This window comes from Anastrepha ludens, chromosome 2, assembly GCF_028408465.1.
Source record: "Anastrepha ludens isolate Willacy chromosome 2, idAnaLude1.1, whole genome shotgun sequence".
Classification (NCBI taxonomy): domain Eukaryota; kingdom Metazoa; phylum Arthropoda; class Insecta; order Diptera; family Tephritidae; genus Anastrepha; species Anastrepha ludens.
The window spans coordinates 75944697-76077333 of NC_071498.1; the positions used below are offsets into that span (position 1 = coordinate 75944697).

General features: G+C 36.5%; 7 protein-coding genes across 10 annotated transcripts; 3 read left to right on the forward strand and 4 right to left on the reverse strand.

Moving 5' to 3' along the window:
- The first annotated feature begins 3729 nt into the window (after nt 1-3729).
- LOC128871891 (39S ribosomal protein L37, mitochondrial) lies at nt 3730-5519 on the forward strand. 2 transcript variants are annotated; one of them, XM_054114045.1, is made up of 5 exons: nt 3732-4004; nt 4062-4409; nt 4477-4757; nt 4821-4990; nt 5044-5519. In XM_054114045.1, the coding sequence occupies exons 1-5, from the start codon at nt 3823-3825 to the stop codon at nt 5296-5298; spliced, it is 1236 nt and encodes a 411-aa protein (XP_053970020.1). In that variant the 5' UTR covers nt 3732-3822; the 3' UTR covers nt 5299-5519. The 2 variants fall into 2 exon arrangements, with proteins under 2 accessions (XP_053970018.1, XP_053970020.1); XM_054114043.1 differs by having other exon boundaries at nt 3730-4409.
- Nucleotides 5520-8362: 2843 nt separating this feature from the next.
- Nucleotides 8363-10145, reverse strand: LOC128871892 (protein arginine N-methyltransferase 1). Its single transcript, XM_054114046.1, has 4 exons — nt 9936-10145; nt 9608-9862; nt 9319-9548; nt 8363-9261 (listed from the first exon to the last, which is right to left on the reverse strand). The coding sequence occupies exons 1-4, from the start codon at nt 9936-9938 to the stop codon at nt 8640-8642; spliced, it is 1110 nt and encodes a 369-aa protein (XP_053970021.1). The 5' UTR covers nt 9939-10145; the 3' UTR covers nt 8363-8639.
- A 10423-nt stretch (nt 10146-20568) lies between these two features.
- LOC128871893 (DNA replication licensing factor Mcm5) lies at nt 20569-23092 on the forward strand. Its single transcript, XM_054114047.1, has 4 exons — nt 20569-20812; nt 20863-21973; nt 22027-22848; nt 22905-23092. Exons 1-4 carry the CDS (start codon nt 20658-20660, stop codon nt 23019-23021), a joined length of 2205 nt encoding a protein of 734 aa, XP_053970022.1. The 5' UTR covers nt 20569-20657; the 3' UTR covers nt 23022-23092.
- A 17296-nt stretch (nt 23093-40388) lies between these two features.
- On the forward strand, nt 40389-41641 carry LOC128858126 (abnormal spindle-like microcephaly-associated protein homolog). The gene has a single exon (XM_054094127.1). The coding sequence runs from the start codon at nt 40765-40767 to the stop codon at nt 41167-41169; it is 405 nt and encodes a 134-aa protein (XP_053950102.1). The 5' UTR covers nt 40389-40764; the 3' UTR covers nt 41170-41641.
- Nucleotides 41642-44157: 2516 nt separating this feature from the next.
- On the reverse strand, nt 44158-59452 carry LOC128871894 (serine-rich adhesin for platelets). Of its 2 annotated transcripts, XR_008456074.1 has the most exons (5): nt 56720-59452; nt 56465-56644; nt 50301-51488; nt 44568-44651; nt 44346-44433 (listed from the first exon to the last, which is right to left on the reverse strand). XR_008456074.1 is itself a non-coding variant. In XM_054114048.1 (4 exons), exons 1-4 carry the CDS (start codon nt 58800-58802, stop codon nt 44258-44260), a joined length of 3627 nt encoding a protein of 1208 aa, XP_053970023.1. In that variant the 5' UTR covers nt 58803-59452; the 3' UTR covers nt 44158-44257. The 2 variants fall into 2 exon arrangements, 1 of the variants encoding a protein (XP_053970023.1); XM_054114048.1 differs by lacking the exon at nt 44568-44651 and having other exon boundaries at nt 44158-44433.
- Nucleotides 59453-69940: 10488 nt separating this feature from the next.
- LOC128867322 (uncharacterized) lies at nt 69941-80937 on the reverse strand. Its single transcript, XM_054108484.1, has 3 exons — nt 80871-80937; nt 73310-80470; nt 69941-69948 (listed from the first exon to the last, which is right to left on the reverse strand). The coding sequence occupies exons 1-3, from the start codon at nt 80935-80937 to the stop codon at nt 69941-69943; spliced, it is 7236 nt and encodes a 2411-aa protein (XP_053964459.1).
- A 17178-nt stretch (nt 80938-98115) lies between these two features.
- On the reverse strand, nt 98116-127524 carry LOC128871895 (uncharacterized). Of its 2 annotated transcripts, XM_054114049.1 has the most exons (9): nt 127213-127524; nt 119599-119703; nt 119274-119417; nt 119092-119203; nt 107433-107566; nt 107221-107361; nt 106943-107146; nt 105262-105567; nt 98116-98618 (listed from the first exon to the last, which is right to left on the reverse strand). In XM_054114049.1, the coding sequence occupies exons 1-9, from the start codon at nt 127411-127413 to the stop codon at nt 98244-98246; spliced, it is 1722 nt and encodes a 573-aa protein (XP_053970024.1). In that variant the 5' UTR covers nt 127414-127524; the 3' UTR covers nt 98116-98243. The 2 variants fall into 2 exon arrangements, with proteins under 2 accessions (XP_053970024.1, XP_053970025.1); XM_054114050.1 differs by lacking the exon at nt 127213-127524 and having other exon boundaries at nt 98120-98618; nt 119588-119679.
- Nucleotides 127525-132637: the final 5113 nt, after the last annotated feature.

Sequence of the window (132637 nt, forward strand, 5' to 3'; positions counted from 1 at the left end):
GGCCAGAGACGCGCACATCACCCTTATGGTGCCGTCCTTTGTCTCATAGCCCTTCGAGGCTTCAGGACCGGAAGCAACAACCCAACGCATCAGCTGGATTTTGCAGTATTTAATTTTTGCATCAGTCAGCTGATAGTCTGGCTCCAGTTTTCCGATCACAGCCACAGGTTGTGGGCCAGCAACCTTCTCGCTATAGGATGGCTTGGCCACACCCTTGGATGTGCTCGAGCAAAGAACCAGCTCGCCATCCTCCTCGCCGGGCAGACAGCTGGGTTGGACTTGTTGCCGAGGCGGCGGTTAGACCGCGGCGCAGTAGAACCAGGGCAGGGAGGTGTGCTGCTTTCAGCCACCGTCTTCCTCCGTTTACGTCTAGAGCGAGACAATTTGAAAGAGCCAGAGTCCGCCGAGGACCCGATGGCTTCTGTGGCTGTCACTTCCGCCGATCGAGGCCTTTTGGAGGACACAGACGCAGAAGGGCCGAAAGAGCCGCATAAGGACTTCTCCCGCATGAGCCTTGCTCACCGCTTTAGTCTTTCACTTCTTGCCACGCTCTTCGATTTCCCGGCTTCTTTGGGAAGTCGTGCCGCCACTGATGCGCTCTCGCTCATAGAGCTGAGAGACTTGGGTAATGGTTGGGGCCTCCAGAATTCATGCCCCTGCCGCCGAAGCGGGTGGATTGCTACTTGTGTGGGTTCCACCTGGAGTAATTAATCCATTGTTGTCCATTACCAAGGCTAGTTTTTGTTCGGGACTCCTACCTAGCCAGTTTGGTTCGCGGATGGCACCGTGATTCTATGCCAACTTTGAGTCAACACACGACTCTTGGAAACTAACCCAGCTGGGAAGGCCAACTCCACACGGGTGGAGTTGGAGTGCTTGGAGCACGACGGTTTGGATATTCAGGCTAGATACAGTTACCATAAGCTGTAATCTAAGATCTTCAGGCGACATTTAGAATTGCAATTTCAGCGAAATAGGAAAAGTGCAACACTGTAACAAGACAAATGAAATAAAAAACACTGAGGTAGTCCGACGAGCTTACTACTGCAATAATTTTGCAACATAACGTTTGTATATTAGATATATCTGTGTCAACAAGTTTTAATAGCTCAATGGATATAATAACGTTATATTAAATGAACTATTAATTTGTATGGAATGTACAAATGACTTGTTAGCATGACACTTTTCTCAGAGGCTTTACTTACTTAATTTTAAACCAGAATATGTTTTACATTATTTAATAGAATTAAATATATGTATATAGATAGATAGATATAAGAATGAGGTTTGCAGATATATGAATGAGGTTCGCACCTCCACCTCATGGACTTGTGTGCTCTCTACTCATCACAGTACCTCACCCAAGCCCAGTTTCCTTATTAAACACAGGATGGACCGGGGCGTATATGTCTTTCCTTGTCTGCAGTGGCCTGTGAAGGTGCCCGTGAGCATTCTCAGATTATCCTTATGGAGGGTTATGCATTTCTTAAACCTCTCTATATTTATAGACATAATTAGCGCTTACCCCCTTTTTGGGTGTTCCTTCTTCAATTTTTGGTGTGTGTCTTGATGATTTCCTCAAATGAAGAGGCCTACAGTTTTGCGCCGCCTCCAAACGGCAAATAGTTTTTTTATGAGGAGCTTTTTCATCCAGATTCAACAGATATACTATTCATTCAAAAGAGGTTGGAGGTTTACCATTACATGCCAAGGGGCGAATTAGAGAAACACTTTTTCTACCATTTGGTGTTTCTTGCCCGGGGTTCCGAACCTGTGCGCTTCCGAATTGTAGTGACCAAGCTTTTCATTAACGGTGACCGCCAATGAAAAAAAAACAAGAGTTTAGTTGAGTTAAAGCGGACAACGGTTTTTTTCATGCCTCGAGGCTAGTGAATCTTTTAGTTTGGACCTTGCTCTCCAAAATGGCCTAAAGAGAATAATTCGTCGGATTCGCGTCTGTTGAATTTAGGAGCCATTGTGTTGATGTTATGAAGTTGGGAACGTTATTTTTTTAGCGATTCTTGGTTCACTCGAACTTTGTAAGAGGGTACCGAGTCCTGTTGAAACGTTCATGGTCTGCCACCAAAAAGTTTGTCCGCCCACTTTTAAAGCAGTGGCAATCTCCGGAATACTTTCCCGATAATATTTCCCTTTTACCTTGGCGCCAGGCTCGATGAAAACGATTGGAGAGCACCTATCTGCGGTTACAGAGACCCAAACTATTACCTGTATGAACCTGTATGACTTATATGAACGGTCGGTCAAATAAACCCTATCGTTTTGGGAGTTTACGAATTGCTCAATTTGAAAAATTTTCAGAAAACACAATATTCGAAGCAACTGCTCCGCTCTCAAATCTGACTTATTGCTGCTTTGGTGTGAGATCATGCGCCTTTTGGATCTTGTAAAGCTTGACTTTGAGATCATTTTTCAGTATGCGGCGGATGCTACGGCCAGATATTTTCAGTTCTTTCGTCATTTGATTGGCACTTTGTCGGGGATTTCGCTCAAGTCGCTTCTTCAGATTTTGAACCATTTCACGTGACATTGCATTTTTTTAATTACCACCTCCATGACGTTTCACTATGGTACCAGTATCATTGTAATGAGTAATGGTGCGATAAACAAAAACTTTTTTTACTTAAAGGTGCTCGAGCTTACGAACAATCGCTGGTTGTGATTTTCCAGTTAAATAGATATAATGAACACTATTAGGCTTGAAGTCCATTAATGATTTTTTTTTTTTTTTTTCGCGTTTACTTTCGGCAAAATGCTTCCGCGCGCTTGTAAACAATACTCTGGATTGTCATTTAGCTAATTAACAGACAATTAATGCAACAGAATAACTAATGCACGCATCAGCTGCGCGAGTAGTTAGAAGAGAACGTAGGTTCTTTTTTTGATATCTCGCTTAGTTTTCGAGATATTAAATAAAAAATAATAATAATAATAATAAAATAACCCTCATCAGTCCGACTCCGGCTACGCAATCCACCGTATTTTTGCTTTTTTTTATTCAATATCTCGAAAACTACCCGAGATATCAAAAAATGTTACTCCTTCATTTCGTTTTCTTTTGTCGAGTTCTATAAGAATCCCCATTCAGTGAATCGTAGTAATGGGCGTAGGCGATATTTATTCTTATTCGTTATGCGTTCTTATTGTTACGCGTTGCACAAACATACAACACGTCTGACTGGGGCATTATAAGCGGGCGGGCATGGAAAATTGTTAAATTTTAGTTTCGAAGCAATTACTTATTTATAGCGGTTTGTAAGGTTATGGATTTAATCCCTTATCTCCGAAGCGGAAAACGCATCACAACTCTAACACCATTTTATCGGCACATGCAGACCACTTCGTTCTTGGTTTCCGTTTTTTCACACATCTGCAAGCACAATAAATAATTTTGATTTATATTAAATCATATTATTTCATTCTTACGATCCCATATTTGCATCCTTTTCTCATCCAATTGTTAACAGCGTCACAATTTTTTGATGCATTCACAATAGAACTAAACAGAGTTGCATTTTTCCATACTTTTTTACAGATTTTCCAATAAAACTCGGTTACTCCACCAGATTAACTCGAGGTTAGCAGCCAATCTACTTGTATGGATACCTGCCAGGCTAAGACCTAAATTAACGAATGAACCCTGAAAGTGGAGATAACCTCGTTAACCTCGTAATATGTAAACGTGCTATAAGGGTCTCTTTATGGTGATTAGATCATTCAATACCTGATACAGCAACTCTATGTAAATCAGCTGGAGTAATTGAATAATCTTGATAGAATACGTTTTGGTGTGTAGGTAAAATGCGGTTAACTAATAAATTATATGCCCAGCATTTAGGATGGACTTTCAAGAAACATTGGATCGTACAAAGTAAAAGAACGCCACGTGATACTGGTGCTGCAGCTGAGTTAAAAAAAATTGGAGTCTCCGTTAAGGATGTTGTTGATTTACCAGAACATGAAGCATATTGTAATCAAGAAAAGTATTTAAAATATAATTTCATATTGCTTGTCTCAAATAAAATTATAACTAATCTTAGGTTGGAAGCAATTAATGGGGGAAAAACCTCGCTTCGGGATGATAAAACACATCCCAATTGGAATTTAAAACCGTGCCATACATTTGGAAATAGTAATGTATTACTTGAAGGTATGAGTCAAGCACTATTGCTTACTAAGTCTGTTGAGATTCCTAGTTTACCAAAGTGCATTCGGGAGTCCATGGACGGTATTCAAATTAGTGGATTGTTAGAGCGCAAAGTTAAAGAAGCTGTTATGGCTTCACATCTTTTCTCTGCTGATCAAGTAAAACTGCCTAAGAGAAGGAATCCATTACGACCTGAATACAATTTACCTCGAGATTACGGCATTCCACAAAAACGTAGAGTGTGAGTCTTTTGTTTTGTTTTATTTTATGTTTCGTTTACGAAATACTTTTCCTAATTGAATGTTCAGCTCGATATTGATAAACAAGCTTCTCTCAGAGTGCGAGAAATTTGCAGGTCGGAATATAAATTCACAACGCCGCTTACTTGACCAAGCAAACTTCAAAGTAACTGTACCGAAAAATGATGACTTATTACTATTTGATGTCAATGTACAAAAGATTATAACGGCAAGCCGACCTCTTGATGCAATTAAAGGCAAATATGATTCTGAATTACCAGATTTGCATCCTATTAAGTATACAATATCTATGCCAAAGCAGCATGTATATATACCTGAAACAATTTATCGTAAGATATTTAAAGATTTTCTGCTTGTGTAGGTTTGTTAAATGTAAATGATAATTTTCACAGCATTTGGCGGCAACCTGAACGGCTGTAATCCACATACAATATTTGTAAATTTTAACAACGAGGAAGTTAAAAATATTCATGATTTACAAATAAACGTATCACAATTCCAAAGTCGTAATTTGCTTAAAGCGTTTTCTGTAGCGGCAGCACGAGCTAAACAGCTATATGGGGTATGATTACTTTAAAACAGATGATTTTTATACTAATGGCGTTTAATTTTCAGGATTTAGCGTTCAAAAATATCTCTAGACCTATTGTTGTTCAAAGTATACAGACCGATGGACGAACATTCCACTTCGGCGTATTTCAACTGAATACCTTACGTCTTGATAATTTGGAAGGACCCAAAAATTATTGGTTTCACCAGAACAACGAAGACCTTTTTCAGCTATGTGAATATGGTTCTGGCAAGCCGACTTTAGAGGGTTTTAATAAGGATGTTTTCCGATATATTTGTGCTTTTTATAGTAATGCGTAAGCATATACAAGAGTATGTCAATATGTGTAAACCTACTATGGAACTCTGTCTTTTGAATCAAATGATCATTATATACCCTACAAAAAATTTGGAGCATGAAAATCGTTTCAAGGACAGCAGTCACCAGTCGCTTTTAGGACTATAAGACGCTAATTTAGCTGCTGACGACTGCTTTCTAAATTTAATAAAAAAGGGGCAAAAGTGTAGAAAAATATGTCTTAGATATGCCTTTCGTTAATTATGATTTAATTATTAGGGAATTCACAAGTTATATTTCTATTTGGCAATTTCATTTGTAGAGGCTTAAAAAACTCCCCTCACGGGGTTTCTCACAGGCCATAGAAGACTGCGTAGTCATCTGTACATGATCGGGATATGGTCTACTGATTCTTGTCGATTCTGCAACCCAATCCAGGAGACTCCCATGCACCTTCTCCTTGAATACAGGACTATAGGAAGGAGAAGGTTGAGACACCTCGGCCATTTGCAGCAAGAAGAAATGCACATACGCTCAGTCAACCCAGCTCTATCTGAGGTTTAATAAGGAAACTGGGTATGGATGAAGTACTGTTATAAGTAGAGGGTACACCACGGTCTGATGAGTTATACGTAGCTACCATTGATAGAGATCAAACAGTTGAAAATGTTGTATTTATTAATTAAGGCCTCCTTCGGCAGCCAATAGCGGTCTCCCATGATGTTGTTGTAGCAGTTTACTACACACTGCCAGTGCAGTGTAGTCACCCATCGTCTTCGTCTACCTCATGTCATGGTTGGCCCAGGAAACATGCTGTTGCGACAGGTTGGGTCCTGAGGTAGAACGGTGTTATGTGAGTAGTGGTCGCCGTAAAAAAGTGAGAAAGGGTTAAGCGGTAAACATCCACTTTGGAACACAAGTTATTGACGTCATTGCCCGAAGTCATTTTTGAACAATTGTCAGCATAGAAGACCAGTAAGACTCTGGTGGTTGATGGAGTTTCGAGATGTAGAAGTTGAAAAGCAAGGGTGAAGGACATCACCCTACGGTACACCTTGCTTTATTCTCCTTTGTTTTGCCCACCTAAGCCCCCGAGCCTGAAAGATATAATTAACTAAACATTCCTTCAGCTGAGTCCTGCAAATGGCGAATAAGAGAGTGAATTACGTGTAGAGGGAACATAGCACATCCTTTTTGCTCGTGGTTACAGAGAACGTTTATGTAAGGGCATTTCGAGTTGCTTACTATCGGTCATAGATGACAAAATCCGAAACTCTTTTTCACGTGACAGCGCTGTCAAAATGTGTATTTTTTACAACTTCACAATATGTTAAATTTTGCATAAGTTACGGATTTTGGTATACATACATATGTAGATGTACAAGTCTATATCTATCTCAATGGATTTATGATGTTATAACCGTTACGTGAACAAAATTATAATACGCCTGTGTATAAATGTGCAGCATATGTAAAGGTAAAAGAATTTAATAGTAGAATAATAAAAATAAAATACACATATGGTAACTAAAATAGATACGTCTTAGTCTATCGATACCATGTGCCGCTTGGAAAAATTTAAATCTATTATTGAAATTTCGCTTTTTTACAAATGGCATCACTGCTTTGTTGTTAGCGTATTAGATAGTTCTTTTAATAACTAATAATTAATATGAATTTCTTTCAAAAATCGGCCGGGCGCAGCATTGCACAGTTGAAAAGCGGAGGCTTGTTATCAATCTTCGATGGTCAAACAATTTTGTTGTGATTGACCTTAAGACAAAAACATCCTCAGAACGACGCGATGGCAAAAAGAAAACAACTTGCTGCTAATTTAATTGTGACTTTTGCCGAGGTAATTTTAAGTTATCAAAGGCATACATGAACCTACCAGGCAGAATAGCTCGTAAAGTTCCTCTGTTGAAATAAGCAAATTTAAGGAAGAGGAAAAGCTTTGCTCAAGAGCACAAACCATGGGTACGAATAGGAGGTATGTAAAAATGGTATAATATACTTGGAAATGATATTGGGCGAAATATCAAACGTCCTAAAGAACAAATGGATTTAGGAATGCTTATCTTGATATGGAGTAAAACCTATTCACATCACAACCAATAAAATGGACAGCTTTATTTACAAGAACATACCTCAAGAAGTGATGCCATTTGCTGACGGGAATATGCCACATCTGTGGGCATTGAAGTCCTTGGTGGAGATTTAAAGAAGCGAACCCGGAAGTAAACATTAAAAAATAAGGATTTCTGGCAAAAAATCTAAGAACTATGGTATTTCACTTACATAGAAAACTGCTGTAGGATTATCAATTCTATGCCAAATCGAATACAAAAAGTCATTGACAATCATCGTGGGCACGTTGGTTATTGATTAAACTCAGATAATTTAAACAGCATTTTTAATAAAATCCTAAGTTCTTTTTGTAACGTATTTATTTCTATTTCGACCTATTTTAAACACATTATTATATCCTTTTTATTTTTTTTGTCACTTGTTTAAATTTTAAAAGATTCTTGAATTACGATTTATATTTGTTATATTAATCTAAGAAACAAATACCACATACATTGAATATCTATAATTATTAATTTAAAAAAATTGCATTTCCGTAATTAATTTTATGAACTAATTTGAATCGAACGTACAACATTAACACGTTCACGCTGGGACCAGTTTTCATGTTTTTCGATCGATGCAGCGTGCAAATGAATATACGTTACATTTCATTATTTTCTTTTTTCTAATAGCACAATCGAATGCGTACTACCGGTGGTACGCACCGTCCGATAAGACAATCTAGTGCGCGTTCCCACGACAGTCGGTTCTACGCAACCGGAACGACCCGTATATGTATGGGGAATGTTTAGGCTGATATAACAACCACAACAACAACAAGCTACAAGCGCCGACGTGAACGGATTAAACATTTTGTTATGGATGGAGATTTTTTTACTATTAAATTAATTATAGTTAGGAAAATTACCATTTTAATTGTCCACTTTTTTTAAGTGTAGTATTTCGGCCAATCTATAATTTGAATGTATGTAACGAGCGCAAATGAAACAAATAAAGTTTTCATGCAAATTTTACTTTTTATTTATGTCCGATTATATATAACAATATCCAAATATTATTTTGGTATTTAATTTGATTAATCGAACCGTAGTGATTTTTCATTATCAAACGGATCGTCACATCGAAAACCATTTTAAATCCTTTCGACGTACTAACCTAAATATTTGAATACAATTGTTATACATTACACTCGTGTCTTCATATGTATGGACTTTAAAGTAGTTGCTTAAAAAAATTGTTGGCATGAATTAAATCGTCGAACTTATACTTTTTATCAACGCATCCTATACGTGTTATGCTCATGAACATCTGAAAGCTCGCCTTTAAAATGAACATCAATTACAAAGTCTAAATCACGATTATTGCGTTCATTAGGTTTCATTTTAAACGTGCCTACAATCTCTTCTCCTTTTTTTACTGTAAGATAATCATCCAGATAAAATACTGTTTGTTTCCAGTGGGTGTACGTAGCCTCAGGGGATGTGCTAAAGCCCAGACGTTTATGGCATTTTGTAAACTCTATATTGAAATACGTAACCAGCGCTTGCACGAAATCGTTTCGCTTGATAATAAGGTTGAACGGTGATGAAAATTCCAAGTCTTCTTTTTTTACGGTATACAAATCGACCTCTTTAACTAAATAAGAGGTGGAAACAACTTGCTTAGGATCCACAACGTCGACAAGCGGCTCTGTTACGGCAACTTTTCGAATACAACTCATATCGAATCCATACACATCGTCCCACCAATTAATTTTTTCATCTTTATACTGACGGTCTTCAATTGCTGTTATATACAAAGTACCGCGGTCTGGAAACATCATACCATCTGGTTTAAGCCATTTGTCACGTGCATGCAGAACTGTGTCAAGCATCGATTCGTAGAATAAGCAATATCTGAAGTATTCAACAAATTGAGGAAATTTCAGATTTTTTTAAAACATATTATCTTACCCCATCCATTCTGATATGATTATATCAACCTTTTCTATACCTGGAGGTAACTCTATTTCCTCGATTTTGCCTTTTACAACACTGATGACATCTTGAAGGTTATTATCTATGACTACTTGACGAGCATATTCTACGATATTTGAGCAATCTACCGCAATGACTTTCGCTGCTCCAGCTTTAGCTGCGAACATGGATAATATACCTGTTCCACACCCGACATCAAGGACGACCTTTAAATATGTAATGGATCAGTAGTACTTACGCAAAAAAAAAACCAACTGTGTATTACTTTGCCTCGGAATAAATGTTTATTGTGATACATAGCGTTCCGGTATGTTATAGTTCGGACTTCATCTTTAAGCATCTCTTCGTGGATGCCGAAATGAGCATATGAATCGAAGTAATAGTCCCTCGAGGTCATTTCTTCTGCAGTAGCTGAATGTGTGGCCGAATTATCCGACGAATGCTTCAAATTATTAGCCATAGCAGCTGTCTCACTATTCGACTTGTTAGACGCGCCGGAATGCATTATCACATCGTCACACTTTAATGTAATATATACACGTACATAAATATTCACGGATCGATCCTAAGGGTAACAAATTCATGTTACTTACCATCTTCTTTCCCACTAATTTTCCTTAAAAGTTATAAGAGTACTCTTGTTGTCCTTTTAGTAAGAACATTTACTTCGATCTTGTTAAATATTCTCGTTATACGTCCCCTGAGCACACAGTTAATATGGTCGTCAAATCAAAAAACAACGCCTCGTTTCACCGCATGCCGCAAATTTTGCGATTATGCCAAAATCCTAAATGCTTGTATAGGGCGAATTTGACATTTGCCTAGTTGCCATTCTGAAAATAAAGGGTTGCAATATGTAGGATTTAAGCCAAACATAGATCTCAACTCAAAACAATATAATAATACGTTCATATATGCATTAATCACCTATATATCCGCAAAATTAATCTACTAGTTCACATATGACATATTACCTGCAGAATTGATAATTAGCTATCAATACTGCTTTGAGAGGTTTTTCTTCATAGAAATTATTTTGGTGGAATATTTCAGTGTTTTTGGTTTGTTTAATTATTATTAACGAAATGAAGAAAATCCAAGGAGAAGGAAGAGCTAATTTAATTGCGCTATTGGCTGCTAATAATAAACAGTTGGAGGAAATCCGTATGCGACGTTTACTGAGGTTGCGGTTGAGTTATGGCAGCAATGCGCGGGGGATATTCTATAATAAATAATAAGAGGACAAAACGTTTATGGAAACACGTTTTTTTCTGTAAAATGAGTCCCTAATTAATAATAATTAACAAAAATTGTATTAGAATTAGCTTTACAGACCTTTTTTCTTTGCCGGCATCCATTTCATTTAGTTTTTATTTTGATGTTAATCCTTACATTCGTAATAATAATTATCGATAGCACAGAAAACACAGGGTTTTATATGAAAAGTATCGTTATTATCTACGATTATTTTATAATCTCAGATTTTGGTAGAGAAATTTTGTATGGGGAATCGCGCTTTTTAATTACGGATTTTGAGTTAAGCGCGAAAAAGTAGATCATCTACTTATATGTGAACGTATTTTAACACTGATAATGGAAACATATTCATGTTCAAACTACACGTAGAATAAGAAGACACTGTAACCTTTTTTTAAGATCACATGCTAATGGTTTAGTCTTGGTCAAATAAAACGAATTTAGCTTATTTTTTTTAACTTCAGTTTTGTTGGCAATACCGTTAAAACATTCCATAGAGAACGTTAATGAATAGAGAAGTCTCAATCACAGGAACGTATGGAATTTTGTGGGGTATTCACCACATACACATTTTTCCCCAAAAGTTAACAGAAATATACTCAACTGGTCAAATTAAACCACAGTTAAGCAAAATTCATTTGTAATTAGGAACAAAGAATGTTAACGCTGTGAGCTAGCAAAAAACAAGTAGAGTGACTTAGAAAGAGCAAATCATCCAAAATTGTCATTGCAGCGTTTTTTGGAAAGGGAACCATCTTAATACATCTCCACGATTCTCTAATGTTATTTGCAAGAAAAGCATCATTTAGAGCTGTTAAAAGATTGCATAAGCTTTTGTCAGAGAGAGCGCGAATCATGTCACCGTTTATTCCATCACAGCCTCCTGCTGAGCGCCGTTTTTTTGGCATTTAGCACCGTGACCAGTTCATCACATTGAAAGACTAGCCTGGATACAGGAGTTGTATTGGGTAATTCCTGCCAAGCAGCAGAATTAGATGTTACCTATGATTTCAAATGCTTAAGGTACACATCATTGTTACCTGAGTTCCACTTAGAATCTGCAGAATAGCCATTTACACCCCTCAGGCATTTTACAAAATTCCACGCCTCTCTCGAATTTGAATTATTCGTCTTTCAGAAAACCTATCTTACGTCGATATAGAAAAAAATTTTGTTCCAGAAAAAAGTTAATAAACTTTGAGAATTTAGTAAAAAACGTGAAAAATGCCCTTTTTTACTTTCAACAGCTGTTTTGCGAAAACTACGACTTCCATTGACACGAATTATATATTGCCACGTAGGTTATATGTGTGTCTTTCGAAATTTATGTTATTTGTCTACCATCAGAGAACAAAAAATATTTGTTTTGAAATTTTCTCTAGTATCGAAATGTTCGGGACAGAACTTTTTTATAAGCTACTTCTTGCTGTTTTCTACATTTATCTGTACGCTCATGCGCGCACTTGACGAACAGCAGCGCAGCTGTCGAGCATTTAGAAGACATATTTTTTTATTTAATAATTTAATTTTTTAATAGCGTTTGAAATATTTACATGTTGGACCCTAGAATGGCCTAAATCCAAAAGGGGGAGAGATAATTAAGGTCAGACAACGTTCTAACTAGAGGCGCATTGGCACTACATATAGTTATAATGTCATTCTAAAGCCAACGCGGAAAATCTTGCAACGGCGAAAATTTCTGCAAGGAACATTAAACTGTATTCTTTCTAGAAGGACCGGGCTGTCAATTTTGCCATTAATGAGATCAAAGATAAATGATACTGCCTGAAAAGTACCTCTGCCACTTAATGGAAAGAGACTAGCCAAACGACAGCGGGATTCGTATGATGGTTTCGGGTCTGAGAAATTGAGTAAATGATTTATATGGACTGCATGATAAGGTCTTCAAATAAAAGCAGCATAGTCTAATTTTGACCGAAGAAACGCAGAGTATAATATCTTAAGAGTATATGGGTCAGTGAAGTGCGATGAGTGACGTCTAATAAAAGCGAGAAAGAGAATTGGAAACGGCATGATTTAAGTGCGTGATAAAATTAAGCTTTGAATCAAAGAAAACCCCTAAATCTTTTATCACATCGGACGCAGCAAGATATGTATAATTGCTATGATAATAGGTATTAAGGGGGTTTTGAAGCTTGGAAATTGTGATTTTATGACATTTTTCAATATTAAGAAATATATGATTCATAAGGCACCAGGAAAATAAATTATTCAACTCGGACTGTACGACGGAGAATTTTTTATTTCAGCGTACACTTTTACATTAATCCAAGCTTCAACCCTCCAATCTTCCCAGCAACAACCACAAGGCGAAACACGATTATTTATACCCGTTTTCGGCTTGGACATACACGCCTGACCCACAACCACCTCTTTCAAAACAACAACCAACAAAACCACGTTTGTCAATTCTGCAACGAAGAGACACTTTCTATCCAACACATCGTTACAAATTGTGAAGCATTACAATCAATAAGACAATCAATATCAAGCCACACAATAGAAGAACTTCTGTCCGAAGTTAACGCAGAAAACATTAAAAGTTTTATACACTTTATTTACAAAATTAATTTGTATTTTGAAATCTAAATTATACACGAATATTATTATATAAATACTTATGTTACGTAAAGCTGATGGCCTAGTCGCTAATGCTTTTAAATTCATTGTGATTGTAATTCATTACTTTTTCAATTTTCTAATAAAAAAAAAAAAAAAAATACATCATCGGCATAGAGAAGAAATTTAGCGAAGGAAAAACACGAACAAATATCATAAATAATCAAAACAAATAATAAAGGTCCTAAAATACTACGCTGAGGTACACTGTTATAGCGACACCTAATCTTTATAATATAATATAGTACCACCCTACTTTTTTGTATAAATAAACGCCTTCCTAACTTTCCGTACACGCGCAAACATATTTTTTATTTCGTGTGAACGCAAAATTCCTTACGTTACGCTTTTATAATTTTTATTTAATTGGTAAACAGTTCTGTGGAATTGTGCAAGTACATTAACACTTTCTTTGCGAGTCAATTTTTTTTCGTTCCCTGTTTACAATTGCAAGTGCAATTTTTAAAGTTTCCTGTTTACCAAATAATTTTGAAAAAGTAGTACAGTAGTAAACAGTTCACTAGAATTGTTTACCAAAATATTTAATTCACGAAAATGCTAATAGTGACATTGACAATTGGTAACAATTCAAGTCAGTTGTTAGTAATCTGTAGTCTTGTAAGTTAGTTGTCAGTTGTCTTGTAACTCGGCCTTAATCATAAACTTTTTACTGCATTAAATGAATAAATAAATATATATATATTATAAAAATTAAATAAAAACTGATAGTAAACAGTAAATTAATACATAAATATATATATATTTTTTTGTAAATATTAAATAAGATCTTTAACTGGCGCAGTCGGTAGGATACCGCAATTATCATTCATAAAAGTGAAGATAAGTGAATTTATATTTCTTAGTGCGGTACCGAAAATTTTTTTTTCGCGAAATTATTGGCTAAAAATTGCCACAACAGTGAAAATATTATCAGCAAATAGATTAAAAACTTAAGAGTACAACTATAATTTTTTTTCATCGGTTTGAAGTATACAATAAATATTAAAATAAAGAATACTGAATAATCAACATCTATAGGAAGAGAGGACTTCCACGAAAACGACATAATCTAAAAACGGATTAGGTGGTACATATGATTTAATCATAAAAGGTTTGCTCAGTAAACAGATTTCTCGCCCTTTCTTGTCAAATCGGCTCCCTTAGCAAGACACTGGGTTGCTAGCTCTAGAAATTTTGAGTAAAAGTGGAAGAAAAGTAAAATTTGTAGAAAACACATTTCATTTTCAAAATGGTCTGCTTACGAGCAACAACTCGCTAAAGAGATCTCATCGGTATGTTTAGGACTATGGTAGTATGACATGGAATACATACCGCTTAAGTCAGGACATGACAGAGTAATGGACACAATCCAAGATCGATGAGTGGTGAATTTACAAAGCTTTATTTCTTATGATGTAGTGATTTAGCCGGAATTCATGTTTTGCAAATAGCTAGCATTTCCCAAAAAGTTACCACAGGGAGAATAATTGGATAGTCCCGACGCGATCGATAACATTGCATACCTCATTATAAAGAAGTTGGAGTTGGCGGAGCTTATTTCCAAAGAGCCCACCTTCCCATGGATGGATGAAGTGTCCAGAGGAGGGTTCGCATAGCACAGTACCAGCATGAAAAAGCTTCTCATAAAAAACCATCTACCGGAATCGGCTTAATACTGTAGGAACGCGCGCTACAAATAGGAGGAGGATCTCGGCCAAACACCTAACAGAATTATACGTGTCAATCTTTTATTTTCAACGAAATAGTTTCATATTGGCGAAATTTCGCAACTTCTCGATCGATTTTAAATTTAAAAATTAATTCACAAACTAAAATCTTGGATTAAATGAAATAATTTCTTGTTTTAATATTAGGCTCGGCAATTTCCGCTAATAAATTTTATTTGTACTATTATTTACAATCTAATATTAATTAAAATTAATTGTTTAAGGGGTTATACGCAGTTATGACTTTAAAAAAAATCGATTTTTTTATTGCATTTTTGTAATGTACATATATTCAAAAGTATTCGCACGAAATTTGAAGTAGATCTAAGCAATACTTTCGGAGTTATACCTAAATATGTAGAGATGCCTCGGCACGTTTTAAGGTAGGTATTGAAACTTTAAACGTGTTTTTTTTTCAAAACGGCATTTTTCAAGTCGGTGTACACGACATCTCGAAAACGGCTTGTTTGATCGGTCAACCGTTTTAACTCAATCTTTAAAGATACATTTTCTAGTAATTAATCGTTCCTTTTGTAAATCTGATACTTATTTTCCATTTTATAATCAATTTACGGCCAAATTTTAACGTAAAAATCGAAATCATTTCTTTTAAAAGCTGCCATTTTGTGAAAATTCACTATTTTGATTAGCCGAACGATTAATTACTAGATTATCTAATATATTAACAAAACTTGTTTGGTTTTTTGATTTCAGATAATCCAATCCTGAGTTACGATGTACACCGTAAATCGTTTTTTTTTAAAGGAGGTTCCAGAAATCGCCTGCAGCGCGCTCTATAATCAACATTTTCATAAATAAAAAATTTTGTTACGTTCTTGAAATTTTTCAAATTAAAATATTCTGAAGTTTCTTCAGGATAAATCCTTGACAACCCGTCTTTTATTTGCTTCATAACTGCATATAACCCCTTAAATCGTTCGCAGTTTGTTTCCATTTAAGTAAGAAACTAGTTTTTTGTTACCATTTTTACCAAACAGGATTTAATATTTTCCACTTTATTCACCTTCTTAAATGCAACCTTTTGTAAGGGAGTGTCAAAAATCGAATGTCACTAGTGAGCAAACCTTTAATAATTGAATCATGGGTGGTACATAGATAATAAGATGGGAAACTTTTTCATTTTGAGAGTAGCGCGCGCATGAGGACGTTTCAAAACTTGGCAGCACTCATATATTATGGGATTTTGAAAAGCTGATAGGCGAAATGGCAGGCTGCCAGAAGAAACGCGCCAAAAAAAACTGACGAAAACAGTTCGTTTTTGCTTAATGGAGAAATAACGTTTTGCAATGTTTATAATTATTTGTCTTAAAATTAATTCAATTGAAATGTAATAATATAAATTTAAGTGAGTTTGTAGAATTCAAAGCTCGTTATATCCTTTTCGACTTCTACTTTTAATTAGTCTTATGTACATAATGTAATTTTATTGAAAACTGTGTGTTGGTTTATGTAAATTTGTATATGCGTAAATATTCTATGGTTGAAAAGCGTTGGTAAGGGAATTGAATTTGTGTTTGAGATATTTTACAAAAATTAAAGGTAATCTGCTTTAACTTATTCTGTTCCCGATAGCCCTGGTAGCTAGTGCAGTAAACATATTACTTTATAATTTTAATTATAATTTAATAAATAAATAATAATAATAATAATTATTATTCTGTTCGTTGTTTGAGAATTTTTTTTTGTTACCCACTTTCTTTGTTATATTAAAAAATCGCAATGAGACATATTTTTAATTATAACTTATGTTTTTCGGGTTAATAACTTTATTATTATTAAATTACTTATGTATATAAGTTTTAAATAATTTCATTTATATATAAATTTTTAAATTTTTTGCTTATTTATGTACATATTTCATACGGATTGTGCTTATTTTTAGTATATGTTGGTGTTTACGAGTAATATACTATTGGGCAACCGCACACTAAATACTAACCTCAATGGTGGTGTGAAAACTAAAAATTCCCAATTTTTGTTTAAAAAAATACCCAATTAATGTTTCTACCGGTGTGGTAATATTGGCAAATGTTATAAAAAGTGCACATTTTTCAGCGCTCTCACGAGAAAAAGAGTTTCCCATCTAGTCATCTATGCTATGGTGACGTGTGCATGTAAAGTCAAGCAGCTAAGTGATGCAAATGTAAAGCAAGTGGTGTTGCCATTCATTTTTTACTTTTATTCGACAATCTGTGTACCGATCGATTTCGGAAGAATTATTTTGAGATTTTTTTGAACTTTAACGTAAGAAAACTATATTAAGTATGACTCCTGGGCTGATGAAAAATTGATTGTCGAAATGGCGGACCACCAGAAATATAAAATCAAAAATAACTGACGAAAAAAACTTTGTTTTTCCGTCAATGGAAAAATGTCGCGATTTAAATGTGTAAAATTATTTGTTTTAAAGTGTATTTAATTGAAACATATTAATTTAAATCTAAGATTGCTTTTAGAATTTTCCAAAGCCTCTTAAATCGGCTTCTGCTTTTAATACGCCTTGTGTACATATATGAATACGTTTTACATAGATGTACATTTATTGAAAACTGGGTGTCAGTTTAATTATGTAAATATGTAGATATGTAAATATTGTATTGAAAGGTGTAGGTAAGTGATTTGAATTTGGGTTTGAGATATTTTACAAACACGCTTTTTAACTATTTTTAAGTTATGAAGTATTAAAGATTATCCTTTAATATATTCTATTCGTTGTTTCACAATTCTGATTTTTCTTACCCACTTTTCATGTTATATTAAAAAGTTGCAATACTTACATATGTATCTATTTATAAGTAATGATTTATATATACAAAATGTTGGGTGTACATCAATTTTTGTAACAAGGAACAGACAAGAAGTCCTTGATGTGATCCTATGTATGGCTGAAAACCTGGTGTCGGGTTGGAAAGTTTTCCCCGACCCTTCCTTATCTGACCAGAGGATCATTCGGTTTGAATTCGGAATAGAAGTCACTCAAGGAAGTACGAGAAGAAACCCCAGGAACACAGACTGGATAAGTTTAGAAAAGTTTCCCGGCATGAGTAAGTGGTCAGGTACGAACTATATGATGCTGGAAGCAAAGGTAGAGAGTCTTAACGACAGTCGGTTCTACCTTACCGAAACGACCCGGATTTATATCCGGCCAAGGACTTTCACTCCAGCAGTATTCCCCGTACACAATAACAGTCTTAACGACTCCATTACTACTGTTTTTGAATGCAGCTGTCCTGAGACCAAACCAGAAGACAAAACAAACACGTCATGGTGGTCAAAGGAACTCTCAGCCCTTCGGAAGGCGGTGCGAAGGCAATTTAATAAAGCCAAACGCACCGGGTGCTGAGACGAAAACGCTACACTTCTAACCACATATAGGAAGGAAATTAGGAAAGCAAAGAGGGATAATTTCAGAAAGTTTTGCGAGAAAATCACCCCAACTCCCGCTGCAGCTAGGCTCCATAAACCTGTGGCTAAGGAGAGAGTGGATATCAAACTAAGTATCAAACTGATTGATGGCACATATATTATATCATACATGCTATGAGGTAGAAAGAGCAAACGTCTTGCAGGCCACACATTTTCCAGGAGCTGTAACTCAGATCCCGGAGTCCTATACGGTGTTTTCGAGGGCGACCCAATCGGACTGGAAAATCGCTAAACAAATGTTTACCCAGGAATCCATAAGATGGGCCGTTAGCTTCTTCAACCCATATAAGACTCCAGGGGCTGACGGAATCCTCCCGGTAGTACTACAGCAGGGCGAAGAGCTAATTACACCACACCTAGTTGGGATAATGCCAGACAGTCTTGAGCAGGCACACATACCAACATTGTGGAGAAGAGCACAAGTGGTTTTCATAGCTAAGTCCTTCAGACTAATCAGTCCCACCTTCTTTCTATCAAAAGCAATGGAGAAGAGTATCGATAATGAAATCAGATCAAACACTCTGCGTATAACACCTATCAATACAAGCATGCGTACGGGGCAGGAAGGTTTACGGACACTGCGCTGTATCAGCTATGTACGGAGATCCAGAGTGCCTTTTCCTGTGAGGAAACTGTTCTCTGTGACTTCCTCGATATCTAGAGAGCTTTCGACAATGCCACTTACTTAGGTCTATGTCGGACACTAGAAAAGAAAAACGTGCCGGTACCCATCTGCAGATGAATAAATTCCCTGCTACAGACAAGCATAGCCGAACCCGCAACAGCGGACAGTACTATCTAGTTACAAACAAGTAAAAGGGGCGAGTCTTATCACCCCTCCTGTGGAGCCTAGTAGTAGACGACCTGATTCACTTGCTGACAAACATCGGAATACGCTGCCAGTATCTTGGCCTTGTTCTGGATGCCAAGCTTAACTGGAAAAAGCATGCTGACGCAACTATGTTCAAAGCAAGGCTCTCATGATCTGCAAACGTCTAGCAGAAAAACTTTGGGGCTGTAACCCAAGAATCCTGATATGGATGTGCATCATGATAATAAGACCAATGCTGACATATGGAGCAGTCGCTTGGGCATCGAGAGTCGATCTCTCTCGACCTAGCGTGTGCATCACGGGAGCGATGCGGACCTGTCTGACAGCTGCGATGTAGGTGATGCTCGAGCTAGCACCGATCTATATAGTCTTTTAGCAATCCCCCAAGCATACTCTGCTGAATATTACCAAGGAAGGTTTCGTGAGAGGAAAAGTGTTGTCATCTAAAAACAAGGAAGTGCTAATAACTGAGAACGAAGTAGCGGACGCATTGGTGAGAGAGGCTTGAAAACTCATAACCTCCCCAAGCATAATCTGAGAATGCTCACGGGTATTGTCACAGACCCCTGCAGATTGCGAAGTCATCGGACTCTTGCCGTTTTTGCGACCAATCCCAGGAGACCAATGCACCTTCTCATGGAAAGCGGCGCTATAGCGTGGATAAGGTTGAGATATTTTGGCCAGTTGCAGCCAGAAGAAGGCACATACGCTCAATTCAACCCAGCTCTATACTGAGTTTAATAAGGGAACTGGGCTTGGATGATGTACTGTGATGAGTGGAGGGCACAAAGACCATGAGGTCAAAGTGTACACCTCTTTCATATGTCTATCTATTATCTATACTTATGTTTTTCACGTTTATTACTTTAATACTTTTGAATTTACAATTTTTTTTTTGCTTGTTTTTGGAACTGATGTCAGGCTTGTCAAAATCCCGAAAAATAAAGTAACTGTTTTGCCCAGGCGCCACCTAAAGTACTCAATTTTCCTAGTCATCTATGGTTCAGTGGGCAACGAAGTAACAAGATCGAAGAATGTTTGATTTTCTCACACTTGTCCAATCAGTCGTTCTTCAGGCGGTAACGAAGTGAACTTGTGTTGCTTTTTCGTATATGACCAACACAATCTCATTGTTTTTGTAAACACATCTCAGATGACGTCAGCCTATCAACTGACGCTGTCAAAGAGAGTCGGTCCGTTATTTAGTATACCTCAATGTTTTTCATCATGAGCGGAACCGTGTAAATAGCTTTTGAAGTAAACTCTAGGTTGCACAACATTATCGTTCGCCAGAAATAAAGGTATCGTAAATATCGATAAAATATGTAGATGTATATAGTTATAAGTTTTAGGCGGGAATAATTCTAATGCAGTTGTAAGCTTATGGTTAAATAGAAGAACTTTATCTAGAAATGGAAGGCTTTGACGAGGCAGGCGTATTTTTCTCCGACAATTTTGGGGGAGAAAATCAACAAAATGGAGCACAACTTAATATGCAAGCCGTCAAAAAGAAATACAAAGATTTTCTTCGCACATTCAGTGAAGATAACTTTTTCTACAAATACAGGTAAGGAGTATATTTGAAGAATGATTTGTGATGCATTTTGGTTGTTTCAGAGATACTTTAAAAAGAAATTATTTAAATGGACGATATTTTCTGGAAGTTGAATTAGAGGATTTAGCTGGTTACGACGAAATTTTGGCAGATAAATTGAGCAAACAACCAACGGAGCATTTAGAAATTTTTGAAGAAGCAGCTAGAGAATTTGCAGATGAGATAACTTCTCCTAGACCGGAGCAGGAAGAGCAGTTACATGATATTCAAATTCTACTTATGTCGAACGCAAACCCAACAAGTGTACGCAATTTGAAATCAGATAACGTTTCCAAACTGGTGAAAATAGCTGGGATTATTGTGTCGGCTTCAGGTATCAAAGCCAAGGCTACTCGAATGTCAATTATGTGCCAGTCTTGTAGTACAGTTATACCAAATTTGAAAGTAAATCCAGGTTTAGAAGGACTTTCACTTCCCCGTAAGTGTACATCTGAGCAGGCTGGACGCCCCCAATGTCCATTAGATCCATTCTTTATAATGCCAGACAAATGCAAGTGTGTAGATTTTCAACTGTTAAAGTTGCAGGAGTTACCTGACTTTGTGCCGCAAGGCGAAATACCTCGTCACTTACAGTTGTTTTGCGAAAGATCGTTATGCGAACGTGTTGTACCAGGTAATAGAGCTCTTATACAGGGCATTTATTCTATTAGAAGAGTTGGAAAGCCTTCTCGTCAAGATGGTCGCGAGAAAGCCGTCGTGGGTGTTCGAGCGCCTTATTTGCGCGTTATAGGAATAACAGTAGATACAGAAGGCTCTGGAGCTATATCGCGTTACAGTAACGTTACCACAGAGGAAGAGGAAACGTTTCGTAGGATGTCAGCGTCTCCTGATATATATGATCGTTTATCCAAATCACTTGCTCCAAGTATTTTTGGTTCAGAAGACATAAAGAAGGCAATAACTTGTATGTTATTCGGAGGATCTAGGAAAAGGTTACCTGATGGTTTGTGCAGGCGTGGAGACATAAACGTTTTATTATTGGGAGATCCGGGAACTGCAAAGTCTCAACTATTGAAATTTGTCGAAAAGGTTGCTCCTATTGGGGTGTATACCTCCGGCAAAGGATCCAGTGCTGCCGGATTGACAGCTTCTGTAATGAAAGATCCAGCCACGGTATGTATGCCAAGTTTAGTTTCCACAATTTCTAAAATTATACTTTTTATTAGCGAAACTTTATAATGGAGGGCGGGGCTATGGTGCTTGCTGATGGTGGCGTTGTCTGTATAGACGAGTTCGATAAAATGCGTGAAGATGATCGTGTCGCCATACATGAAGCTATGGAACAGCAAACTATTTCTATTGCCAAAGCTGGCATTACTACGACGCTAAATTCTCGGTGTTCTGTATTGGCAGCTGCTAACTCTATATTTGGTCGGTGGGACGAAACAAAAGGGGAAGAAAATATTGATTTCATGCCAACCATTTTGTCTCGTTTTGATATGATTTTCATTATAAAAGATGTACATAATGAATCTCGAGATATAACGATGGCGAAACATATAATTAATGTTCATTTGTCATCTAACAAGAATATCCCGATAGAACGTGCAGAGGGGGAAATTTCGTTAGGAATATTTAAAAAATATATTCATTATTGTCGTACACATTGTGGACCCCGATTGAGTGAAGAAGCTGGTGAAAAGCTCAAGAGCCGGTATGTTCTAATGCGTAGTGGAGCCGGTCAACAAGAAAAAAGTAGTGATAAACGTCTGAGTATACCAATCACTGTACGTCAATTAGAAGCAATTATTCGGATATCAGAATCTTTAGCCAAAATGCGACTGCTTCCCTTTGCGACGGATGAGCACGTAAATGAGGCATTACGATTATTCCAAGTGTCTACACTAGATGCTGCAATGACCGGCAGTTTGGCTGGAGTAGAAGGATTTGCCACAGAAGAAGATCAGGAAATATTAAACCGTATAGAAAAGCAATTAAAACGTCGGTTTGCTATTGGTTCACAAGTTTCTGAGCAAAACGTGATTCAGGTTGGATTGCATCATATCCTTAATATGAAAATTTGTTAATATATTTCTTCCAATAGGACTTTCTTCGCCAAAAGTACGACGAACGTGCTATTTTTAAAGTAATCCACACAATGATTCGTCGAGGAGAGCTACAACATCGCATGCAGCGTAAAATGTTATACCGTCTATGCTAATTATTTTTTAATAATTTGATAGTGTGTTAAAGGATAAAATGTGTACATTTCATGTTTTACTTAAACTACAATAGGTTTTTGTTTTTTGTTTCTCTACCAAGATAGAACGAAGAAAAAAGAATAGGAATGATATCAGTTTTACAAATACTACAATATTCTGGGCTATGATCGAAAGAAAATATAAATACTTCTGCTTTGGCCATGAGGTCCAAATGGGATGATGTAGCGACACTACGTTGTATAGATTCGCCTTGGTTGTGTGAGTAGGACTCTGTCTCGATCTAATTTTCAGCTAAGCTCCTACCTTGCTGTTAAAATGAACAATAATGTGTATTTTTTTACACATTTCCTCAAATTTTTTAGTTGTTGTTGTAGCATAAACATTCCCCACACTTACATATGGGGAATGGGTCGTTTCGGTAACGTATAACCTACTGTCGTGGAAACGCAAACATTGTTCCAAATTTTTTAGTAGTTTTTAATAGTTGTGGAAGTTTTATTTTTCGGAGAAGTATAAGAGAAGAAGAATATAAAAAGTGGCGCTTTCCCAAAACCGTTAGTTTTTTTTTCGCGATTTTGAAAAGTGTGACGTCAAGCACCCTAATAATACAGAATGGGGGAGAGATCGTTGTAGAGGTTCATAAGGAGAAACACACTTACCTGGTTGTCAAAAATTCCTTACAGCTGAGATCACCTTGTTTCAAAACGTTTTTTTATGTAACATGGTTTCATAAAAAATGATAAAATTTCATAGAAAATCGTACTAAAAGTCTAACAAATAACTTAATAATTCAGATATTTCTCAATAAAAAGCATTATTATAGCTAAGAAATATTTATTTTATATTTTTTTTATATTTTAAAAGCTTAAATAACAATACAATTGCTAAATAAACAAAAAGATAACGCAGCGCAAGAGCTAAGAAAGATATTAAAAATATTTGTTAATATAAACTTTCCAATTGAAAGATATTATTTTGGATTTTGTTTCTATTATTTTTGATATTTCAATAAAAATTCTAATTTGGTATAGTAACCCCGCCCATACGCCAAGCAAAAGCCCAAGCAATCACACACTTGACCGCCTGGCAAACTGACCAAGGCTGCCTGTCAAAAAATAGGAGGAGGAACCGTGTTTTTACTTGTATTTTTGTGCAATGGGAGAAATAACACACAGAGCACGTAAATGTATAGAGAAGTCTGGTGAAACTTTTAACAGAGCTGATTACAGTGAATTCTCTCTTTAGTATATTGGCTCTGCACAGTTTTTGGCTTCTGTAGGAAATCAAATTGACGAATAGCCGACAGCATTTTGCAAGGGATTTGCTTCTGCAGCTCTATGTTCCCTTGATAAACGAAATTTTATTCAATTTATATTTTCAAACAAACTTAAATGTACATTCAAAGATAGATACAGTGGTCACAAAGTTTATTGGTACACCCTGCGTAGTACGTAAAAGACTTAAGCTTTGCGCAAAATATTTGCTGTGACATTTATTTTGGGTCAGAATGTTACATTCCTAATGAATTGCCGCAAACAAAACTCTCGTTGTTTCAACTCACACTCAAGAGTTCCAAGAAAAGCAGGCAGACGTAGCAAAATGCTGCAAAACATTTATTCGTACATTCTCAGCTCATATTGTTGCTGCAAAAGTAACAGTAAAAATCGTTTGTGTTTTTACTAATATTGCTGAAAACGAAATAAAATAGTTTTTTTTAGTTTTTCTCGTTGATTCAGTTTCAGTTGCGCGTAATGTTTCGATTAAAAGTGGCAAAATGGGACGAATTGCGGATTTACCATTAGAAATGCGTAAAATTGTAATTAAATTGTACATGGAAAACAAGTCTCTGCGCGAAATTGACAAAAAATTGGCAAATCGCATTATACAGTGCAAAGTGTTATTGCTAATTACGTTGATACTGGTAAATTGCAAGCTAATCACCACCAAACCGGATGGCGAAAATTATTGACTTCACGTGCGGAACGCAACATAGTAGCATCAGTCGCTCAAAATCCCAAAATAACCTCCACGATTCTATGACGAGATATTCGAGAGTCTTTGCATAAAAAAGTAAACCCACAAACAGTCCGTAATTGTCTGCATACCGCTGGTTATCTTAGAAAAGTGCCACGCCGCAAGCCCTACATTTTAGATATTAACAGAAAGAAGAGATTGGAGTTCACCAAACGCTATGTACAGTGAGTCACACTCAAAATTGGACACTTTATACTCATATGAAAACTTTTAACTCCAATAAGAAACTACAAACATATTTAAATTCATTTCTATTTATTTATGTATACTAACATATTAGAAGTACATTTATAACAACAAACTCCCCTTCAAACAAAAACAATAACAATATACAATATATTATAAGTATACAACAAATGCAATGTGAGCTACTCACACTTAAAGTGGGACAGTTAGAATTCATCGGCGAAATACCGTTACCTAATGAGTGCAAAAACATAAGATATATATAGTAGATAGCTAGCAAAGATGGCAAGAGTACCCCAGGTACACTGCAAGTAGCATTTGCGTGCCGTTTTGGTACCATAATGTAGACCACTACTTGTGAAAAGATTTAGGGAAGAAAAAAACCGTCTACAGTCATCCAGTGCTGCTGATGTAGCGGAGGAGAGAAAAGGGATCTAGGCTGGAGAATTTCTTCAAATCATCCCCAAAGGGCACGCTACGGAATCTCAAGCGCCTAGCCGCCACAGCTTCTGCAATAGGGGTTAGCGAAAAACGTTGCCTGTTTCCGGCAGTTTAAAGGAGACCGAAATGGTGGCTGATTCCGGTGGCCGCTCCCACTCCAGACTCCATCTTGGATCCGTCAGTGAAAACAGAAGTATCTATATCCGTACCGACTCTCCCCTATTTCCAATCTTGCCTGCTCGGAAAGATAGCTCTAGCACAACCCTCAAAGCACAGTTTGGAGATGGAGAGGTCAGTGCGAAGAACAGAGAAGAATATCTGCTTCAAGATGCTACTATGTCCTACAGGAAGTTGTCTCCAAAGGCCAATCTCCTTCAGTCTAATAGCACTCTGAGCAGCAATGGATTTAACCTGCAGATACACAGGAAGAAAGTGCAGAATAACGTTGAGCGCAGCAGTGGGACATGTTCTACAAGCACCAGTGATGCCCACACATGCAGTTCTCTGAACTCTCTCTAGTTTAGTGGTGTTGTAACCCTTCTGAAGACCTACCCACCAAACTAGGCAACCGTATGTCAAAATTGGCAGAACCACTAAGTTGTACATCCAAAGTACGACACGTGGCTTGAGACCTCATTTTTTGCCGAACATAGATTTACAGGTGTAGAAAGCTATATTGGCCTTCTTAACTCGATTTTCTATATGCAGCTTCCAGTGGAGCTTGGGGTCAGAGAGTAAGACGCTGGTTGTTTAGTCTTGGAAGCCTTAAAGGTAGAGGCTTGTGTTTTCTGGTGAATAACATCAACTCCGTTTTGTCAGAGTTGACTCTTGAGACCGCGACTGGCAGCTCTCCTATTAAGTGTAGCCAGCGCTCCTTCCAAAATTTCAGCCATTACTGACGGGAAGGGACCTGAGACCATTAGGACCAAGTCATCGGCATATGCTACCACCTTTACCCCACCCCTATTTAAGCGAGTTAAATCTTCATCCATAGCTACTAGCCAAAGGAGAGACGAGAGGACGCCACCCTGCGGTGTACCCCTATGTACAAACCTAGTGATTCTATCCCCTGGCACAGCCATAGGTCTTTCTACCCCTAGCCTATTTAGAGCAGTGTCAATTGACCCAGCCGTAATATTATTAAAGGCGCCCTCTATGTCTATAAAGGCCGCCAAAGTGAACTGTTTTCCCTCCAGAGATTTCTCTACGGTCCCTACTACCTCATATAATGCTGACTTGGTAGAGGGTGTTGGGCTGGAGAAAGCCTGGCTTCAAAGAGCTCTCGGATGTGATAGTCGATCCCTCAACCTTGAGAATTACAGGTCTGAAGTCCTTGGCCAGGACGTGGCCCCTCCTTCCTGCCTTAGGAATGAAGGCCAACTTGAAGGAACGTGGTTTAGCGAGGTACACGCCCCAAAGATCTTTTGAAGAACGGGAACTACCAAGGTTTTAGTCTTTTGAAGCAATTCTGGCATGATATCATCGATACCTGGAGATTTGAAAGGGGAAAAGCTTTCTATTGCCAAGTTTAGTCTCTTGACGGACAGGACAGGTGTCAGGGACATCTCAGGGAACCCCTCCTGCCGGTTCGCGTTACAGCAATTGAATTTTCCGGGAAATGGGCATCAATAAGGATTTTTAAAGATTCGCCTGCAGATTCAGCCCACTCCTCATTCTCTCTTTTGATAAGAGTGTTACAAGAGTGGTCCTTGGATAGGAACCTGCTGTGTATGGCCGATTCTTTTACGGATTCCATGGATTCGAAGTACTTTTTCCAAGAGTTGCGCTTCGCATCTCTAATGGCTTTTTATACTCTTTCAAAATTTCTCGGTAACCTTGAAAGTTCCTTATTTAATAACATTTTTGAAGACTCTCCTAACCTTCTCTTTCAAGTCGGTCAGCGTCTCACTCCACCAGGAAGGAAAGTCTTTCTTGCTAAAGGATACTGGACAGGCCACTTTAAAGGGAGTCTGATAGGACCTCTCTAAGTGTCTAGCTTGCGTGTCCAGTTGTTCCCTAGTGGTAGTCAAAAACTCACTCTTGTTCAGCTTCTTGCAGAAAACCCTGTGGAAAAGAGACCAGTCAGTTATTTTAGGGTTCATAAGTGGTAACAAGGTTTCCCGAATGAAATCGATTTCGAAGAGAATCATCCTGTTGTCCGAAAAAGATTTCTTCCGGGAAACCGTCCAATTTGAACCCTAGCAGCAAATGAGTTTGTCGAAAGAGAAATATCAAGAACTAACCTCTTGATGTTTCCGATACCGGGAAAACAAAAATTGGTGTGTAGCCCTTGTTCCAGATAAGTAAATTATGGCTAAGTATAAAATCAAATAGAGACTCACCTCGTTCATTGTACTCGCTGCTGCCCAAATGGTGTGTACAGCATTTAAGTCGCATCCGATTAGGATGCTCTCTTTTTTGGGGTGGAGAGTATCCACTAAATGCTGAGTCTCCTCTGGAGGCGCCGATCTGTCATGGGCCATGTAGGCAGACACCGAGCAGAAGCAACTGCCACTGGATGGTTCCACCCAGACCACAGTCATATCCGGTGAACTGAAATTTGATAGCAAAACGGTATTAATTGTGTTTCTAACTAGAATACAGGCCCTAGGCTTACCACCAGTTTGAACATAAAATAGGTTATAGAATCTGTCCCTCAGTCCCATGATTTTTTGCTGTCAGATCCAAGGCGAAAGCCCTTCCCAGGTGTTGCTAACCGTAGCAAGGCTCTTCTCCAGAAACTCCTTCGAGAACTGATTGACACATTTTATAACCCGACAACCTTGACAGATTTCCCCGGAGTCGAAGAGAGGTGCTGGTCCTTTATTGTCTATGAGGTGTCTGACGACCATACTCGATAGCCTTCCCTCAATAGCATCCCAAAGGGGCAATACCAACCTTCTACTATTGGTTTCTGCGTCCACGAGGGCAACTTGGAGCTGATCCCTGGCCACCTCATTGCCTCTGAGAAGCGGGGTGCTGTGCCTTGCACCTCTCGTACATGGTTCGACAATCGTTTCCTGGCTGGAGGCAAGTAGATCATCCTCAGAGAGCGTACCCAGCACACTCTCAGTTTTATTCTTAACTTCTTCTTTTTCTTTATTTATGTTTGACTCCATTCGCTATTTGGTCCCACGAGTAGGCACGGAAGGGGTGGTCCGCCACGGCAGAGCCGGCATGCCGTGGTAAGCCACTTAATACAACCGACCTTGGCTGGGCATCGGAGGGCACCGTTAAAGACTGGTTATTTAGACACTACCAGCTATGCAGCTCTCGGCTCGGGTACCTCGACACCTTAGCTTAAAGAGCTGACAAGGTTATATCGCCTTGTCATCGGACGACAGAGCCTCGTTAGCGAAAACAAGGAGTACCAAGTCGAGGACATCAAGTTCTGGACAGTGGGTAGAGGTGGCCATTTGAAGAGGAGTGGATATATTGTTCGCATCACTTACCCATCTAACTCTCCTAAGATTTACATAGTATAAATAAAAAATTAATCTTTATTCGAGTGTGTGGAACTGCGCAAAACATTCAGGACAGAGAGACATATTGTATGAAATTCACTTATATCAAGCCCTGCGGTTGCATCCCTTTCGACGGCATCGGCTTGCGAAATTCTTATTTCCGTGATGTGGTTTGTGATCACCAGCAGATAATCGGAGTCATCCACCTTGCGTATTTTTGCCGCTTCGTTTTATACTCTGCCTATTGGATTCACAATAAATTAGACCGTTTGCAATCTCAATTTTGAATTCCAATAATTCCTTTCGGCCGCCGTAGCTGAATTGGTTGGTGCGTGCCTACCATACGGAATTCGCAGAGAGAACGTAAGTAGGTTTGAATCTCGGTGAAACACCAAAATTAAGAAAAACATGTTTCTAATAGCGGTCGCCACTCGGCAGGAAATGGCAAACCTCCAAGTGTATTTGTGTCATCAAAAAGCTTCTCATAAAAATATCTGCCGTTCGGAGTCGGCTTGAAACTGTAGGTCCCTTCATTTGTGGAACAACACCACAAATAGGAGGAGAAGCTCGGCCAAACACCCAAAACGGGTGTACGCGCCAATTATATATATTCATTTTTATCAGAAGGATGCATCTCTTTCCCCAAGATCCAGGCATTCACAGCCGAAATGTTCAGCGTATGCTAGAAGACTCGGATGTACTATACAATCTGTGGTTAGTGGTATAATGTCAATAGAGGGCCACTAATGAGTCCATGAGGTTTACCTATCGTTTTATTGTATTCTTTAACGATTGCTCAATAAATTGTTTCGTTTTGCGGCAGTGGTGACGTACGTCCTTAGGTTGTCCTATACCGACGTACGTGGGCAATAATTGTACACACTTATTGTCGTACCAACGAATCACTGAGATATTAATGTTTGACGTAACGTTGAATGATGAACCACGGCCTTCTCTTTTAAAAACTTCTTCACTCTTTAACTTTGCATAAATCTTCGAATTTTCTCAAAGCGGTAGAGAGGCGTGCCATTAGCAATGACGCCACAACACAAGCCGGAGTTCTCAATACATCTTTCACTAGGGTATTTTATATATGACGTTATTAAATTTATGCTGAGAAAGATTCGCATTTCACCTATATTCGGGAAGAACGAAGAACAATGCAATATATAACGTTTAATTTCTTCGGTAATCATTGTCAGCATTTCGAAAAGAATAAAAAATACTCCAACTCCCTGTCATGTTTACTTTGTTTTCTCCTTTGAATGTTTCTGAACAATCTTCGTTATTCCTCTCCGAGTAGGGGAGGGTATATCGAGTTCTTATTGTATATTGAAGACAGTTCTTTTCTTGCCATATTGATAAAAAGTTGTTGTAAAGAATGCATAATGGATTGTTGTAAAAAAGCTAGAAAAATATCCAGAAAATGATACAAAAATTGGGCTGTCCACATATGTGTACGTTCCAAATATTTCCCCATTTCTTAAATTATACACATACATACATTCTGTCAAAAAAATATCGGGAATCGTTCATTTAAAAAGCGCGCGTTACACATATGCACCTATGTCTAGAAATTTTTTGCTGGATTGTTGGTAAAACTGTTCTCTATAGTGTCGCAGAGTTAGTGTCATATCGTGAACACTTTTTTCACCAAAAACTCGACTCCTGTGACTTTTTCCTTTTCCCAAAACTTAAATTGCCACTACGCGGACGCCGCTTTGAGTCGATAGAGGCCATTAAGGATAGGAAGGAGCTAAAGAAGATCTCTTCAAACGCGTTTAAAAGGTGTTTTGACGACTGGACTAATTGTTGGCATACGTGTATTGCTTCGAGTGGAGCCTATTTTAAAGGCGAAAAAATAAATTTTGATGATTAAACAATTATTTGCGTTGTATTGAACAATTCGCGGTACTTTTTTGACAGAATGTATGTGTACAAACTGTCAAGATCACAGCAGAGCCCCAAAATCAACACACAATTTGAATTTATGTTTAGATTGTAAAAAAATGCGCGCCCCCACATAGTAGAGAACCAAGGTTATTCTTTAAAGGTGGTGGCACTAGACCAACAACAATGTTTTGTATGTTTGATTGTCACGGGAAGTATTGGCCAAGTAGAAAACAAAGAATGAATTCTTGTTTCATTCTGTGCTGACAGCCACATGAACACGGCGAAAGAAAAAAAATCAGCCTATTTACCGATACCATCTTTAATACATAGATTCGCCGTCGAAGAGAACAGAACAACTAAAAAGGCAGAGCCAACTTTATATTTCTAAATTTTAAACCAAAATCAAGAAACATTTTCAAATTCTTGTACAGATATGTGTATGAAAGTCGCGAGCGGGTTAATTTATAACTGCATCAATTACCCATTAAACTTCTGCATTGCCTTAGTATTATGAACTTTGTAATATTTTTTTGTTGTTTGTTGGGTAGGCCTACATATGTACGCGAATGGATACGAACATATTTACATATGTACATCTATGTTGATGAAAATAAACAAACGCAAATTTTTAATTAAAAATTGACGTCAGTGTAGGTAAGTAAAACAATAAATAAGGCCACATAAGAAACAAAAGGTACCCAGTTGATATTATCGCTTCAATTTATTTAAACAGCCAATAGTTGATTGGGAGTTCGTTGACAGTTCAATACAAGGAGAGACAAAAGTTTAGTATTCAGCTGCCGCCACCTTCGTGCGGGACCTCTAAGCATTTGGATAAAAGTTGAAAATATTGTAGGTCTAGGTAGATATGATGCCTATACAGGGGACTTAAATAGTAAAAAAACGTTATACATACGAGTACATACCTTTCTCAACCATCCTGACCATATGCTTTTAGAATTCATATTATGCAATAAGGTACTTGAAGTTAACATGTTAGAGTTTTTATGTAATTTTTTTCTTTTGTTTTAATGTAAAACTAGAAAAAATAAAAAAATAATCCTTAACTCACTTAATTTTTTTTTGTATACGTTGCACACATGATTCAATTATTAAAAGTTTGCTCACTTGTGGCATTAAAGTTCTGACCCTCCCTTACAAAAAGTCGGATTTAAGAAAGTGGAAAAATGAAATACTTTTCGGTAAAAGGTTGCTACCCCGTAAGTGCTTTTTTACTTGAGTGTAAACAAATTTAAATTAATATTTGAATGTACATAAATAACAAACTGTATGGACAATGTAAATGTGCTTATATTTTGTATATGTAAATATCGGCCACCGTAGCCAAACAGGTTGGTGCGTGAATACCATTCGGAATTCACAGAGTGAACGTAGGTTCGAATTTCGGTGAAACACCAAAATTAAGAAACAGTTTTTTCTAATAGCGGTCGCCCTTCGGCAGGCATTGGCAAACCTCAGAGTGTATTTCTGCCATGAAAAAGCTCCTCATAAAAAATATCTGCCGTTCGGAGTCGGATTGAAACTCTAGTCCCTCCATTTTGTTGAACAACATCAACACACCACAAATAGGAGGAGGAGCTAGGCCAAACACCCAGAAAGGGTGTACGCGCCAATTACATATACAATATATAAATATAATATATAAATATTTTTATGTACAAATAAATATATAATATAAAATGATACAAATGGAAATTGCGAAATGTGATATCAAAACAAAACAATATCAAAACAATTATATTATGTGAATTAATTTTTGAATTTAAAACCTATCGCGAAGTTTCGCCAATATTAAGCTATTATGTTGGAGGAGGCGGACATCACTGAGCACTTTCTCTGTGAGTGTCCTGCCTTTGCTAGGGCAAGGCTACGAGTATTGGGTTCCGATGTCATGAGAATGAGTAATATTCGTTTTCTTAAAATGGAGGATATTTACAGATTTGCCAAAGAATCTGGAAAATTCTCACAGGACTAACTATCTCTATTTCTGTCTCTATTCTTTCCTATCTCTTTCTCTGATACTTTTCTCCTTCCCTCCTTGACTATCTACCCCCTTTCCAGAGCTTTAAATATAATGGGCTCTTTAGCCTGAGTGTTTTAGGAGCCACCAAATCACCTGATGCTCCTTGGCTCGACCTTTTCAAATTCAAAATTCAACGCTATTATGTTACCACAGCAGTAGGACCCTAATGAATTTTTTCATAGGAGAAGCGGATTCACCACAAATTTAGTTGACAAAACAAATTTTGAACGTACTCACACCTTTCCAAACTACACTACTTCACTAATGCTGAAAACAGTCACCGACGTATCGTAGTCTTTTACCGCAGCCTCTAGAGAGCACAAAATTGAGCAAAACTCATCCCGTGGAGAACAACCGCGTTCTTTTAGTTACATATTTACACAATACATCGGTTTGTGTGCGTGTTTGTTTGGTTGTATCTACACAATGTTGCCATTGATATTTTTGCTTACAAACTTTTTCACACATCCGCGTTATCAGTTACAATTTTTCATACCGCAGATGGTTTTTATTATGAGCTTTTTCATGGTTTGTCATTGCCTGTCGAGGGTATAATAATAATACATTTATATAAGAAGAAGAAGTTCTGAGGTTCGGAGGTGAGATAGAAAAATTGTAGGTTTCTCTATTTATAGAAAATATCAAGCCCACACCACAAAAAGGAGGAAGGACTTGTTGTATATTGCTTGCAACGTATTGCTAAACGAACTTTTGTAGATAATTTATGTATTTTCAAATCAACTTAAAGTAGACCAAGGCATTGCGCATAGCTCGAAAAAAATTCTGAAACTATGATATCCTGAATTAAGCGTTATGTCAGGCTGTATTCCATATCGTACTGATCCTGGACATACCGAGTAAGTTCTTGCTCATAAGCACAACCTTTTGAAAACGAATTTCTAGAGTTAGTAAGCCAGTGCCAAGGGAGCCGATTTGCAAAGATTTGTCACGAGAAAGCTGCTTACTGAGCAAACCTTTTATTATTCGATCATGGGTTGCACATACATAAATGTAAAGCCTGTGAAAAGACGAAAGAACCAAATTTTTTTCATTAAATTTCGTTAAAAATTGTGTAAGGAATGGGCAAAACTTTTAAGAAAGGTATGCGTGTTGCTTATTTTAAATTTATGTCCTCTGCACGTGTATTTATGTCACCTATGCTCATGAAAAAATAATTAAAAGTGATTTAAAATGTCTAATTTTTACCCCGTGCCAGCCTGCTTGAGTTACTTAATAAATCCTTGAAGTCCTTTTAGGAAATCTACTTTTTATTTCAGAGCGAGTTCTAAAGAAAAAGTACTCAAAAGCATAGAAATTTAACTTTTACAAAAAAGATAGCAGGCGATACTGTTTTTGTTGTGCCACAAAACGTGGTTTGCCCACGGGCCGTTAAGTTTGTTCATAGTATGCTAAAAGACAAAATGAAAAGAAAAGATTGGGTAAAAACGTACGGCATTTCAATGAAACTATACGAAAAAGTTTGCGTGTATAATTTTTCGGCAACAGATTACGAGATCGGGCCAGGTCTGGAGATACCGAAGTTGGCTAGTGATGCTCTTCCGATGCCTATCGAAATTTCGCTTTGCTGCCGGTAGACGCTTCTATGTAAACATGCTAAATTCTTTTTAATATAACAAGTGTAGATTTATTTAAACGAATTTTTATTCAAATCATAAAAAAATTAAGATGTACAAACAAAAATACCATGAAATACAGTATGTATATAACGAACTCGGTAACTAGGCACATATACATACATACATCCCAATCACATGCATTGCCAATACAGTAGGTTCTGTTTTTATGCGGTAGATACGTTCCGCAAGAAACAGCATAAAAAAAGCTACTAGTTCTATAGTAAAACTATAGATACGTTTCAAAAGTGCTAAAACCGCATAAATCTGAAATAATGTAATAAATTTGAAAATTATATCTTTATTTAAGAAACGTCAGAATCGAAAAATCAATTTAAGTCAGAAATAGAATCAGACAATACCCACATGTTGCGCGTTCGTTTAGGATTTGGCGTAAAATCACTTTCGTCACTTGAGGAAATGTATACGTCTGATCTGGATAGTTATGCAGGCGGTTCCATACTTGTAGGGTTTGCATTTCTGATGTAATCTGTGATGAGTTTTTGCTTAGCTGGTTTAGAATCTTGTTTATATGTACAATTCCCGATAGGTCGACATGCATTTTGTAATTAAAAAAAAAAACCGCACTATTTCACAACCGCATAAAAAAAAGCCGCATAAAAACAGAACCTACTGTATGTGACAAATTCACGGGAATGGTTATCATTCATAAAATAACATAAAAACTCTTAATTTTTTACTACCTTTGTTAAATTGAAGTGCATTTGGATATTGCCGTAAGTTTCATTAATAGAAGGTACAATACATAGCGGTATCAACTTCTTTACACTTGTAAGTATAGCATTTTCACTGCACGAGCCACCTTCCGAAATAAAAGTTATTAGTTTTTTCTTTCGATGTACATATGTACTTCAGTATCATCTGACCTAACGACAGAATAATCTTCATGATGAATCGTCGTGCTCACTTTAAACAAATCTTGGCTATCATCTAACAACAATTTAGTAAGAATTTCTCAAGTTATGCCACGTTTTTTCATTAGAGCTTCTAATAATTTGTACTCGTATCAGCCCATCCAACCTGTTTTTGCCTTTACATAATATATTTTCTCAGTATCAAAGTCATGGACAGTATTTTTGTAAATATTTTCGACCAATTTATTCAGACACGCGATCACGATAATAACCCGGAACGCTTATGAAATTAATTAATTTCTTCATGTCATTAGCTTAATCTATAATTATCTAAACTTGCAGTAATGAAACAAATCTTTTCTTTTTTTCCGGATTAGCAGTTTAATGCAAGCCCTGGTTTAAACTGTAATTTGTGTGTTTACTTTTTTATTGTGAAGTATGAATTGCTTCAATTCTAAAATGGTGTCTATATTTAATATTATTATATTAATTTTGTAATTGTATTTTAAGATAACAGATAAGGGGGCGTCCATAAATTACGTGAGATGTTTAAGGGGGGGAGGGGGTCGAGTAAAATCTCATCTAATCTTACGTTGGAGAGTGGGGGGGGGGGGGGTCTCGGCCAATATCACGCAATTTTTTTTCTGATTGAAACAAAAAAATTGTACATGCTTAAGATTTAATCTCAAGCGTAATCGTAGTATGATTAAGATCATTCACTAATTCGTTCGAAAGAAAATAATTTCATTCATACTTCGACGTTATACATTACTACTGTCAAACCACCATATTTGTTTTATACCAAATAGCTCAATTTAATCTGAATTTGCGGTACAGTGTAGCCCGTCGGTTGTTTTCGCGCCACTATGAGCCGAACGCCCTATCACTCAGGTTGACGTTTGACAATTCCGGACTTTAAAGAAAATGACGGAAAATCTTTTGCTCCATTTCTAATACGCGTACCGATTCAACCGCTGAATGCCTTCATCAGCACGCCTATTGATCTCTATTGCCCAAGTATACGTGATGATTTAAAGAAAATATGCTGCAGTACATGCGGTACTTACTTCGCATCTATCACAAGAGCTGCAGAGCACAGGAGAGCAGCTCACATTGCACCAGCTAAGCAAGCGCGTATGTTCCGCAAAGTGCGACCCTCACGGATTGTCACAAGACGAGCTAATGAGTTACTGTGCGCAAGCGTCAACGGCTTAGAGTGGCTAGATTAGAACGAAGTTGAAGGAGCACATGATTTTACTGAAAATCATATGGACATGTTGGTCCCAATAGTCTCTCTTGAAACCGCGCATGATTCTCCATGGACTGAATTAGAGTAGATATTCTTTTTTTAATCGCAGTAGTTACGATTTAAGTCTTCTGCGAGTATTGTTGAATTTTCATTACACTTATAACTCTCAGCAATATTGATTACTAGTCTTAACTAGTCGTAAATAAAAGCACGAAGCAAATTTTTTTTCTTTTTACAATAACAATCCAACGCTTTTACATAAGAAACCCACATTTTGAAAAATCTCACGTGAGATTGGGGGATGGGGGAGGGGGTTGAATAAAATCTCACGACATCTCACCAGGGGGGGAGGGAGGGTCAGAAAATTGAAAAAAACACCTCACGTAATTTATGGACGCCCCCTAATGAGGTAACGACATATTATTGAAAAAAGAGGATGCGGGAAAATAAATTGCTTTATGTGTTTGTATATCTATATTTCAGACGCCAGCAGCCAATTCCATTGTCTGAATATTGAGAAGCTGCGAAACATTGCTGCCACATTTCGATAAGAATGCAAAAAAACAAAGAAAAAATTACGTAAATGCACTATTGGCACTACTTAAAATTGAAATGCAAGCAAATCTGTAAAAAAAATGGTTTGAGTTATCATGTTTATATATTATGTGAAATTAAGTTTATGTAAGGTACATATATTTAAGTATCAGTAAGCTAAAGCAAAATAAAAATTTAAACTACGATTAAAAAATTCAACATTTAATTTTTTATAACTAAAAAATAGTTAACAAACAAAATAGTTAGAAAAAATTAGTTCAAGCATTACGGACGATCGTATCGAAAAAAGCTCTGAACGATCAAAACTACATGCGCTAGCTGCAATAAGAGCGTATGTGGAGAGCAACCATTGGTCTTAAAACGAGAAATGTATTGTTTTCATAATACTGTATGATTTTTATTAATTGCGAAGTAGATTGTTTATATATTTATCTCAGCTTAAGAAGCAGGCAGCAATCAAGCCGACGTCCACACTGGGATCAAAATACCTGTAGTGCGATTCACTAACTTTCGATTCTAACTATTTGACAATTGTTATTTTTGTATACAATACCAATATTGGATCGTCGTATTCACAAACTTATGTAACTACTACTGTAACACTAAACAACTGTATTATTATAGGCCTCTTTTTTTCGCCAAGAATTAGCAAGTGGCTTATAGATGAAGCAACTGGAACAAATAAACATATGTTGGCAACGCCTTCAATTGCATGTATTGGTAAGGCAGTGCATCTAATGAGCTATAGCCATACCCGCTAGCGGAGAATCTTACTCGAGAACTTTGTTGTTGCTTTCGCGTGCAAATTTTTTGTCAAGTTAATCGAGCATATATAATATATTATATATATATATATATATAGCGAGCGGGGAAATGGCGAATAGAAGAGGCCTTATATTTATTCAAACTGATAGAGAGTGGCATCTTTGCCAATTAAACATCAAAATGAGCGAATAACGCGAAGAAGAATAACAAAAAGGCAAACTAGCCAAGCTGTTAAATCAAATATTGAGTGTTTTTTTTTCGATTATACTTGCATAAAGTTCGTAAAATGAAAGAATTGCTTATTTAAAATTAGTAATATATTTACTTAATACTTTTAGTACGCATAACGCTTTAGGATATCAACGACAGCTTTTAAAAGAAGCCGCGTCACAGCCGAGCAATTCGAAAAAAAAGTCTTTTGCCGCTTGCCTCTCCACTTGGATCATAGAAAAACTCAACTTGGCTCATCGATATTCTTCATTGCCCAACTACGGGCAACGCAGCTAGAAACTAGTAACGTAAAGGCAGAATTTAGAATTGTATTAGCTTGAAGGTTACAAACAGTCAAAATCGCTGTTATTCTGGAACCTCGAAGATGACTGTCAGACTCAGAAATTAGGTCCCCAGTCAAGTTTGGAGTTAACCGGAATAGTTATTGGAGTGAAATCACCAATAACCATGTTCCGTCACATCAATCAACCAAATTATTCAACGGCAAGAGACTTGCTGTTAAAATGTAATCGATCAACAATTTACAAGACAAATATAATGGCGAAGGTGTTTTCATTCTGAACAATCAACTCATTCTAAGCGACCAAGAATGATAGAGAAGATTGCGTCTTCCGAATAAAAGTCCATCTATAAACAAACAAAAGGAAGGGGAATTACTTACCAAAAAACAGAAATTATACACACACACACACATACTTTCCAGCCACGGCGCCCTCCGCATAAAAACGTAAAAACTGCATTTGGAGGACTTATATTCATTTGTGCATTAGTTTGTTTAGTTTTAATCGCATAAATCACAATATTACGAAGTTTCACAAACATGCAATTTCCCCTACTTTTGTTAGTTTTGTATTGCGAAGGGAGCTGACGTCAGACTTGTCGCGACGCGAAAAATAAAGTAACTGTTACTTACTTACTGTTTTACTCTACTACTCAATTTGCCTTGCTAAGCGACAAGAAATTTAAATTAAAATCACGGCGAATTGAGTGTTTGTGTGTATAATTCCTTGTGGTTGGTAGTTTATATTATTATTCGCCTACTTTTCCTCTGCTCTTCTAACCGACTGCGGTAGGATTTGCGGGACGTCGTGAAGATATGATAGGAAGCAACGGACCACTAAGATTTTCCTAATGACTCTGCCATTCTTCACTTGTGATTCCGCACTCCGTGATTTCTATGCTAACGAATTAATCTGAACTCTACCACTTTTGTAATCGCTTAGCTTGATTGTGGAGAATTAAGAATTTTCTCCAAAACGAATTTTTTTTTACAATTCTCCGCACACCTTACGTTAAACACGGAGTAAGGCAATTTATATGCCAAAGCTTCAGCGAAGGTCTGTGTAATTGAAAACTTCTTTGCTTTGCTTTATTTGCGCGCCATTAACAGAAAAATTTTACTGTCAAGAGATTTTGATTTCAAGAATGTTTTCTGTCATGTAAAATTGACCTAATTTATGTAAAATTATTGCTAGTCTTGGCTAACAAGCACTTACTGATTCGGGTTTGTTGTCAGCCCAAAAATGGAGGAGTGAGAATTTTATTCCTCCTGAGAAAAGCTTTGGAAAAGCAAAAATATTCTTCAGATTTCATCTCATTTTCTAAATGATTGCACTTTAACATACTTAATAATTTTAATGACTTAGGCTTTGTGAAAACTTAAATTTGACGCCATAACCCCCATCATCTTGCAGTCCTACTCGAACCAGCAACTTTGTTACATAAAATTCATAGTCTTCTTGAGATAAAAAGTCCTAATATGAAATATTACTTTTCTACTTTTACACTCTCTTGCACTGAAGATAGCAGATAAGTAGTTCGCATTTGGATAAATCGTACTAGTTCTGAAACAGAAATATCTTTTACTACTCTGCAGGGTACGCGTACATGTACATACATATGTATAGACAGCCAGAATGCCAGCCATCATATTATGTTATATACAATTTTTGAATACGTAGGTATGCCCGTCCAAATGTGTACATTTATTTTCTATTAATTTCAATGAGTGCGATATGAGGCTACCTCTTAGTGAGCGGAGCATTTGTGGCATCATTCACGGATTTTAATTGGAGCAATGTGGTTGTTTCGAAACGTAGTGCAGTGAGTGTATAGCAAATCAAAACAGTCAACGGGTAAAAGCGTAGAGATGAATTTGTTGTCAGAAACGTACTATATGCAGCATATACTTAAATAAGTGTTTGAAAAAAAAAAAACAAAAATAAATTTGTGAAGCAACGGTGAGCATTTCATATTGCTTACGCAATACAAGAACTTATTCTTGGAACTTGTAATAGTATGTATATATGTACATATTTCTTTTGTGCTGCATTCAAAGAAATAAAAAAATAAGAAATCTACTAAGCCAAAAATGCATATTCACCCGAGCTCGCCTAACGTCGACTTTAATCCAACAATTCAGACGGAAGAAAATGCCGCCATCAAAATACAAGCTGGATTTCGTGGTTATCGCGTAAGAAAGCAGATGCAAGCCAATGCACCAAATGGTCAATCTCAGCGCTGTCAGCAGAAAATTCAGGAACCGTTCCATACGAGCACAAATATTCCTACTCCACAAAATATCACCTCAACCTCGAGTTCAAAAGGATCAACTCCAGACATAGAGAATCGATGTGCAACAAAAATACAAGCAAGTGTCCGAGGATTTTTGGTACGAAAACAGCAAAAGGCTGCTATTAATGCAGCAACAAAAATACAAGCGAGCTTTCGTGGATTTAAAGCGCGCAAAGAGACAGATAAATTGAAACAGAAATAAAACTAATTTAAATTCCAATTCTGCGCATTATCGGCTGTGTGCCATTTGATGGCGTCAGTTAAGATTTATTTCTATTCCTCTTCATTGAAATCGTTTAAGCGCTATGTACTCCGATACATGTATATTTGTATGTATAAAGATAAATTTAAGATATAACTCACTTTTGTATAATACGCAATAATAATAATAGTTGTAGAATGCTCGTCAATTTAACCTATGCATATGCATGCGCTAAGAACTTAAAATTATATATAATACATACATCAATAGCTTTTTAAGTTTGGGTGCCTCTGGATGGATATGTCGAGTGTTAGCTTGTTAGAAAGTGTGAGCGTTCAAGTTTTGACGCTCCATATATGTATGCATATATGTAGCTTTAATGGCAAGACATATTTCTTACTTAAATGTTCGTCAATGATAACATATCTGTCAAAATAAATAATTATGTTCAATACATATATACGAACATCCATATGTTTCGTCATTCTTATTTATTTTTAACTACTGAAGGTGAGTCAAAACTTCCTACACTTTTGTTAACAATTCAAATCATATAAATAAATACATATACTTACTATATATATACCATATTGTGCTAAAACAGATAAAAGACACATTCATTCATATTAATTTTAAATCAAATTAACATTAAATTCATTTATTTTAAATTAAAAAACACAAATTTTATGAAGAACTGCATAAATGATTATACAGCATCCGGGACTCGAAGTGTAACCAATTAAAAACACCATTTTGGAAAATTACTTTTATTCAATTCAAAGTAAAAATGTGTGAAAATAATACAAAATTAAGAATCAATTTACTTTTGCTCAATGTGACCACCTTTTGCCTTGACTATAGCCGGTCCAGAGACGAATCGCAAGCTGCCCGAATGTGGCTTGCAGGTATGTTGTTTTCAGTGCCTCGAAACTGGTGAATCTTATAGTTCGGACCTTGCTCTCCAAAATGGCCCAAAGAGAATAATCCATCGGATTCGCGTCTGGAGAATTTGAGAGCCATTGCGTTCACGTTATGAAGTTCAGAACGTTGTTTTTTAGGCATTCTTGGTTCTCTCGAGCTTTGTGAGACGGTACCGAGTCCTGTTAAAACGTTCATGGTCTGCCACCGCAATGTTTGCCTGCCAAAGCTTCAAAGCAACCTCCAGAATACTTTCCCTATAGACACTTGACTACATTGTGCCCATATTCCCAACTATTGAAGCACTTCATTAACATTGGCTTCATGTTTTGGTCTTAGTTGCTGTTGAATTGGTGAAGTGGGTGCTACTGATGTACTTCCGACAACAACCTTGGTAAGTGCAACATCGTTGAGACCCCTGATGATAGTCGATAGTGGATACTATTCCAAGTGGTGTTCGCCCTTTTTACGTGTGCGCTTTATAAGCGACCTTAAATGCGACTAGTAGTGCGATTCACTAATTTTTAGCGATTCGACAATTGTTATTTTTGCCTAGAGTATTTGCCGTTTGCCCTAACGATTTTGCTATTCACAAACTTATGCTAACTAACACTTAATATCCGTATTTTTCTTTTTATTCAAAGTGATAGAGAAAATCAAAATGAGCTCAATAGTTGCATGTTAGAGTGCTTCTTCAATTATATTTCGACAAAGTAAGTAAAATAAAATAATTCTTTATTTGAAAAATATTTACTTAATACTTTTTCTACATATGATATTTAGGATATCAAAAAAGCCGCGCCACAGCCGAGCAACTCAATCAAAAATTTATTTTGGCGCTTGCGGCCAAAAAATTGCAGTGCAACCAGAGTCTTGTAATAAAAACGCAGAATTTAGAATTCAATTAGCTTGAAGATTGCAAGATTTACCTACTTTTCTGTCGGAATCGGTGTTATTCCGGAACTTCTAAGATGTCAACCTGAGAAATTAGGTCTTCAGTCAAGTCTGGAGTTAACCGGAATAGTTATTGGAACTTCCCAGCAACCAAATAGAAAGGATTGCCCATATGCCGGAGCAAACGTCGATCCACTGCTCGAAAGTTCACTACTTCCTCTCCACACGATAAGCCATAGGCCAAATACTCGAAATACCGGGCTCGAAAACTATTTCTGCATCCAGCCACTTAAGGTATCCAGCCTTTTCTAAAACTTTGTAATTCATTCATGCTATCTGTGAGCTCCATGGAGCATATTTCATCAACACCCGAAACTTCTTGACATCTTAGTTACTTGGTTCCTGTTCTTCGCAAATCTTTAGCTCTTAACAATGTTCAACTGACTGAACTATCAACTTGAATTTAAAAATAATGTGTCGCTGGAAAAGTAGGCAGTTCCAGAAGCCATTTGGGGTAACTATATCACTGTAATGTCAGCAACAGTCACCGGAGTGACAACAGGCAACCAATTTCCAAGAGGGTACTGGCGAATCGCTGCCGAAGGTGAAATAAGACCTTGCGGGAACACGAAAACTACCGACCAATCACAATCGCTGGAAACTATTTAAGGCTTCCGGGTGATTTAGCGTTCGGAGAGGTGTCATTCTTGCAATGGATGAAGGGAGTCATTGGATAACACGAAATGTGAACTACAGCATCATGTGAGGCAAGATAGTTAGTAATAGAATGAAAGGTCGATTTGGCCGAGCTGTGAACCCCGAAGGATTTAGTGAAGGTATCTTAGTACTTCTTTATAATCCGGAAAGAAAAAACGGGGCTTCTCCAAAACTGCAAACATCCTGGGAACATACAAGGTGATTAAAAGATTGAATGATGTAGTGTACCGTATACAGCATTGCAAAACTGGATAGGTGAAAGACAAAGTAGTCTATCTGGAGATATTGGCTCTGTTTGGATCGAATATTTGGGTCTCAAATCGAGACGAATTATGAACATTCGCAGATCGTCTGGCAACAAACGAATGATACTAAACCAAATAGGAATGCAAGACGACAGGACAGAAGTTTCCAGAAAAGGCGAGTTGCACATTTAAAAATTACTATAGATGTTTAGAACAATGCAAGTTTATTTGAGAAAAACGTTACAGTATAATTATAACATTTCATTGTCGAAAAAAATTAAAACGTTGACTACTTTTTACTTCACCTTAAATGTTTACTCTTTTAAAAGACGTTTAGATGTTTTTCTGCTTTCGTCGGCGCTTTTGTTTCTTTTACGCATATGCTTTGGAATGACACGAAAAATTTCGGAATCGATTTGAACAGGCATTGAATTTTGTCTCATCGAAAGCCATTTTAATTTGTACGAGGTATGTTCTGGCACATTTCTTTCTGGAAAAAAATAATGCATTGTTATCATTGATATAATAAATAAGTTCAAATGTACATTAATATACTCATGTAAATATATAATATATATATTTGTTTGTATGATTACGTGTGTACATTTGTATTTGTATTCGTACCTGTAAACTTATATTGTATATGTGCAAGCCCGCAACCAGCATTTTTTTCGTAGGGAGAGTTTTGAATAAAATCCCCTCAATGTTCTAAAAAAAATTAAATAAAAAACAAATAAACCCGTTATTTAAGCAAATTAAATCCAAATCACAAAGGAGAAAATAAATATAAAAATTGATTGTTGTCAGCGAATTTTTTTTTAATTTAACCCTTTTTTTTTCAATAATTTAATTATATTCTATGAAAAGTGATTGCTAAAAAGTCCTCTCCCGAGGGAAGTTGTAAATTAAAACTCAAGCAAATCCTATAGAAGCAACTTTTCTCTATCGGAAGTGCATAAAAACAAGCAAGTGAATTGTGCTGCAAAAACAGTGAATAGTGCTACAAAAACAACAAAAAAAAAATAAAATCACCTGCGAGATCCACTCAATCAGTCTAAAATGCGGCCTAGAAGTATGCAAACTACTTTTATGGTTTCTATTAAGAGTTGGCAAAGGACTTTTAAACCTCATAATAATTAAAAAAAACATGGAAATTGGTCACTCCCCGCCCAAAGAGGGTGGCCTCTTACAACAAAAACAACCACAATAACAAAAATAACCACTACAACAATTACAGCAACAAAATCAACAATACACTACCCTAGGGAAAAACGCAAATGTCTCAACAAAAGGAACCACATCAACATCAGTCTCAAAAGCAATATTCATCTGGCTCGGGACAGACCCCAAATTCAATGAGCACGAAATGCTTTACCCCTACACCAGTTGCAAACAGCCCAAAATAGTCCAAAACTCAGTATAAAGCAAAATATACAGTAGCTACTGCATCTACTTTATCAACAACAGGAGTTTCCCGTACAGCTTTCACCCAACAATTCTACAGGTAGGGATTGGCAATCCGTTATAGCCCAGGCAAGCTTAAAATAAACCCAAAACAAGCCAAACTTGACTAGTATCGGCTAGGCAGCTCGGAACCAACAGAAAATCGATTTCCCCCTTAGAAATCGAGGACGAAGATGGAAACCCCAAACCCCCACCAATATTCGTTGACACAGTTAACAATATTACCCCACTGATGAGACTCGTAGCAGAACAAGCTCCAGCCTCGAATGCCCTAAGGCTCATAATAATGAGCAGGGCAAAATATAACCGCTCAACCCCGACGCCTACAAAGCTATAGTTACTTTCTTAGAAGAAAAACAAACAGAATTTTATACATACAAATCTAAATAGGAACTTTAAAGTTATTTTAAAAAGTATGCATCACTCTGTTGCACAGAAGACATCTCGCCTGAACTTGCAAAATCTCGGTCACAAAGCAATAAATATACATATATAATATGAAACACATAACCACTAAAAAAACTTCTATCAATGTTCATCATTGAATTAAAACAAAGTGAAAATAATAAAGATATTTACGGTGTCAACAATGTTCTAAATATAAAAATTACATTTGAGCCCCCACATCCTCCATGTGTTAACTGCCAGAAATATGTACACACTAAATCTTATTGCCACAAAAAACAGTCTGCATAAAATGCGCTGCAGCTCATTTATCTGTAAACTATTCACGTAAGACGAAAAGTGACACCATTAATCACGCTTTGTGCGAAGGCAATCGCCCTGCCAACTATAAAGGCTGTATGGTATATAAAAATTTGCAAAAACTGAAGTATCCGCCACTAAGAAGAAATAATGAAATATCCGCTCTTGCCACCCAACCACGGGACTCATCCAAATTCATCTTTGCCACTCAACCATCCCATCACAACTCAAATTCACCTTCCTATTCACAAGTTGTTAAAAATATTCCACAAATATATACACAAAAATACCCATACAAATGCCCCCAGTCTTTCAGCCCAAAGAAACAACATCAGAGTCCTCAAGTGAAATGCGAGAAATGATCGCACTCCTCAAGCAAGTATTGTAACAGGTCTCATCTATGATTAATCTGCTCGTAACTCTCACGACTCCAAAGTTCAACCCTTCAAACCCATGAATTTTCTCCTGTGGAATGCCAATGGACTCTCAAAACACGTATTGGAAAATAAAACGTTACTCAAATCCCATCACATAGATATTCTTCTTATATCTAAAACTCATTTCACCGATAAAAGCTATTTTCGAATACACAAATTATAAGCTTTATCACACAATGCACCTTGATAAAAAAGCACATGCTGGCTCCACTATTTTAAGAAAAAACGGAATTAAAAACTACGGCATTAACTCATACTGTACGGAAGCTAAACAAGCCACAAGCATAGTTGTCGAGAATTTACAGGGTCCCATCACAATCTCATCTGTGTATAGCTCACCCAAGCATTCTATCAAAGCAGAGGAACTCGAAAAATTCTTTAAAACTCTTGGCAATAGATTTCTTGCTGGAGGTGACAATAACGCGACACACACGCAATGGGGATCCTGTCTCTCTACCCCAAAAGGTCGGCAACTCTTGGCCGCCATCACAAAATTGAACCTCTTCACAGTCTCCTCAGGCTCTCCAACATATTGGTCTAGTGACACAAACAAAGGTACTCCAGAAAATGAAATAACCTGTAACTCATGTTATGAATTAACCTCTAATGACTCTCCAGTAATGATCAAATTAAATAAAGACATAGCTGAATCTCTTATCCCTTGTACTCTTCACAGCAAACTGATTGGCATTATTTCCGAACTTTAATTGCCTCAACAATTAACATAGGGCTTCTACTCAAGTCTAATGAAGGCATAACAATTGCAGTTGAACATTTCAATAATTGCCTTCAGCAAGCAACTTGGAACTCAACACCCCCGATAACCAAGCAACAACGCCAACAGATATCTCTCGAGGTTCAAAAAAAGCTAAAAGAAAAGCGCCAGGCGAGAAAAAAATGGGAACAAAACAGACGCCTTGAAGACAAAAAAACTCTGAACTCGCTCGCACAAGAACTCAAAAAATCCTTGAAATATATCATAACGTTCAACTTCAAAGCTACCTCAGTAACCTCGATGCATCGTCATCTTCTGAATACTCTCTTTCGAAAGCAACAAAAAAATTCAAAGGACCAATCTTAACACAGGCAGCCATCTAAATGGAAAATAAGAAGTGGGCTAAATCGGATCTTGAAAAGCCCATACATTTGCCCCAAGTCTTTATACCACATGAAGTCGAACCCTCGCTAAGCATTGTCCAAAAAGTTAAAGGCACCCCGGAACTTATTCACCAGAGCGGACTCGCCCATGAAAATTTTTTTCGACAAAGTAAAAACATCAATAAAAAGGCTAAAAACAAAGAAAGCTCCCGAAAATGATCTCATCACTGGACAACTGCTCAAACAACTGCCCGATAAAGGAATATCTTTTCTCACGTATATATTGTATATGTATAATGCTATCGTTTTTTGTTTCACCCAATGGAAAGTCGCACAAATAAAAATGATCCTTAAACCAAGAAAAAGCGCAGAAAAAGTGGAATCTTATTGCCCCATCAGCTTATTGCCCATGACCTCTGAACTTATGGAATCCCTTTTTCTCAAAAAAATTATGCCCATAATTGCCCGACACTTCTTTGTTAAACAAACAGTCTGAGCTGGATGACTGGAAAATAAAAACTTACGGGACGAAATCTGCTCAAGTTACCTTTACACTGAAACGAAACACTTGCCCACCCGTTAAGATCAATAATGTAATCATTCCCCAAAATAATGTTACAAAATATCTTAATATGCACCTCGACAGCAAGTTTAGTTGCAAAACGCATATTTTCACCAAATCCAAAGCACATGGAATTAAACTCCGTGACCTATACTGGTTGATTAACCGAAATTCTCATGTTTTTTTCAAAAGTAAACTATTACTCTACTCAGTTATCTTAAAACCAATATGGACTTATGGCATACAACTCTGGATCACTGCAGCTAACTCTAACATCGAAATACTCCAAAGATTCCAGTCAAAAACCCTAAGAATGATTATAAACGCACCATATAACATCACAAATATCCAAATACATCGTGATCTCAAATTTCTTATAATAGCTGAAGAATAAAAAAGCTTGCCACATCTCATAATAAAAGACTTCAATCACTCATAAACCTTTTAATCACAGAAATAACTCTCAATCCCATCTCATTTAACAGACTGAAGAGGAAGTCAGGAATGGTCTTATTATGCTAATAAGAAAACATATTAGAAATGGTTGCACCACTGGGTACCTTCCATAAAGCTAAAAAAAACTGTTTTTGGCTTTTACTCGGTCTTCATATTGCAAATTGCTTTATATCCATGATTTCTGTAAATTTATGTAGACATTTTATGTAAATTAATCCATTAATTTTAGTTTGCTTCCCAGTCTTATTGAATCATTTTTTAAATTCCACATTCTTCATTATTCCTTAGAAACTCAGGTATTACATAGTGCTTACGCGGCGTGATGACGGGATCCTGGCTGAACTTTTCCTCACCGATACAGACGTTAGCTCGTTGATTCTACATCCGCACATCGCTGCAGCCTGGGAGAGCGAAAACTTCCCGACATCTTGGACGGAAGGCATTGTGATCAAGCTGCCAAAAAAGGTGACCTTCAGGAATGCGGCAATTGGAGAGGCATCACGTTGCTCAACACTATTTATAAAATAGTCGCAACTATTATTTTGGACACACTTCAAATGTCATTACGCGATGAACACTCTGAATACTCTGAGGATAATTATTGAACAATCCTTAGAATGGAACACCCCTTTTTATATGGTCTTTAATGATTTCCTGAAGGCTTTTGATACCATCAAGCACACTGCAATATGGTCTTCCCTAGGAAAAAAGGAGTTCCAACAAAAATTGTGCAGATTATAAAGACACTCTACTATACTGCAGAGCTAACGCTTTCCATAATGGCGCCACAATCACTCCATTTAGAACAACATCCGGCGTGAAACAGGGCTGCCAACTGTCGCCACTTCTTTTCGCGGTCACACTTGACGAAGTGATGCAGTATGTTGAAAAAAAGAGCCAAGGCATCACTTGGACGCTATCCCGCCAACTACACGACCGCGACTATGCTGGCGATATTTGCCTGCCTTCACACAGGCATTCCGACATGCAGGCCAAATGAAATTTTCTAGTCACCGAGCACGAAACGTTGGTCTGGAAATAAACAGCGAGAAAACGGTAGCAATGCGAATCAACGATACAAATCCCAACAATATTGCAATCGAGGGAGAAGCGGTGCAGTATGTTGAAAGTTTCTGTTATCTCGGTAGCATAATTTCAACGAATGGTGGAGCTGAAGAAGACGCAGAAAAATGTCTGCAATTGGAAAAATAGACAAATCTCGCAGAAAACTAAAACAAGAGTATGCACGAAATACTTGGTGGCGTTCTAACCTTCATTAACTAGAAACAGTTAACCAAGTGTGGGATGTCGTAAAGAGAACAGCGGCTAACAGAATAAGATTCAAATGTTTTGTTGAAGTCCTATGTTGCGAAGTGGAATAATAAAGGAATAAAAAATAAAAAAAACGCCGCGTGATCATTGGTATAAAAATACGAAGGCAATCCACATAATTTTCATGTTTTTGCCGGCAATATTTTATATTATATTTATTTCACTATAATTTTTGGGCGATAATTTCATATTGCCCATTGTGCCCCTTGGTTGCGTGAATGCATGTACGTGCATTTGTGTATATGCAAATACATATGTACATACGTGAATGAGTAGGTGTTTTTATTGCTGATATGTACTTACCTTTTGAATGGGAAACATATTTTTCTATTGATCCCTTCTGCTGCTCAATATTTGTACTACATAATTTTTCTTCATCAGGCATGGAATCATTCAGTATTGCATCCCCCCTTTGAAAAGTCATGCGACGTGCTACAGTATTACGTAGTTCTAAATCTCTTTTTCGATGATAGTTGCGATTTGATGTGGGCATTTTCTTAGGTGAATTTTCCTCGGCAAGTATTTCTGAAGACTGGTCGATGGTATCGTCACTCTTTAGTGGAATAGGATTATCTACACCATGTGCTTTTTCTGCGGTGGAAATTATTGTTGATTCAGTGTCACTTGAAGTGCCAGTTGTGTCGTTTATAATAGTACATATGTTGAAATCCGTCAGCTGAGTTGCTCTGCTATCAGAAATCGGATCATCCGATGCATCAGATTCTGTTTCAGTTAATGAAGAGGCCATCATTTTTTTTCTAATGTTTTCTGAAGTATCATCGTCTAAATATATACTACATGAGTTTGTTTTGTTTTTATATGTATGTTTTTCCGAATGAAAATATTCTTCCTCGTTATCATTCATTATGGTTCCTACAGAAAGTTCAGAGTCCTCTAGTGGCTTAGTAAAATGCCTTTCAAATGCCTCTTCAATTTTTAGAGGATTTTCCAATCTGTCATTTTCGTCCTCATCGATGGACATATGGCTAATGATTATAGAATCGCTTAATGCTGAACTTTCACGGGTATCTTCGATTTCCATTGGTTTCACTACTACTTTGTCATCTTCCGTATCAGGCGTAGATTTTTTACTTTCCTGTATATCCTGCATGGCCCAGATAACGGGCTCTTCAAAGCTTCTCTGCCTTCTAACCTTTTCATTTGCAGAATCGAAAGAGTTGCTTCTACAGAGCAGACGCTTCTGCATGTTGTCAACTAATTCATCTGTGCCACGTAACTTGTTAGCAGCTTCGACGATAAAATGGTTTTCACCGCCTTCATTTTGAGTTGTTTCAGCAAATTTTTGTAAATGCTCAAAAGGCACACAGGTTTCAATACACTCGGAATAGTCAAATGATTTCGAATCATCGATAATCTGTTGATTGGTTTCATCTCTCGACTCTAAATAGAGGCGCCTTTCAGCAAATAGAAAGTTGTAAACGACTTGAATGGTCTCGGAAATTGAGTTATTTACTTGAGCTCCGTCTTCTCCTTCAAATTATAAAATTGTTATATTAATTGCATACTTTTTCAAAAGCTTTTTTATACTTTCTTAATATATTCATAATCTTATAAAATGAAAGTTTAATATATATACATGTGTGCTCTCATAACTAATCTGAAATTTAACTGATTGTTCAAAATATTCTGTAGCCGATTCACACCATCGTTCGTTTCTAAGTAAAACATATACATATTTGTATTACTTTAGGGAAAGATAAATCCACTACTTTTTTTTTTACTTTGCGAAAATGGTTTAAAACTGTTTTATGGTCAATCTTTAGCTGTTGAGCGATGCTACGACTACTAACATGCTGGTCATCTGCGATTATTTTTGAGCTTTTATCGATATTTTCTTTAACATAAAAAAGGCCTGCACGGAATAGACGAAATCAATATTGCACGTAATCAGCTTATCAAAGAAAAACTGTAAAGTGTTCCGAATTTTCTCTTTGTTGGCTTCCATTGTTAACACCCTGTAACTCACAACTAAATGGAACAAACAAAAACAGCAGACGAATTTTATAAGGTATTGTAAGTGTCGTATTTTACAAAATGCTTGCATAATAATTTTAACGGAAACAAAGTTAGAATCACACAACGTATGAAACATTAGAATGTTGTAGATTAGTATTATAAAAAAAACCAAAATCTATATTTTTCATTTAATTTCACATTTTTATTATTTGCATAGATAAAAAGATTACATATATTTTTATTACATACTAGCGGACTCGACAGACTTCGTTCTGTCAAATAGATTTTGAATGTGGCAGTTCATATTTCGACCTTAAGACGTTTTTACTCTGCTGATCCTCACACACCGCCCTATCATCATGGTGACGGTTTTGTTCAGGAGAATTAAAGAGAAGGGTCAGTTCGGGTGACCTAAGTATCTTCGCTTCCACGAACTTTGGCCACCCTTTTGGGACCCACTAAAAATCCCACTGGGATGTTTGCCAGAGGGCTTCAAACTAAGAGAGGAACTTAAGGTTCAAACCTGATTGAAAAATAATCTAAAGGGATATTGGGAACCTAAAGGTGGCAAATATTTATAAAGTGGGTGCTTCAATGACAAAACATAGAGATAATTAATTATTTATTATTATTATTATTAACATAGGGTTAATAACCGATATAATAAAGAATAATGAATTAAAACGTATATAAGTATTTTCAGTAATCGCTTTATTGTAAATCAAGTAAATCATAATTATTAACAAAAATCTGTTTTATTTTTATTGTAGTGCTTTATGATATACAATGTTTTTTGTTTGATTACCTGGTGAATATACAAACAAATCTGATGGTTTTCCAACACGGTAATAGGCAACATACAATTGACCATGTGAAAAACATGGGTTTTCTAGATTAATTAATAATGTTTGTTTTTTGTTATTTTTAAAATATGTTTCTCTTTTGTACTTCTTAAAATACATATGTTTATTTTTTGGTATTCTTAAAATATGTTTGGATTTGTTTAGCCCTGCATGATTATTCTTAGAATTTACTTACCTATTTTTATTTATTATTTGGGAATGAAATCATTCTTTAACTCGTTCTGAAACTAAAACAAAAGAGAGAATATTGCGAAGCCAATCAAATCTATAGCACTTACATTTTTTGACTTTTCAATTAGGACGGGTTCATGATATTATCACTTTTGTGTGAACGCATTAGATCCTCCAACACGAATACGCACACACACGAACGCGCACACACACGCGAACGCGCAATATTTGTATGGAAAAAAGAAAAGGGCTGTTTTAGGGGTTTCCCGGAAATTATTCGAATTTTTCTCGCCGTACAAACCATCCTTGGACTTCAAGGAACATTTAAAAAATGAATTGTTAAGATTGGTCCATGTGTTGCTGAGTTATGCGCTTACCAACACATTTTGCGATTCATTTTTATATTATAGATTTCCATTTACATAAATTTCAAGTTCTTCACTGTTATTCCCAACGGAAAATGTTGCTTGACTTGAATTATTGTTAACGTATTTGCAAATGTATTTTATAACTAAGAGATAATATTCAACGTTTATGTGAGCTGAAAATCATCGAGCCAGAACAGGAGAGAAGGAACAATCCATCGGTTGTCTTTAGGCGTTATAGCCCCGCGCATATTTAGGCACAGTTATTGATATGGCACAAATTTGTTCTCCAAAACTTATACCTAACTATACAAAAATGTTAAAGAAACATTCAATATAGCAATTTTTTTAACAAACGTTTCACATCTCTTAAGGAAGGTACTAAGAATGCGATAATCAACGTCTGTTACACTACCACGTTATATATAGAGTGTTGATCGTTGATTGGTTATTGCTGGACGCTGTATTCTATCTGTTGTGCTACCGCCGAAGTTTCGATTGAAATATTGTTGTGAATGTGCTCTTTACTGTCACTTTTTAAAAAACTCAGTACTTTACTTTACTTTCCTATGATAAATAAACCTCTTTTGATGCTTTCAATGTGTTCTGCGACAGAGCATTCAAAAAACTGTAACTTTCTTCGAATCGTTCAAAAAATTTTAAAATAAAGGTGTCGATTATTTCAAAATAAATGCTCTTCCATTAGATTTTTGCTAGCAATTACCATATTTACCCATTTAGTTTTTCATTTGCTGAACATAAAATTTCTTCAAATTATTTATCAGTTCGCAAGTTGCTAACATTTGCCTTTCCGCCATAATTATTGACATCGCTTTGTAATAACCAGCATTCCGCACTTGCAAAATTTCACTGGCTGGAACCATAATCCCGTTAGAAAGTCTGTCAAAAATATGGACTTCTCCTTTAGCACGGCATTAATTAGTTCAATAGCTAAGGAATATCGCTAGCTCTAAGGTTGTTTTCGAGGATTTATAGGGCAAAAAAGAAGAAGAAGAATAGGGCAAAAAAATAAAAAATAAAAATAATATACAAAATGTTTGCAGACTTTTAAAAGATGTACATATATTATATGTATATACGAGTATCCAAAGTTTTAATTTTTCTACTTGATGTTTTGCTTGCTAAAGTGGTCGTAGTTCTGCAATACTCTATTTCCGAGTATTGGTGCTTTGATCTACTATGTGCATGATGGTACATATTTCTAGATTAAACGATATATTAAGTGAACTAGCCACTGCCCCTCTTTATAAAACCCCAGTAAACCCCTTTATACTTTAATAGTCCTTGTGGTGCGACAAAATGACAAAGTCATCTACTAACTGATATAGGGACGTGTTTTTATCAGCGATTGTGTGTAGTTGACTTGATTAAATGTTGAAGAGTAACGGGGATTGTCAACTTCCTTCCAGAAGCCCGTCCGACACAACCATCGTCTCTTTCCCAATCCACACCACATAACATCTGCCAATCAAAATTGACAACAGCATATCACATAGCTTGACTACTCTCACACAATTGTAAGCATTTTCTATATCTAAAGTAAACACAAAGATTTTCTGATTGCTATTTTTATAACAAGCAATTTCATGTACCATTTAGTTTACACTCATATGTATGTACATATGTATGTAGTAGCAGATTTTTTGTTTGCTCGGTAAGCAAAGGCGTTCTCAGGAAGGGCTGCAAATCGGCTGGGCTACAGGAAGTAATAAATAAAGAAGAAACAAACTGTAAATAACTCTTGCATTATTTGATATTTTCAATGTCGAAAAATCAATCGTTTACCCTAGGCCACAAATAATTTTATGCGGTCCTTAAAAAACTGTCCATTAAAAGACTATGCTTTTCTAGCATCAAACGCTAAAAAGTATTGCACAAAATATTTTATGACGAATAATGCATTTGTACCACATCTCTCTCTTGCGTTTTTACATTTCAGTATGGTAACTCAACTTACGGCGGCCGCCGTAGCCGAATGGATAGGTGCGTGACTACCATTCGGAATTTAAAGAGAACGTAGGTTCGAATCTCGGTGAAAACTCAAAATTAAGAAAAAGTTTTTTCTAATAGCGGTCGCCCTAGGCAGGCAACGGCAAAAACCCCCAAGTGTATTTCTGCCATGAAAAGGCTCATCATAAAAAATATCTGCCATTCGAAATCGGCTTGAAACTGTAGGTCCCTCCATTTGTGGAACAGCATCAAGACGCACGCCACATATAGGAGGAGGAGCTCGGCCAAGCACCCAAAAGGGGTGTACGCGCCAATTATATACATACATATGTATATATTTATATATATGGGGCATTCTTTCTTTTAAAACTACTCAAACTATTCCCGAGTAATAAAATTTAAGTGGATTTGAGCAGTTTTAAAAAATTAGCCGCCATGTTGTGGCCGCCATCTTGGATTTTTAAATTTTTCATTTTGTATTTTAAAGTAAACTTTATTAGCTAAATTTTGAGACCTCGTACAACTCTTTCCGTCGAAATGAATTTTTTTGGCATAGGTTGTTAGAATGAATTTAATGAATTTTGATTACATTTTTAGCCATATTAAATGAGCCATCTTGAATTTCGTTTTTGGCCACTCTGTATTGAAAAGTAGATAATAAGAGCTAAATTTTAAGCCCTATTAGAACTCTCTAGGTCAAACACATTTTTGGATGGATAGGGGTCTCCCGTTGAGAAAGAATGCCCCATATATATATATATATAACTCAACTGAATAGCTGTTCCATTTGTTGATATGTACTTGCACATATCATGGTACTGAATTGATAAGTGAAATCATTGACATCAAGATTTAGGAAGACTATATCGAGAACAGCGGCCATTATGAAAATCAATCCAAACTACACTTCTATACTCTCAAGATATAGCTGGATTTTATGTACTCCAGTGATATTAGAAAACTTAGAGCCAAATGAAACTTTCTAGAAATGTATGTTTGCAAAAAAAATATTAAAAATGGAGCTTTAAAACAAAAATAATTTTTTTGATTAAGGACATTTGCTGGTTTCCATCTGTTTTGATCATTTAGAACATATGAAATAAAGTTGATTATTCCTTACCTGAATCTTGGTTCCTTGGTATAAAATAGGTGTTGGAAATTGGGTCAGCATCTCTTTGTAAGTTTCGCTGGATACCAATTGAATCTTCAGGTAAAATTATTGCTGTGTTGATATTTACTTCACCTGGGCCTGATTCGTAATTATTGGATAAAGGTTTGGCTTCTGGCAAATTTTGTGTAACTAAATAAATATTAGTAAAGAAAACCAAGTAGTTGTTTAATAAAGCATTACTCTGAAATTATATTGGTATATTACTTTTATTTAACTCCATCGAAGTTTCAATAGGTTCTACTCCCACAAACCAATTAACTTTGCTCTCACTTGTAGGACATGGTGTGGCATCACTTTCCACCAAGGAATTTTTCTTTGATGTACATTGATTAGCAGACAATTTATTGTTATATTTATGTACTGCTTGTGATATTTCTGTGTTTCTTTTTTTACACTTGTAACCTAAATATGTTTTGTATGCCTTTTGAATGACAGCTGCTGCTTTTTCGTTGGTCCATTTCTTTGAAGTTATGAGATTTTTTCTTTTGTTGTGCTGATTAACATGTGGTTCTTCTATTTTGATCTCATGACTATTTTCATATCTATCTCTGTAATCTTTTTTAAGGTGCTCAGTTTCCTTCAAAGTTGTTTCCGAGTTAAAGCTGATTTGAAACTCACTCTTATTTGTATTTTCAGATTCTAAGTTAACAGGCAAGCCTTCCTGTTTTCCCGGAAAACCACTATCGCTTTCCTTACGTTTACCATCCAAATATCTTCGAATATTTCTTTGAATTATGGATGCAGCTAAATACTTTGCCGAATTACTTTGTATTGCAGCAGCAGCTTGATGTCTATTTTTACTCACATCTTCCTCATGTTTAGATTTGGTGGCATTAATGCTTGTAGTTTCTTGGCTGTTGCAGTTTATAGATTTAGATTCAGATGTATCTTGATCTTCTATACCCATTTTAATTAGTAAAGTCAAACTCGATTCAGCGGAATTATTCTCTTTTTCAGTATAATTTAACAAATTGTTTTTATGTTTTGATTTTAAGTTACGACCTTCTAGACCCAATTCTTCATCAGCGTTAATTTTAATTTTTTTTGTTTCATATATTCCACCCTGAACTTCTGCAATTGTGTTAAAAGATTTCGGACGATTACTGCTAAATGTTTCAAATATACCCTCAAATTCTTCTGATAAAATGAACTCATCTGATTCTTTTGATTCAGTCCAACTGCTTGACAAATCGCTAGTAGTTTCAGAGGAAAAGTCAGTTTCGTTTTCATTTTTCATTCCGTCTTTATTGTCTCCTTCGTTAACTTCAATGATTGTATCCAACCCATTTATAGTGAATTCTCCGCCTTCTATTTCATCAAATGAATTGTTTCGACCGAACGTTTCAGCATTTAAAGTGTTCATGGATTTTTGTTCTTTTATGAGTTCATACGACTTTGCTGTAAAATGCTTATCGGGTTTCGACAAATAAAATCGTGCAGTGTCCTGTAAAGATGTTTTGCGAAAGTGTAATTCTTCTTCAGTTGTTTCTGTATTTTCGCTTTTGATTCCAGTTAAACCCTCAACTTTTTTGAGATCTTGGAATAGTTTTTTTTGGCATTCCATATCTATTGGAGTTTCAGTGTGTTCAATATTATAGTGAATAGCATTGCCTGCTTCGTTTAAGTGTTTTCTCTCGCTTGTGGATTCATTCGGGAATATGCATTCTGTTTGAACACCAGATTTATTCAATACCTCATTACGTGTATTATTACTGGAATTGTTTACTATTGAATGTTTATTAGTCGTAAAAGGTATTATAAAAGCAGTTGATTTTTTTAAATGTTTACTCGTGTGGGCTACATTTGCTTGTTGAATAGAAGCTCCGTAAAGATAAGTAGCCGTTCTGTCTTCTGCGTTGTTTTTTATCTTACGGGGAGGTTTGTCTTCTGTTATCAATCCTATTTCTAACGAGTCTTCCTCGATGTCAGTCTCTTTGGGGGAAGAAATTTCGAGAGAATCTTTTTCACAGGCACTGTCATTTAAACTATTTAAAATTTCCGTTTTATTACACACATCTCCAACCGTAGGTAGAGGAAGTACAATGCCACTCGAATTTTGCCTGTTTCTTGGCGACGTACATTCTATATCATTCTTACTTATTTCATTTCGAAACTCTGTGTTAATTACAGTCCCATTCTCATACCAAGGCATTTTAACATCAGTTTTGAACGATTTTAAGTGAATTTCAGCTACACGCGCATCGAGTGGCCTTCCAATAAAATGATCTTTTACATTGTCTTTTACATTATCCTTATTTGATTGCTTTGTCTTTTTTTGATACATCATACGTTCTACATTTGGTTTACTATTGTTAGTACCGACAACCCCATTTGGATTTCGTGATCCAATAATATTATCAGATGTGAAATTACCATTAGCTAAAGTTGAAACATTAATGCATATATAAACTATTTTGCGGCCTTAGGTTTATAAACATTTTTTAATTATGTGTTTTGTGTTACGTTTTTTAAATAGTGGATGCAATAATGCTTTATTTTACTTATAATTACTTATTGTTTACATTCTGCGTAAAAAGTATCCTGAATTGTTAAATAAAACCCGAAAGATTAGTTTATTTACACCAGCGCCTTCAAAGTAAGTCCCATATAGTGCAATATTACTATATCAGCGCTTGACCCAATCCTCCACACACGTGGTGCTATTTCCATGATTGTTTTTGGTGAATATTTTCTCGCAAACGTCTCACGAAGCGTAAATAGTACTCCATATTCACTGCTTCCCTTTTGGAATGAATTCGAAGTGCACCACACCACACAGCACTCAAAAGTATGATATCCAATAACTGCTGCTGTCAACACAATGAGTGACAGATCGGGGTCAAATTACGTATGGTAACTTGTAAAGCTACTGTTACTAACTTAAGAAATAATTCCGGATACTTTTTACACTTTTAATTAAATATATGTATCTATTTAATAAGGTTCGTATAGTCATAGACTTAAATAAATAAATGGAATGAAAGGAAATAAATGAAATGAATAAAATTTATTTCTGTTTACAAATATTCTACCACGCTTTCCTACATAACTACCTCCATTTTTATTATATTACAATAATAAAATACCACTCCGACGATGGCCGCTGTAGTCGAATTAGTTCATGCGTGACTACGATTCGGAAGTGCGAATGTTCGTGCATGAAACACCAATTGCTAGAATAAGTTCTTTCTAATAGCGGTCGTCCCTCGGCAGGAATGGCAAACCTCCGAGTGCACTTCTGCCATGAACACAAAAAAACCATTTGCTGTTCGGAAGCGCCTTAAAACTGTAGACCTATCCATTTGTGGAACAAGATCAAGACGCACGCACCAAAAATAGAAGAAGGAGTTCCGCCAAACAGCCAAAAAGGATGTAAACGACAATTATATAATATATGTACGTATGTATATATTAGTTTGGGGAAAAAGAAATTCTTTATTTTCTTGGTAGATGGCTGTAGTGATCGATATCTCGTAAAGTATCGATCAAACAATTTAAGGTTTATGTTCGTTGTTAAGGTGATATTCCACATTAAAAAAACTCGTTTGCTATTTTTTTTCTTCCATTTGGTTGTGAGTTACATGGTGTTAACAATGGAACTCAACAAAGAGAAAATTCGGGACATTTTACAGTTTTTCTTTGAAAAGGGCGAAAATGTACCTATTCCAGGCCGCTGAAATTGTGAGTGCTGTTTATGGTGCTGATAGTGTAACAGCTAATTACATGCAGTTGTGGTCCCGTTGATTCCGTTCAGGCATTTTTGATATTAAAAAAAAATTTCGATAAAATCACAGAAATAATAGAAGTTGACCGGCATGTTAGTAGTCTTAGCATCGCCCAGGAGCTAAAGATCGACCATAAAATAGTTTTAAAATATTTTCACAAAGTAAAAATAAAAATATTGGGTTTCTTTTTCCCCAACCTAATACATATATAGGTATACCATATAATATATAATTTGGTTTCTGAAGTAACACCATGCTTTTTGCTTCAAATTCACATCGTATTTATCTAATAACTTTGCAGTTACCAAGCAATCGCGGTTGGTGCCCATGTGGTTTTTACCATAACGGCAATTTCTCGCCTGGTGACTTAAATGTTCGGCGTCACTTGTACTGGTGTGACCGTATCGATATTGCGTAGAGCATTGGTAGATATTCCAATTCAGAGTGAAGAGTCCCTTAATAATAGTAATAGTGAATTCTGTGACTTATTGATGTATAGTATATGAATGTGTCTGTATGTTTTAAATTTATGTTGTGTCGGTGTTGTACAATATTTTTAACCTAGAGCTTTGAGCAGGTGTCTTTGATTTATGTTCAAAACTTATATATATATTTGTATATATAATGGGCGCTTACACCCTTTTGGGTGTTTGACTGAGCTCCTCCTCCTATTTGTGGTGTGCGTTTTGATTTTGTTCCACAAATGGAGGGGCCTGCAGTTTTAAGCCGACTCCAAACGGCAAATATTTTTTATGAGAAGCTTTTTCATGGCAGAAATACACTCGGAGGTTTACCGTTGCCTACCGAGGGGCGACCGTTATTAGAAAACAACTTTTTCTTCATTTAGATGTTTCACGGAGATTCAAACCTACGACGGCCATCTTCAAAAACCGTCAAAACTTAAGTAGTAATAATACAATATACTTATAGTCGAAGATCGATTGTGGCATGAACTGTGTGGCATGGCGCGCTATCCTGCTGAAACCAAAGACCAAGTCCAAGCCCATGTCCTTAGTTTTCGGCCATAAATAAAATAGTGAAATCGGGAGAGGTCCACTATGTGAACCATCCTATATATAAAAAAGCTTGCTTTTATCATATATTTATGCGCTTGAGCTACTGTTTGAAGAAACCTTAGAGCACCATATAGATACGAGAACTTTTCGGAGCGAGTGGACTAATTTAAAAAGTGCACAGACAAAAAATTCATTAGGAGATTCCGCTTGATGAAATTCACTTTCTAACAAATTTGGAGCAGGATCGGTGGTACAATTTAAGGCAAAACGGAAAGAGAAATCATAAATATCGCAAAAGCGAAACCCATGTATGGTATCTGACTTTTTATTCTCAATCACCTCTGTATTTCTCCACTCTTTTGGTGTAGATCTATTATCCTGCGTAGACTTGACAAACTTCGTTTTAACATTGTATCACTAGATCTTAATTCTCTTAATACTTAGTTATGCATGTTTTGGAAAAGAGAATTCTATTTAACTTATTTAACTGTAATGCTCATTTACGGCGAATCAACAACAGCAAGTAAGGCTAAATTTGGTTGTTAATTTTTGAAATCGAACAAACTCATAGACAATGAAGCTTATATGATAGCTTCTAACGTAGACGGATGAAGGGAAATTTGGTCTTAACATATAAAGAGTGGGTAAACCTCGCCCGTTGTTAATAATCTGTATACGAAATTTAAATGAGGTACCTTGTTTGAGCGAGTTTTATTGAGTTGTTATCAACTAATGTTTTCAAAATTTTACGTTATATGGTGGACGTGATTATTGACAGATTTCACCAATTTTTACTACCTCCCTTGGACAAAGAATAATACATGTACAAAGTTTGAAAGAAGTATATTAATCTTTGCTTGAGTTATCGTACACCCGAACGGACGGACTATTAAGCAAACATGGTTAAAACGACTTCTCTTAACATTTTGACGATTATGGTATATAATGGTTTAACTAGATTAACATTATTCCAGATAATTTAAGGAAAAGTCTTAGATCTCGTGTTAAGTTTAAATTGTAACAATTCAGGAAGGATTTGTCAAGAATAACTTGGCGAAAATATTACGGATATATTGAAAAGCATGTCCCAAAACGTACATATGTAGGAAATATGCTTTCAAGAAGTGATACAGTTATGGTTAACTAAGAAGCTAAAAAATCTGGAAAACAAAAAGACGCCTTCTTTTAAATTGTGCAAAAAAACAACTATTTAAAAATAAACTATTTAAAGTACTCAGTTCTGCGCTATAGCTACCTCCAATAAAATAAATCTTATATTTCTTCCATAAACTTCCATTCGTACTAAGTATGACCGATTAGTTGAGTTAATACTCCATTCATATCCCGGAGGATGTATTACCATATACGACGGCGGTTCAACAAGTATCCGTATTTGATGACAGAGAGTGTTCCTGAGAGAAGTTGGTGTTAACATCGTGTGCTGCCATCTATCAAACGAAGGCAAAACAAATTTCAGACTGATTGATAGTTTAGATTGGACTTGGTACCTATTCAAGTAAGTCGAGTTTCGTGATTTTCGCTAAGATATAAGCAGTATTGTTCGGTAATTCGCTTTTTGTTTTTGGGTAATAAAAAATGCGAGGAGATAAAAGCAAAGTTAGATGCTGTCTATGGGGACGCTTAACCATCTACGACCACAGTTTGATATTGGTTCAACGAATTCAAACTTGGCGAACTTCCGTTTTTGATGAGGAGCGACCAGGACGCCCGGCAGACGTGATTACCGAGGAAATCAATCAAAAGTCCACGATATGATTCTCACTGATCGAAGAACGAAAGTGCGCGAAGTAATAGAGGCCATAGGTGTGTCGACAGGAGCGGCAATTAATATTTTACATCATAAGTTGGCGATGAAAAAATTGTCGACGCGATGGGTGATGCAATTGTTTACGGTGGACAAAAAGCGGATGCTGCTGTTAACTTCGAAGCAGTGTTTGGAGCAATTTAAGCGAGATCCGAAGGAATTTTTGTGTCAAGTTGTCACCGTTGATTTCACCTGGACTCGTCATTACATACCAGAAACTAAGTAACAATCTCCCGGCGAATCGGCTCCAAAGATGTCGAAGACAGTCTCAGCGGCCGAAAAGGTCATGGCTACGATTTTTTAGGATGCGAACGGCGTAATCCCCATGAATTTTTTATAAAAAGGAAGAACGATCACTGGGCAATACTACAGTGAGTTATAGGACCGCTTCCACAAAAAATTTAAAAAGACACAACCACATTTGGCAAAAAAGAAGGTGCTGTTTCTCCACGGTGTGTGTGTGGTGTGAGTACTTAGTATGTATTTCCCAGGTTACTGGACAAGCTACAAATGTTAAATTTTTAACTTAACTATTGCCAAAACACTATCATTTTGACAATTCTAACATCAAAATTTTAACATTTTAATATTTTTCAAATTTTAAGATCGTTTTTTTTAACTACGTTAACTCAACATTTTTACGATATTTTTATGAGTTGGATCGATTACTAATTTAAATTTTTAATTTTATTATTAATTATTTTAAATATTTAAAATATTTCACTGTTGGTAAATTCTGACAGTGAAATTTTTTATGTATAGTATAGAAGAAGTTAATGAAGAATTAAGGGTGGTATAAAAGGAGTTTCCCACCCAAAATATTGATTATAATAAAAGTAAAGAATGAAATATCATTAAAATTTTAAATATTCTTAACGCGTATTTTCAGGGGGGACGCTAGCGGAATATTGATGTACGTTATTTTAAATATTTAACTTAGAAAAATTTTAAATATTCTTAACGCTAGCGTCCCCCCTGGAATAATGACGTTGACTCTGTCAACGGTTTCCGAAGGAAACATGTAATAAATAAATAAATAATTGGCGCGTACACTTCTGTTAGGTGTTTGGCCGACTTCCTCCTCCTATTTGTGGTGTGCGTCTTGATGTTGTTCCACAAATGGAGGGACCTACAGTTTCAAGCCGACTCCGAATGGCAGATATTTTTTTTGAGGAGCTTTTCCATGGCAGAAATACACTCGGATGTTTGCCATTAAATTAAAAAAAAGAACAGCTTTCTTTAACATATTTAGAAAAAACTAATTGGAGTGATAAAACAATAAATAATGAAGTCGAAAAAATAATATTAGAAAAATATAAAAAACAAATAATAAAAAACCTAATTCAATAAAAAATCAAACATTTTTTTATACTGCAAACAAAAATTCAAACATTGTTTTATATCTACCATCATTAGATTATTGTTCTTTATCTATTACTAAAAAACTAAACTGTTCTTTCCAACATTGGATACACATGGTCATTAAATATATGCTTTAGATTTAAATCTTGTTTAAATAAAATTATATAGTTAGCATAGTAAATACATTTTTAATTTTTTTTTAATATATAGAAATGGGAAAAGATAAATCAAATTACAATATAAAAAAAATAATGATTTTCAAATAGCAAAAGACTTGCATAAACCAGTAAGAAAAAATTTTGAAAGAAGGAAAATTAATACTAAAGGCATAAATGAACTATCGACAGCAGATTTACTAATTATGACAATTGTTAATGTTAGAATTAATAGAGGATACAAATATATGCTTAATGTAATTGATACATTTTCTAAATTTGCTTATATAGAACCATTAAAAAAGAAGGATGGAAAAAAACTTCTGAAGCATTTTTAAATATTATTAAAAATGCAGGTTGTGCACCAAAATTACTTCATACAGATTCTGGTAAAGAATTTCTAAATAAATATTTTCAAGAAGTTTTAGATAAATATAATATTAAAATGTATCAAACATTTAGTGAAAAGAAATCTTCAATTGTAGAAAGATTTAATAGAACCATTAATGAAAAACTAAAAGTACGATTTGAAATTCAGAAAAGTACTAATTGAATTTTTGATAATTGTTTTACATTTAATAAAAATAATTTCGAAAAACCAGTTTTTAAAATTGGAGATAAAGTAAGAATTCAGTCACATAAAAAACTAAAACAAATATAAAAATAATTAGACTCGACAAATATAATATTTTATATTTGTAAAATTTATCCTTCTAATTCAAGAAACATATTTAAATTATGAACAATATTAGGTAAATCTTATAAATTTGAACTTCAGAGATTTCTACGAAAACTTATAAAGAAAAATTACAAAGAACTATTCAATAAATTTAAACTTTTCATTTTTTGGTCCGCGCGGACCAATACTTATCTTGCAGTTATGCTTTATAAAAGCTTTGCTATAAAGCTTATTTGCTTTGCTATATTCACTCTGTCAATGGCATAAAGCTTATTCTATAGTTTGTGAGCAATGTTGATAAGATCAACTGTTTCTGAAAGAAACATGCTCACTTTGTGAACGATTTCGACAGAGTCAAAATATACTACCCAACTATAATTACATTACTTCCATATGTACTGTTTAGATGAGTTGGTTAAGCGATTGAAGTTGTAACAATAGTTTTTGTTGGAAAGTCGCTGTTATTTTTAAAGATACTTGCAAAAATGAAGTTGTTCTTTTCTTTAATTTAAAAATTAACTTAATTTTTAGAATTACAAACTTGTACTATTTTAATTTTAAACATATATCAAATATATTTAACGCGTATTTTTAGTGGGTTATTAGCATCCCCCCTGGAATATTGATGTACTCGTAACATAAATATTAATATTAAAATAGTTAAAAACGTTAAAATAATTAATAATAAAACTAAAAACATAAATTAGTAATCGATCCAACTCATAAAAATAACGTCAAAATTTTGAGTTAACGTAGTTAAAAAAAACGATCTTAAAATTTGAAAAATATTAAAATGTTAAAATTTTGATGTTAGAATTGTCAAAATGATAGTGTTTTGGCAATAGTTAAGTTAAAAATTTAACATTTTTAACTTGTCTAGTAACCTGGGAAATATATACTACTGGTGTGTTACCAGTACATTCATCCAGAGTTTTCGCCGCCAAACTGCACGAATTGCTACCGCACCAACCGTATATACCCGATCTCGCTCGCTGCGACTTTTTCTTGTTCCCATGAAGACATGGCTCACCGAAAAAAAAATTAGATGAAACGAGGAAGTCATTGTCAAGACAGAGGCGTATTTTGGAGAGTTCGAAAAATTCAATTTCTTGGAGGAGTTAAAAAATGTCCGGAGCGTTGGAAAAAGTGTATCTTTCTAAAAGGGGACTATGTAAAAAAAAAAAAATTTAAATGGTGTCTTCATTTCTAACTTAATGAACCCCCTCGTATTATTTGATATGATTTCCTCGTGTTTCCTCAAAAATTGTTCGATTCGTAACTTAAACAACGGTTTTTTTTTGCCATCAACATGGAAATAATATTTCATAATTTTCATCTATAGAAAACAACAGGGGCGTTTCAAAGCTATCTCCTATTCCAAAATTATTTGAACTACTTATTACTAATACAGTGAACTTTCAATCTCTTAATACATTTTCCACGGGTTTTGTAAAAGCAAATCAACTACTCGTATTCGTGAATTCACAGCTCACGCCTCAAATGAGTTTCGAGAAAATGTCACCGATCTGAAGTTAGCGTAAGTTGAAAATCTCTATCCGCAACAAAGTTCGGGTCTTTGGATAATTCGTACAAAAATAGTATATGTAATTTGGTTCCTAGATCTTATTACTAGCTGAACGATTTCTTTTGCTTAACAAAAATTCTCTTTAACTATGTATATAAATGAGTATTAGAGAGGCGCTAACCAATTGGTTTTGTAAACGTGTTTTATAACTCGTAATTTCAGTTGTTATTTTATTTTCAATTATTTTCAAAGATTGCATTTCCAACGTAATTGATATTTCTTTAGGGGCTCCCCCCTACTGAAATTCAAAATTATATGCTTTCGTGAAGAACCGTTCAGCCGAATTCTTATCAAATAGCCAACATACCCAACCTTCTTTTGGGTAAAAATTCTGAAAAAAATTTAACTCCAATTCTAAATTCTTTTGGGTCATAATTCTGAATTTTGATTATTCTGCAAAGACTAAATACCGTAAAATTAATATTCTGGGTATTATATTTCTATATGCAAATTTATTTTGGGCCACAGTTCGGTATTTTTTGCAGTATTTATGTTATGTTTTCAATGAAAAAATTAGTATTTTTTAAAAAAACGAAAAAAAAGGTCACTTCTCTGCTATAAGTTAAAGCAATGTCATATATTTTACATTGCGATTTCGCGGAGTTAATGCATGACTATCGAGGCACATGGTCATAAGTATATATGCCTTACAATATAGGAGAAATTAAATTTATATTGATTTGAACCGTTTCTGAAATTAGCAATAGTTAGCAATATACCCTTCTTTTCTAAAAATTCCTTTTGAAAACAGAACTTCCGTACTAAAAATTCTGACAATCCTTCTTTTTATTGTTAAATATTTATTCTCATATATTTATTGTTATATGAATCTGTTAAAATATTTATTCTCATATATTTCTTGTTATATGAAACTGTTAAAATAATAAATTCGAAAATTCAGTTACAAAGGAAAACGAAAGCTGCTTCACCAAACTCTTCCTCGATTGCTACTCCCTACTTCTATCCTTCAGCCTTGCCACTTGTCGTTGATACCAGGCTTGCCACTTGTTGTTGACATTATGATCTGCACTGTTATTAAAATTTTTAAACAGATTATTTCGACATAAAGAATTTTATTAAGTATAATTTTACAATACAGAGTTTTAACAACCAGAATTTTGAACACAGAATATTGTACCATAAAAATTTCGCACCACCCAACAGGTTACATACAACCGTTTTGTGAATAAAATTGTCCGTGAGGGTGTCAAAAGAATACTTTCCATATAAGGGGGCGTCCATAAATTACGTGAGGTGTTTTTTTCAATTTTCTGTACCTCCCTCCCCCCCTGATGAGATTTCGTGAGATTTTATTCAACCCCCTCCCCATCCCCCAATCTCACGTCAGACTTTAAAAAATGTGGGTTTCTTTTGTAAACGCGTTAGATTGTTATTGTAAAAAGAAAAAAACAATTGCTTCGTGCTTTTATTTACGACTAGTTAAGACTAGTAATCAATATTGCTGAGAGTTATAAGTGTAATACAAATTTAACAATACTCGTAGAAGACTTAAATCGTAACTACTGCGATTAAAAAAAGAATATCTACTCTAATTCAGTCCATGGAGAATCATGCGCGGTTTCAAGAGAGACTATTGGGACCAACATGTCCATATGATTTTCAGTAAAATCATCTGCTCCTTCAACTTCGTTCTGATCTATCCACTCTAAGCCGTTGACGCTTGCGCACAGTAACTCATTAGCTCGCCTGTGCTCTGCAGCTCTTGTGATAGATGCAAAGTAAATACCGCATGTACAGCAGCATATTTTCTTTAAATCATCACGTATACTTGGGCAATAGAGATCATAAGGCGTGCTGATAAAGGCATTCAGCGGTTGAATCGGTAGGCGTATTAGAAATGGAGCAAATAACTTTCCGTCATGTTCTTTAAAGTCCGAAATTAACCAACGTCAATCAACCTAAGAGATGGGGTATGGAGGTGGCAGAAAACAGTCGTGAAGAATCATATGCAGATCACTCCGGCGTGGGCTGAAGCAGTTCTGATCATCGCATTTCACAACCTAAAAAAAAATTAAAAACAATTTCCCTTTGTAACTCTTAATAAAAATTTGTTGACATTCGCGCTCGTTAAAAAACTAAAAAAATAAAATAAAATAGGCACGCATAAAAATTTGATATGAATCAATTGCAATGTACCTGGAGTAAATATTGGCTCTCTCTAAACAAAGAAGGTTGGAACCTGTCCGTGTGTCGCTGCCACTCAGCTCGTACGCTCTTGTTCATCGAGTCGCACGTTCGGCTGATAGTGGCGCGAAAACAAACGACGGGCTACACTGTACCGTAAATTCAGATTAAATTGAGCGATTTGGTATAAAACAAATATGGTGGTTTGACAGCAGTAATGTATAACGTCGAAGTATGAATGAAATTATTTTCTTTCGAACGAATTAGTGAATGATCTTAATCATACTACGATTACGCTTAAGACTAAATCTTAAGCATGTACAATCTGGATAATGGACCAAAATAGTATACTTTTTTTTTGTTTCAATCAGAAAAAAATTGCGTGATATTTGCCGAGACCGCCCCCTCTCTCCAACGTAAGATTATATGAGATTTGACTCGACCCCCTCCCCCCTTAAATATCTCACGTAATTTATGGACGCCCCCTAAGGATAATTTTTAAAAATAAAAAAAGTGGTATCTCTGTTATAAATGAATGTTATTAGTTACTCAATTTGGATATTGCTTCAACCGACCGATGCAAGTAAAATTAAAAAAAAAAGGTGGATGTCACGTCCATTTTTTGGTAAAAGCGTGTATCGCGATATCGACTAATAAAACCCGCCCAAACTTCGTAGAAGTATTGCTCCCCACCTCAGTTAGATTCAACATGAATGTTATTGAGATCGGACATAAACCACGTTACAAGCTCTAACTCAAGAAAAAGTAAGTTGTAAGTAAGTAAGTGGATGGAATCGGTTAATAACCACGCATCGCATAAAACTCTAATTTTTAAGCAAGTGAGAACTAAGCTCTTAATTCGGAGGGAACAAGTCGATCCGGACCGACTTTAAAATTATTGTGTTTATGATAATTTGCTTGTGATTTCTTTGCTTAATCGCCTAAGCAAAAGAAGTAAACAAATTTAAACGAGTTCAATGATGCTGTTTTTTTATTAAATACTTGTGTAAATTGTACGAAGATTTCTGCTATTTTGTATTGCTTGCTCAGTTATTAGTTTTTCTGTATGCCTTAAATAAAGACATTCTAGACCATAAATTCGTTAGTAAAACATAAATATTCAATTTCAATGAAATCGGACCTTAAACAAGACTTTTACAGTTACCTTAACCCCGGCGCTATCTGTCGAGTCAATACATAATTTGAATAATTTAATTCAGCTTGTTACATTTTTAGTTAACGAGTTCTAAATATAAGCGGGAAATAGCTTAATTGTGTATATGTATAAGACTATTATTTTTCTTATTGTTATTATTAAAACAACAGAAGTAGAAGTTGAGGAATGCGAGCATCTTCCATAAAATCAGCAGAATTTAGAATTCACCAATTCTGGCGACAAAAAAAACACACCCAGAACAACCAAAACAATGAGAAATGACTCCTGCCCATTTCAAGGCCATGTACCACTTAAGCGCTTCCTTGCAACGGCACTGGGAGAGGGTGGAGAGATGCAAGCTTCACGAAGCGCAGGTGTGAATATCTCTGACACGGCTAATATATATATCCCTGGAACGGCTAATAAAAAAGTAACCTCAAGATGGCTGACAAAAATATCAGTAAACGAGGTAAAGAAGAAGCGCTTATAAAAAAAAATGAAATGCCTAGAGATGACGGTAAAACCAAGAAAAACTCAGAGATCTAGATGCTGTAATGATAATACTAACAGAAGAACACAACTACGCCGAAGTGTCAAAGAAACTACTTAGCAAAATGAAATTGATCGAAGAAGTAGTATTACTGAAAAACTGGCAAAATGAAAATAAGTGCCATTTTATTGGAACTCGAATTTTAAATTCGTGGTGACTCAAAAAATATGACAATGCTGGAGATGCGGAATCCAGATGTCCCAACAATATACGCCGATATATATAAGCCGAAGAAGTCCACGAAAAAATCGCTCGAGGCCGGAAAATAAAACCGCAACCACAGAGATTGTGCATCCAGTATGGTGAAGAAAACAATAAAAAATGTTTGACCGAAGTGCTGCATATTTCTGGGTCCTGAAGAAAACTTGCTCGGCCACATACTTGGGTAGACGGGTTTAAATATGGCAAAAACGTTGACATGTCATAAGTGCCAACCAACGGGATTTAGGATATAAAACTTTAATCCAGAAACTTTTAGAAAAAGAAATTACGCTAACACTTGCTGATATTGTGTTTCCAAATCATCTACTAAGAGAAACAGATTTGAAGCCACAGCAACTTTAAAAATCAACTAAGCTTTTAGAAGGTTATCAGAAGGTGCTGAAGGTTATCTGTGTTCGAATGTCCTACCTCAACGCCTGGCTGAGAGAAGAAATATTTACGTAAAAATAGAGGAAGCAAAGTGCACAGGGAAATACTGCTCACTTTACACGGTTGACCCCGCGGAAAACTTTACGAAGATTTATTATACAGGGTGAGCCATATAGCGTTTGCTTTTTGAACCACCTTTTTTTTTTGAGAATGGTAACACAAATGACATGTCAAATGGAGTCATAATTTACTTAAAGGTTTGACATTTACGAAATGGGACGCTATACGTTTGAACAAAATTGGGAAATATTGAAAACCTATTTCCAAAGTGGTGACGTGACATGCTCAACGAGTTTTTGTTTCCAAAAATTAAAGAGGATGACATGGACGACATTTGGTTTCAACAGGACGGTGCAACTTGTCACACTGCCAAAGTTACACTCGAACTTTTGGCTACCGTTTTTGAATTCCGATACCAATTGGCCGCCTCGGAGCTGTGATTTAAGCCCGTTGGACTATTTTTTATGGGGAGCCGTTAAGGACAAATGCTATGCGAACCATCCAGAGACGATTGATGCTTTAAAACACGAAATCGAAGTTGTCATTCATGAAATTGGAGCCCAAACAATCGAAAATGTGCTTAAAAATTGGGTTGATCTAATGGCCTACTGTAAAGCCAGTCGCGGCGGTCATTTCAACGATATTATTTTTCATTCATAAATGACAATGTTCAATCTTCAAAATAAAAAAAAAAAAGTTTGAAAAGATATTGATTAGTTTTTTTTATAGCCGATTCAAAAAGCAAATTTTACATGGCCCACCCTACATCTTTAAGTGGCTGCGGCAATACTAGAATGAGAAAACTTTCGTCGAAATAACATGTGTTTTGATCAGGTTAATCTATACTGGGAGCAATACCAAACATCGTAGAGAGTTTCGAGGGCACCCACTAACTGAGGAGTAGAACTACGCAGCATTGGATGTGAGGATGGATCGACATACTCGAAGTTCTGGAGTCACGCTACTAAACTGATATAGGAATTCAGTACTTCTCTATTTGTTATCATTATTATTATAAAGCGACCGCCGTAGCCGAATAGGTTGGTGCATGATTACCATTCGGAACTCAGAGTTCGAATCTCGGTGACAGTTCAAAACAAAAAAAGAAAATAAATAAAAGCGGTCGCCCCTCGGCAGGCAATGGCAAGCCACCAACTGTATTTCTGTCATGAAAAATCTCCCGAAGAAAATATTTCGTCCGGAGTCGGCTTGAAACTGTAGGACACTCCATTTGTGGAACAACATCAAGACGCACGCCACAAATAGTAGGAGGAGCTCGGTCCAACACCCAAAAAGGCGTTTGCGCCCGCGAATTCATTATGCGCTGCATTAATCTGTGGGATGATCTATCTTAAATGGGACGTTTTTTCAGGGTGTTCGGAACAGTTAACCCGTATTCCTTTGCTGCACAGTACACTTTTAACATACCTCGAAGCAGCTTGCCAATTCTCTAAGAAACTTTTTGCTGAATATTTTGCTAGCTTGGGAAATATGTGCGGTGCCCGTCATCATTCCCATTTAATTAAACCTCAATAATGCAAGAGCTAAGCTAATATAAGAATATCTTTTACGAATCTTATTTTAATTATTTAGCGCAGAGAACACATCGCACTAAATACCTTTTAAATGTGTGCATAATTAAAGTGAAATATACATAAATAAATTAATATGTACATACCTTTCATTAGTGAAGCACTTTGATGCGTCAAGTTGTTTCCACTGTCATCTAAATCAATAATATCCTGGGATTCCAATGCAATTTCGTTCCTATCGAAAGGGCTTATATTTGTTTGGCAATTTTCAGTACCATTATTGTTGCACGAAGAAATTGTTAGTTGGTATTTAAAATTTTTATCGTTACTTTCAATTAATATATTATTTTTCGATACCTCATTTTCTTTCACAATATTTAATTCATTGAGTGAGTTGGTTTCCTTTTCATTACTTTTTGTTTCATTATTAATCAAATGCTGTCTGGATTCACAATGGTCAACACATTTTTTATTCGGTTTCTCTAAACCTGTTTCTTGCATTTCAAAGCTTGATGGGTGGCTTTTCTCTTCATTAGCTCTAGAAATAATCTCTTCATTAATGGCGGTATCATAGGATTTGTTAGGAGCGATAGAAATTTGCTCATTTGAATGTGGTGGCGAATCAAAATTTGCATCCATTTTTTCATGGGCTCCTTTAGAAATTTCCTCTTTGGCTTCAAAACTTGATTCATTAGTTGCATCTTCATTGTCTTTAAGAATGAACTTTGCGCTTGTAATAACCTCAGTTAATTTATTAGCAACGGGAGAAATAATCTCATCTAAATGAGGCGTGGATTCACAATTATCAAAAACTTTTGCATCGCTCTTGTTAGAGATCACTTCTTTGAGTTCAAAACTGGGTGGGTTTTTTATTTCATCATTACTTTTAGGTATAATCGTTTCTTTAACGGAAGTCTCAGATACTTTATTAGGAGCGATAGAAAGTGCTTTATTTGAATGTGGTGGAGATTCATAATTTCCATCCATTTGTTCATGGTTTCCTGCAGGAATTAGTTCTTTGGCTTCAAAACTTGATTCATTAGTTGCATTTTGATTTTCTTTAAGAGTGAACTTTGCGTTAGTATTAGCCTCAGACACTTTAACAGGAACGAGAGAAATACTCTCAATCAAATGAGGCACGGAATCATTATTGTCAGCTACTTTTTCAACGCTCTTGTCAGAAATTACTTCTTTGATTTCACAACTGGAAGGGTTTTTTATTTCTTCATTACTTTTAGATAAAATCGTTTCTTTAATGGAAATCTCAGACCCTTTGTTAGGAGCGATAGAAATTTGCTCATGTGGTGGCGATATAAAATTTTCATAAATTTTTTCATGGTTTCCTGCAGGAATTAGTTCTTTGTCTTCAAAACTTGGTACAATGGTTGTATCGTCATTGTTTTTAAGAATAAACTTTGCGTTTGTAATAACCTCAGACTCTTCATCAGAAGCGAGAGAAATAGCCTTATCTAAATTAGACGCTGATTCACAATTATCAGCTACTTTTGAATCGGTTTTGTCAGAGATCTGGTCTTTGATTTCACAACTGGATGGGATTTTTATTTCTTCATTACTTTTCGATATAATCGTTTCTTTAATGGAAGTCTCAGACCCTTTGTTAGCAGCGATAGAAATTTGCTCATTTGAATGTGGTGGCGATTCAGGATTTTCATCCCCTTTTTCATGGTTTCCTGCAGAAATTAGTTCTTTGGATTCAAAACTTGATTCATTAGTTGCATTTTCATTTTCTTTAAGAATAAACTTTGCGTTTGTAATAACCTCAGACACTTTATCAGAAGCGAGAGAAATAGCCTCATCTAAATGAGATGCTGATTCACAATTGTCAACAACTTTTGAATCGGTTTTGTCAGAGATCTGGTCTTTGATTTCACAACTGGATGGGTTTTTTATTTCTTCATTACTTTTACATAAAATCGTCTCTTTAATGGAATTCTCAGACCCTTTGTTAGGAGCGATAGAAATTTGCTCATGTGGTGGCGATATAAAATTTTCATCAACTTTTTCATGGTTTCCTGCACGAACTAGTTCTTTGCCTTCAAAACTTGGTACATTGGTTGTATCGTCATTGTTTTTAAGAATAAAGTTTGCCTCAGTAATAACCTCAGACTCTTTATCAGAAGCGAAAGAAATAGTCTGATCTGAATGAGACGCTGATTCACAATTATCAGCTACTTTTTCATCGGTTTTGTCAGAAATTTCTTCTTTGATTTCACAACTGGATGGGCTTTTTATTTCTTCATTACTTTTAGGTATAATCGTTTCTTTAACGGAAGTCTCAGACACTTTATTAGGTGCGATAGCAACTGGCTTAGTCGAATGTGGTGGCGATTCATAATTTTCATCAATTTTTCCATAGTTTCTTGCAGGAATTAGCTCTTTGGCTTCAAAACTTGATTCATTAGTTGCATTTTGATTTTCTTTAAGACTGAACTTTGCGTTAGTATTAGCCTCAGACATTTTAACAGGAACGAGAGAAATACTCTCAATCAAACGAGGCACGGAATCATTATTGTCAGCTACTTTTTCAACGCTCTTGTCAGAAATTACTTCTTTGATATCACAACTGGATGGGCTTTTTATTTCTTCATTACTTTTAGGTATAATCGTTTCTTTAATGGAAGTCTCAGACCCTTTGTTAGGAGCGATAGAAATTTGCTCATTTGAATGTGGTGGCGATATAAAATTTTCATCCCCTTTTTCATGGTTTGCTGCAGAAATTAGTTCTTTGCCTTCAAAACTTGATTCATTAGTTGCATTTTCATTTTCTTTAAGAGTGAACTTTGCGTTTGTAATAATCTCAGACACTTTATCAGAAGCGAGAGAAATAGCCTTATCTAAATGAGAAGCTGATTCACAATTATCAGCTACTTTTGAATCGGTTTTGTCAGAGATCTTTTCTTTGATTTCACAACTGGATGGGTTTTTTATTTCTTCATTACTTTTAGATAAAATCGTCTCTTTAATGGAAATCTCAGACCCTTTGTTAGGAGAGATAGAAATTTGCTCATTTGAATGTGGTGGCGATTCAGGACTTTCATCCCCTTTTTCATGGTTTCCTGCAGAAATTAGTTCTTTGGATTCAAAACTTGATACATTAGTTGCATTTTCATTTTCTTTAAGAGTGAACTTTGCGTTTGTAATAACCTCAGACACTTTATCAGAAGCGAGAGAAATAGCCTTATCTAAATTAGACGCTGAGTCACAATTATCAGCTACTTTTGAATCGGTTTTGTCAGAGATCTGGTCTTTGATTTCACAACTGGATGAGATTTTTATTTCTTCATTACTTTTCGATATAATCGTTTCTTTAATGGAAGTCTCAGACCCTTTGTTAGGAGCGATAGAAATTTGCTCATTTGAATGTGGTGGCGATTCAGGATTTTCATCCCCTTTTTCATGGTTTCCTGCAGAAATTAGTTCTTTGGATTCAAAACTTGATTCATTAGTTGCATTTTCATTTTCTTTAAGAATAAACTTTGCGTTTGTAATAACCTCAGATACTTTATCAGAAGCGAGAGAAATAGCCTTGTCTAAATGAGACGCTGATTCACAATTATCAGCTACTTTTGAATCGGTTTTGTCAGAGCTCTGGTCTTTGATTTCACAACTGGATGGGCTTTTTATTTCTTCATTACTTTTTGATATAATCGTTTCATTAACGGAAGTCTCAGACCCTTTGTTAGGAGCTATAGAAAGTTGCTTATATGAATGTGGTGGCGATTCAAAATTTTCATCCAATTTATCTTGGCTTCCTGCAGGAATTAGTTCTTTGCCTTCAAAACTTGGTACATTGGTTGTATCGTCATTGTTTTTAAGAATAAACTTTGCGTTTGTAATAACCTCAGACACCTTTTCAGAAGCGAGAGAAATAGCCTTATCTAAATTAGACGCTGATTCACAATTATCAGCTACTTTTGAATCGGTTTTGTCAGAGATCTCTTCTTCGATTTCACAACTGGATGGACTTTTTATTTCTTCATTACTTTTTGATATAATCGTTTCATTAACGGAAGTCTCAGACACTTTATTAGGTGCGATAGCAACTGGCTTAGTTGAATGTGGTGGCGATTCATAATTTTCATCCATTTTTCCATGATTTCTTCCAGGAGTTAGTTCTTTGGCTTCAAAACTTGATTCATTAGTGACGTTTTCATTTTCTTTAAGAGTGAACTTTGCGTTAGTAACAGCCTCAGGCACTTTAACAGGAACGAGAGAAATACTCTCAATCAAATGAGGCGCGGATTCATTATTGTCAGCTACTCTTTCAACGCTCTTGTCAGAAATTACTTCTTTGATTTCACAACTGGAAGGGTTTTTTATTTCTTCATTACTTTTAGATAAAATCGTTTCTTTAATGGAAATCTCAGACCATTTGTTAGGAGCGATAGAAATTTGCTCATGTGGTGGCGATAAAAAATTTTCATCCATTTTTTCATGGTTTCCTGCAGGAATTCGTTCTTGGTACAACGTTGTATCGTCATTGTTTTTAAGAATAAACTTTGCGTTTGTAATAACCTCAGACTCTTTATCAGAAGCGAGAGAAATAGCCTTATCTAAATGAGACGCTGATTCACAATTATCAGCTACTTTTGAATCGGTTTTGTCAGAGATCTCTACTTCGATTCCACAACTGGATGGACTTTTTATTTCTTCATTACTTTTAGGTATAATCGTTTCTTTAACGGAAGTCTCAGACACATTATTAGGTGCGATAGCAACTGGCTTAGTTGAATGTGGTGGCGATTCATAATTTTCATCCATTTTTCCATGGTTTCTTCCAGGAGTTAGTTCTTTGGCTTCAAAACTTGATTCATTAGTGACATTTTCATTTTCTTTAAGAGTGAACTTTGCGTTAGTAACAGCCTCAGGCACTTTAACAGGAACGAGAGAAATACTCTCAATCAAATGAGGCGCGGATTCATTATTGTCAGCTACTCTTTCAACGCTCTTGTCAGAAATTACTTCTTTGATTTCACAACTGGATGGGTTTTTTATTTCTTCATTACTTTTAGGTATAATCGTTTCTTTAACGGAAGTCTCAGACACATTATTAGGTGCGATAGCAACTGGCTTAGTTGAATGTGGTGGCGATTCATAATTTTCATCCATTTTTCCATGGTTTCTTCCAGGAGTTAGTTCTTTGGCTTCAAAACTTGATTCATTAGTGACATTTTCATTTTCTTTAAGAGTGAACTTTGCGTTAGTAACAGCCTCAGGCACTTTAACAGGAACGAGAGAAATACTCTCAATCAAATGAGGCGCGGATTCATTATTGTCAGCTACTCTTTCAACGCTCTTGTCAGAAATTACTTCTTTGATTTCACAACTGGATGGGTTTTTTATTTCTTCATTACTTTTAGGTATAATCGTTTCTTTAACGGAAGTCTCAGACACATTATTAGGTGCGATAGCAACTGGCTTAGTTGAATGTGGTGGCGATTCATAATTTTCATCCATTTTTCCATGGTTTCTTCCAGGAGTTAGTTCTTTGGCTTCAAAACTTGATTCATTAGTGACATTTTCATTTTCTTTAAGAGTGAACTTTGCGTTAGTAACAGCCTCAGGCACTTTAACAGGAACGAGAGAAATACTCTCAATCAAATGAGGCGCGGATTCATTATTGTCAGCTACTCTTTCAACGCTCTTGTCAGAAATTACTTCTTTGATTTCACAACTGGATGGGTTTTTTATTTCTTCATTACTTTTAGGTATAATCGTTTCTTTAACGGAAGTCTCAGACACATTATTAGGTGCGATAGCAACTGGCTTAGTTGAATGTGGTGGCGATTCATAATTTTCATCCATTTTTCCATGGTTTCTTCCAGGAGTTAGTTCTTTGGCTTCAAAACTTGATTCATTAGTGACATTTTCATTTTCTTTAAGAGTGAACTTTGCGTTAGTAACAGCCTCAGGCACTTTAACAGGAACGAGAGAAATACTCTCAATCAAATGAGGCGCGGATTCATTATTGTCAGCTACTCTTTCAACGCTCTTGTCAGAAATTACTTCTTTGATTTCACAACTGGATGGGTTTTTTATTTCTTCATTACTTTTAGATAAAATCGTTTCTTTAATGGAAGTCTCAGACCCTTTGTTAGGAGCGATAGAAATTTGCTCATATGAATGTAGTGGCGATTCAAAATTTTCATCCATTTTGTCATGGCTTCCTGCAGGAATTAGTTCTTTGCCTTCAAAACTTGGTACATTGGTTGTATCGTCATTGTTTTTAAGAATAAACTTTGCGTTTGTAATAACCTCAGACACTTTATCAGAAGCGAGAGAAATAGTCTCATCTAAATGAGATGCTGATTCACAATTGTCAACAACTTTTGCATCGGTTTTGTCAGAAATTACTTCTTTGATTTCAAAACTGGACGGATCTTTTTCTTCATTACCTTTAGGAATAAGCTCTTCATTAATCGCGGTATCAGACGAGCGTTTAGGGGTAAGTTGGTTATTTGAATGCGGTGGCAATTCATAATTTTCATTTATGTGTTCTTGGATTCTCTCAGAAAGTAGATCTTTGACTTCGAATCTTGGTACATTGGCTGTATCGTCATTGTTTTTAAGAATAAGCTTTCCGTTAATAATAGCAGAACTCTCGTTTGTGTTTTTTAAAATGAGATTTGAGTCCGTTTCTTCAAGTGACGAGACGTTGTTGTTATACTTGTCTCCATGTGTGACGGAATGAGATATTACTTTTTCAAAAATAATATTTTTTGATTTATTTGACTCAATTTGGTCTTCAGTGATGGTGTCTTTATCGATTTTTATGTCGGAATCGGAAATTCGTAGTTCTTTTAAATATGATTTTGATTTCACTTTATTAACATTACCTTGAATACCGAGTTCCGGATCCACTTCTAAATTAGTGGCTTCTGTAGGATTGAGTGAGACTGATGCACCATCTATTTCTGGTCCTTCAGCCATATTTGCAATTTCAATAAAATGAGATGGAATTTGTTGATCGCTTTCCACAAGATTTGAATAATCTTTTCTAATGGTACAGTTAGCATTTGCTCCTGCTCCGAAATTAACCTGGTTTTCAAAACTCAGTAAATTTTCATCAATTTGTGAACCGCTTGCAATCAAATTTGAAATTTTTTCCTGATCGTTGCTTGCAGTTTTTCTCTCCTCGATGTTTTTGGTATAACATTCTTCCGAGACTATGGAAGATGATTCATCTGTTACGTTGCATGCTGTTTCTATATCTTTTTTCTTATTTCTGTGGTCCGCAGTTATTTTACTGCGTGCTGGTGGAGAACCATATACGGTTTCTTCTTCCAACTCTAGTAAGTCATTCGGAGTGAATTTTTTTTCTATAGGTATGTTATTATTAACCCCAGGTGATATCTTATTATCTGAAATTGTTTGTTTTGCATGTAATCTTTGTGATTTATTATTTATCATGCCAGTTTTGCCCAAAGTTATTTCATGTTCTGGATTAAATTGATATGTCTCTTGCTCTTTTTTCATAATTGGCTGATCATTTTCTATGTAAGAACTTTCCTCACTTCTATTTGCATTGCATGCTTCAGACGAAGTAGAAATATCTGCAAAATGAATCGAGTGTAAGTCATATATTAATATTACAACATTAGCTGGGCCTTATAGATACAAAAATGCATTTCAAAAAGTTATGTCTTAATGGAACAAAGACAAAATAAGGCTCAAGAGCTAAGCCGTGTGACCTTATACTCGTAATGGGTTGTTCTTTTATTCTCCTTGAACACCGTTTTAACCGGTAGAGGGACATACATATATACAAAGCTTTAACCGGAAGTACTTCGTAGGCAAACTGACGCCAATTAGAAACACTAAGTGACCCCAAGCCTTTCTCCACTGCCTTTTTCAACGCAGAGGAGGAATCCTATCAACAGAGGAGCCGTTGTACATATTTTAATTCGCAAAGGTTTTTGTTCCATACTCCGCGGTACTCGCCGTCACACGCACCAAGCGCCTCAAAATTTGAAACATAACACATGTTGGCAAAAGCGGTGCTGTACTTCGAGGCTTTCATTGTGGTAGATGTTTATAGTGGTTCTCAGGTAATGGAAATTCTCTACTATTTCAAAACGCTAAGCGTCAGCAGTGATTTGCGCGCCAACACTCGAATGCCTTGAATGAATATACATAGGAAATACATAGTTACATTTATTCCTTCATCTTACTGCGAGTGAGTAAAATTGACTAGTGATATTTATTTAATTTTATTTTATTTGTTAAGTATATGGGTGAAAAACCTTACAGACTAGAGGTAAAAATAGGGGTCCAGGAAGGGCGTAATCAAGATCGAGGCTATTCGAAATTCGAAAATTCTATTAATTTCATTGAGAGGTCTAGTAATAGGTAAAATTAAATAGTTTTATATAAAAATCTTAGCACGCATCGGAAAGTAAAAACGCAAAACCCTTGGGGAAGCTTGTCTGTTCCAGTAGATCTGGACAGTCAATGATACCGCAGACAATGCCGTGGAAAAGCATCCGTGAGTGTATTATCCGTCTTAAGGAAAGTAATTTTAAATTTATTAATACCTTCTGCTCAAATATGAACGAGACGTTATCAATAAAACGGTCCGCGGATGACATATGGCAAAAATAAATTTTTTTGTTTTTTGGTAGGACTGTTATAAGCTTACATGGCAAATTTCAGCGTGATATGTCACATAGTTTGTTTTCTGTGCTACTGTAAACAAGTCAAGCTCGAGTGTGTTCTTCGAATTTAACTATGGAAATTCAAGTTGAACAAAGAATTTGTTTGAAATTTTGTTAATCTAACAAAATTTCGGCTTCAGATGCCTTAAAAATGTTGCAGACAACCTATGGGGACTCTGCTCTATCGCGTGCACGTGTTTTCTAGTGGTACAAATCGTTCAAAGAGGGCCGTACATCGGTTGAAAACTTGCCTCATGAACGTCGCCCAGCAACATCAGTAAACGACGAAAACATCGGAAAAGTAAAGGAAATTGTGCTTGAAAATCGCACAAATCGCAAAATCGGTTAACGCTGAATATTATTTAGACGTTTTAAAGCGTTTGCGCGAGAACATTCGTCTTAAAAGGAAGGAATTGTGGGACAACAAGTCATGGTTCTTGCATCACGATAATGCACCAGCTCATACATCACGTCTTGATCGCGATTATTTGAACAAAAATAATGTTAATATCGTTCCGCAAGCACCGTATTCGCCTGATATGGCTCCATGTGACTTTTTCCTGTTTCCCAAGCTCAAGTTGCGTGGAAAACATTTTGAGACAATTGAAGTCATAAAAGAGAATTCGAAGAACACACTCGAGCTTGACTTGTTTACAGTAGCACAGAAAACAAACTATGTGACATATCACGCTGAAATTTGCCATGTAAGCTTATAACAGTCCTACCAAAAAACAAAAAATTTATTTTTGCCATATGTTATCCGCGGACCGTTTTATTGATAACGTCTCGTTCATATTTGAGCAGAAGGTATATATGTAGAACATCGAGTGCCATAACATGGAAGAGGCTCATTAAAATGAATTTTCTCGATTCGCAAAACGTTAGGCTTTAGGGATGATGAAACTTATGTGATTAACGAAGGGGAATCGTGAGTCAAAAACAACACTTACATCCTCAAATTCTTTTAGTGCGGAAAGGCTAAGATTAGAAGTGGTATTTATAGAGGCAACGGATTTAGGAACGTCATATGTAAAAATTCATAGTATCTTAGAAAATTTGCTGCTTAACCGGTTGAAGTAGCTACAATTTCCAATTTTTTCTCCGCTATCATGTTAAAGAAATCACTTAATAGGGAAGCAAATGCCTCGATGAAGTATTTCACAATCATGACCGAACAGACGGTTTCGCCCCACATCATTTTGACCGCAAGCCCTGTATGCTTTGTTGGGCTTTCAAATTCAGACATGGCAGCTATAGGCGACTTCTTTTCATGAGACTTTATAATTGTGAAAGAGATCGATTAATTTTTGCTGGATTTTTTACTAAATTAAGTGTATTGCGAGTTTATAAGTATGACCGATGGCAGATAGCTGATAAGGTCCAGTCAATTTAGTTCAGCCTTTTACAAAATGGGCTCGACATAATTTTCTTAGATCATTTTCTTCGTCGCACATCATATATGTGATATGATCGTCTCACGGCGTAGTAATGCTGTTTTCGCTTCTGCGCGATTATTCTTCAAGTGATTAGTTCGCATCTCGTGTTTTTCTTTGTCTGTGTTTTTTGTTGTTTTTTATGTAAAAAATAACCACAAATCCGAAATGGAAATAAGCCTTTGAATACTTTTTCTCGTTTTGTTGTGCATAAAACCATTCAATATAGCAGCCTAGAAGCCATGAAAATCACGGGTTTAAAAGATGGAAATGCTTTATTAATGGTAAAAAAAAAATTGATTAAAAATGTCTGCCAAAAGAAAATAATGGATTGGAATTGGTAAAGATAAGATTAAACTTCATAATGCTTTCAATTATACCCAGCGATGGGCAGATATTGCGCAGGCACAGGTAGATTAGCACAGGAAATAAACTAACCTTTGTTTTGCAAAGTTATTTTTTTGTGAATGCATTAGTGAATATTTTACATTTTAAAATAAAAAAATTATAAAAATGAATGCCACGTGCTCAGCTGTGAAAGTGCGAATGATAATAAAGCCTCAATATGTAGTTTTTTGCTTGCTTTCCACTAAAATATATTCCTTCTTTCTTGGCTTTTCACTTTCTTTCGCCTAGTCTTCTTCTTCTTTCGTTTGTTTATTTTCTCTACTGACGACACATAATTTTCAAATTCGACAAAAATGAGGTAGCCGTTTTCGAGAGGGGCCACATTCTGTATTCTCTACGATTTTTAACATACATATTGCGACCGCCGTAGCCGAATGAATTGGTGTGTGGCTACCATTCGGAGAACGTAGGTTCGAATCTACGTGAAACACCTAAATGAAGAAAAAGTTTTTTCTAATAGCTCTCGCTCCTCGGTATGGTAAACGTCATTGAAAAAAGCTTCTTAAAAAAAATATTTGCCATTCGGAGTCGGCTTAAAACTGTAGGCCCCTTCGTTTGTGAAACAACTTCAAGACGTACACCACAAATATGAGGAGGAGCTCGGCCAAACACCCAAAAAGGGCTTAGTTTAAATGTTCCACAACGTCGTCTTCGTAACTTATTTCCGTTAAATTGGAATAACGTGAGATCTAATTATTCAACCGTTATACATATATATACACATATATATATATCATATATATATAATTGATACTTAAACCTTTTATTTGAGTATTTTTCCCAGCTCCTCCTCCTATTTTTGGGGATGTTTTTCCACAAATGGAGGGGCCTACAGTTTTATGCCGCCCCGAAAGGAAACTAGTTTTTTATGAGGATTTTGTTTATGACTGAAATACTCTCGGATGTTTGCGATTGCCTGCCTATTAGAAAAAACTGTTTCTATCATTTGGTGTTTCATGTCCGAGTTTTCGAACCCGGATACTACGGAATGGTAGTCACGAACCAACTCTTGTGGTCATGGCGGCCGACATTGCTGTTATTAATACTGTCTACCTTGACTTTTCTGTGTCAAGGGCTGCGTTTTTGAATCTTTTGACTTCTGCCTTTTGAAATTATTACCTACATGTAATTAGTTTAAGCAGGAATATAATATATATAATTTGCGCGTATACCCTGTTTTTGATGTTTGGTCGAGCTCCTCCTCCTTTTTGTGTCGGGCGAATTGATGTTGTTCCACAAATGGAGGGAGCTACAGTTTCAAGCCGACTCCGATTCGTTGAAAAACATTGAAAAACAACAGGCCCATTCAATTAATCAATCTCTTGAAGGTGACCGCTTGTATAAAAACTTGCATCAAACAGTTATCTCTTCTTTGCAGTCAATGCAAAGCTGAGCTTGGTTTCCAGGTCGACTGTATTTACATTGACTTTTCAAAAGCCTTCAACAAAGTTTCTCATAGGAACTTTGTTACGAAAAGAGCTTGTCTTGGCTTTCATTCTGCATTTCTGCAGTGGATTAACTCTTATTTGAGCAATATACGTTGTGTTGTATTGTAACAATTGATAGTATTCCATCTACTCCCTTTGCCGCCACCTCTGGTGTTCCACAAGGAAGTATCTTGGGACCGCTTTTATTTGTGTTACTTATTTATGACAATAATTGTTTCTCATGTGCTAAATTTTTGCCTTACCCTGATGACCTTAAGATCTTCTCAGCGATAAAGACTCAAGAGGATGCCATTCGCCTTCAACTCGAAATGTATAGACTTTACTCATACTTAATATGACTTATTACTGGGCATTAAATGGGATAATTTATTTCCTGAACTTGACACATCTAGTAGTTTTTCTGCCTCTACGTCCATCTTATCTGAACTCTGCTTAGAGAACATTCCGCTCAGAAAGAAAAAGCCTTATAAATGACCCTGGCATTCTAAGACTGTGGAAAAGCTTAAAAATCTTAAAAATAATTATTTCAAGAAGTTCAAATCTACGAAGAATCATTTGTATTTCATTAAATATAAGCGAACGTTGAAGGATTTCAACTATTTAAATAAATCTCTCTATAATAGCTATATTAACATCACGGAGTTAAACGAAGCATAAGTGAAGCGGCAAACTTATTTGCTGAACTTTGGAGGTCTTTTCCTCTCTCATGAGGATATTAATAAAGCTTTAATTAAGTTAAATTCATCCTCTCAAACTGATGCTGATGACAAAAGCGCGGATGATTTTTGAAAAAAAAACCTGACACTTCACACTATGCTTAAATTAAAGCTTGAATCTTGCACAACTATATACGGTATTCTGTATATTAAGTTCTAAAAAAATTAACTATAATATTGGAAAGGGTAAAAACACATAATTACGTTGTATATTTTTACTACACTCTTGGACCTATTTCAAAAGAAAGCCATAAAAGTGAATTTTGCCGACTAGTGTAATAAATTGTATATTCTTCCCATAGAGCAAGTCATGATAGACTAACTGGGGAACTTTTTGCGCGAACTGTTTTTTTGCTGTTATTAAAATAATTCAAAATTAATTATGTTTTGCCCAACGGGAAGGTAAAGCAAACCGAAAAAAAATTGCTAGCTCTAAATTACAATACTTCGCTTTTCCTAGAAGAAAGCCATATAGAGATATGCTTTACATATATAGCAATTCTTAATTACTGAGTCAAACGTTGTGGTTTTAAGTTTAAGCTACTGTCGTTGAATTTTGAATAGCTTTTTTCCAGCAGTGGTGAATTAAAATTGAATCGACCGCTGGTACTGATCTCTCAATCTCTTGAAGAAGGTTTCAATATTGTGTAATATCTAGCCTTTTTTAACACACTTTTATTAGGACGGGTTGTATGTATGTATGTATGTATGTATGTATGTATGTATGTAACGGAATCTTTGAGCTTCATTTTCACTGGCTTCTAAAAATCTGATCGACTTAAAATTTTGCTACCTATCAAGGACCGATGACAATGCAATAATTTGATAAAAGTTTTCCATTATCCTTATTAGGATTGCCAGGATTAATATTTTCCTTTTTTACTGTGGGCAAAAAGTAAAGTGAATTTGGTTGTAAAATGAAAAATCTTTATTTATTCTTGTAAATCAGTTTCTCAGGCTCCCTCCACGAAATAAGTTCTTCTTCCCGATTACTTCTTTATCACGGCCGATAACTGCATAACTTTAGACTCACAGTCGATAAGAAAGGAATTAAATATAACACGAATATATCGAATCATTAATTCACTGACTGCAATGATAGCAATAATTTTCATTCATAATAAAAAATAGTTTAAAAAAAAACTAAAAAACACGATTTTTTGCTAATCGAACTAAAAAGTAGAAAATAAAAAATAGTTTAAAAAAACTAAAAAACACGCTTTTATTGCTAATCGAACTAAAAAGTAGAAAATAAATTTTAATGACAAAGAGACCTATAATGAAGTAATAGCAAATCGAACGATCAGTCATAGTCAACTACCTCAGAACAGAATTATAACAAAAATTAAGATACAAATAGAATAATTCAAATTAGAGTTAAAAGCGTGGGATGCATTTTGCTTCACTTTCATAATCCTCTGTACATAGGTAGTTGCCAATAGAATGATTTTAATATTTACTATATCAAGCATCCCACGCTTTTAACTCTAATTTGAATTATTCTATTTGTATCTTAATTTTTGTTATAATTCTGTTCTGAGGTAGTTGACTATGACTGATCGTTCGATTTGCTATTACTTCATTATAGGTCTCTTTGTCATTAAAATTTATTTTCTACTTTTTAGTTCGATTAGCAATAAAAGCGTGTTTTTTAGTTTTTTTAAACTATTTTTTATTTTTACACTTACCTTTATTTGTTATTATTTCCGATAATTCCGATGCCTCGCTTTTTATTGCAATTTTTTCTTTATCAGCTTCATTTGTACGTTCAATTGACGCTTCAGAAGGCGAAAAATAATTTGTGGCTGATATGCGATTTGTTCCTCTGTCAGTAGACAATTGTTCATTTAGGTTTTTGTTTGGAGCTTTACTATTGTTGAACAGTTTTCGTAGTGTTCGTTGAATTATAAATGCAGCAGTATCTTCTGACATTGACGTATGTTTTTGATGAAAATTAGAACTTTCTTCCATTGCTTTTCGCTTTTTAATAGCACGGCGAAATAGACGTTGAATAGTAAGAACTGCATTAACTATGTTCTCTCCGGTATCTATTTCCGATTTAGAAACGATGTGAGCATTGTTTTTAGATATTATCTTCCCAATTTTTGATTGTTCTTGCTTAGTATTTAATATATCTGAATAATTTTCCTGCTCAGTTACACACATTTTACTCGAATTTTTATTTTCGGCAACACGTTCAGATAACCCTTCATACAGAATTCGACCGCAAGCGCATTTTGCAAACGAATTTGTTGGAAAGCGCTGAGTGCTTTTAAGAAAATTTTCATAGGAGGAGAATTTCACGTTAGAACTGAAACCTCTTTCTTTTAAATTTCGAAAGTACCGAACAGCAAAAACACAAATATTGTCTGGATTGGTCCGTAAAACCGCTTTAATAAAATCCTTAATAAGTTCAGTTATTTCTTCAGGAATGATTGCGTAAATAAGTGAGAGCGGAATCTGTGTTTGTACCTGACCAGTGCCGCTTTTGAGTATGGTTTCATAACTTGATGTCGGCTCGAATCCTCGATTTTCAAAATCTCTATTTCCTTGTATCATAGTCTCAAAATACTGCGCTGAATATTCGTAAATATTCGTAGGTTTTTCCCTTAGCATCTTCCTGGCCAGATTTTTTGTGAGATCCCGTAGTCCAATTGGTACACGAGCTGGATTAACGCTTGGCATTTTGTGTAGAATATTTGTTATAGGTATTTTAAGTTAACTTGTTTATGCCGTACAACTGTGAAATCAATATTGCCCAGAAACTTTTCACGAAATACATAGTTGTTTCTGAAAGCCACTACATGCATTAATGTTTCCAATAACAACAGTGGCAAAACAAATGCTTACTGTAAGCAAGAATACATACATTGCACATAGTATATACTTATGTATATTGTACATACTATAAACCACTGTAAAAATCCCTGCTGGAAATTTCGTAGACGACTCCGAAATAACCAACTTTCAGCTTTCTTATTACTTCGAATTGGTTCCAAAGTCATACAAAAGTCATGCCATGCCTAATCAAATACAATATGAAAATTTTGAATATGTTTAATTCTAAATATTACATTAAATATATAATATGCTTACAAGTGGCATTAAAAAACTATAAGCACTTCAATTACAGAAAACATGTCTGTGATTTGGTCACATTTGTTTAGAGCCTGTAGAGTCATTAGATCTGAAATTTGACGTCTTTCTTGAGTGTTTAAAATTATAATTACAATATAATTATAATTATATTTTCATATATTTTATTTTTTATAAGAAATAGGAACTACTTAATTTCACTGTTAATAGAAGCAAGAAAGGTAAACAAAAGGTTGTTAAATAAATAAGAAAATTCTTTGGAAATAAGATGTGGGAAATAATATATATAATAATATCTCTCCAGTGGATAGCTAAAGTCTGACATTTAAATTCAAAAATATATGCAATGATATGGTACGAATATACTAGATTTGTTCTTATATTTAATTTGGCGGTAACATTCCTAAAATGTATTTAATTTTGGAATTTCTTTAGTATGCGACTATAAAAAAAAATTTAAAAACCTGTTAATTAAATAATTAACATTAAATAACAAATACCTTTAAATGCGGTAGTAACCGGCAAGTATTGCAAAGATTGCTTGTTGGCTGCCTTTGCCCATGTTAGTTGCATAGCAACTTCATCTGTTAACAAGCGTTTCCACGGACACCTCACAAATTTAGCTTGCACCTTTATTTCTAAATAATTCATTTCATTTTTCTTAACAGACGAAAATGCAGGGTTCGGCACTCGAAGTGTAACCAATTAAAAAGCCCATGAATTTAGTTCGGAAAATCACTTTTATTCAATTCAAATTAAAAAAATTGTGGAAATAATACAAAAGTAAGAATCAAATTACTTTTGCTCGATGTGACCACCTTTTGTCTTGACTATGGCATTGAGACGGTCCAGAAATGAATCACACGCTGCCCGAATGTGACTTGCAGGAATTTCGGCCCACTCGCGAACAATGGCTTTTTTCAGCGCCTCGAGACTGGTGAATCTTTTAGTTCGGACCTTGCGCTCTCCAAATGACTCAAAGAGAATAATCCATGTGATTCGCATCTGGTGAATTTGAGAGCCATTGTGTGAACGTTACGAAGCTCGGAACGTTGTTTTTTTAGCCATTCTTGGTTCTTGTTGCAGCGTCCATGGTCTGGCACCGAAATGCTTGCTTGTCTGCCACGGCTTCAAAGCAAAATCCAGAATATTTTCCCGATAATAGTTCGCATTTACTTTGACGCCAGGCCACTATCTGTGGCGGGTACTGCCTCCTGGTGGCCATTCAATGACTCAAATTCTTGTACGGTTGGTCAAATAAACCCTATAGTTTTGGAAGTTGACGAATTACTTAATTTGAAAAATTTTCTCGTCAGAAAACACAATGTTCGGAAATTGACCGGTTTCGGCCAAGCGAAGCAACTCTTTTGCTCTCTCAAGTCTGACTTGTTGCTGTTTTGCTGTGAGATCATGCGCCTTTTGGATCTTGCAAAGCTTGACTTTGGGATCATTTTTCAGTATGCGGCGGATACTACGGTCAGATATTTGCAGTTCTCTCGCTATTTGATTGACACTTCGTCGGGGATTTCGCTTAAGTCGCTTCTTCACTTTTTGAACCATTTCACGTCAGTATCATTGTAACGAGTAATGGTGCGATAAACAAAAACTTTATTTACTTTAAGATGCTCGAGCTCACGAAAAAACGCTGGTTGTAATATAATGCAATCACACTATTACGTTTGAAAACCATTGCTGATTTTCTTTTTTTGAATTTACTCTTGACAAAATGCTTCCGCGCGCTTGTAAACAATACTCTGGACTGTCATTTAGCCAACTAACATAACTTACATGCGCATGCGGTTTGAAGTTGGTTACACTTCAAGTGCCGGACCCTGTAACTCCGTTTTTCAGGCATAGATTTTTCTCAGCAAGGGATTTGTCACTACCAGCATTTCACACTTTTCCGCTGAGCTTTGAACCTCCCCATCAAAACGCATGGCTCTAATGCATAAAGCGGAATTACAGGTTAAATTACTTTCGTTTTCTTAGAAAAAGTATTTTTTATTAATGTCGTCTAATTCCAAGTATTACTTATCGCAAGAGGTATATATTTTGTTAGTTTGCTGTTATCTTCTTCTATTTTTCTTTTAAGTTCTGAAACAAAGTGTCTGAAGAAATACGAGTATATTAAATTATTACCTTGATTCTCTTTTTTCAAATTGTGTGATGAAATACATTTTTTTAATTAAATTCGTTCCTGACATTCATTACGAAAAAATAAATGGTCCGGAACTTGGTATATTAATTGATCAGCAATGAAATCAAAGCAAAATATTAAGAAATTCATTTAAAAAAACTAAAACATCTTAAACTTTTATGAGAAATCTTTAGTCAGTAATTTTTCTACAATTTTTATAAGTTGTTTTCTAGGTACATCTTTAAAAATTAAATTTCACAAAACAAAACAACAAACTTTGCTTCATCGAAGCAGAAAAAGTATTCGTACATTGCAATAAACGGTTAAAGTATTCACATTTAACAAAAAAAATAAGGTCTTAGTAACTTGTGAGATAGCCTTTCCGCTTGAGGACCTCCGCAAGTATATGTGGTATGGAATGGACAAAAGTTAGAAGTATCCTCTTTGGTAATTTTGCTCCATTCATTAATTATTACGTTTTTAAGCAGTTTCTTGGGGTTATGATGTGCTGACGGATCCTGCGCTCCAAAAAATGCTCAATAGGATTGAGATCTGGGGATTGGGGCGGGGTGCGCAATTAGTGATTTGTGTTATGCAGCAACCACAGCTTAACATATGCCGAATGCTTGGGATGATTATCATGCTGAAACCACAAATTATCACCAAGCTCCAACTGTTGAACGCTTTTCATCATTTTAGACTTTAAAATATTGAAATAAGAAAATGTATCTATTGTTGATTCTGTAACAACAAGTTTGCCAACTTCTTGCACCGCAATACACCCCCAGACCATCACACCTCCCCGCCATGCTTCACAGTTGGTACAAGATTTTCTTTTTCGAGCGCAGTACCGCTTTTACGCCCCACTAGTTTCCTTCTTTTAATATCAAATATGCAAATATGCGAAAATAGAACACGTTTCCAAAATTCTCGAGGCTTGTTAACATATTCGTTTAAATTCATGCTTTTTTTCTGTTGATGCTTTTTTCCGGATATGTACGTACGAATTTTTACGTGCCACACGTCCGTGATACTCATCTTTTTTAAGTATTTTACGAACATTATCGTCGTGCACATGCTTCCCAAAGGAGTTTAAAATGTAATTCGAGGATTATTTTTTACTGATTGCAGTATGGTTCGTTTTCCGCGTACGGCCAGCTTGCTAGGATGACCAGAACGTAGCTTTGACCCAATTGAATCAGTTGTATTGTATGTTTGCACGACATACTGCACGGAAGAATGACTCCTTCCGATGATTTGCCTAATTTTGCGGAAAGATTTGCCTTCATTTCAGGATAATTTTTCACTCACCACTAATTTCCTTAGTTTTGGGGGCCATAGCTATTTCTTGTACACAAAAACTAACCCCAAAGTAATGTCGGAAACTTCTACTTCGTTGAAGTGAACTTTTTTGTGTTTGTTCGGTAAAATTTAATTTTTGAAGATGTACTTAGGAAAAAATGTATAGAAATTGTAGAAAAATGACTGAGTAAACCTTTCTCATAAAAGTTTAAAATGTTTTAGTTTTTTTACCATGTATTTCTTAATATTTTGCTTTCATTTCTTTGTGTACGGACACTTTTTCTGGCAAGTGTATGTAACAATGAAAGATATGAGTTTCTTTTCGTTTTAGATTAGACTTAAATAATTAAACATGGTTTTTTTATTATAATTTGGTAAATAATGGATATATCTTCCCCCATAGGGAGTTGGTCATATATATATATGTACATATACATATATTTTCAAGGCTAGTCTTGAAATAATGGAGGCAAAATTAATGAAAAAATAAAGAATTCTACTAGCCTTTTTACATAATAGGATGTATCAATATCAATAGCAGTGGAACAGTTACGGTTTTTTGAAATTAGTGAGAGAGATTACGATTATATATTAATTTGCGAGATTACCAATGCATATAATATAATTTTTAAAGCTGAAACAGCCAATTGACACGATTCCGTGATGAAAATTCTTAGCGGTTTTTTGAATAAATCTTGCTCACAGAGAGCGACATTTGCCCGGCCGAAAATGCTAGATTAAACTGTTGGATTATTGGATATACATAATTATAGTATAGTGTATTTCCCATGTACCACTTTTATTCATTCCTACACATGCATGTTACACTCAATTATACTACGAAAGTGATTTTGAAACATAAATTCAGTATCAAAGCAATGACACATTCATATTCACACTGGCGAGATACTAAACGTAAATGATATTTGTAAAATTAATGTAAAAGGATGTCATTGTCAAAATGCTGTGATTATTACTTACATGAACTTTCTCGGCACAGAATATTCCTTTTAATTTCCGTGTACGAATATTTATAACAAAAACTGTATTTCTTTACGACTGTAATGTTTTCAAATTTCAAATATATGGGTAAAATAGTATTCGGGATGCATTCACTTCGACAGTCAGTTTTTCGTATTCTTTTTCCTGAAAAGCTGACAAACTTTTTCCAAAAATGAGACGATTTCTCGTGCCAATTAAACGACATTGAGAGTCTGCGGATAGTGATAACAACAATAATTCAGATTCGTTTTCTGGAACACTCGCAAAAAAGGCTATTCATCCTGTTCAAGATGTTTGCAAGACGAATGAACAAAGTGGTATCAGCGAGGCTTGTAACATCAGCAAAAATATTGATAAATATAATATGTGTCTGTATAGGTTGTCAACAAGAACGACGTTGGAAATTTCGTAAATATTGCACTCACTGACTTGCAAAGGCTGGATTTATTGACAAAAGTTTGGAAGTCTCCTGCAAATTAGGTTTTTCCGTTACTGGAAAAATTCAAGACTCGAAAATTGAGATTCTATTATAACTGGTTCGGCAAATATCCATGGCTTGCATACTCCAAATTACATGGTGGGGCTTATTGTGTTCCATGTGTGGCATTTGCAGCGACTGGTGGAAGAGGATCACAAGATTTGGGGCAGTTAGTTGTCAAAAAACTCGACAACTGGAAAAATGCAAAATGAGTGAGTGAAAAAGTCTATTTATTGTTTTCTTAACATTTTAAGCGAAATCAAGGCAAATCGGGGTTGATCGAGGTACCAGTGAGTGCATTTATATATATACATATAATTGGCGCGTACACCCTTTTTGGGTGTTTGGCCGAGCTCCTCCTCCTATTTGTGGTGTGCGTCTTGATGTTGTTCCACAAATGGAGGACTCTAGTTTCCTTAATATTTGACACCCAAAAAGGGTGTACGCGCCAATTGTATATATACAAAATATAGAGTCTTATATTATTGAGATTGTAATATTATGAGTGATTAATATTGAATAAAACCTCAATCATCTAACGCTGACTAAAAAACTCTTTTGTGTGCATATATGTTAGGTGATACGATAATCTTGCCAAAATTATAGTGGAAAATCTGGAACAGAGCGAGCTTGAAGTTTCAAACTTAGTCGGACTGGGGTACGATGGGGCAAGCAATATGTCAGGTAAATTCAACGGTGTACAGGCGATTATTCGATTAACCATGCACATCATGCTCTACATATCCATTGTGTTGGTCACGCTCACAATCTTGCTATATCTGCAACTAGCATCGTTCCAGCTATAAGAGATTGCCTAAGCACTATATAAACTGTTTATGTGTTTTTCAACGCTCCCAAAAGAATTCCGATTTTAGAAAAAACAGTCGATGAATCAGGTGAAAGTACTAGGACGAAAAAGTTGAAAAGATTAAATCTTACTCAATGGGTATCACAATATGGAGCTGTGAGCGATTTTGATGAGCTGTTTCCGTATGTGTTTGGAACTTTAGATAACCTCAGAATTGACGAAAAAGTTGCGAAAATGCTGAAAAAATGCCATGGATTTTGAATTTGTCATCAGCTTACGTTCTGTTACCAAAATCTATCAGCTGTCTTTACCTTTGAGTCGAGAATTTCAGTTCGAGCTATACAGCTGGCCAAAGATTTACGCGCTTAACTCATGAAAATACGTTCTGAAAATTCTGAATTTTCTGAAATTTATAAAGCTGCGACAGAATTAGCAGAATCCCTTGAAGTGAAACATAAGAGAATAGTGGATAGACAGAAGCATTGTGGAAACCATCAAGTAAGCGGTACGGAAGACTATTTTCGTATGTCTGTATTCAATCCGTTTTTGGACTTTTACATCATGAATCTTGAAGAAAGATTCACCAGTCTCGAAAATATTCCTAACATCAACATGTTACTGAAGATTTTAGCAACTTTACCTGTATCGACTTCGACTCCAGAGAGAACCTTCTCCTGTCTGAAAAGAATGAAGACTATTCAAAGAAACAAAATTGGAGAAGTATTATAATTTTTGAAACTTTTTATATACTGCCTTTTCAAAAAACGTTCGACTGATGAGATATCTAAGAAACCACGCAGGCTAGATTTCGTTCTGTAATAAATGTACAAGCATGTTGTTTTATTTACACGTGTAAATATATGTTTCTATTTAAAATATTTTTTAATAATCAACTGAATTTACTTTCCAATAATTCACTACGTACAATGTACTATGGAAACTATGATTCTCATACCTTATCAAAAATTATAATCGATTTTTATTACACCTATACTTATCAAACCTGATGTTGGAGAGCATCGTACGAGCCGCAGAATTGAATCGCTCAGGCACAATATTTTATAAGAGCGTACAATTGTTGGCGTATGCCGCTGATGTTGACATTATCGGCCTTAACAACCGCGCTGTTAGTTCTGCCTTCTCCAAACTGGATAAAGAGGCAAACCTACCTGTACTGTTTTGATTCGTCGATCCCGATCGCTGAACAATATTACGCCAAGTAATTCTCTAAACGTAAATTAAAAACAATTGTATGCAAAGAAAAATATATATTTCATATATATATATATATATATACTAGCAACCCGCCCAGCTTCGCACGGGTATAAAATATATACCCTATGTCACTCACTGAAAAAATGATTAAAATCGATCCAGTAGTTTTGGCTTATTCATTATTGCCCGTAGCCCGCACGCATTAAATTTGGAGTAAAACAATTCTCCTTTCTTTATAGCATGAAGATTTCCTGCTATCTTTGGGATATCTAAATTCATACCCTACATTTTTGCATATTAACTTTTTGCATTTTTACATATGTATTTATTTTATTTTTACAACAATTACTATATTACAGAATGTCTTTATATACAACGTTCATAGCCTTCTTGTCATTAGACAATACAAACATGTTTTCTCTAGAGGTTACTCTTGAAAGAGCGACATACAGTTGGCCATGTGAAAAACAGTCAACACTCAAATCTAAGCCTGCAACGTTGAAGGTTTGACCCTGAGATTTATTAATGGTCATTGCAAAAGATGTCTTTACCGGAAATTGTAAGCGTTTAAATTGGAATGGTAGATCCGATGGTATCAGAGGGATTCGGGGAATCAATACATCTTCTCCGGTACCACATCCTGTGAGTATTGTGCACTCTATTATGAAAGTTTTCAGTGATTTTACCATCAAACGCGTGCCATTGCAAAGTTTAGGTGGACTTAGGTTTCTTAATAAAATAACAGGACAACCTATTTTCAGCTCCATTTTGTGAGGAGGGAGTCCAGACGGTTTCAAAGAATTTAGAAATTCTGTAGGAAATTGAACAGCTTCTTCCAAATCGAGAACAGTATCGACCGAGTAGTATATTTTCGTCGGCGCATCAATCTTTGAAATAATCAAGTTATTTACTTTATCTACTTGTTCGTTAGTTGGTGACAGAATAGCTCTTTCTTTAAACCAAGATATTGTCTTATAACTTATGTTATCAATGTCTGGATAGACATTATTGACTAACTCTTGGATGTTGTCTATCAAAACACAAAGGTTTTCTAGGTTAATCCTTCCCTCACTTTGTGTTAATTCTCCATTGCCAACTTTTAGCAGCATCTCTGGAAATAGCCTGTTCTCACGTGAAGATGACGAAATCCTCATATTAGTTTTAAGCTCTAATTTATTGACATACGACTAAAGGTGGGATCTTTTTAGCGAAGCATTTATTTCGTCAGCACGTGTTCCTCGAGTCACAACTGGTAGGATTTGACGGAAATCTCCTGAGAACAGAATTGTACATCCACCCATAGGTGCATTTTTGTTGCGCAAATCGCGCATTGTCCTATCCAGTGCTTCCACAGACGTCTTGTTTGACATGGTAGCTTCGTCCCAGACTATTAATGAGCAGTCACGCATCAATTTTCCTGTATTGCTCTGTCTAGAAACACTACAGACGCTGTTATCATCATCGGTGGCGATTTTCAGCGGGTGCTTCATTGTAGAGTGTGTGGTTCGGCCTCTTTCCAAAAGACTCTTTCCAAAAGAGTAGCGGCAATGCCGGATGACGCAACAGCTAACGCAATTTTTCCGGTAGATCTCAATTTCTAATTACTGTTGTAATATCTTGAAAAATATTGTTTTTAATTATATGCTGTAAAGAGCCATATACATAGATCTATATGAAAACAACAATGTATTTAAGGTATTTAATTGGATAAGGATTAATGTTGTACCCATTTGTTGAAATCGCTTCGAAAATAAGCTATTAGTTGTCGTAAAAAGTAAATGACAAAAAATGTTATTGTATGGAATTGATAGCAAACTAAACGCGCTCCGAATCAATAAAAACTATTCAAAAACTGTATTTTAATTATGTGCGATTTACTAATATAGAACCTGAAAATAGCGTTTTATTTCGCTGTAAAATTGTATGTGCATATAATTACATGGAATTCAGTACATACATAGATACATATGTACATATGTCCGAAATGAAATAATGCGAGCGATTCGTAAATACATATATACATACGTCACCATACGATGTAATTCAACATTAATGAGGTGTGGTGAGATTATCGCGTAACGCCTGCTGCTTCACTCGGTTGACAGCGAACACACACACAAACAGCTTTTTTTGGAAAAAGAGCTGCTTTTGTTTAAACAATTTTGGTTAAATAACAAATAAATCAATTATTTTTTTTGATGCAGAACGAAAGTAAATATTTCAAAGTTAAACTTCAAGAAAGTTTCATTTTAATTGGTTGATTCGTTTATGATTTATGGCCGTGAAAACAAAAAAATTATGTTTTTTTGCCACATTTTGACCGATTGCCACGCCCCCTTTATATATTTCTTCACATTATATAGATATAAACCTTCCTCTTCAATCAATCTATCTTAAAAAAAAAACCGCATCAAAATCCGTTGCGTAGTTTTAAAGATTTAAGCGTATAAGGGGACATAGGGACAGAAAAAGCGACTTTGTTTTATAATATGTAGTGATGATATTCATATATTTTTATTATATTATTAAATATTTATTTAAAATATGTACATTTATTTGAGGTTGTAATATTTTATATCAACATTTACATGGGCAATTCTGGATATATTTCCCACCACGAATTATTGCATTAATCTTCAGTAGGTTCTACAATTCGGCATATAATGGGAATGTCCTGCACTTTTGTTGGATTGCTAAGATTTCTTGTCAAATTGCTGGAAATTACATTGTTTTTGAACTTCTGCCATGTGCGGGTGGTCAAAAAGTCTTTAAAAAGCTGTTCTCTGGATGGTATAGTTGAATTTAAATAGAATCGCCTGCTTTGCCATATGTTTCCCGGATTTTGCTCTTTTTCCAAGAGCCAGTATCTTGGCAGCATAAGACATTGAACTGTAGTTCGTGCCATTATAACCCGATGTTCTAGTTTTTCACCTAAACTGAAGACACCTCCAAAAGTAATTGAGCCTACATCAATGAAATGATTCTCAATTCTTGTAGTAATATCCTGTAATTAAAATTTTTCAGGAAAATGCAGTTGTACATATACATATGTATATACAATAAATAAGCGCTTTGAATTTATTACTAACAGACTTCGGCGGTTAATAGAGAAATGTAAGGCCTATTCTATTCGGCATTTCCCCGCACACTACCTTTATGCTCGATTAACTTGATGCGTGCGAAACCAACAACAAAGTTATCGAGGAAAATTCGCCGCTAGCGAGTATGGCTGTAGCTCATTAGACGCATTGCCTTACCAACACATGTAATTTAAGGCAGCTCTCTTCCCGCGGTGCTTCATCTATTCGCTATTTGCTAACTCTTGGCGAAAAGAAGAGGCCTACCTATATTTGAATTATTACAATATTTGTTGTTTTTAAAGATTGTTTTAAAACAAATCCGTCCTGGGTGAATACAAAAATTGTGAATTATATTAATACTGTTTTAATAGATACACAGGTGTACATGTTTCATTTCTATGAGAGACGAGTATCGCAGGCGATGAAACAATGAGCTGTATGAGCTTTACGACGACATAGATAATATGCAGAGAAAAAAGATGCAGAGGCTCTCTTCGTTGTGCCATGTTGTTCGAATGGATACAAACGCTCCGGCTCTCAAGGTATTCGATGCGGTACCAACTGGTGTTAGCAAAACAAGAGGAAGACTTCCTCTGCATTAGAAAGATCAAGAGGAGAAGGACTTTGTGCGAGAAAGAAACGACTGGTACGCTCTGTTAAACTCTCGATTAAGCGATTATTGCGTCAATCAAGAAGAAGAGAAACACAATACCGATGTCCAAAAGTTCCAGCTACGTCATGGTTTTGAGAAGAGTGGGGATGAAAACTTCTAAAAACGTGTTTTTGGGTGTCACTCTTTTCACAATAATCTGACGTGCCAGATATTTATTTTATTGTAGCTTATGCTTATATGAAAGCGGGAATCTTATTCCACAATAAGTTTCCAAAAAAAATTTACGGCTTGTAATTACTTTTTACTTACGACCTGCCGAACAGCAACAATTGCCCCACAGCAACATTTGCTAATGACACAGCAATCCTAACTGTCGAAAAGACAGAAATAGAGTATACTAGGGACAGATAAATGGCACAGTAAATTGAATTAAACAAAGTCTGTACACAACAAATTTACAAACAAAAATACCCACCATCTACCAATATACTCGTATATAAACAGCAGCAAACAGGTATGACGCTTGACACGAAACTTAGGTGAAGTGCGCACGTGAAAAAGAAAAGAGAAGAACTGAACCTAAAATTCCAAAATACGCGTTGACTAATGGGTAAGCAATCAGCCTCATCCGTACACAATAAGATACTGCCTTACAAACAAGATCTCAAGCCTATCTGGACCTATGGGATTCAGGTGCGGATGCTTCAGCTAAAGCCACAAAAGCAAACAAGCAAAGATTCCAAACTAAAGTGCTCAAGTATGCTGTTCGTGCTCCATGGTATATTAGGACGCAAGATCTAGAACGTGACGAGAAATGCGCAAAATCGCACAGAGAGCGACTAAACAACCATGTGAACAATGAAGCTTTCATTCTTAACGATAATACAAAATGGAAACGAAGGCTCAAGCAGAATAAAAAAACCTCTAGATTTAAGTGATAAGTTCGTGCGTATTTTACCCATAATTTCACTTTTGTGCGATTTTTGCATACAAAAAATTATTCGCGGAATATAACGGAACTATTTATATTTTATTTGATATATTGTGTATTCAACAAGTGATTTTAATCGCGGATAGAAGCACGTGTTGTTAAAAAATAAAATGGAATCTTCGAACGTGTATAAGAGGCATATAAAAGTGGTAAAAATGCAACAACTGCAAGCTGCTGTAGAAATAAACACTGTTCACGGAGTGGATACCGTGAGTGTAAGGACTGCGCAAAAGTGGTTTTCAAAATTCCGAAGTGGTAACTGCGACGTGGAGGACGCCCCGCGCTCTAGTCGTCCTGAAGTCTTTAACTCCGACGCCTTGCTCGAACGTGGAAGCTGAGCCAAATTTGACAGTCGATATGATAGCTCAGAGGTTAAATTCATCGCATGGAACAGTTCACAGGCACCTGGTTCAGTTGGGAAAGGCTTCAAAGCTGAGAAAATGGGTTCCACATAGACTTTCCGTCGCCAACCTTCAGCAGAGAGTGAATGTGTATTCTCAGCTGCTGCAACGGCTTGCAAATGAAAGTTTTTTGAACCGTATCGTTATATGGTGATAAAAAATGGGTCCTTTACAATAATCCTGTTCGCAAATGCCAATGGTTAGATAAAGATGAAACACCAGAACCGACCCCTAGAGATGGCCTTCACCCCAAGAAGATTATCCTGTCTATTTGGTGGGATATGGCCGGTATTGTTTATTATGAACTTCTGGAACCAAACCAAACGATAAGAGCTGATTATTAGTCCCATCAGCTATCAAACCTGAAACAAAAATCAACCGTCTTTAGTAAATATACGCAAAGTTTTGTTTCACCACGACAACGCAAGACCTCATACCGCAAGGCAAACATTAGACAAGCTGAATGAGCTCGAATGGGAGCATCCACCATACTCTCCGGATATTGCATCTTGTGATTATCACCTTTTCCATGGACTTCCATCCCATATGAGTAACAAGAACTACTCCTCAAAAGAAGCTTTAAAAAGGGATATCGAAGCATATTTTGGCTCCAAGAACAAACAATTTTTTGAGCAGGCAATTAAAAACTTGCCTAAACGTTCGGAAGACATTGTTAATAATGAAGGAAAATATATTATTGATTGATAAATACTTTAAACATCTTTTTTATGAATTTTAAAACCACCTTTACCCACATATCCGATAAAAAGCATCAACAAAAACAAAGCATGAATTTAAACGAATATGTAAACAAACCTCGAGAATTTTGGAAACGTGTTCTATTTTCGGATGAAAGAAAATATTGTGACCTCACCCTACCCCAACATCTAAAACAAAGGGCACTCGCAAATGGCCAAAGTGAACACTGAATCGTTCCTAGCTCACTTTGATGCTAATTTCATGCCGCACATAAGTGGTGACTCTGGCCTTCTTGCATTGCCAAAAACTGCGACGTATCGGCGCCCCGTATGAGGCTACGCTCAAGAAGACGACCTGTGTACTAGTGGACAACAGAAATAGCTGAGCTCAGAAGAACCTGTTTCCGTAACAGAAGAAGCAGAGGCGGAAGCTGCTGATTTCAGACAATCCCGAAAGGTGCTGAAACCAGCAATCATCGCAAGAAATCAAAATGGGAGGAACTTCGAAGGGATCTAAATAGCAACCCTTGGGGACTGGGCTATAAAATTGTAACGGGGAAGCTAAACGCGAGCTCCATCGCCCCACATCTAGACAGTGATACTATTAGCAAAATAATGGACAGACTGTTCCCCACGCACCCTATGCTGTGAAGGGACCGAGACCCCCATGGCGACGAGATGCTCCCGCCCTTCACTGAGGAAGAGCTTAAAACCGCGGCAGGAATCCTCAAACAAAGCTCCAGGCCCAGATGGCATCGCAGCTGAAGCTCCCAAACTTATGGCTGAAAGCCGAGCAGACGGGATACTTGAGGTTAACAATGGATGCATTCCACAAAGCATTACATAAACTGACGCTAATCAGTAAGGGTAAGGGCGACTCCGCTTTGCATGCTGGACAGCGCCGGGAAACTGCTTGAGGAACTCATATAGTGCAGACTTGCAGAGTCTGTTGAGAGTGCAGGAGTATTGTCATCAATACGTTTTCCGACGCGGAAAATCAAACCTTGGCGTAATAGAGGAGATGGTAAGCAGCGCTCAACGTAGACGCCACTACCCGAACCGCATCACTGTACTCGCAGCTTACGATAGATAAATATTATAAAGGCACTACGAGAAAGGTTTCGAATACCTGCACATCTGCTAAGGATTCTCCAGAGCTATCTGAGTGAACGTGAACTGCTGTACGACACACCAAATGATCAGAAAACAAAAGCGATAACGTCTGACGCAGCTCAAGGATCTATTTTCGGCCCCGATCTGTGGAATCTGAGCTACGACGAGATATTAAGTATAGAAATGAAATAAGACACATATCTAGTGGATTACGCGGACCATATAGCGGCGGTCCGAAGTTATCCTTATGTCACAGGGTCACATGTCACTCGAGGTCAGTATGCAAATAGGCGACACGTCCTTAGTGACCCAAAAAGTAGTGAAATACTTAGGTATTCTACTTGACTTCAGGCTTTCTTTCTGGGCCCAGATACGGCATGCGGCTAGCAAAGCAGCCAAGGTCACGGGTATGCTAAACATCTATGGGGTAACACAGCAGAAAAGAAGGCTAATTATGGCGGCCACAAGCTCAATTCTCCTATACGGCAGCGAAGTATGGGGAATTGCGCAAAACTGCACAGCCAAGCGCAATGCACTGGAGGCTGTGCAACGAACAGCGGCACTAAAAGTTGCCTCAGCCTATCGCCTTATCTCTAGCGCTGAGGTCTTTGTGTGTGAAGTGCCAAGCGATGACGCTGAACACATGACAACGCGCCGAGCAACATAATCAGCAAAATGCTCGAACGCGAGGACAGCTGGAACGCGGTAAAGGAATACATCGAGAATGTACCCAGGAAAAAAAGATATACCTCGACACAGTGCAACAAAGTGAATCAGATAGAGCCTATATCATAAAAGCTGGATACAAATATTGTGACCCAGACGTGGGTGAATAGAATTGGTTCCTTATGGATGCTGTTCTTGGCCCTCCCGAAGTAATATAGAAAGTAGTCCCGGGAAGGGTGTCTCCCCAGAAGAATAGGAGGGATTGTTTTAGTAGCCACACCACACGACGCAATAGGCGACGATCGCTGTAAGCATTTTGAGCCCCACCTCACCTACCAAAATAAACAAGAAAGCAAATAGCGTCCTCGGGTATTCTTGGTCCAGTTTTGATTATTATTGTTATAAAAGACGTTGACTCTTGTTTCAAAAGTTCGAATGTTTTACTTTATGCAGATTGTTTTAAGTGTTTTCGTAATACTACCTCTGAGACTGATGCTCATCTCTTTTCAGAGGATTTACAGGGTCTGGCACTCAAAGTGTAACCAACTTCAGACCACTCGCGTGGCTGATGCACTTGGCCAAATGACAGAGTATTGTTTACAAGCGCACGGAAGCATCTTGCCGAGAGTAAACGCGAAAAAAAATCAGTAATGGATTTCAAACGTAATAGTGTGATTGCGTTATATTTGGCAGGAAAAACACAAGCGGCGATTGTACGTGAGCTCGAGCACCTTAAAGTAAATAAAGTGTTTGTTTATCGCACCATGACTCGTTACAATGATACTGGTAGCATCGCCAAAACGTCATGGAGGTGGTCATCAAAAGACGTGAAATGGTTCAAAAAGTGAAGAAGCGACTTTAGCGAAATCCCCGACGAAGTGCCTATCAAATGGCGAAAAAACTGAAAATATCTGACCGTAGCGTCCTCCGCGTACTGAAAAATGATCTCAAAGAGAAGTCTTACAATATCTAAAAGGGCATGATCTCACACCAAAGCAGCAACAAGTTAGACTTGAGAGAGCGAAAGAGTTGATTCGCTTGGCCGAAACCGGTCAATTTCGAGCATTGTGTTTTCTGACGAGAAAATTTTTCAAATTGAGCAGTTTGTAAACGTCCAAAACGATAGGGTTTATTGGACCGACCGATCATACAAGAATTTGAGTCATTGATTGGCCACCAGGAGGCAGCACCCGTCGCAGGTAATAGTTTGGGCCGCTGTAAACGCAGATGGGCGTTCTTCGCCAATCGTTTTCATCGAGCCTGGCGTCAAGGTAAATGCGAAATATTATCGGGAAAATATTCTGGAGGTTGCTTTGAAGCCGTGACAGACAAGCAAACATTTCGGTGCCAGACCATGGACGTTGCAACAGGACTCTCTACCGTGTTACAAAACTCGAGGGAGCCAAGAATGGATGTGAGTATGCCTCCATTAAAATTGGAAAGGTGCGACATAAGTTGATTTGCTTTGAACTCCAGTCAATTAAATTTCATAAGTTTAAGGGCACTTGAAAGTAGAGGAATACTCCAGTATTATGCTTGTTTACGACGTAATTCCAACATGTTTAGGTTTTATTGATTCCATTGAATATAACGAGCTTCTTGAATTTTAATTCTTTTTCATCTCCAATATTTGTTTTTAAATCTGCCAAACGACGCTCTGTAATAGCCCTTTAATGGGCTATATTATCTATATATAAATGCATTAAATTTAAATGAAATAATATACCTCTTATCTCTGCCACAGACTGAATACATTGAGATGAAATGAAATACAATATATAACTATAAGGATGTGAAACCCCCTTATGGTTGCAATATCAAAAATCTTCAATGCCACGCTTTTCACTTCTATACACAGCGCATGAAACAAACACCTTTTAACGTCAATTTTTTCAGTAATCATTGAAAAAACGTCACCATAAATTTGATGCCATAATTGCTTCCCGCCAAAACCATTAATAAAATGCAGCTCGCATTGAACTATGGATAACGGAACCTAGTAAAGGTATGCATTTTTCTAAGACCTACCGACATGCACCGGCCACCTTTAACTAAGCCTTTTTTATATGTACCTATGTTGATTACCTGTTTGAGTGAAATTTGTTTCTTAGCCGTTCTCATTTCCGGAAGTTCTTCTGTAGACCTGAAATTATCATTGGACGGTATATTCTCTTTACTTATAATATTTGAAAGCCTTATTGAATATTCGTTCAAATATTTTGGATCACATTCAGAACTTATCCCACTGAATTCAGACATTTCTCCTGGTGCTTCTTCGGCGCCTAAATATTCCTTGGAGAAATTACTATTTCTTTTAGAAGAATTTTCCTCCTTGTTCATTTTCGACACGCCACATGAGTCTTGAATACTCTTTATGTCCATTTTTTGCAACTTTAATAGAAAATAAGAAAAAATATTATATTAACACTAATTAATATTGGTATTTTCAGAAAATTTAATTTTTGCGCACATTTTATAAAAATACGCAAAGCGTTTTTAATCAGATCTTCGGCTTGAATGTGAAGTTTATAAAGGAGGATCAATTTATAGGTATCGGATTTTAAATTGAAATAAAACAACGAAAATTCAAATTGATTGGGCAATCTTTATCATTTTTGTGTAGAACCATTCATGAAACTTATTTTTTAATGATAATCTCTTTGAAATGTGGACACAACTGCACCGTTTTTCGGTATCCGTAAGCACCAATTTTGAACGACTCGTTGGACGACTTCGGCCGTAGTTGGTTTATCCACAAAGCATTTGGACTTTACATATATATAAATAATTGGCGCGTACACCCGTTTTGGGTGTTCGGCCGAGCTCCTCCTCCTATTAGCGGCGTGCGTCTTGATGTTGTTCCGCAAATGGAGGGACCTACAGTTTCAATCCGACTCCGAACGGCAGATATTTTTATGAGGAGCTTTTTCATGGCAGAAATACACTCGGAGGTTTGCCATTGCTTGACAAGGGGGACCGGAATTAGAAACGACTTTTTTTATTTTGGTGTTTCACGAAGATTCGAACCAACTTCTTCCGAATGGTAGTCACGCAACCAACCCATTCTTCTACGGCGGCCCTTGTGGAAGAGCTTAACTTTTTAAAATAAGCTCATCCTACTAAAATACTTATTTTGGGAACCTTTTATTATTGATCCAGAATAAACTGCTACACAAGTTTACATGGTTTCACATAAGCAATAAGCATATTGCAGTATAGACTGCTTAACGTGATTTACAGCAATGTATAAGTACCTACTCTACGAGTATAGTCGCCAAATACGATTCTATTGTTGTTAATTGATAGTGAAAAAAGTCTCGAAAGAGATAGTGAATTTGTTTCGCGAGTTTTGTTGTCCTTAAAATTCCAATTGTTCCTCTCATTGAATCTTCTATATGTAAGTGTACATGTTTGTCCCATGTTCCTTCGCGCTATTTTTTTGGTTTTGCCTTCTCTTTAAATTGTTTAATGTTGTGAAGTTAGGTTATTTATTTTGATTGAAAAATTTTTTGATAGGTATAATCAATTCCAACTTTTCTTTATCGCTACCAATTTTGTTTATCCTATCCTCTCTTATCTGTAAACTTACTAATATAATTTTCTTGCTCTTTCACTAGCCTTGGTTTCCATTTATTTAAATTTGCGATAAGGTAGATTTCGTTACATAAGTTTTCTTTACCAACGCAGCCATTATGCAATCTACTGATTTTCTTTTATAGCGGTTAGATTTTAAGCTAACACAAAACAAATATATACAAGGTCATACCAAACGAATTCCTTTTTGACTTTCAGCATCCTCTTCCGACATTATTTCATAATCCAAGTCAGAATACGAAGATCCGTTTCTTAAATCGCCTTCTTTTGAGTTTCGTAGGGTACTAAATATTGCGGGACCTTGGAATAGGTTTTCTTCCTTACACTCGGAAATGTTAACAAGTTCAAATATTTTTCCGCCTGTTTTGAGTGTAACCTGTAATTTATTACACACTATTATTCGCTTTCTTTTTATGTAATCAAGTCTCATAACGGTAATTTATAGCCCACCTTCACTTGTAAACACTGCAATATCATGCATTCACCACTTATTACGAAATGTACATAACTCTCGTGACCTTTATCTTCATAAAGTATTGTTTCTAATGGATCAAACTGCCTAATAAGCGCTAATTTACATGCCGATATAATCTGTGTGAGTGAAACGGCACAATAAAAACGAAATACTTACAAGTAAACATGAATAGAATTATTATAAATACCTGATCATCATTTAAATATTTGAAGTATTCCAATGCTAGTAGAGCGGTTTTCTTTTCCTGCCACTGCTGTGTCATTATGGGCCGCAAAATCTTGTCAAAATCTTCTCCATGCAGAACAAGCAGTTCAACTTCGTCTGAAAGTTATTTATGTAATATATTTGTATCGAAAATAACGACTGCAGCGTGAAACTACTTGTTATGAACGTAATAGTGTTTATATTAGGCCTGTTCATGAATCAAATAGTTTGTAACAATTGTTGCAAATTATCACGTTTTGGTGTTCATATACCCAAAAAACTTGCAAAGTAGTGGAAAGTGTGAGAGGAAAATGACATTTCATTTTGTGTTTACTGCAACAACAAATAATACAATGGAATATTAATGGACTACTTAATAACTACATAGATTTAAATATACTAATCAATGAATTCAACCCGGCGATTGTCGCACTGCAACAAACACATATTCCATCCAATAAAACAACATACGCACCTAATAAATATAATATCTATTTCCACAATTTGCCTCAAAATACCTTGTGTAAGCAAGGAATCGCTTTCTTTATAAAAAAATCCTTAAACCATAAAATAATTCCTATTCCATCTAATATATCCTGCCTAGCTATTGAGATTGATAAGGAAGAAAAATCACTTTAATTAATTGTTATATTCCTCCCAGCCAAAATTTTACTTACAAAGAGCTTACTGATATAATTAACAAATTTTTCACCCCAATTATAGTCCTAGGCGATTTCAATGCTTGGAGCCCATTGTGGGGCTCCGAGAATTCCAATAGAAGAGGAAATACTATTGAAGATTTAATTTTGACCCAAAATCTCATTGTCTTGAACGATGGCCTACCCACACACTTTTCCACACACCAAACCTTCACCCATCCTGATATCATTCTTGCATCCAGTTCTATAGCTCCCAGCCTTTCTTCTCGTAGATTGGACGAACTCCACAACAGCGACCATCTCCCGCTCATAACATCCTTTTCCATCCCTGATTGGTACGAAGTCAAGCCGATATCAAAATTTTTAACGGGAAAAGCTGACTGGAAAAAATTTCATTCCTTATCCATAACTCTAACAAACAATAAAGCGGTTTCGAAAAACATCAACGCAAAAACTGCTAATAAGTATTAAAACAATAATTCGTTCGGCAGCCCACCTCTCAATACCACAAACAAACACAAGAAAATTTTCCGCCAAACTACCATACTGGTCTAACCTACTTACCATCTTAAGTAATAGCAAGTAAAAACTGTGGTCCAAATACAAGTACCACATGAACGATACCAACCTCGCTAATTATAAAAAAGCGAACGCTGTTTTCAGAAAAGAGCTTAAATCAGCTAAAAGGCGTTCCTTGGAAAAACTCACAGCAAATATAAATCCCTCTTCAAGCCCTAAACAAATATGGTCAGATATTAGAATGCTGACAGGCAGCTCACGTCGTTCTAACATATAATACTATTTGTTTATAATGAGCAAGGGCCAATCTATGCTCCACCAGATATCGCTGAAGAACTCCAATTTTCATTCCGCCTTCAACTCCCAAAAAAATCTAACCCTACCTGAAAATTACTCCAACCCATACCCTTCAATTGAAGCTTCGCTCATAGAATCCCAAATTTGTCAATATGAATTCGATTCTACGATCTCAAAAATGACAGGAAAGACACCCGGCTTGGATAAAATATCCTATGAAATACTAAAAAACCTACCCAGCATCCTCAAAATCCGACTCCTGAATCTTTACAATGATATTTTCAATGCTGGAATCTTTCCTCAAGAATGGAAAACTGCTTTAATTGTCCCTATCCCTAAACCTAATAAACCCTCTACCCTCATTACGAACTTTAGACCTATCTCCTTACTCCCTTGCATGTCCAAAATCCTTGAGATGATCATTTCCGTCCGAATTCTGTGGTTCGCTAAAGCAAAGGGACTTCTTAGTCCCAACCAATTTGGCTTCCAAAAAGACATAGGAGTGACCGAGTCGCTTTTATACTTTGAACATTTCGCACCCTCGGCATTAGCGTCAGGTAATCACTCTGTATTAAGTTTAGCCTTCGAGAAAGCATTCGATAGAATCGGCATTCATGTTGTTCTTAACCAACTCAAGCGCTGGAAAATCGGAAACAAAACATATAAATTCGTTAAATCCTTTTTAAGTAATCGCAAGTTTTCAGTCAGCGTTAATAATTGTAAATCACAGGCTCATAACCTCTTTAATGGTATACCATAAGATTCACCTCTCTCAGTAACATTGTTCACAAGAGCTTTCAATGAAATTAGTTCAATTATCGCCTCTAATGCCGAGGTGGAACATGTTATATATGCTGATGATATTTTAGTATTTTCCAAATTAAAAAACCTTAACGAAGTCACTTATACTTTCCTGAACATTTTAAACAGTATAAGCAAATGGCCAGAAATATCAGGCGCCAACATCTCAGCCCACATTCTAACACACTAAGGATTTTAGGCTTAACATTCGACAAAAAAATTACATATAAAGAACATTGTAAATCCATTAGAATAAGCTTATTTTCAAGGCTTAACATAATTAAGTTTTTATCTTCTAAGCATTCCCATGATCATCCACACACACTTGCTAACGTAATAAAGGCGATTTTGGACTTTGTATTTACGGACATTGTGCCAAAGAAAACATCAAACTATTAAATGCTCCTTACCATCCGGCAGCTTGAAGAAGTATCCGAGCTTTTTCAACATCACCAACAAAAGCTGTTCTTGCAGAAGCAGGATTACCGGATATACTACACAGAGTCAACCGCAACACAATAATGCTCCTACCCAAGCTTCTTCACTGCAGAAATAAAATATTACTTGGACTGGTAAACTCAGCGAAGCAACAACATAAAAATACCCGCAAACCGTCCATCATACAACGTTGTGTTGAAGTAATGCACAAACTGAATGTTTTCCCACCAGGCTTGAATCCAAAAATTATTTTTATCGCGGATTTGCTAAAATTCCCCAAAGGGGAGGTGGACCTCTAATGAATACGTCCAACATTTTAATTGAATCGTTGCTCCTTTAAGAAACGAATGGGAGTTCGTTTATGCCGACGGTTCTAAAACAGACACCAGTACATCGTTCGCAGTCACAAACCAGCTTGGTGTCACAATCTCAGTCGGGACTTTAACTTCCTACTGCTCAGTATTCACAGCGGAAGCAGCTGCATTGCTTGAAGCGGTAGTTTATACCTCCAACAAAGGCGGAAAATTCATTATTTGCAGCGATAGTGAACTCGTAATGGACGCTATATTGAACCATTCTAACGAAACTCCAATAAACACTGAAATCCGAAATAATATCGCATCAAATAAAAATTCCATAAGGGTCATGTGGGTTCCGGGTTATGCCGGAATACAAGGCAACGAGTGCGCTGATACTAGAGCCAAAGAAGCTGCCCAAGAACCCCTTCACTTCAGTGCACATTTTACTACCAAAGAAAAATTATACTAAAACCTCTTCAGGATGCATACAATAGCCAATGGTTTAATTATCAACACCACTACAAAAAGTACAACCCTACTGGCATCAAGCTGATATATCCTACACACATGTCTTCCAAGAACCTCAAGATATTTACACGCCTTCGAATCGGTCACACTATAGTCACTCATGTTCACATCCTAAACGGCACAGTCAAACCAGCCTTCCCTTTTTGCAACTCAGACTACACGACTTCACACCTCCTCGATACCTGCCCAGGATTGAAATGCACTAGAAATGCAATTCATCCTAACCTTGAACTTTCGAAGCTACTCAACAACACAGATGACAATAGCATTAATTTAATTTGTAAATTTATTAAACTAACTAAATTAAAACTTTAACTCTTTGCGAAAACTAGATATATGTACATATATAAAATTATACTCCGGTCAAACTCACACTACCCACTAATGTTCTAATACTCCCTCAACTGCTCTCTCCCATCCTCTTGTATAGTTACTTACCTATATTATTACTCTAGTTAAGATACCAGCCGAAGGCCCTGGCAGCCAGTGCTTATTTCGTAAGTGGAATAGTTATTAATAACTGTTACTCTTTTAAATAAATAAAAAAGTTAAATATTTACATACATATGTATATATATATATAAATGGCGCGTACACCCTCTCTGGGTGTTTGGCCGAGCTCCTCCTCCTATGTGTGGCGTGCATCTTGATATTGTTCCACAAATGGAGGGACCGAAGGCCAACTTTACGTCCTCAAATTCTAAAACTTATAATGAAAAAAAAACTCTAGAAATATAATTAAATTTAAAAAAATAAAACTCATTTACTTAATGCAAGACATACAAGTAACACATGGACTGAAAAATCCAAAGAAAACATGTATTTTTTCTGTTCAAAATTAGCTTTATTCATCAACGTAATTTACATCGAGAACAACGCAATCATTCCAGCGCCGCTGTAACATTTCCATACCGCTTTTGTAGAATGACTTATCTTTTGTCTCAGTTTCAACGATAACGTCTTCATTCGAGCGAAATTTCTTACCGGCGAGCATAATTTTATAAGTCTGCGTAGCCAGTAGTCGCTAGAATCACAATTTGGCGAATACGGTGGATGTGGGAACAATTCGCAGTTCAATTCATGTATTTTTTTTATGTCTTGATGAAACAAAACAGAGAGCAAACGCGGCAAACGTGAACAAAGTTTTCTCATAGTCATATGCTCATGCAATATAAAGCCAACACGTTCTTTTGATATCTTTAAGATGTCTGCTTACTCTCACGCAACTTCACCTACTTTCATTTTTTGATGTTTTCTGGTGTTATCGCCTTATTCGGACATCCACTGCGTGGTGTATCATCGGAGTCTCTACGACCACGTTTGAAGTCAGCAAAACATCGTTTTATTGTTGTTTCTGATGAAGCGGAGTCCTAATAATACTTTTCAAACTATTGCTTCTCATGCATGGCATTTTTTTCGATCAAGAAGCAGTGTAAAATTAAAACACGAAATTCTTTTTGATCCATTGTTTTGAAAATAACAAAAGTAGCCTAGCTCTTAGTACAATAACTCCCGAACTAATGAATAGAATACCATGCAATTTTAACAGTGGTCTTATTAAAGTTAGTACAGGGTGGCTGATGAATTTTGCTACATTAAGAAACTCAAATAACTTTTTTTTTAGTGTATGGAATTCATTTATTTTTTTTTTTCAAGTTGAAGGTCATTAAATTTTATTAAATGTAGCTTAACTAGTTTTAAAAATAATTGAATTTAAATGCCCCCCATGCTCGTTGACACAAGTGCGGCATCTTAGTAAAAAGTTGTTCATTGCTGCTTTGAGAGTTGCGACAGGAATAGCCGCAATTGTTGCCCGAATGGATTGTTTTAGTTCATCCAAATTTGTTGGCTTTGTTTTATAAACTTCTTGTTTACATAAACCCCACAAGAAAAAGTCAGGTGCAGTAAGGTCAGGCGACCTGGGGGGCCAACGAAATTCGGAGTTTCTTGAAATCAGTTTATTGGGAAATTTTCGTCGCAACTCTGTCATAACAGTCTGGGCTATGTGAGACGTTGCCCCATCTTGTTGAAACCACACAGAGTTGAAAGGAATTCTCTTTCGGCGTAGTTCTGGATAGAAAAATTCTTTCAGCATTTTCAAATAACGCTCTCCAGTAACCGTAACGGTGTGACCATTTTCTTCAAAAAAATAAGGCCCGACAATACAGCGTGAAGAAACCGCACACCACACTGTCACGCGAAGAGGATGCAATTCCGTCTCGTGGAGTATCTGTGGGTTAGAAGTACTCCATATTCGACAATTTTGTTTGTTCACATTGCCGTTTAAATCGAAATGGGCCTCATCAGACATGAAAAGGCAGTTTAACCTGTTTTGGTCTTCTTCCACCATTTGCAGTATCTTCTGGCAAAATTCCAAGCGAATTGGCAAGTCTGCTGCATTCAGTTTGTTAACCATTTGAATTTTGTAGGGAAATAAGTCTAAATCTTTGTGCATTATTGTTTGCAAAGACTGTCGGCTGACACCAAGTTGAGCAGATAAGCTTCTTGTTGAAACCCTTGGATTGCTTTGTATAGCTGCAGCTACAGCAGCGATCGTTTCCTCCGTCCGAACTGGTGGGTTTCGATGATAAGGCCTTCTTGCGACTGTTCCTTGCTCAGCAAAATTATTCACCAGTCTCATTATGGTCCATCTGCTCGGGGGATCGCCGCCAAACATCCGCCTGTACTCTCTCTGTACCAAAACTACGGACTCCAGTGCGTGATAGCGGCGGACTATCCAAATTCTTGTTTGCGTGTCCCAGTTATCCATTTTAATAAATTTTAAAGATCAATCTGCAAATTAAAACAAAAATGGAACAGATAACTTAAAAAGAAAAAAAGTTATTCAATTTTTTTTTGGTAGCGGCTTTCATCAGCCTCCCTGTACTAACTGAAAAAGAGGTGAATGTAATAAAACTAGTGCCCTCTATGTGTTAGTCTCCCTACTTTTCAGCCCATGTGTTATATATATTCAATAACCACAATAATAATCAATAATTAGCAACCCCTATCAAAAAACAAAACGCCTAAATGGCGAGTCCGGATTGACAACAAGATGTGTAACTTGAGAAAATATTTGTGGAGGTTGACACAATTTCGTTAAACATTTAGAAATCTTAAAACAAACACACAAGAAACCAATAGAAGAAATTTTCGACACCCAAAAACAGAAACTCAAAGTATGTGCTGCTAGACTTGCAAGATACAGAGAATTAAATCGAAAAAAGATAGACAATCCATTCATAAGCAACGAAAAGATATTCCATAAGCAGTTAAATGAAACAGCCCCAGCTGATATGAATCCACCAAAAAAGGAAAAAATAACTTTTTATTCGAAGGAAACGTGGTCAACACCAACACAGCGCATTGGATACATGAGGAAAAAAAGAGGCAGGAAGGTCTACACCAACAACATGACATAGAAGTATCAACAGAACAACTAATGGAAATAATCAATAAAACACAAAACTGGAAATGATAGTAGTAAACCATATATATACAATATTTTTGGTATAAAAAGTTAACCACTGCATATGAACACATAGCCAATAAACGAAATAATTAATCAACGCAAAAACGACCTCCATTCCATACTATACTTATAGGCGGAACATGCATAAAACCAAAAAACACAGAAGCAACCATCCCCCGAACTACAGACCCATAACATGCCTACATACCCTATACAAAATAATAACTTCTACAATTAGTAACATCTTTCGCGCTATAACATTTTAACGAATGAACAGAAATGCTGCAAAAAGGACAGTTGAGGATGTAGAGAACAATTAGAGAACAAAAGTTATGAATCAAAGCACAAATGCGCAATGTACGCACCTGCTACATAGACTATCAAAAAGCTTTCGATTCAGTGCCCCACAACTGGTTTCCAAGGTTTTACAAATATGTAAAATACCCCCAAAACGTATACACTTTTTAACAACTACCATGTTTAAATGGAAAACGAGCATAAAACAATAACATACGAAGAGGCATATTCCTGGGAGACTCTTTAAGCGCTCTATGCTTTTGTCTTAGCCTTAATCGTTTGTCTAACACACTTAACAGTTAGAAGCTCCTTAAGATTACAGATTACAGATCAACAGATATAAGAATGCAATTCGGAAATAAGAAATGTAGAGCACAGCACGTAACAACCAAAAAGAAAATAGTTAGCCAAAACATATACAATTTAGAGGAAAATTAAACCTGTAAATATTTCCGTTTCCAACAAAGCACCAAACTACCACACAACTATTAAAACCCAACTTGCAAAACAATATGAAAAACGCCTCAAACAAATCTTTAAAACATATCTGAATTCCAAAAATCTCACCAAAGCCGTAAATAAATATGCTCTACCCATCCTATCATACTCATTTGGGATCATACGTTGGTCTAAAACAGACAACAGACAAATAAAACAGCAACTAGAAAACTGATGACAAAATATAGAAACCCACTTCCAAAATCATGCATACAATGAATCCCAATACAAACAATCCCAAGAACAGAAGGAGGAAGAGTCGTTATAGATACTCCCAACCTGCATAACAATCAAATAAATAATCTTAAACAAGCTTTATCAGCTTTACGACGACATACTACTATGAGCAAAAAGTAAATAGCGCAACGAATAAAGTTCTAGCGGCTGCATTGACTGGGTGATGTCGTTTGAATGGATACAAACGCTCCTGCTCTGAAAGTATTCGATGCGGTACCAGCTGGTGGTAGCATAGGAAGAGCACTTTGTCAAATTCGGCCAAAATCACGTAGGCGGTTATCGCGCCAATTAAGAAGAAGAAATAGTTATAGCAGACAGAAATTGTTCCTCACTAACCCTTCACAACACATATCATATAATAATAAGTAAACCGCTCAATGTCTCAAATAATGGTGTTCAGAAAAGGTGGGAAACTTAGTAAAGAGGAGAAATGGCATTATAAGCTGTGTCTCGATATACTTACTTAGGAGTGGAAATAACACCTCAGATGAATTTTAAAAAACATGTTGAAAACAGCTGCAGCAAAGAATGGTATTAATGCTTCGTGGGCTTTTAAAAAAGAAAGAAATTTAAATTGAAGCTAAATAGAAACTTTTTCTTGCAGTTTGTCGTTCAATACAATCATACGCAGCACAGGTGTGGGGTTTCGGGTGGTTTGAAGAAGTTGATATATTGCAAAAGTATTTTGTAAAGCGAATTCTGAAGTTACCATCATATATGCCTACATACATACTTTTTTTGGAAACCGGCATGTAAGAAAATCATTTGTTGACCTTAGAACTATTCCTTAAGTATATGCACAGAATTTTGTTTATGTACTCAGAAAATCGGCTGCCACATTATCTGTCCAAAATTGTTATAAAGAAAGAAGTCTTCTGGATTAGAGTCTTCTTGTTTAGTAAAAACGATGTCATTTGGCGAAGAGATAACATACAATCAGAAAGCTGGATAGAAGATGCAAAATTGCTTTTAACAAACCACAACCAGGCTAGGATGAATATGTACATACAAAAAGCCTTAAGTACTAGTAGGATATATAAGGAATTGGATTGGTCAAAAGGTCTGGTTTATTTAAAAAAATACGATATAGAATCAAGCATGTGGATAATGAGGGCTAGAAGTGACATGGTAATTTTAAATAGCAACAGATTTGAAACAGAAAGTAAAACTTGTTCAATGTGTAATTTAGGCGAGCTTGAAAACATAGCACATTTCCTGGCGCGCTGCCCGATATTAAGAGAATATAGAAAAGTCTTTTTCGGAAATTTTACCTTAAATGATTCACAGCTGATTGAGATTCCCAATGGGAACATGATCATTGGGATAAACTTTTGCGTTTCATTAAATATGCTTCTAGATACAGAGATTACTTAATAAAAGAGTTTAACTGGTTTTAGAAAACCGTAAACCAAATAATTGTTTTGTACGAAAAATAAATCGACAGACGGCTCATGCCATTGTCGTTAAATTATTGTAAATATTTATTTATTTTTTCTTAATATTACAATAAGTAAATTTCAAATTTTGTATATTTTACTTTATTTGCAATAAATACTACTACTACTACTAATAATATGTACAACAATGAAAAAACAAGCCATTTGGGCACAGAAAGAGCTCCACAGCAGACATCCGCAGTTAATGCGGGACCAAAATATTTGCCTGAAGAACAGCTGCACCTGGCTACAAAAAGAACTTTACCCTGAGACTGAAGGATTGATTTGCTCGCCACTCAGAGTCAAGTTATCCTCACAAAAAATGATCAAAAATACGTTTTGGGAGATCTCAACGTGTCAGATGATAAATGCCACAGAGACCACATACACTCTGAAACGATAGACCACATAATCATAGGATGCCCCACACTTGCCGGTACCGAATAAGAGGTTGTTCAAAAATTGTTGCGGTTTGATGAGAATTTTATGGTTTAAAATACACTTTGTTATTCAGTATAGTCTCCCTGAATACCAATCACCTTGCTCCAACGAGATTCCAATTTATGAATTCCAATTTATGAGAATCTGGAAGGGCTGTAAAATACGCTTCCACAGCTCTTATAACCTCATCACTTGACGAAAACGCTTTATATGCATGGATTTTTTTCTTTTGAAAACACCAGGTTCACACCACTCTTTAATCTCTTGTTTTGATTTAGGATTATGGTGATAGTCCCAAGTCTCATCCATAGTGATGACTCGACTCACAAAATCCACTTTATCCTTTTGAAAACGCTCTAAATGTTGCTGAGAAAGTCGCATTCGAAAGTTTCATTCAGTCAAAACATTGCCTGCACTGCCCAATGAGATGTCTATGGCTTCTACTAAATCTCTTTCAGTCATTCGACGGATTTCCAATACGGTGTCCTGAATATTTTGTACGATTTCTGGTGTTGTTGCCGTTTTGGAAGGCCTGTACGACCACGTTTATATTCCACCATCTTTATACTGTACTAATTGATGGCGAAAAGTCCTTATACACTTTCAACATTCTTTTATAAATTTCCTTTGCCTATAAACCTTCCATAAATAAAAATTCAATCACTGCACGACACTTGATTTTCCCCATTGTAAAAGATAGTGTGACACATCGATACTAAATGGCTTCTAACCAAAGAATGAAGTGACAGATTGAAATCCAGCTTCACATACATACGTACATATGTATATATGAATAGGGTACCAACTTAAAAAAAAATGTAGGCTAGTTGCTACGCCCTCTCTTATCGAACCGCAAAACTCATTGGACAACCTAGTACACAGAAATTCAAAATATAGTCGCAAAAATTCTACATCAAGAAATAACAAACAAATTACAACTGTCAAAAATCGAGGAACCATTTTATAAACACACACCATGCAACATAATAGAAAATGAAATATATACACTATATTGGGACACAGCAATATATATACATATATAACGGTTGACACTTTTTATGAGGAGCTTTTTCATGGCAGAAATACATTCGGAGGTTGGCCATTGCCTGCTGAGGGGTGACCGCTATTAGTGTTTCACCGAGATTCGAACCTACGTTCTCTCTGAATTCCGAATGGTAGTCACGCACCATCCCATTCGGCTACGGCGGCCACCGACATAGCAATACATACAGATAAAGCCATAATTAACAATTGACCAGATATAACATATGCTCGAACGATTCCGTTTATAATATAAGCCAATGGTATATTACACAAAACATTTATGCTTAATCTGAAACATTTAGAAATAAGATTCATCACAGAATTCAAAAATCGCGATTCTTAAAATGTGCAATATAGCAAGACATTTTTTTAATCTTTAAGTTAACAACGAAATATAATAAGTAATAATTAAAAAGTGAAATGAGATATCCAAAAAGAACGACGGAAATTTTTTTAATTCTATATCAAATAACAAAATAAAAAAGCAGCCCGAAACTGCCGTCGTGCTTGGTGAGAATAGACTCGAATCGCGCAGTATGCGGGGTGAGATTGGCATGGGATAATAATAATAACAATAAGTTTAAGAAAAGTATTTTCATAAAAGGAATTAACTTTAAGCTATTTGTCAGTATGTCCCGTGCAAGTTCACTCGACTACGGCGACCTTTAACACTTACTGCGGGAAATGCATGTTTTTCTTCGAGGGCATTCTTCAATCATTTCAATATCGCCAAGGCAATCTCCTGGCCCAGTGATCAAAACCAACTTGTCCTCGAATGCGTTTTTTGTCTAGCCAAAAACATTTTGCGTTTTTTTAAACCAATTTAGTATTTTTTATGAAATTATCTTAAATACAAACCCGATCATAAACTCTTCGGTATAATTCAACTTCTCCACTGAGTATAAAGTATACTGAAGAAGGCGGATCACCTTCTTTTATTATTTTTCGCCCAGGTTGCAAAAACATAAATTTAATGACTGGTACCAATCTAGCACGTACTTTCTGTAAAACGAATATTTATTCATATTACCTTTGGGAGGTCTTGCAAAGACAATAACCAACATTATTTGGATTATTATTTGGTTTCTGCAAGCTTCAATAAGGCTATGTGCTATGCATCAAAAATGTTGGTTAGAGCGCTGCATGTATCTACAAATACCATATTAACATACAAACGACTAACCGGCGGAATTCGAGAAAAGCACGTTAGACTCGCGATCAGATTAACCAATTTTTTTCGGTCATCTATTGAACGCATGGCGGGATGAGTTCGCAGCAGTATTTTTTCCTATAAATTATTAAATAAAAAATATCGTACCACATTAGTAAATTACGAGTATAAGGCTAAATACTGGGTGGTTTTTTAGCTATTATCTTTTTAAACAGTTGGTTTAAACAGCTGACGCACGTTTCGTGTTTTGTTTCACTGTCAAACATATTCAGTTTGGCCTATAATTTAACCATGAATCGTCTTTCAAACGATCAACGCTTGCGAATCATTGAATTTTATTATAAAAATGCGTGTTCTGTTAAGAAAGTTTATCGCGCGCTTCTTCCATGTTATGGTCAGTTTAATCGACCCACTGAAGCGGCTATTCGAGCTATTGTGACTAAATTTAGATCCGAAGTTACATTATTGGACATCAAACCATCAACACGCTTACGTAGAAAATTTTGCGAAAGGATTTAGGTGTGAAGCCTTTCAAAATACAGCTGGTGCAATAATTGAAGCCGAAAGAATTTTTGGTGAATGGGCTCTTGGAAAGTTGACCGAAGATCCACTTTTTTATCGTAAAATTGTGTTCAGCGACGAAGCTCATTTTTGGATCAATAGGTACGTAAATAAGCAGAATTGTCAATTTTGGAGTGAAGATCAGCCAGAAGAATTGCAAGAGCTACCAATGTATACAGAGAAGGTCACAGTTTGGTGCGGTTTATGGGCTGGAGGTATCATTGGACCGTACTTCTTCAAAGATGCTGCGAATCGTAACGTAACTGTGAATAGTGAGCGCTACCGTGAAATAATATCCAACTTTTTTCCCCCCAAAATGCAAGAGCTTTACTTGCATGACATGTAGTTTTAGCAAGACGGTGCCACATACCACACAGCACGCGTAACAATGGACTTGTTGAGAGGCGAGTTCGGTGAACATTTTATTTCACGTTCGGGATCTGTCAATTGGCCACCCAGATTGTGCGATATAACGCCTTTAGGTTATTTTTTGTGGGACTATGTTAAAGCTCATGTGTATTCAGACAAGCTTGCTTCAATTAACGCATTGGAAGACATCATTAAAGCATTTATATGTGAGATACCGGCCGAAACATTGGAAAGAGTATGCCAAAATTGCACAAATTGGACTAAACGGATGGACCATTTGAAGTGCAGTCGCGGCCAACATTTGCATGAAATAATCTTCAAACATTAAATTATATGTACTGTACTATCGATTTAAATAAAAATTTCATGCATTTTTCTGAATTTTACGAGTGTTTGTTTGAAAATTATTCATTATGAAAATTATATTATCATCATTAACACTGGTCGATAAAGCTGCGATATTTTATTCAATAATGTAAATTTGGTTCTAAATTTAGTCACAATAGCTCGAATAGCCGCTTCAGTGGGTCGATTAAACTGACCATAAAATGGAAGAAGCGCGCGATAAACTTTCTTAACAGAACACGCATTTTTATAATAAAATTCAATGATTTGCAAGCGTTGTTCGTTTGTAAGACGATTCATGGTTAAATTATAGACCAAACTGAGGATGTCTGACAGTGAAACAAAATACGAAACGTGCGTCAGCTGTTTAAACCCAAGGTAATAGCTAAAAATTCACCCGTTATAATAAAGAGACAGAAGAGATATAAATAAATTGTAATATTGTAGACATTAATTTTTTTTCCTTTAACTTACTATATTTAAGTAGTTACATATTTTTAATGAGAAATATGTTTTGCTTTCTATAAGTGTTATTTGAAGCGCATGATAAATCAAAAAGCAAAAATAACAAAAATTAATACGAGTATACTGCAGTGACACATATTACGTTTTGTGAATGCTATTGAAAATGGGCGAAATCGGTCCATAGCTACACCCATCTCCCATGTAACGATGGTTTTCTTCTTATTTTTACACCGTCCTCGAACTTCGACTCATCTGTATACCAGATTCCCGGGTTAGATTGAATATATGGATTACCTGCCTCCCAGAGCACTCGATCGAAAATACATATCTCGAAATTTTTAAAAATCTTTGAAGCAAGTGCATTTGCATCACGCAATTGTAGCACAGGCTTTTTTATAAATTTCGTTGCAACTATACATATATCTAGCAAAATTTGTGAAATTCCCGAATCTTTGGTCCGAAATATTGTCCAGTCATAGTGCTGCTAGAGTAGCTTCCTTGTCTATGATGATAGCGAAGGGAGGTATTCCTATGAGTGTATCAGTTATGCCGACGCATATCAATCGTAGCAATTTACTTAAGTCTGCCCTTGCAGTTCTTTGTCTAGTTTTAGGTCACCATGCTGAGGACGAATATTTTGTTTTACAACAGGCGAAGCAGAGCTTTTTATAAGTTGATATATAGTAAGGCAGTCTCTGTCGATTTGCCCTGTTGACAGGTCAACTGTTTCATGCACAGAGTTCGGTCTTTTAGATTTAGTTCTCTAATGTGTTGTTCCAACAGAAGATACGCTTAATATAGTTTAGACAAGATTGGGACTATAGATTTTTTGTATATGTTTTTTGTTCCTCGAAAGAACGTCGCACAAGGAAACAACTGCCCTCAAAAGCTGTTACAATATCTGAGCGAAGCTGTTCACCTTCGGTTTCAAGCTCTTGCTCATGCAAGATTGGTAAGCTCGAGTTCTTCTGATCTTCTTTAAAGGTAAAACGAAGGAGATCCCAGTTATCCCAGCCATGCGGAGATTTTTGAAAGCTGGTTTATATATATATATATATATATATATATATGTTTGGCCGAGCTCCTCCTCCTATTTGTGGTGTGCGTCTTGATGGTGTTCCACAAATGCAGGGACCTACAGTTTCAAGCCGACTCCGAACGGCAGATATTTTTATGAGGAGCTTTTTCATGGCAGAAATACACTCGAAGGCTTGCTATTGCCTGCCGAGGGCAATTTTGGTGTTTCACCGAGATTCGAACCAACATTTTCTCTGTGAAGTCCGAATGGTAGTCACGCACCAACGCATTCGGCTACGGCGTCCGCCGAAAGCTGGTTTAGGGCCGGGAAAATAGGAAATCTCGAATACAATACCTTACATTTTGTTAGAATAGAAGCCAGTTAAGGGCATTAACAAATGTTGGCTCATTGACACGATTTATAATACTTATGTTATCACAACTAGTAAACTCAAGAAGCTATTCCATTCACCCTATTTTTGTTGTTTTGTATTGGCATCGCAGCACAGGTTCTAAAGTTGGTCACTCCGTCGACAGTGTTCGAAGTGGGCTTGAGATTTTGTCTTTGGTATAGTCTCCTCCTCACGCGAATGATATCCGATGGCTAAAATAGCATCTTATTCTCCTCTAGGATTGGGAATTTTTGCCCATACCGCCAATAGATCCGTCGTAATGAGCCGTAAAAGGGAAATACACGTTAGTTTATTGCTTCGAAATATCCCCGTTCTTGGGCGAGGGCTACTGACATAAATACACTTACCATCAGCTCTGTTAATGCCTTTTGCAACACTATTAACAGGGACGGGCTCCTGGCTCCTTATTTCATGAACATTCTGCAGAAAACATCAGATGCTGCTTTGGCATTGTAAATTTTCCTTGGAGGCACATAAGGCATCGATTCAGTTTATAGGTTGGGAATCCTTACCTGCGGCTTTTGTAGCCACGAGCAGTCGATTTCCTCCCCTACTTTTACCCCCCGCTTCTCTGACTTCTTCCTAGGTCCAAGTTGCGCCCTGACTTTCCCTGTTGCTTAACGTCAACTCATTTAACGGTAGGCCCAGGAACGGAGATATTTGGGGCAGGGTGCGTCTAGAGGGAGAGCCGTGTTAGGTGAGTAGGTTTGCGTGGGCATGTGAAGAGATGGTTAGTGTTGTGCGATGTGCCTTCACATGCTGGACATATATTGGGTTTGTCGGGGTCAACTCTGGGTAAGTAGAAGTTTAATCTACTACAATATCCATAAGCTAATTGAGTCAAAGTTACGCGAGTCTTACGAGGCAGCTGAAGATCTTCGTCTGCTATAGGTAGTGGTTGATCTCCTATAACGGCATTCGGAGATCGGGAGTTTAGGAGGCATTCTAATGTATGCCTATATACTGTCCGGTCCCATAGTTGTAATTGTGTCTTGCCCTGGATCTCGTTGGTGTAGTTGAAGGGATGCCTTCTGACGTTCTCATGCTATAGGAAATGTCTGCAGGGGTGATACCTTCGGTAGCACTCAAGTAGAAATTGCTTGTTGAGCATTTTGCAGCGCTCCTTAATTGGAAAGCTGGTTCTACGTGCCCATTTTCATGGCAGTCGATTCTGCGTACCGGAATGACTCGGGTTTTTTCCGACCAAGTGCTGCCTCCGCCGTAAACTAGCTTTGTCTGGTGCACTGTACCTCCATTTTCCCTCCGCGGTGCCGGTTTAGCATTATTTAGGAAAGGGCTCTTACTTCTGCAAGAACAGAGTATGTGGCTGGTTTATGCTTAGTGTCGGTCCCCTAGCCACCGCTGGGAGCGAAGGTTGGGAGTTTCACCTTAGTTTGACTTTACCAAACCCATGGTTACCATAGAAGCCTTGCAGCTGGATTACGTCAGTGGACATTGGATTGACGGTGATCGAAGAAACCATCAGTAACGATCTGTGCGTTCTCTTGAGAAACATTTATCTGCATTTTATCGCTGGGCTTTAAAAAACGATCATATTACTTTCTTGTTTGTTTTAGTATGACGTTCTGAATAGTTTTAATCTCTTCTCCAGACCGGATGGTAGCCAGGTAATCGTGTGGTACTATACCCAGTTTAACTTCACTCAACGCATCCTGGAATGATATGGGCTGCTGAGCATCTTTTCCATCGTGACGAGGCATGGGGGTCTTGGCACTGCGCATAGCATAATCCCTGCTTTCGGAGTCAGCTTCTAGACTCAGACGTTTTTCCCGCACTTTTTCTGGTGGAGTTGCATTTGAAGAACGATCTATTTTCTTTGGTACGCCCGTCGAGGGACCAAGAGGTTCTTTGGAAAGCTCTTTGACCCTCTCAAAGCCGAGTCCTCTAGCCAAATAACGCTTGAGGTATTTGCGAGCAAGTCCGAAAAGCCTCTTACACACTCGAGCTGGACCAGGTTTATCAGAATTCGTCGAGAGGTAACACAATGATGCCACAAAATTATTCGCCGTGAATCTAAACTAAGCTTCGATATGAATTTTAACCCTTTCTTCCACTTATTCCAAAAGCTCACAATAAAACACAAACACTATACAAATCTAGGTCTTTTATCCGAAGTTGCAATCATTGCGTCCCCAGATATATATATGTATATATAATTGGCACGTACACAACTTTTTCTAATTTCTCCCTGAATTCCGAATGGTAGTCACGCACCAACCAACATTCGGCTACGACGACCGCCCCAAGATAATGAGCCTGAAATTGATGTACAACATAATAGATAAAGTTAAACCGTGCTACGGAACATGTAACGATGGAAATTCCACAATTACAAAGAAGTGACCAGAATTTCTGTTTTAGACGTAAATTTAATAAAAAAAATATTGACTCATTGAGAAATTATCTAAATATCTAAACAAGCAAGTTAAAAACTCTTAAAACATCTCGAATTGTGACAAATTTTTACCTCATAAGGTATTCATTAATATCATCGGATCGTCCATGTCATTACTTAGAAGGCTGTCAAGGAAAACTTGCACGAAAGGCTTTATAGATATAGAAAAGTTATTAAAAGTCGAATAAATGTTTTAATTTTAATACTATGCACGTATTTTTTTTTTAATAAAAAGATTAATTTATTGTTTCAAATTCAGATTGTGATTTTATACCATATATTAAATGATCTTTTGCGACCCATTTTGACAATTTGATCTTCCTAGATCACTCAAATCGCACACCATTGGTCGTGTGCAATTTTAAAGTACTTCTTTTTAAATTATTCCATACGTATTGTCACTTTATTGCATTTTTCATTAATAAAATTTATGACGTTTTTCGAACTTATTTGGGAGTAAAAAAATTTCAGAGGTCGGGCCTTCTCGATGATCATATCAATGCAAGCATATATACATATATTTATATATGATCTCATTTCGCGACACTTTCAATGTTAATTTTATCCGTTCGTCGTCATGGTCTATATGTGTAGCAGTCGCTCTTTGAAACTTTGCACTACTTATGTAATATATATTAAGTAAACATATCTGCATGGGAGTTCTGTATATGCCTTTTTGAATTAGTTACACTACCGGATTTTACAACTTTATTGCAGATTTTACATTAAGATTCATCTCCGTTTTCGAAGTAAAATATTCTTACGAATTTGTTACGTTTTTATTCAAATAAAATGTCCCAGAATAATTCCCTATTCGCACACACGTCAGCTTTCTTTATCGAGCGATTTCTGTCCCGCCATCTTGTGCCAAGGCGATTTTATGCCTTCGTTTTGGTAATTCATTCGCTCGGTAAATGTTGCCAGACGTTTTTGCGAAGTTCCTCGGTTCGCTACAGTACGATCTCACTCAAGGCGTCCCTATAGAATGCGGTGTGATTTGAGTAATTGATTCCCTCTTCTTCCATTCGCTTTTAATTTAGAAATGTCAGTAAAACGGAAAGTTGTTGCTGTATTGTGAATGCTCGACTAACAAGTTTTTAATTTCTTCCTTCTATTCTCTTTCTCTTAATAGTTTTAATTAAAAAATGTTCTTATAGCTCAAATGTCACCACCTTGAATAGATTCGCCTTGATCTCAGTTGTTTGCCAAATTAATCAAAGCATAGCATATAGTGATAAACAAAGCAAAGGCAAAGAGACATTCATGAATAAACTCAACACTATAGAATACAGAACCTTTTCATTAACAGATTTTTAGCGCAGCGTTTATGCAAATACAAAGAGGTTCACCTGCCATATAGTCCAATTAGTAAGTTTTGATGGGATATTTGTAAATAAATTATTTGCAGGTGGTCATAGACGCGCAAGTGCAGCGCTCCCACATCTGTACGAACAAGTGCGCGCACTTTACATCTACAAATACAGAATTGCAAATTTCCAAACATTACTTAGTTTTTTTTTAAACATCTATATTCTACAATATAACTCTTACTACATACACATATGTATACATATTTAGGTAATTTGTTACTTCATAATATTTAAAAATTTTAATTTTACAAAAATATTTGCAGTCGGAAACTTCTGAAGGCTACAGAAATGCCTTGACTCCGCCTCAAAGTAGAGCTAAAGTGGCATTGATATTTCTTTAAATTCTTCGAAATAAATCGTTAGATGTGTTTTTAGTCACTTAATTTAAAGAAAAAAATTATGAAAAAACCATGTTGCTAGCAAATAATATTTGGATAATGATAGAATTGCCTCCTAAATATAAGTAAATGCCTCTAAAGAAGCAACACACCGAACGTCCAGCGAATAAACGGAATATTGTAAAGTATAAGGCTGCCAGAAAAAAACATAGAAAGCTGCCTTATTACTTCACCTTTTATCATTCCGCCATGTTTCTACACTCATACTCATACGTATGTTCGAATGTACATACATATAATATGTGCTACCATAGATTTTTCAAAAGACTTACGGCCATTGTAAGGATTCCGACTTTATGTTGTGGCCGAATAAGCATGGCTATATTTTTCTTAACATTCAGCGAGAGTTTTTGTTCACTGACATCCACTAACCAAATTCTATTTATCATTACACTTCGTATAACATTTTTTAATCTTAAACGAGCCATTTTCCTTTTCACGTCTCCTTCACCACGTCCACGCTTGGTTGCCATTGCTTAAATGGTAGATTTTATATGGTAATCCTTCAATAGTTTAATAAGAAATACAGAATGTGTATTTGGAATAAAATATATGAGTATATCTTTTTATTGTGTATGTTAATCTCAAAATTTGTATGTTGAATAAATTCTTTCTGTTTAAAATTGAAATATTTTTCCTAGGAAACCTTAATTCTTAAAGCTTTGATAAGTGGTGACAATGGAGTTCTGAAACTCCCGTATAAAAAGTTGTAAATCGACAAAGAGGTTGAAGGAAAAGCAGAAATTGCATCCCTTTGGAGGAAAAGGTAATTCGAAAGCGAGCAAAGTAGGCAGTTAGTAGTGAAACTTAGTTTAAGAACAATGACCTCTCATTTGGATCAATTTTAAAATTTCCCTTGAAAGGTCATGAGTGCTCAACGAACTTGTAACCCTATATCACTAAACTTTTTTTTTTCTTTCCCCTTTATTTTATACATCAGTCCATTGACATTAAGTAGGTTAGGTTAGCTTGGTTGGCAACAATCCACGCATAGACCTTTTGGTCCCTAGCGATACCAGATGGAGGCCGACCTTTATGAATACCTAAAGTAGACATCAAGCTTTTGAGACGTCTTCCAGACCCACAAACAATGGCACTCCCAGGCATTTTAAACGCGTTTTTGATAATGCAGGACAAACGCACAGAAGGTGTTCTAAAGTTTCCTCAACATCCTCTTTGCATTTCCTGCATTTGTCCGTGTTAGCAATCCCTATCTTGTACGCATGTGCAGCCAATAGATTATGACCTGTTAGCATACATATGATAGTTCTGCAGTCCTTTCGCGAGAGCGTAAGTACGAATTGAGTCAGTTTTTTGTCTTTAGTTCACACATGACTTTTGCCTTTTTGCATGTGGTTAGATTAGTCCACCTAGCTTCCAGTCGCCTTTTCATGTAGTCGTCCATTTCATTGTATAATATATTATATTTAGCGGTTTTTGTATGTCGTTCTCTTGTTCAAAAGGTAGCGCTTTTTGCTATCTCATCTACTATTTCGTTCCCTATAATGCGTTTGTGACCAGGTACCCAATAGATATGCAGCCTACTGTTTCCGGTTAGCCTTTCTATGGCCTCCCTGCTCTGTCGAACATTTTTGGACATATTGTAATACAATATGAGCTTATTGCTTTTATTGCTGCTTGACTGTCCACGTATATATTAATTGTTGAGTTCTTTCTTGTTCTAGTGTAGGCTAGCTCTGCGGCTTTCCCCACAGCAAAAACTTCCGCTTGAAAAATACTGCTGTGGTCTGGCAGCTTGATAGGCTGCCTTATCCCTAGTTTTGAGCAGTAAATACCCGCTCCCACTCCATCTGAAGATTTAGAGCCGTCTGTATAGATGTGAAAAGTTCTATGGCCAGGCTTCATGCCTTTGTGCCATCCCTCATCTTCAATAGTAGTGCGAAACCTTCTCTCCCAACTAAAGTACGGAGTCATGTAGTGTGTGCTACTTGAGCTTCACTATCCTATTGAGTTGTGACCGAAGGTTCTATAGGTGAATACTCCAGCAGCTACCAACCTCCTCGCGCATTTCGCTGCCAGGTTTTCCGCCATAAAGTCAATAGGTGGCATGCTGAGTATGATTTCCAGCGCCGCCGTTGGAGTGGTTTTCATCGCTCCTCTTATGCAAAGAGGAGCGAGTCGTTGAATCCTTTCTATTGGCATTAATTATGTCAGTTTTCTTGTCTCAGTCCGCCATACTAAGGCCCCATACAGCAATATCGGTCTACCCACTGCCGTGTAGCAACAATGCATCAGAGAGGGTAATAGACTCCAAGTAACGCCCAGAATTCTTTTACATGCCTACATCTCATTACTGGCTTATTTCACCCGTTCCTCAACATTGTGCTTCCACAGCAATTTACTGTCCAGTATTACTCCGAGGTATCTCGCCTGATCTTTGAGAAGTAGTTCGTTGTGGAGTAGCTGCAGGAGGATCCACGTCGGGACCTGGTACTTCCTGGTAAAAAGTACCATGCACGTTTTTCCGACGTTTACGCCTAGCCCTGCGCGAGATATCCATTGGTGTACCGTTTTAAGTGTGTTATTCATCACATTACTGATGGTGTCCAGATACTTTCCCGTAACTACTATAGCTATGCCATCTGCATATGCCACTAGTTTTGGTGCCCCTCCGTCAAATTTATTGAGCAGTTCATGTGCTACAAGTAACCATAATAGTGGCGATACTACCCTACCTTGCGGAGTGCCTCTGCACGCATATGTGGTGACGCTCGTATCGTTACATTCCGCGGGTTGCACATTAAGTGACTCTATGCTATTTAAAATAATATCTTTTGTCACGTTGTTAAAGGCCCCTGATATATCTAGAAATGCTCCTAGAGCATACTCCTTATATTCTAACGCCTTTTCTATGTTTAGTACAAGTTTCAGTTTCAGTAGATCTGCCTTTAGTGTAAGCGTGCTGCGCCTTGGATAATACGTCGGCGCAATTGTGTCTCTAATGTATGTGTCTAGAATCTTCTCTAACGTTCTGAGGAGAAATGAGGTCAGACTAATGGGCCTGTATTCCTTCGTGTAGAGAGGGTTACTTTTCCCATCTTTTGGAATAAACACAACTCTCTCTTCTGTCCACAATACAGGAGCATAGCCGAACTTCAAGCATCCCCTGAATAACGTTTTTAACCATGGTACCATAAGATGGCTTACCTTTTAGAGCCTGGCTGGGAAGATTCCATTCAGTCCTGGCGATTTATATGGGTCCAAACTTTGTATAGCCCATTCTATCTTATTGGTCGTAATTACGTTCGTCGGGATGTCGTGCACAATATCTCCGCTAGGTGCGACATCTGCAGTGTCCGCACACCCTGGAAAATGTGTGCTGACTAGGTCTTCGAGAGAGTCCTCACAGCTGTCAGCCCACTCCTCGTTAATTTTTCGTATTGTTCTTGCCATAGACGGATTCTTGGATAACAGTTTCCTAATTATAGCCACATCGTTAGTGTCTTCCATACTGCTACAGAAGTATTTCCAAGATTCTCTCTTAGCTTTACGTATCTCTTTCTTGTATACTTTTAGTAGATCCTTATACTCTTTCCAACAGAACTCATTGTCAGCAACTTTGGCTATCCTATAGAATTCATGTACCCTACGCCTTTGTGCTCCTAATTCCTTGTTCCACCAAGGAAGCTTTACCTTGCGTATATTACGTGTTGGGGGACAGGATCTTTTGAAGGCTTTAACGAGAGTAGTTGCAAACAATTCAACCCCTTTCTTAAGTGCAACGTGTGACCTGTATTTCCGGAGTATCATTGGTGTTTTTGATAGTATATCCCTATTCAAGTCCCAGTTCGTATTCTTAGAATTTCTAAACGATATAAGCTTATTTTTTGCTCGAAATTTAACCTGAAAGCGTATGTAATGAGGGCCTACTCAACACTTCCCATTCCTGAACCATAACATGCTTGCTTGTGTAAAGTGTTAAATGAAGTACATTCTTCGAGGTTGGTCCAACATATGTTGGTTCTTCACCTCTATTAGCTATTTCTAGGCTACTCTGAAGAATATAGTTAAATAGTGACATACCTCGGTCGTTGATGTCTGCGCTACCCCAGACCGTGTGATGTGCGTTAGCGTCAGTTCCAACCACCAGAGAATGCTTCTTTCTGGCAGCTGTTTCTACCAGCCTTCGAAGTTCTATCTGTGGTGCTTCTTCATCATATGGCATATAGCAAGACCCAAAGAGTAACGTCTCATCCTTGCAGCCTTCCAGCGCCACCACTGTCAGATCGTCTGAAGAGAGATTATGATCAATATATTAACATACACTTTTTTTAACCATTATTGCTGTTCTTATCTTATTCTTTGCAATCGGGATGTAGGTGTTGTAGTTGTGTGACTTTAGATCGGAGACTATGTTGCCCGATGCTATCCATGGTTCCTGGACTAGAGCCACATCGTAGCTGATACCATCTATGTTGAGCAGGAGCTCGGCTGAGGCGTTCTTACTTTCGTCGATGTTTATCTGAAGGACCTTCAACATCTGGCTTCAGTACCTTCTCGGTGTTGGATACTTTCTCTAGCTCACCCTTCTCCTTTAAGGCGAAGGTGCACGCTACCAACTCCCCAAGCCATCCTCCCGAATCGCGCGTAAAGCAGGTCCTCTGCCGGCTTGTTGATCTGGATAATGTAGTCTTGGCCTCCTACAGCAGTTGCTGGTTTTGCCACGCTCAATACTTCCCAGTTGTCTGCCGGCACGTCCGTGTTCTGTCTTTCTAGTAGTCGCAGTGCATTTTCCGGGTTTTCAATGGAATGAAAACCTTTGCCTTCGGTATTGAGGGAATGCAGCTACGATCAACAATTTCTAGAGAAGCCCCTTCCTACAGGCCTTGAAGCGTTTTTACTGCGTCCTTTAGCCATGTGAGCGTGGGGTCATCCTTATATATATATATATATAATTGGCGCGTACACCCTTTTTGGGTGTTTGGCCGAGCTCCTCCTCCACAAATGGAGGGACCTACAGTTTCAAGCCGACTCCGAACGGCAGATATTTTTATGAGGAGCTTTTTCATGGCAGAAATACACTCGGAGGTTTGTCATTGCATGCCGAAGGGCGACCGTTATTAGAAAAATGTTTTTCTTAATTTTGATGTTTCACCGAGATTCGAACCAACATTCTCTCTGTGAATTCCGAATGGTAGTCACGCACCAATCCATTCGGCAACGGCGACCGTACGTACATCCTTACATTTTATAATTTTGACGCCGCTGAACCACCCTACTCCGTCGAATGCAGGTATGGGTGCATTCGGCTTTGCGTCCATTTTCGTAAACTGGGTTTCCAGTGGCTTTATTTCCACTACCTTCCATCGGTCCTCCGACATTCGCCGAAGCTGGTCAGTGAGGGCCACTATAAGGTGCCTCTTGGCAATTTCACTGGCCGCTGCCGCTGCTTTTGACGTCGTAGGTCTTTCGTCTCCGTTTTTCGGTTTAGCCATCTCGTGTCTGTGCTTCTGCTTTTTCGATGCCACTGAGGCCTCGCTATCCGCAGAACGCTGCCTCTTGATGGCTAGCTCTTCTTCTATTTGGTTCGCATACATCGGATTGGAGGCTGCGAACATTTGCTGCGTAGAAGGCCCGGCCATTTTAGATCTCCTCTCTGGCCCAAGCCAACCGTTCCTCCTCTTACTTCGTCAGGTTGGACTTGCTGCCAAATCGGTGACAAACTGTGACCGCGGC

What these genes read in the sequence shown, in the direction of transcription:
- LOC128871895 (XM_054114049.1), bottom strand. Translation starts at nt 127,413, where the DNA reads ATGGCAACCAAGCGTGGACGTGGTGAAGGAGACGTGAAAAGGAAAATG. An exon ending in TCGGAATCCTTACAATGGCC is followed by an intron (nt 119,704 to 127,212) that starts GTAAGTCTTTTG and finishes AATAATTTATAG; the next exon opens with GAAAAAATACTGCTGCGAAC. An exon ending in TGCAGTGTTTACAAGTGAAG is followed by an intron (nt 107,147 to 107,220) that starts GTGGGCTATAAA and finishes AATAAATTACAG; the next exon opens with GTTACACTCAAAACAGGCGG.
- LOC128867322 (XM_054108484.1), bottom strand. Translation starts at nt 80,937, where the DNA reads ATGAAAGCCTCGAAGTACAGCACCGCTTTTGCCAACATGTGTTATGTT. An exon ending in TTCAAATTTTGAGGCGCTTG is followed by an intron (nt 80,471 to 80,870) that starts GTGCGTGTGACG and finishes TTCATTTTGCAG; the next exon opens with ATATTTCTACTTCGTCTGAA.
- LOC128858126 (XM_054094127.1), top strand. Translation starts at nt 40,765, where the DNA reads ATGCATATTCACCCGAGCTCGCCTAACGTCGACTTTAATCCAACAATT.
- LOC128871894 (XM_054114048.1), bottom strand. Translation starts at nt 58,802, where the DNA reads ATGATGTATCAAAAAAAGACAAAGCAATCAAATAAGGATAATGTAAAA. An exon ending in TTCGATGGAGTTAAATAAAA is followed by an intron (nt 56,645 to 56,719) that starts GTAATATACCAA and finishes ATATTTATTTAG; the next exon opens with TTACACAAAATTTGCCAGAA. An exon ending in ATATGTTTCCCATTCAAAAG is followed by an intron (nt 44,434 to 50,300) that starts GTAAGTACATAT and finishes ATTTTTTTCCAG; the next exon opens with AAAGAAATGTGCCAGAACAT.
- LOC128871892 (XM_054114046.1), bottom strand. An exon ending in AACATTTATTCCGAGGCAAA is followed by an intron (nt 9,549 to 9,607) that starts GTAATACACAGT and finishes ACATATTTAAAG; the next exon opens with GTCGTCCTTGATGTCGGGTG. An exon ending in ATCATATCAGAATGGATGGG is followed by an intron (nt 9,262 to 9,318) that starts GTAAGATAATAT and finishes TGAATACTTCAG; the next exon opens with ATATTGCTTATTCTACGAAT.
- LOC128871893 (XM_054114047.1), top strand. Translation starts at nt 20,658, where the DNA reads ATGGAAGGCTTTGACGAGGCAGGCGTATTTTTCTCCGACAATTTTGGG. An exon ending in AACTTTTTCTACAAATACAG is followed by an intron (nt 20,813 to 20,862) that starts GTAAGGAGTATA and finishes TGGTTGTTTCAG; the next exon opens with AGATACTTTAAAAAGAAATT. An exon ending in TAATGAAAGATCCAGCCACG is followed by an intron (nt 21,974 to 22,026) that starts GTATGTATGCCA and finishes ACTTTTTATTAG; the next exon opens with CGAAACTTTATAATGGAGGG.
- LOC128871891 (XM_054114043.1), top strand. Translation starts at nt 3,823, where the DNA reads ATGCGGTTAACTAATAAATTATATGCCCAGCATTTAGGATGGACTTTC. An exon ending in TATACCTGAAACAATTTATC is followed by an intron (nt 4,758 to 4,820) that starts GTAAGATATTTA and finishes TAATTTTCACAG; the next exon opens with CATTTGGCGGCAACCTGAAC. An exon ending in GAGCTAAACAGCTATATGGG is followed by an intron (nt 4,991 to 5,043) that starts GTATGATTACTT and finishes TTTAATTTTCAG; the next exon opens with GATTTAGCGTTCAAAAATAT.